Genomic DNA, 116619 nt, shown 5'->3' with positions numbered 1-116619 from the left:
GTCACTTCTTCAAAAACCAACAGGAGAATTCTTAGTTCTACTGTATGTACACTATAGTGTAAGCTTCAGCACAGCAACACTGGTTGTCATTTGGACCGGCGTCAACACAGACCAATCAGGACAATTCCATCAAATCAATTCCACTTCAACATCTACAAAATTCCCTCACCTCTATTCCTTCCCTCCTCACATTGTATTGTTAAGGGAAGATTCCATTCAATCCCTTTCAGTTGTAATCTAATTCAGATCCATACCACTAATTCATCTGTATCCAGACCTCTGGTCACCAATCCCTTCAATCCACTTTCCTCCCCATATGTATTTAGAAGCAGTTCAGATTCCATGTTATTCATTTCTATCTCTATGTGTTGAGTTAGAATCAGGTCAAGTCTCCCCATGACTCACAGGTCAGCTGTTATCCTAAATACAATCTCAGCTCTAAATACAATTCAATATCCAATTATAACATGATATTCCATCACTGTAAATTACATGCCCCTTGGATCAATTGAAATTGAGAATACTAAAAACTCCAATACTCACATTAAGTTGTTTAGATCCTTTCCATCAATTTAGTACAGTAAATCAATGAACTTTCATTATGTAGGCAAGAGCCTGGTCTTACAGTGCATTCGGAAAGTATTCAGACCCCTTGACTTTTTCCACATTTTGTTACGTTACAGCCATATATCTGACATGCACTGTGAGACGTTATATAGACAGGTGTGTGCCTTTCCAAATCATGTCCATTCAATTGAATTTACCACAGGTGGACTCAAGGATGATCGATGGAAACAGGATGCACCTGAGCTCAATTTCGATTCTCATAGCAAAGTCTCTGAATACTTACAGTTGAAGTCGGAAGTTTACATACACTTAGGTTGGAGTCATTAAAACTTGTTTTTCAACCACTCCACAAATGTCTTGTTAACAAACTATAGTTTTGGGAAGTCGGTTAGGACATTTACTTTTTGCATGACACAAGTAACTTTTCCAACAATTGTTTACAGACCGATTATTTCACTTATAATTCACTGTATCACAATTCCAGTGGGTCAGAAGTTTACATAAACAGAGTTGACTGTGCCTTTAAACAGCTTGGGAAATTCCAGAAAATGATGTCATGGCTTTATAAGCTTCTGGTAGGCTAATTGACATCATTTGAGTCAATTGGAGGTGTACCTGTGGATGTATTTCAAGGCCTACCTTCAAACTCAGTGCCTCTTTGCTTGACATCATGGGAAAATCAAATGAAAGCAGCCAAGACCTCAGAAAAAAAATGGTAGACCTCCACAAGTCTGGTTCATCCTTCGGAGCAATTTCCAAACGCCTGAAGGTACCACGTTCATCTGTACAAACAATAGTACGCAAGTATAAACACCATGGGACGCAGCCGTCATACCGCTCAGGAAGGAGACGCGTTCTGTCTCCTAGAGATGAACGTACTTTTGTGCGAAAAGTGCAAATCAATCCCAGAACAACAGCAAATGACCTTATGAAGATGCTGGAGGAAACAGGTACAAAAGTATCTATATCCACAGTAAAACGAGTCCTATATCGACATAACCTGAAAGGCTGCTCAGCAAGGAAGAAGCCACTGCTCCAAAACCGCCATAAAAAAGTCAGACTACGGTTTGCAACTGGACATGGGGACAAAGATCGTACTTTTTGGAGAAATGTAATCTCTGGTCTGATGAAACAAAAATATAACTGTTTGGCCATAATCAATCAATCAATCAATCAATCAATTTTATTTTATATAGCCCTTCTTACATCAGCTAATATCTCGAAGTGCTGTACAGAAACCCAGCCTAAAACCCCAAACAGCTAGTAATGCAGGTGTAGAAGCACGGTGGCTAGGAAAAACTCCCTAGAAAGGCAAAACCTAGGAAGAAACCTAGAGAGGAACCAGGCTATGAGGGGTGGCCAGTCCTCTTCTGGCTGTGCCGGGTGGAGATTATAACAGAACCATGCCAAGATGTTCAAAAATGTTCATAAGTGACAAGCATGGTCAAATAATAATCAGGAATAAATCTCAGTTGGCTTTTCATAGCCGATCATTAGAGTTTAAAACAGCAGGTCTGGGACAGGTAGGGGTTCCATAACCGCAGGCAGAACAGTTTAATGACCATCGTTATATTTGGAGGAAAAAGAGGGAGCTTGCAAGCCGAAGAACACCATCCCAACCGTGAAGCACGGGGGTGGCAGCATCATGCTGTGGGGGTGCTTTGCTGCAGGAGGGACTGGTGCACTTCACAAAATAGATGGCATCATGAGGAAGGAAAATTATGTGGATATATTGAAGCAACATCTCAAGACATCAGTCAGGAAGTTAAAGCTTGGTCGCAAATGGGTCCAAGCATACTTCCAAAGTTGTGGCAAAATGGCTTAAGGACAACAAAGTCAAGGTGTTGGAGTGGCCATCACAAAGCCCAGACTTCAATCCTATAGAACATTTGTGGGCAGAACTGAAAAAGCATGTGCGAGCAAGGAGGCCTACAAACCTGACTCAGTTACACCAGCTCTGTCAGGAGGAATGGGCCAAAATTCCCCCAACTTATTGTGGGAAGCTTGTGGAAGGCTACACGAAACGTTTGACCCAAGTGAAACAATTTAAAGGCAATGCCAACAAATACTAATTGAGTGCATGTAAACTTCTGACCCACTGGGAATGTGATGAAATAAATAAAATCTGAAATAAATAATTCTCTCTACTATTATTCTGACATTTCACATTCTTAAAATAAAGTGGTGATCCTAACTGACCCAAGACAGGGAATCTATACTAGGATTAAATGTCAGGAATTGTGAAAGACTGAGTTTAAATGTATTTGGCTAAGATGTATGTAAACATCCGACCACAGTTGTATGTAAATAAGGTATTTCTGTTTCATTTTTTAAAATAAATGTGCAAAAATGTCTGTTTTCGCTTTGTTATTATGGGATATTGTGTGTAGATTGATGAGGAAAAACATGAATGTTATCCATTTTAGAATAAGGTTGTAACGTAATAAAATGCGGAAGAAGTCAAGGGGTTTGAATACTTTCCCAATTAACTGTATACTCACATGGGAAACATTTCTGGAAACATGCATTCAGTCTGTTTATGAATTTGACTAAATCATTAAAATAATAATTTCTTAACATAATAATATTACTTTGGCTTTTCTGTAAACATACAATATAGTCCACTCATTTTATTGAACTGTACGCTACCACAATATATCAATCTAGCCTTTCACTCCGAGGTGAACCCTCGCTCTATAAAGAAATAACGTTTTAGTCTCACTGTTAAAAAAAAGGCTGTGAATGAAACAATATTTTTAGAGTAAAGAAAGGAAAGACAGGGTTAATCTGGTTGCACGTTCTGTTTGGACAGTTTGCTGGTGTTCTCTTTCCTGCTTGAACATAAGGCAATGTCTCAGAGCTTTCCAAACCTGCAACCTAGAAGAGGGTTCAAAGATGCTATAAACTCATGACACGACAGCCATAAACTATAGTTAAACTCATAATAATAAAACAAACACATAATACTGAAAGCATAAGCAGAACTAGCCTGGTCTAGTCCTCTCTGCAGATGTAGGTTTCCACAGACAGACGTATCTTGGGAGGAGCAGTAGTATGTTAGTCCACTTTCTCCAGAGAGATATTATTGATGTATAGACTCAGGCTGGATGGGTTGCTCTGGCCCAGAGCATGTGATGGAACCATAGAATCAGAGAATTAGAATGAATTATATGTCTATGGCTAGAACCATGCTGGTTCTAGTTCTGGTTCTGCTGTGGCTCTGGCCAGTGTGGCGGACTATCCAGACTGGTTATTACGTCTCTCAGTGAGGACTCGGGCGTCTTTAACGTTAAGCCCAGCAGGCTGCTACACTGAGCTTCTACACTCCAGTCCTTTCAGAACAGCCTGACTTGTTTCTTCAGCTCGTTTCTCTTCCACAGTGCCAGCCGGTCAAAGTCAGCCATAGTCATCCTAAACACCCGGTAGAACTCCTCAGGAGACAGGTGGCGCTGGCAGAGAGAGATTACACACATATATTAGTGTTGTTGGGGTGATATTGTCATAACCATCTCAGAAATAGAAATACAATCGACTTGCTCCATAGTATGTACAGTGAGAGGTTTTCATTACTTGCAGGTTTACAAAGCTGAGAGAAACTCACCTCTAGTCTGGCTCTGTCCACATCATTGGGGGGCTGGTTGCGCCCCCTTATGGTGACCACCAACACGTCATATGGGTAGATCTGAGGGAGGAGTGACATACTCAGTGGTGGAAAAAGTACCTAATTGTCATACTTGAGTAAAAGTAAAGATACCTTAATAGAAAATAACTCAAGTAAAAGTGATAGTCACCCAGTAAAATACTACTTGAGTAGAAGTATAAAAGTATTTGGTTTTAAATATACTTAAGTATCAAAAGTAAATTGATTGCAAAAATATACTTAAGTATCAAAAGTAAAAGTACAAGTATAAATAATTTCAAATTGCTTATATTAAGCAAACCAGACGGCACAATTTTATTGTTTAAAAAATGTACTACAACACGCAGACATCTTTTCCAAACAAAGCATTTGTGTTTAGAAGTCGCTCTGGATAAGAGCGTCTGCTAAATGACTAAAATGTAATTGTAAATGTAGTGAGTCCTCCAGATCTGAGGCAGTAGGGATGACCAGGGATGTTCTCTTGATAAGTGCGTGAGTTGGACCATTTTCCTGTCCTGCTAAGCATTCAAAATGTAACAAATACTTTTGGGAGTCAGGGAAAATGTATGGAGTAAAAAGTAAAAGTAGTCAAAAATATACATAGTAAAGTAAAGTACAGATACCCCAAAAAACTACTTAAGTAGTACTTTAATGTATTTTACCTTAAGTACCTTACACCACTGGACATACTGTGGTTATGAGCAAAACATTCAACGTGTTTAGATTTTCACACCAGACGCAGACAAAGCAATGCTGCCCATCCTATTGTCAACGACTCACAGACGTTTGCCTGGGTAATACATTCACCTGTACTTCCTCTGACAACAAACCCCCCAGACTTCCTCTCAGAGACAAAGCAGCAGATCAGTGGGAAGATGCTCTCACTGTTCCTTTCTTATTAGGCTCAATTTCCTCTTTTCTGTTCTACTGTTCTCTACTGTCAGTTTACCTTTGGTTTAGTGATGGTCAGTTTGTTCCTGAATTTGCATAACATCTTACCTTGTATTCTGTAGAAAAAGAGAGAAAAGTAACTGATCATCACATTTATTCATATTCTCATTGATTATGTATTTTGTATTCAAGGCATGATATCGAAAGGTGAACCCATTCTCGCTAACCTCTGATTCCCCAGTTCACTGCATTGCTGCTGTCGTACTGGAAATAATCCGCACTCTGGGGCTGAAAGAGACAGACAACAAGTACAATTATTTTAAAGATAAACAAAGCCCACATTACATTTTAGTCATTTAGCAGACACTCTTATCCAGAGTGACTTACAGTTAGTGAGTGCATACATTTTCATACACATCAGGCCATAGCCACAAGGTATTGGTCTTGAGCAGATTTGGGTCCACAGGGCCCATTTCAACCCCCATACCCTGTGACCCCGTCACTCCCCCCACCCTCAGAGAACTCACTCTGTGCAGTCCGTTCCTGCCGTACCCTGGCAACGAGGATGACTTGGCGACGAAGGAGTCTGAAAGTGAGCAAACACAAGCATCCCTACCGTTCAGCCTGTGAGCTACAACACACCCACACACTGGGTCCCAGCAGAACACAGCACACATCAGTGGAAACACTCAGTGAGGGATGGGGCAATTAGTGTTTCTAACAGGGAACACATGCAGGTCTGTATAAGAGACAACAGGGGGCGCTAAGAGCAAACACAATGGAGAATCCCTGTCTTTGTCTCTCTTTGTAATTTTCATTTACAGGCAATGACATTACAAAGAAATGGCAAAGCCTGGATCAAAAGCCATTATGTAGCAGAATATGTACTGTATCTTACATTGTTATTTTCAACCTCTACCATGCAACATGCATTATTTGTAATCCTTTTGTTAACAACTATGAGCATAATTGATTTCATGCTCTTAAAATGGCATTTGTTGTCATTGTCATGATCATTGTAACATACAGAGAACAAACAGGGTCAGAGTGGAATGAATCAATCAATATCAGATAAGTGACATGGCTAAAGAGCTCATTTTTCATACACTGATGTAACTCTACTGTCCCCTTGTGATGACCCTCAGCTCTGTACAGACAGACAGACAAGGCACAGTAGGACACTGAGTCACATCACTCACCACTGCCTGCATTGTAGTGGGATCTGGTGGGAGCTGCAGAGAGAGCGATATATAGTTGGAGACAGAGAGAGATAGAGACAGAGAAAGAGAGAAAGAGAGAGAGAGAGAGAGAGAGAAAGAGAGAGAGAGAGAGAGAGAGAGAGAGAGAGAGAGAGAGAGAGAGACACAGAGAGAGAGAGACAGAGAGAGAGAGAGAGAGAGACACAGAGAGAGAGACACAGAGAGAGAGACAGAGAGAGAGAGAGCGAGAGAGAGAGAGAGAGAGAGAGAGAGAGAGAGAGACAGAGAGAGAGCGAGAGCGAGCAGGGGGGAGAGAGCGAGAGAGTTGACATGGTTAGATACAGCCTCTGCTTGTAGAGATGCACGGTTAAGTGTTCTCATCTGGTCTCATAAAGATCCTATAACGGTTTCTCAACAGAATCTTGAAAGACCCTCCTGATACAATCAGTCTTGAATCCAGGGTCATGACAATGATGAAAGATACCAAACACATAGCAGCTGCGGTTCACAAGTTTGAGAGAAACAATGTTCTAGGAGCTATAGTATGACACAGCTTCTCATGGATTACAGTGAGGATGGAGAGATGGAAGAGGTCTGTAAGAACAATGCCACTGTTTGGTCCTAGTAGGACTTAACCCATATAACAAGAATACAAGAGATATACAACAAGGAGGACTTAAATGAAAGTGGGTTCAGTGAGAACAATAACCATTTAATCTCCCCACAATATGTATATTAAAGGGTGAGTCCCAATTGGCACCCTATTCCTTATATAGTGCACTACGTTTGACCATGGGCCCTGGTCAAAAGTACCGCACAATATAGGGAAAAGGGTGCCATTTGGGACGTCACCCAACAGTCAGGTTAATCACCCAGATCAATGGCTCCTTTAGAAAGCTTTCATGTGCATCATATGAGTCAGTATGGCTGGCTGGTGCTGTTGCTGGTTGTGTTCTCACTTTCCCCAAAGAGAATGACAACATCCATTAAACATGGCGGCAGCTTTTATGACTCATCAATAAAACAGGAAGAGGGACATAAGCCTTCAACTGGAGTGGGGCGGTGGGGGAAGTCATATGTATGTACGCCCTGCAGTACACAACAAAACACACATTCTCCCTCTCCTTCTTGCTCTCTCACTCTCGTTTCCACACCCTAACATGCAAACATACACTTAATGTGATGAGTAAGGAGGAGAGAGGAGGCTCGATGTAAGTGTGCAGCCAGAAACATATGGCTACCTACGACACAGTCTCAGCTCTATGAGGAAGTGGACCGTTTCCTCACTGCTCTGCTCTCTGCCTGCCTGTGTGTTGTCATTAGAGATGAGAGATGATAAACTGCTATGATAGATAAACAGGGTCAGTTGGTCACAGTGTATCAGATTTCTCTCCTGTGCTGGCTTCGTATGCAGTGTAATCAGGGAGAGGGGCTGAAGGCCAAGGTTGTGTGTATATGTGTGTGTGTGTGTTGGGATGTGCAGCATTGTGCATGTCTTGCTACAGTGCCTTGCAAAAGTATTCAGACCCCTTGGATTTCTTCACATTTTATTGTGTTACGAAGTGGGATTCAAATGGATTTCATTGTCATTTTTGTCATCAATCTACACAAAATAGTCAGCAATGTCAAAGTGGAAGAACAATTATATAGGTCCCTCAGTCAAGTATGGAATTTCAAGCACAGATTCAACTACAAAGACCAGGGAGCTTTTCAAAAGCCTCAAAAAGAAGGGCAGTGATTGGTAGATAGATGGGTAACAATAAGAAATCCGACATTGACTACATCTTTAAGCATGGTCAAGTTAATAAATATGCTGTGGATGATGTATTAAACCACCCAGACAAATCAAAGATGCAGTCGTCCTTCTGAACTGAGCTGCAGGATAGGGATGGAACTGTTCAGGGATGTTCAGGGATGTAGGGCGGCAGGTAGCTTAGTGGTTAAGAGAGTTGTGCCAGTAACCGAAAGGTCGCTGGTTCTAATCCCCGAGCCGACTAGGTGAAAAATCTGTCGATGTGCCCTTGAGCAAGGCACTTAACCCTAATTGCTCCTGTAAGTCGCTCTGGATAAGAGCGTCTGCTAAATGACCAATTATTATTATTATAACTATTATGTTACCATGAGGCCATTGGTGATTTTAAAACAGCTACAGAGTTCAAAATAATAAATACACTTTTTGGCCTAAATGCAAAGCCTTATGTTTGGAGCAAATCACTGAGTAAGTGCCTCCTTATTTTCAAGCATGGTGGTTGCTGCATCATGGTATGGGTATGCTTGACATCGGCAAATACTGGGGAGTTTTTCAGGATAAAAAGAAACTGGATGGAGGTAAGCACAGGCAAAATCCTAGAGGAAAACCTGATTGTCAGCTTTCCACCAGACACTGGGAGATTAATTCACCTTTCAGCAGGACAATAATCTACAACACAAGGCCAAATCTACATTGGAGTTGCTTACCAAGAAGACAGTGAATGTTCCTGAGTTAATCCCACTTTGTAACACAATAAAATATGAAGAAATCCAAGGGGTCTGAATACTTTTGCAAGGCACTGTATATACAGAATGTTCAATTACCTCTGTGTGTGTCAGGGTGGGTATGTTTATGTGCTACAACTTGAAGCATGGTGTTTGTGTGTGGTTGGATGAATCCCACATTCTCCTGCCCCCCACTGTGCTGTTGGTTTAGAGGGGTCAGGGTTTCTCTCAGGGAGGTATAGTGATACCTTTCTATGACTGTAGACCTGTACTGAACCCAGCCCTGCCAGAACACCACAGCTCCTCTTGATACCACTCAATTACAGTCTCTTCATTGTCAACCCCGATATATACTTAGAGCCCTGGATCTCTCTCTCTCTCTCTCTCTCTCTCTCTCTCTCTCTCTCTCTCTCTCTCTCTCTCTCTCTCTCTCTCTCTCTCTCTCTCTCTCTCTCTCTCTCTCTCTCTCTCTCTCTCTCTCTCTCTCTCTCTCTCTCTCTCTCTCTCTCTCTCTCTCTCTCTCTCTCTCTCTCTCTCTCTCTCTCTCTCTCTCTCTCTCTCTCTCTCTCTCTCTCTCTCTCTCTCTCTCTCTCTCTCTCTCTCTCTCTCTCTCTCTCTCTCTCTCTCTCTCTCTCTCTCTCTCTCATCCTCCTGTGTTTTGGTACAGAGGCAACCCTGAGGGGGATCTCAACTATAACAACATAGCGCTCACTTCAATTTATACACAATCTGGGAACCCTGAGGGTTTTCAATTCATCTAAGAGTTAACTAATTTGGGATGCACCTATGATATTTTTGGACCGCTGAGTCACTATGGAGCGGCTCCTCTCATAACAGCATTTGCCAGTCAGTCAGACAGTCCATCAGAGGCTGAGATTTAACTGACTCATCTCCCATCTCTGTCTGGCTCAGACCCCTATCACTCTGCTCTCCTCTAACCTCCACACTGCTGCTGAGGAGCTAGCTAAGGACGGACAGACACACCTTCCCCATAGCTATTCATATAGCACCAGGATCCGGATGAGCAATGCACATGAGAGAACAGAGAAAACAACTGGCTTGTCAAATATTGCCGACACTGAGATTCACAATATAGTCTCAATGCTATGTCAGTGTGGATAAAAGGATGACAGTGATGTTTATGGACTGGTGTTCAGCACCAGTCCTAAATCTTTATCAGAGCTGTAATATAAAGTGGATAATGGTGTTCTTACATCCGTTGACAGTGTTGTTGTAGCCCACGTTGTGCAGGGCCTCTTTGCTGCCGCTGCGGGAGTTGCTACGGGAGTTGGTGCGGGAGTTTCGGGCGCTGCCCCATGGGTCATTGTCATAGGAACCCGACCTGGCTTTCATCTCCTCCTTCAGAATCATACGGCCTATACCACCTTGGAGCTAGGGAAGAGAGGGAGAGGGAGAGAATGAGTGAGAGAGAGGGGAGAGAGAGAGAGAGAGAGAGAGAGAGAGAGAGAGAGAGAGAGAGAGAGAGAGGGTGAGAGGGGGGAGCGAGATAGAGAGAGAAGTGAAAGGAAAAGGAGAGATGCAAAAGAGACAAAGAAAGAGAGGAATATGGCTTGAGCAGTACAATATGAATAATGTCTAGGGCTGAACACTGTTTTTCCCTGTAGGCAACATGTATGAAATATTCACAGCCATACCTTGTTTTTTACCCCACAACAAACAAGCAATGTTGAGTAATGCTAGTCTCACAGATATTTACTGAATCTTTCTGCATTTCAAATCTTTAAAGAAATAACACATCCTGAGAAATAATGAATTTAAAATAAAATTAATATTGCCAACATTTCCTTATTATTGGTCCACGCTTTCTCAGTCACAAATACAAATGAACAATATTTTGAATAGCATTTATTCGTGTCATACTGACTCTGTTAAGACTTTGATTCCATCCATCCTCCTCTCCACCTGAGGAAAACCTCCGAGCACGAGTAGCTGAGATGAGAGAGAAAGAGAGAGAGCGAGCGAGAGAAAGGACAGAGAGAGAAATCACAATTTCTAGCAAGGTTTCCATCCAACTGGTGACAGATTTTCATGTGAATATAAAAAAAACGGCATAAAAACAATATGCACATTTTCCCACCAGAGATGTTTCCATCAAATGTACTTGTTGTGGATAAAAGGCTGTACGTGATGACATAATGCACATAAAAATTACTTTTGCAATTAAAATCTCATGTACCAAATGAAAAATAAAAGTTAAATGGGTTTCCATCACATTTTTAACTCTACTGATGGTTTTGGCAAATCTGACCATAACTCTATCCTCCTGATTACTGCTAACAAGCAAAAACTCAAACAGGAAGTACCGGAAGTGGTCAAATGAAGCGTACATATCCCAACCAGAAGCCATGGATTACAGGCAACACCCGCACTGAGCTAAAGGCTAGAGCTGCCGCTTTCAATGAGTGGGACACTAATCCGGACGCTTAAAAGAAATCCTGCTACACCCTCCGACGAACCATCAAACAGGCAAAGCGTCAATACAGGACCAAGATCTAATCCTACTACACCGGCTCTGATGCTTGGCGGATGTGGCAGGGCTCGCAAACTATCACGGATTACAAAGGGAAACCCAGCCTCGAGCTGTCCAGTGACACGAGCTAAACACCCTCAATGCGTGCTTCGAGACTAGCAACACTGAACTACGCATGAGAGCACCAGCTGTTCCAGATGACTGTGTGATTACGCTCTCCATAGCCGATGTGAGCAAGACCTTTAAACAGGTTAACATTCACAAGGTCGCAGGGCCAGACGGATTACCAGGACATGTACTCAGAGCATGGGCAGACCAGCTGGCAAGTGTCTTCACTGACATTTTCAACCTCTCCCTGACTAAGTCTGTAATACCTACTGTACATGTTTCAAGCAGACCACCATAGTCCCTGTGCCCAAGAATGCCAAGGTAACCTGTCTAAATGACTATCGCCCCGTAGCACTCAAATCTGTATCCATGAAATGCTTTGAATGGCTGGTCATGGCTCACATCAACACCATAATCCCGGACACCCTGGACCCACTCCAATTCGTATACAGCCCCAACAGATCCACAGATGATGCAATATTGCACTCCACACTACCCTTTCCCACTTAGGAAAAAGGAACACCTACCTAAGAATGCTGTTCATTGACTACAGCTCAGCATTCAACATCATTGTGCCCTCCAAGGTCATCACTAAGCAAAGGACCCTGGGATTAAACACCTCCCTCTGCAACTGGACTTCCTGACGGACCGCTCCCAGGTGGTGCGGGTAGGCCACAACACATCTGTCACGCTGACCCTCAACACGGGGCCCCTTAGTCCCCCCCTGTACTTCCTGTTCACCAATGACCGCGTGGCCGTGGACGACTCCAACACCATCATTAAGTTTGCAGACCACACAAAGGAGCTGATCGTGGACTACAGGAAACGTAGGGCCGAGCATGCCCCCATCCACATCGACCGGGCTGTTGTGGAACAGGTCAAGAGCTTCAAGTTCCTCTGTGTCCACATCACTAAGGAACTATCATGGTCCACACACATCAACACAGTCATGAAGAGGGCACAACAACGCCTCTTCCACCTCAGGAGGCTGAGAAGATTTGTCATGGGCCCTCAGATCCTCAAAATGTACTACAGCTGCACCATTGAGAGCATCTTGACTGGCTGCATCACTGCTTGGTATGGCAACTGCTTGGCATCCGACCGCAAGACGCTACAGAGGGTAGTGTGTACGGCCCAGTACATCACTGGGGGCGAGCTCCCTGCCATACAGGACCTTTATACCAGGCGGTGTCAGAGGAAGGCCCTACAAATTGTCAAAGACTCCAGCCACCCAAGTCATAGACTGTTCTCTCTGCAACCACACGGCAAGCGGTAAAGACACAACAAGTCTGGAACCAACAGGACCCTGAACAGCTTATACCCCCAAAATAGTTAACCAATAGCTACCAGGAATATCTGCATTGACCCTTTTTGCACTAATCTCTTTTGACTCATCACATACACTGCTGTCACTGTCTATTATCTATCCCTATCTATATGTACATATCTACCTCAATCACCTCGTACCCGTGCACATCGACTCGGTACTGTTACCCCGTGTACACAATACCTTCGGAAAGTATTCAGACCCCTTGACTTTTTCCACATTTTGTTACGTTACAGACTTATTCTAAAATGTATTTAAAATCAGCAATCTACACACAATACCCCATAATGACAGGTTTTTTGAAATTATTGCAAATGTATTAAAAATAAAAAACTGAAATATCTTATTTACATAATAAGTATTCAGACCCTTTGCTATGAGACTCGAAATTGAGCTCAGGTGCATCCTGTTTCCATTGATCGTCCTTGAGATGTTTCTACACTTTGATTGGAGTCTACCTGTCGTAAATTAAATTGATTGGACATGATTTGGAAAGGCACACACCTGTCTATATAAGGTCCCACAGTTGACAGTGCATGTCAGAGCAAAAACCAAGCCATGAGGTCGAAGGAATTGTCCATAGAGCTCCGAGACAGGATTGTGTCAAGGCACAGATCTGGGGAAGGGTACCAACACATTTCTGTAGCATTGAAGGTCCCCAAGAACACAGTGTCCTCCATCATTCTTAAATGGAAGAAGTTGGAAACCACCAAGACTCTTCCTAGAGCTGGCCGCCCGGCCAAACTGAGCAATCGGGGGAGAAGGGCCTTGGTCAGGGAGGTGACCAAGAAACCGATGGTCACTCTGACAGAGCTCTAGAGTTCCTCTGTGGAAATGGGAGAACCTTCCAGAAGGACAACCATCTCTGCAGCACTCCACCAATCAGTCCTTTATGGTAGAGTAGCCAGACGGAAGCCACTCCTCAGTAAAAGGCACATGACATCCCGCTTGGAGTTTGCCAAAAGGCACCTAAAGGGCTCTCAGACCATGAGAAACAAGATTCTCTGGTCTGATGAAACCAAGATAGAACTCTTTGGCTTGAATGCCAAGCGTCACGTCTGGAGGAAACCTGGCACCAACCCTGAAGCATGGTGGTGGCAGCATCATGCTGTGAGGATCGAGGCAAAGATGAACAGAGCAAAGTACAGAGCGAGATCCTTGATGAAAACCTGTTCCAGAGTGCTCAGGACCTCAGACTGGGGCGAAGGTTCACCTTCCAACAGGACAACGACCTTAAGCACACAGCCAAGACAACGCAGGAGTGGCTTCGGGACAAGTCTCTGAATGTCATTGAGTGGCCCAGCCAGAGCCTGGACTTGAACCCGAGTGAACATCTCTGGAGAGACCTGAAAATAGCTGTGCAGAGACGCTCCCCATCCAACCTGACAGAGCTTGAGAGGAATGGAAAAAACTCCCCAAATACAGGTTTGCCAAGCTTGTAGCATCACACCCAAGAAGAGTTGAGGCTGTAATTGCTGCCAAAGGTGCTTCAACAAATTACTGAGTAAAGGGTCTGAATACTTAAGTAAATATGATATTTCAGTTTTTAATGTTTCATAAATGTGCAACATTTTCTAAAAAACAGTTTTTGCTTTGTAATTATGGGGTATTGTGTGTAGATTGATGAGGGAAAAAAACAATTTGATCCATTTTAGAATAAGGCTGTAACGTAACAAAATGTGGAAAAAGTAAAGGGGTCTGAATATTTTCCGAATGCACTGTATAGCCAAGTTATCGTTACTCGTGTATTTATTCCTTGTGTTATTATTTTTCTATTTATTCCTTGTGTTATTATTCAAATGTTTCTACTATTTCTGTTTTTTATCTCTCTGCATTGTTGGTAAGTAAGCATTTCTCTGTTAGTCTACACCTGTTGTTTATGAAGCATGTGAGAAATTAAATTTGATTTGTTATATAGCGGCATGTGCGCTCTAACCAACAGCTTCGCAGATATAGCCTACATGATGAGATAATTATGGACAAAAGAGATTATTTGTGTTTGTCAAACGGCAGACAAGCATCGATCATCATGTCACCATCAATATTTATTGGAAAGGAGCATCAAGCTCATCACCGTGCACCTTCACCACCCTGTGAAGTTCATCCTAACTGATATAATCTGTAGTATAACAAACTGCATGCTTTCCTGAGTCGTAGTGGGAGGACCACACAACATATCATCAGGTGACTCCAATTTTACTTCCATATGATGGTTATTATATCAATATTTGAGCATAAAGGTGTTCCCACCGCCATTTCTCGCAGTATTCATTTTACAGACAAAAAAAGATTCCACCTTGTCTAGCGTATTTTGTTTTGTCGACATTTGGAAAGTTTACAGGCGTGAATTTTTTTAATCCGACATGCACTTTACTCACATAAAAAGGTTGGAAGGAAACCTGGTTACTGTAAAGCCTCTGAGAGAGAGAGTTGAAATGGCACAGGAAATCTATGACCAAGACGTGCTCTCTTCAAATCTCTAACAACTTCATCGATATACATCAGTCCATTTCTCAATAACCCATTTAGCCAACAGTGAGTGCTCTTGGTGCTCCGGAAGCAGTACCTTTGGGAGAGGGAGTGTAGGGGTAGTAGTTAGACTGCTGGTGGTAGTGGTCAGGAGAGTAGGAGTCAGGAAACTGGGAGGTCTGGAGGATGTCCACGCTGGTTTTACTCTTAGTGGCTGAGTAGTCAGAATCATCTGTAGGGAGAGAACATGATGAGGTGAGAGCACGCACGCACGCATGCACGCACGCACGCACGCACGCACGGTAATGCAGACCGAGTGAGGCAGTCAGAGACGTGGTGGGAAGGCAGGCAGTCTAGTTAGTCTCTAAGAGGAGTGACAAAGGATCACTCAGGTTAATGAGCTAATTAATACACAGCAAAATGAGGCTCAAGGCCATGGATGACAGAGCGAGGGGGAGAGGGGAGGTAAATAAGTATAGATGCCAATATTAATCACAAATAATACTGTATCTGAGGCACTGGTAAGTGCTCAGATAAAGATGGACTGCAGATGGATAGACTGGCCCAGGTACTTACAAAGAGGAGAGTTGACCAAGGTCAGTAAAGCAGGATAAAGGGAGAGGGAGAGTGAAAAGAAGGAAGGTTATATTATCCACATAGAGAAAAAATAAAGGACAAAACAGATCTGCTACGCACATGGAGGTAAACCAATCAGCTAGGATGTAAACAGACAAGGACACTTGCAAGGCTCTCTAGCAAAGTTAACACTATGTTACCCTCCATGTGGATTAAGCAAACAGTTATGTGCATTACAGGCCACGGGTAAAACCACACACACATACATTGTGTGACCCCCTCTGTCATAAATTACTAGGTGGACCGTGGAAGGAAGCCTGTCTCAAGTCCTGTAACCCAGCGCCTGATGTCAACTCATCGTACCTCTGTCCACCTCTCTGTTGATAGATGACCACTCTGCTCTCAATGATTTCTATCACTTTCTAGCTACCTCTGCACAGGTTCTGGTGGGATTCCAGCATGAGAGGATTGCATTGCAAATCATAAGGTGGCAATAACTATTGAAGGACAGGAGCACTGAGTCAGTCAGAAAGATGCGTGTCCTGATGGAATTCAGAATCAGCTCTTAAGAGGTTGGATAATGAGACCAGTCTGGATCATAAGGGGCTGTGGAAGTGGTAGCCCTTGGCCTAAGGCAGGTGTCTCATTCTCAACATATTATACTTGTGTTAGGTGTGTGTGTAGTGCGGTCTACACTCTGTTGTGATCCATGGTGCTATTTTGAGCCTGTGCGTATACGACAGCCTGCGTGTATCCCTATTGCTTGTATCCAGAGATGTGACATCCCCTTGAATGTATTATGAATGAAAGAGATCATTTCTGCTCTGTTTCTCCTCCTCTCTCTGGTGTTTGAATGGGAAATGCATTCAAACCATGTTTCCTCTCAGTGAACACTGAGATTGTATTGCTCAATCTGATGTGGTTTGTTAGAGTAGCAGGAAGGAACATTATTTTGCATCAATGCACAGTCTTTGTCTAATGTGATATTACCTGTTGAGAGGGGATTTTCACTAGCTCAACAACTTGGGAGCAATGGTTTTATGTGCAAATAATTACTGCTGAAGCATATTATCCAAATGTGTCAGTGGTATGTTTGATGCTACTGTATCTTAACAGAAAAACACCATGAGTCTGTAATGTACAGAACCATACAGGACAGTGAACAGTACAGAGAGACACTGACACATATATACTCTTATAGTGAGCAATGCAGCACAACTACTTAACCATGAAATAGGGAAACTGAGTATCTCTGAAGTCTAGAGGTAAAACGACTGTGCGTCACATAGCACAAGAAACAGAAATTATATTCACAGTCACACCACAAAAAAAAACAGTAAGTGAAATATATCTGCCATTACTGTGCCATTAAAATACAATTTCATTCAAAATATTAGCAAAAGGAAGGAATATTGATACTTATTTCTTGCCAGCAGCAGTCTGACATAATGTTCTAGCACTAGCATAATGTACTAAGATCATGCAAGACAAGTCTCACTAATAAACCCAGTGAATCCATTAAACAGGATCAGAATGTTCCTTCTCAGTTAACTGTGGTGGGAATTAGGTTGAGGTACACTCTGTTCAAGTTGGTTAATAGCATGCAAAGTATATATTACAGAAACAGTGAGCTAGCTTCAAACTAGGATGTATAGCCTCAGCACTGAGAAGTGTTTAATTGGGTATCAAATCAGATCAGATCTGTGTTTATCAAATCAATCTGATATTATGAAAGATAAATATGGCCAATAGCATTCCATTCTCTCAGACTCTTTATTGCTTCCAATCAGGTAGCTACCATTGATGGGGGTTCATGTTTTAACTTGATTATTGTCGTAAGAGGCTGATACATTCAGATGTGGAGTTTTGTTGGGACACACACAACACACACATCAATCACAGCTGAAACACATCACAGACAATGTCTCTAAACAGAGAGGAGCCGTGCCTCATGGCAGGCAGCCCCACACATATACCATGTCTCTTATAGATGGGAGGTTTCCTGTAGATGTTGGGCTCGCCTGTGGCTGAGGACACAAAATAAGAGAGAGAGGAAATGAAACAGTGAAAAGAGGAAAGGGAAAACGAGAAGAGGGGGGAGACAGAGGAAAGGGAAAACGAGAAGAGGGGGAGACAGAGGAAAGGGAAAACGAGAAGAGGGGGGAGACAGAGGAAAGGGAAAACGAGAAGAGGGGGGAGACAGAGGATCATCAAGGACGGGGAATACATATTGTCACATATGCCAGATAGGTGCAGTGAAATGTGTTGTTTTACAGGGTCAGACACAGTAGTACAGCACTCCTGGAGCAAATGAGTCTTAAGTGCCTTGCTCAAGGGCAAATCAACAGATTTTTCACCTTGTCGGCTCGGGTATTCAAACCAGCAACCTTTCAGTTACTGGCCCAACGCTCTAACCGCTAGGCTACCTGCCATGGTACATGGTAGAAGAGGAAAGTGTTGTAGGTGTTAAAGTTGTTAGAAGTTGTACTGTAGACTTTTAAAAAAAGGCATTCTATATGTGAAATAAATAACACTTTTTGCCAATCATTTGACATCCTTGTCTGGACAGAGTAGAGAAAAGACAACCCTACAGAGGGCATTGTGACGGCTCTTCACCTACAGAGCCTCATATCTCTTTCACATGGTGGATCCTTAACAAACCTCTCCCTCACTCTGTCTGTTTGTCTGTCTGTCTGTCTGTCTGCTGACTCATAAACCAAGGCTGTTTTATGTCTTCCCTGCCTTTCCCTCCACACAGAAACCCTTAGCTCCGCTGGAAATGAACATGTGTCAACACATGGCACAGCACGAGTAAGGCAGCTGAGATAAAAGTGACACCATCAATAAAACAGATGAGTGTATAATGGCTGCTGCTGTGCATGTACATAGGTATATTATACACAATATCAACAGATGGAAGGGGACGGCCACAGCATCTGATTAGAATAGATGCTCAGCACAGAGAATAGAGGAAGAGGAAGAGCTACTGCACAGCGCCTGACAGACAACACATGCCATAAAACCTGTGATGAAGTGATGAAGTCTGAATAATGGCCATGATGAATGGGGTGAGGATGTCAATGTACATGAGATAAGCAATGCAGAGATACATGGTAACACACACAGTCAACTGAGGCTGGGGGTAATGAAGTAAGTAGGCTGTAACATGTCCCCATATTGTGACCTTTGGAAAAACCTTGTAGGTCTGACTTCAGTTGAGGACAGTTTGGAGGAAGAGGAGGAGGATGGGTGTGAAGGACAGGAAAACCAGAGGCCTACCTGGCACATGGAAATGCTTGGGCGCTTGGTAGGTGGCGTGCCTGGTGGACCTGGTGTCAAGCTGACTGTAATTGGGAGAGCTCCTGCCACTCTCAGTGCCTGCAGACAGTCAGCCCAAGACCAATGACAGTGACAGAAACCAGAGCATGAGCCAAAGATTGGCACCACCCCTTAACCAGACCCATCCCATCCCACAGCCAAAGCTCAGCCCACGCTCACAGAAACACAGCCAGTCAAAGACAGTCGACATTTAGTTTATAGTACTAAATGTGTACTATGCCTGACTGTGTGCAGAGGAAACAAAAATATAAAGCAACTGCCAAGTCTGCCATGATGGTCTTCTACATATTCTATTACTTTAAAACTAGCATAGCTCTATGCGTCTCCCCTAGAGACGACTGATACGTTTTTTGAACAGTGGCAAAGCATGACACAAACTATCTAATGCCTGCTTCAGTGAATTTAGTTTAGCAGGGTCTAACGAGGGTTCATGACCTGCTATTAGACACTGGAAGAGGGATGGATGTTGTAGCGTGAGAGAATGAAGGGAAGAGCAATCCCCTGTAGTATACCACCACCACTACTACTACCACCACCACCTGAACATAATATGTACTGTATATACTACAGTGTTATCAGACTCAAAGAGGAGTCTAGAGAAGATAAGATAGGGGTGTGATGTGAGTGGTAGTACCGGAGGGGATTGTGATGTGGGTGCATGAGCGGCGCCTAACCCTGAGTGGGTTAACCTGAAACTAACGTTGTTCTAGCCACCTATACAGGAAGCAAAAGGCATGGGGATAAAACACATCTCCACACACTCCTACGCCTTCAAACACGATCAAACTCAGTCCGGCATTGCTTTCTTGTTGACATTGTACGGCAAAATGATTTACGCCATTTAATCTTCATGAACATTTTCAGGGAGGAGTTTCTCCTGCCTATGTGTTGTGCTGTGTGACGTGGTCGTGTAACGTTAAGTAACTCACCGGGGCGGTAGCAGTGCTGTGGGGAGGTGGACATGGTGGGGGACATGCCCTGGTGGCTGTAGGTGGGAGAGTCTATGAAACCTGGGCTGGACGAGCGCCTCTGTCTCAGCTCCACGCTCTCATAAATGTCCTGGGAAACACAGCAGCAGGCCACCGGTCACTGTCTGCAGGACTCTGTCTGTCTGGCACCATCTATATCACCACATTACACTCTAAACACACTATTCACCTTTTTTTTTTTTACTTCTTTCATCTAATAACTGACTTTATTTAATCAAGTCCAATGAGAGTTTTAATTGAGTCAATCGAGTCCCTTCTAAGGCCACATGGACCCAAATATATCCCACATATACTGTACACCTCCCAAATATGCCCATCCCAGACTCATTCCTATTCAGCCATTCCCCCTGCCTGTCAACTGATTCAGTGCAGTAGTGTATGGAATGTAATTACCTGAGAGTATGGAGAGAGAGTTCCCAGAGACTGTTGAGGAGAGGAGTGAATAGAGGAGTGGAATCAGTCAGTCAATAGCACCATGCTCTCCAGAATTATTTAGCAGTGTGCTATTCAGAGCCAGACACAGGATAGATCAAATGGGACCCGTGAGCTTACTAAACCATGAATAATATGACTTAAAGTCCTTTTTCTGTGCAGTTGTTCATAAAGCTATTACGTTAAGACAAGCACATAGAAAATCTAACAGTGAACATGAAGAATCCATTGTGTCTGCGGCTTTGGTTTACTGGTGTAAAATAACCTAAATTAATAGTTAGAGAGGCCTTGGCGTGAAAACATAAAGCTTAATTGACATGATTTATTGTAGAGTGCCTCAATTCAATTCAATTCAAATCTGTGACCAAAGCAGGAGACTCACAAGGATGTAGTAATGTTTTAAAATGGTGCGTGACGTGACCACGGTACAACCATACAGGGGCTAAAGTGGGAAGCTGGGGGGATGTAGCAACAGGGAGACACAGAGACGGCAGGCACAGGGCAGGGGGCATCACACGTGCGCACGCACTCACACACCCACACCCACACACAGAGGGCAACTAGATTAGCACTAGCGTCTCAGTACCTCCCCATTGCTGTAGCGTTCTAGCCTGTCATCAGAGGAGTATCTGAGATAAGACTCATACGGAATGAGATCGGGCCGCTGCACGTCATAAATAGCTTTAATCTTAGGCAGCGCGGCCAGGTCTTTGTAATTTAGGACCTCGTTTTCCACTTTGGCCTGGAGAGAGGACACAGAACAAGGAGAAGACAGAGAAGCAGACGTGAGACAGAGAGAGAGGACGAAGTTGCGTTGACAGACAGAGCGATCCGGAGGGGAGGCCGGATCAGGGTCAGCCGCAAGCTGCTGATGGCACCCTGGGGTAAGAAAGAGCGCGAGCGTGCGCTCACACACACACACACACACACACACACACACACACACACACACACACACACACACACACACACACACACACACACAGAAAGCAGAGAGATCCCAGAAACAAACAGACACACACCCTGTAGAAGAGAGAGAACTGGAGAGTGGGACATTGGTCCAGACATAGAATAATATAATTGACATTAAAGGTATTATGACAGTCTAAAGGGTCAGCCATTTTGGTCAAGGAGTTGGTCAACCATGGGCAGCTAGTGCTGTGATAAGATTTTGTGTAAAACAATGAATTTGAAGATTATCTGCACAGTGTATTTATTAGCTAGTTAGCCAGCCACTTTTAAAGGAATGATTCCATAAATGTTTCCAATTAACTGCCAATATGCCAACATTCCATACAACCAGTGCAGTCACTACACAGCCATATACTGGCTGAAATCAGTTGACGATAGGACACGTTGTAAATGCAGCAAGTACTGGTATTGTATCATATTATAACACTCAGAGCTTTCCAAGAAAACAAACACTGAGGGGCCATACTTGCGAACATTAGAAAAAGTTTAAACATCAGCCAATTAAAATCGTTGACGTAGTTACACGTGATCAATGGCTACATGTTAGCTGTTCCCATTACATAACCTGGCACATTCAGCCCTATGCTAACCTCACCAGGTGGACGTAATTATTTCCTGTAACAAATTCTGCATTAGCCTATCAAATATCTTCGACGTTTTCTCTACAAACCAATGGCATTTCTTAAAATAGGTCAACTTGGCCACCAGAGGTACAATGAGGGAAAAAAGTATTTGATCCCCTGCTGATTTTGTACGTTTGCCCACTGACAAAGAAATGATCAGTCTATAATTGTAATGGTAGGTTCATTTGAACAGTGAGAGACAGAATAACAACAACAAAAATCCAGAAAAACGCATGTCAAACATGTTATAAATTGATTTGCATTTTAATTAGGGAAATAAGTATTTGACCCCCTCTCAATCAGAAAGATTTCTGGCTCCCAGGTGTCTTTTATACAGGTAACGAGCTGAGATTAGGAGCACACTCTTAAAGGGAGTGCTCCTAATCTCAGTTTGTTACCTGTATGAAAGACACCTGTCCACAGAAGCAATCAATCAAATCAGATTCCAAACTCTCCACCATGGCCAAGACCAAAGAGCTCTCCAGGGATGTCAGGGACAAGATTGTAGACCTACACAAGGCTGGAATGGGCTACAAGACCATCGCCAAGCAGCTTGGTGAGAAGGTGACAACAGTTGGAAGAAACACAAAAGAACTGTCAATCTCCCTCTGCCTGGGGCGCCATGCAAGATCTCACCTCGTGGAGTTGCACTGATCATGAGAACGGTGAGGAATCAGCCCAGAACTACACGGGAGGATCTTGTCAATGATCTCAAGGCAGCTGGGACCATAGTCACCAAGAAAACAATTGGTAACACAATACGCCGTGAAGGACTGAAATCCTGCAGCGCCCGCAAGGTCCCCCTGCTCAAGAAAGCACATATACAGGCCCGTCTGAAGTTTGCCAATTAACATCTGAATGATTCAGAGGAGAACTGGGTGAAAGTGTTGTGGTCAGATGAGACCAAAACCGAGCTCTTTGGCATCAACTCAACTCACCGTGTTTGGAGGAGGAGGAATGCTGCCTATGACACCAAGAACACCATCCCCACCGTCAAACATGGAGGTGGAAACATTATGCTTTGGGGGTGATTTTCTGCTAAGGGGACAGGACAACTTCACCGCATCAAAGGGACGATGGACGGGGCCATGTACTTGGGTGAGAACCTCCTTCCCTCAGCCAGGGCATTGAAAATGGGTCGTGGATGGGTATTCCAGCATAACAATGACCCAAAACACACGGCCAAGGCAACAAAGGAGTGGCTCAAGAAGAAGCACATTAAGGTCCTGGAGTGGCCTAGCCAGTCTCCAGACCTTAATCCCATAGAAAATCTGTGGAGGGAGCTGAAGGTTCGAGTTGCCAAACGGAGAAGATCTGCAAAGAGGAGTGGGACAAAATCCCTCCTGAGATGTGTGCAAACCTGCTGGCCAACTACAAGAAACGTCTGACCTCTGTGATTGCCAAAAACTGTTTTGCCACCAAGTACTAAGTCATGTTTTGCAAATACTTATTTCCCTCATTAAAATGCAAATCAATTTATATAACATTTTTGACATGCGTTTTTCTGGATTTTTTTGTTGTTGTTATTCTGTCTCTCACTGTTCAAATAAACCTACCATTAAAATTGTAGACTGATCATGTCTTTGTCAGTGGGCAAACGTACAAAATCAGCAGGGGATCAAATACTTTTTTCCCTCACTGTATATATTTAAACCTCCTAATTCAAGGTTGACTTTTGTTCCCCTTCACTTTATCTGTTTTAAAACTAATAAAAATAACAACAACAAAAATCATAAAAGAATGTATCTTTCGTCTCTCTGTGTTTTATAAATTTCCTTCAATTCGCAAGAGGCTGAATCTATCGCACCGGAGAAAGCATCCGAGCAAGCGAAACAGCGCCCCTCTGTCTCGGTATGTGTAGCCCATCTATCTGATGCTGTCTGGTCAAAAAGAGTATGACAATGTTGCCGCCCGTAGCATTGAATGCAAGGGAAGCCAGCGAGCATTTGGCCTCTCTTGATAAAATAGTATAAAATAATAGCCAAACAGCGTTGAGCTAACCTGAGCAAGCTCAACTATGAATGGTCCTGGCGCACCCAAAAAAAAAAGTGTCAAGGGAAGCCAGTTTGGATTTGGCTTCACACCAATCACATCACAACAAGCCAAACATAATTTACAGAAAAAAAACTTGAATTGTTGTGTTGTTGTCCTCTGGTGGCTAGCTAGCTAGCTGAAACTGGCCCTTTCCTAAATTAGCCTTGGATGGAGATAGGGATTTGGACTTGCGGTTTTACTTAATTCTCCTTTCTGGCCAATAGGATTGGACGGTATACTGTATACCGGGGTATTTGGAAAAAGCCATGTGATGGTTTTTCAATACCATCAATATTGTTGAAACTATTTATTATTAGTTTTTTTATTATACATTCGAACATTTGTAGCTACTTTTTAAATAAGTACCTGCAGTCAATTTGTGCAATATGTTAGGAGATAATGAATATTGCGTTCTTCATTTCACCTGTCACATTATTATGTAGCTTACGGTAGTCCTCAGTCACGTGTCACATGGTGTTTGTTTACAAGCACACAACAACGAGACCGGAGCCTTGTGAGTCACTCACTGTCGTGCAGCATGCACCAGGTGATCCAATTACAGTATGGAATTCACAACTAAATGTTTGCCAGCTAGATATCTTAGAACTATGAAGTTAAATGTCTAAAATGTGCTAAATGCTGTGCAGTTGTGCATTTGGTTTGCTAATTTAGTAGCTAGTTAGCTATCTAGCGAAGTGGTTAGCCTCTTCCAAAATCAAGCATTTGCTTGGTAACAGCAGAGAATCCCCTCCTGGATCAAGAGCCTTGCTGTCTAATATTAGTTTTGTGTGTGCAGCAAACTGTGAGGAGCAATGCGGTCATTAGCATCTAGTTAGCATTCTCTATGAGGATGAGTGATTTTTTTGGGCATTGAAAATTAGTACTTATTTAATAAATACCTGCAGTAGGTAATAGATAAAGCAGATCGCGTTCATCATTTTGCCCGTTACATAATTTTTCATTATGAAGCTTACCTTTACTAGTTTCCCAAAAAAACAGTTTGAGACAGTCACGTGTGTTTTGTTTACAAAGAAGAACAACGAGTCACTCCTTCAGCGCAACTTAAGTGAGGTAATCAAGTTACACTACTAATGTTTGCCAGCTATACAGTTGAAGTCGAAAGTTTACATACACCTTAGCCAAATATATTTAAACTCAGTTTTTCACAATTCCTGACATTTAATCCTAGTAAAAATTCCCTGTTTTAGGTCAGTTAGGATCATCAATTTATTTTAAGAATGTGAAATGTCAGAATAATAATAGAGATCATTATTTCTTTCAGCTTTTATTTCTTTCATCACATTCCCAGTGGGTCAGAAGTTTACATACACTCAATTACTATTTGGTAGCATTGCCTTTAAATTGTTTAACTTGGGTCAAATATTTCGGGTAGACTTCCACAAGCTTCCCACAATAAGTTGGGTGAATTTTGGCCCATTCCTCCTGACAGAGTTGGTGTAACAGTCAGATTTGTAGGCCTCCTTGCTCGCACACGCCTTTTCAGTTCTGCCCACACATTTTCTATAGGATTGAGGTCAGGGCTTTGTGATGGCCACTCCAATACCTTGACTTTGTTGTCCTTAAGCCATTTTGCCACAACTTTGGAAGTATGCTTGGGGTCATTGTCCATTTGGAAGACCCATTTGCGACCAAGCTTTCAGTTCCTGACTGATGTCTTGAGCTGTTGCTTCAATATATCCACATAATCTTCCTTCCTCATGATGCCATCTATTTTGTGAAGTGCACCAGCCCCACCTGCAGCAAAGCACCCCCACAGCATGATGCTGCCACCCCCGTGCTTCACGGTTGGGATGGTGTTCTTCGGCTTGCAATAACCCCCTTTTTCCTCCAAACATAACGATGGTCATTATGGCCAAACAGTTCTATTTTTGTTTCATCAGACCAGAGGACATTTCTCCAAAAAGTACAATCTTTGTCCCCATGTGCAGTTGCAAACCATAGTCTGGCTTTTTTAATAGCGGTTTTGGAGCAGTGGTTTCTTCCTTGCTGAGCGGCATTTCAGGTTATGTCGATATAGGACTTGTTTTACTGTGGATATAGATAATTTTGTACCTGTTTCCTCCAGCATCTTCACAAGGTCCTTTGCTGTTGTTCTGGGATTGATTTGCACTTTTCGCACCAAAGTACATTCATCTCTAGGAGACAGAACGCGTCTCCTTCCTGAGCGGTATGACGGCTGCGTGGTCCCATGGTGTTTATACTTGCGTACTGTTGTTTGTACAGATGAATGTGGTACCTTCAGGCATTTGGAAATTGCTCCCAAGGATGAACCAGACTTGTGGAGGTCTACAATTTCTTTTCTGAGGTCTTGGCTGATTTCTTTTGATTTTCCCATGATGTCAAGCAAAGAGGCACTGTGTTTGAAGGTAGGCCTTGAAATACATCCACAGGTACACCTCCAATTGACTCAAATGATGTCAATTAGCCTATCAGAAGCTTCTAAAGCCATGACATCATTTTCTGGAATTTTCCAAGCTGTTTAAAGGCACAGTCAATTTATTGTATGTAAACTTCTGAACCACTGGAATTGTGATACAGTGAATTATAAGTTAAATAATCTGTCTGTAAACAATTGTTGGAAAAATTACTTGTGTCATGCACAAAGTAGATGTCCTAACCGACTTGCCAAAATTATAGTTTGTTAACAAGAAATTTGTGGAGTGGTTGAAAAACAGGTTTTAATGACTCCAACCTAAGTGTATGTAAACTTCGGACTACAACTGTATATCTTATAACTATTAAGTTATCTAAGATGTGACAAATAAATTCTCTCCAGCTGGGTTTTCTAATTGCTAATGTTAACTAAGAACCTAACATTAGCTTGCAAGATCAATCTTCTTGGTAACAGCAGCAGAGACAATCACCTCCTGGATTAAGATTCCTGCTGTCTAATATTTGTTTGGTGCGTGCTGCAAACTTTATTTAGAAACTCTTGCATAACTTTATGAGCTGGGTTGTTTGTCCTAGTAGTAAATGTTTGCATGTGCTCGTTAGCATTTACTTAGCGTCCGCAATGAGAACTCCTTAGTACTTGTTAGCATTTTGTTAGCATAGCATTCTGGTAAGTGACGTTTTTGGGGCATTTTTCCATAAACAACAAAAAATAGCACCCCTTCTGTGCACTTCCGGTAATACCGTCTATCCCGGCATGGCAGGATTCTGATCCAACCATAAATTCATAAATTGTGCCCTTTGTATGATGTAATAGGCTAATGTTAACTAGCTGGCTAATCGTTGCCCATGAAAGGAAGTTAGGCCATTTTAGAATACGGCTGTAACGTAACAAAATGTGGAAAAAGTCAAGGTGTCTGAATACTTTCCGAATGCACTGTATGTATTATGGTCCTGGCTGGGTTTTCTAATCTAGAGAGCTCACGCCCATCTCATTCACTACTTTACCTATGTTTTGCATTGTTTGGGACAGTGGCATGTATTCATGGATGCCAAGGGAAGCCAGGCTTCTCTCGCTTCATAATTTCCCTTCAGTTCGCAAGAGGCTGAATGTATCTCGCCGGAGAAAGCATCTGAGCGAGCGTAACAGCGCCCTTCTGTCTCTGTATGCGAAGCCCATCTTTCTGATGCTGTCTGGTCAAAAATCATATGATATTGTTGCCGCCCGTAGCATGAAATACAAGGGAAGCCAGTGAGCAGTGGGCCTCCCTTGTTAAAATAAATAAATAATAATAGCCAATCAGCGCTGAGCTAAACTGAGTGAGCTCAACTGTAAATGATCCTGGCGCACCAGAAAGTGTCAAGGGAAGCCAGTTTGGATTTGGCTTCACACCAATCACATCACACCAAAAGCCAAATGTAATTTACAGAAAAAACGTGAATTGTTGCATCTCATTTTATTGTTGTCTTCCGGTGGCTAGCTAGCTAGCTAAAATTGGTCCTTTCCTAAATTAGCCATGGACGGAGATAGGGATTTGGACTTAATGCTCTGTACTGGCCAGTGATTATAATGGTTATTCGGATGCAACCATAAATTCATACATTGTGCCCCTGGCCTGAAAACATTGAAGTTCAACATGTAGCTAGATGTAGTAGGTTAATGTTAACTAGCTGGTCTGGCATTTTTGCCAGATTGCCTAGGACAACAAAAACTAAAAGCATGTATTGTATATGACAGAGTCATAGACCGTTTCGGCAACATGAAAGAGAGGAGGATGGCATTGGCGTTTCTCTAAAAGTAGGGTGAGACCACATGTTTTTTCTACTTGAACGCAAACAAGCACACACACACACACACACACAGAAATCAGTACCATGGACAGCCACATCATATTTAGCTTATTTTGATTGGACTAAATTGTTTTTGGTATCTTTTAGTTGTCACTGTATTAGACTAAGCATAGGTGATTTGATGATGTTGAAATATTAAAGTTGAGAAAAGATTAAGGGCTATTCAACATAGAAGTTTATTGTACATTGTCCCCCAATTTTTTTAAAGAGCCTTAAGGACTTGTCAAATAGCTGTCATGTGCAGTAACCATCATTGCTTTCCTGGTGGTTCACACTGCTAAAGTGGATGACTCGAAAATGAAGTGCTCATTAACCGTGGGATTGAGCCCCCTTGAGCCCCAAACTGTTGCCACAAAGTTGGAAGCGCGGAATTGTCTTGAATGTCATTGTATGCTGTAGCATTAAGATTTATCTTCACTGGAACTAAGGGGCCTAGCCTGAACCATGAAGAACAGCCCCAGACCCATTACTCCTCCACCAAACTTTACAGTTGGCAGTATGCATTGGGGCAGGTAGCGTTCTCCTGGCATCCGCCAAACCCAGATTCGTCCATCGTACTGCCAGATGGTGAAGCGTGATTCATCACTCCAGAGAACGCGTTTCCACTGCTCTAGAGTCCAATGGCGGCGAGCTTTACACCACTCCAGTCGACTTTTGGCATTGCGCATGGTGATCTTGGGCTTGTGTGTGGCTGCTCGGCCATGGAAACCCATTTCATGAAGCTCCCGACGAACAGTTATTGTGCTGACATTGCTTCCAGAGGCAGTTTGGAACTTGGTAGTGAGTGCTGCAACCGAGGACAGATGACTTTTGCGCGCTATGTGCTTCAGCACTCAGCAGTCCCGTTCTGTGAGCTTGTGCGGCTGAGCCGTTGTTTCTCTTAGACGTTTCCACTTCACAATAACAGCACTTACAGTTGACCGGGGCAGCTCTAGCAGGGCAGAAATTTGACTAACTGACTTGTTGGAAAGGTGACATCCTATGACGGTGCCACGTTGAAAGTCACTGAGCTCTTCAGTAAGGCCATTTTACTGCCACTGTTTGTCTATGGAGATTGCATGGCTGTGTGCTCGATTTTATATACCTGTCAGCACTAATTTGAAGGGGTGTCCACATACTTCTCTATATATAGGGTATCTAAGCTAGGATTCGAACTTGCCGCAAACATCAAAAATCACCAGGAGCCAGGATCACAACACTGAGCTAATCATCCAATTGAAAATGTCTGTTTTAGTAACTTTGATTAGCAGATATGCTGTTTGACTGCTGTTCTATGATGTCCAACTACGTTAATGATTTTAATTGGTTGATACAGAATTTGAATTGGATCTAATCACAGCCACCTGGTGAGGATAGCATAGGGCCAGAGAGAAAGATGACAAAGTCAAAGACACTGGATTCCCCTATCCATCTGTGGCGAAGTTTTCCCTACATGCTTATGACAAATCCAGCTCCAGAACCTGCCATAGCCTAGCTAGCTAATCTTTTGAATAAGGTGTAGGAAAAACATATGATATTAGTTAGCTAGATAAGGTTAGCATGCTAGCTAGCTACACTGACAGCTGTCAGTGCCCTACATGTTTATTATTTCTCCACTTCACATGGAAATCACCACAACGTTCCCATCCCCAATTCGTGAATATGTATTAGCAGCCTGCGTTATTTTTCAGAGGTGGTACCTGAAGGACAATTTCCGCTATAGGACAGGAATTACGTCGAAATAAATTGCCCTCTGATGGGGGCCTTTAAACTTTTTATGGTGTGTTTACATATATTTTAGAGGCTATTTATACAGAAAATGTGTATAAAACCTGCATAAACTGTATTTTGAATAATATGTCACATTTTGGGGTGACAATAATTCTATTGCACAGATTTCTGATACATCACATGCCTTACTTTTATTGTCCTGCATAAGTAAAAGCAGGAAATGCATCACCTATGCCTCTACTGCCATTTATTCCAATGGCGAATGTGCATAAAGATGGCAGAATTCAGATATGATGCCATTGTTTTAACACTATCCACTGAGTTTTTAAACTATGCCAATAAATCAGCACAATCTACTTTTTCAGTTTTTCAAATTGCCGGCATCTTGAAGCTAAAATTGGGGCCATGTTTACTCTGCTAATGATCATCCAAAAAAAGTGTAACAGAGCAATGTACAATACGGCAAACTTAGCTAAATTAGGAATTTGTGGTAAGTGCATGAGGGCTGCCATCTTTATGTACCTCCGCTATTAGACTGGTTTGGATTGCTCCCTGACAACAATGGCTGCCATGTTCATACCATTCTGGAACTTTGAGGGTATATGACATAGTCCCTCTAGTAATTTAATAGGACGTTATCAATACAATTTCACAATAAGGTGCAGTGCATTCAATTTGCTTGCTGAGGGGCAAGGAGACCCCCAGCTCCGCTAAAACCATTGACAACTGCGTGGTGTTGTCAAGGGATTGTTAAATACATGTTATAACTATTTAGTTTTAATATCATCACCTCCTGAAGAGCATAGTCAGAACTACACATTTCCAATTATTCCATGCAAAACAATTGTTACCCGTTTCAGGAAGCTAGGCGTATGTCGCACATCACTACTTCACAGGAGAGGCATTTCAATGTGATTTTTTTATTTATTTACTCAAATGCGTTTTTTTGGCAGAAATGCCTTCTGGAACATGTGCACTTTCATGTGACTTAATAACAAACTTGCATGCCATCTGTAAATACAAATAAAATGGTTAAATTAAGAGCTGGCTCGCTTGGTAACATTACTTGTATGATCTGTGTAGTAATATTATTCATATCTCAGAAAACAATTAGCATTGTTAGTTATAGCCTAATGTTAGCTAGCTAACTAACATTGAAACTAGTTGGTTAGCTTTAGCTACCTGCAGATTCATACTACAGCATTTCATGCATGTGGCTAGCTAAGACAATCTGTTTGTATTGCTAGTAGTATGGGTTGGGATTATGGTTAATTGTTTAGCTAGCTTACTAGCTACAGTGCCTTGCAAAAGTATTCATCCCCCTTGGCGTTTTTCCTATTTTGTTGCATTACAACCTGTAATTTAAATGGATTTTTATTTGGATTTCATGTAATGGACATACACAAAATAGTCAAAATTGGTGAAGTGAAATTTAAAAAATAACTTGTTTCAAAAAATTCTAAAAAATAAATAACGGAAAAGTGGTGTGTGCATATGTATTCATCCCCTTTGCTATGAAGCCCCTAAATAACATCTGGTGCAACCAATTACCTTCAGAAGTCACATAATTAGTTAAATAAAGTCCACCTGTGTGCAATCTAAGTGTCACATGATCTCAGTATATATACAACTGTTCTGAAAGTCCCCAGAGTCTGCAACACCACTAAGCAAGGGGTACCACCAAGCAAGCGGCACCATGAAGACCAAGGAGCTCTCCAAACAGGTCAGGGACAAAGTTATGAAGAAGTACAGATCAGGGTTGGGTTATATAAAAAATATCCCAAGGAGCGCCATTAAATCCATTATAAAAAAATTGAAAGAAAATGGCAACACAACAAACCTGCCAAGAGAGGGCCGCCCACCAAAACTCACGGACCCGGCAAGGAGGGCATTAATCAGAGAGGCAACAAAGAGACCAAAGATAACACTGAAGGAGCTGCAAAGCTCCACACCGGAGATTGGAGTATTTGTCCATAGGAACACTTTAAGCCGTACACTCCACAGAGCTGGGCTTTATGGAAGAGTGGCCAGACAAAAGCCATTGCTTAAAGAAACAAATAAGCAAACACATTTGGTGTTCACCAAAAGGCATGTGGGAGACTCCCCAAACATATGAAAGAAGGTACTCTGGTCAGATGAGACTAAAATTGAGCTTTTTGGCCATCAAGGAAAACGTTATGTCTGGCGCAAACCCAACACCTCTCATTACCCCGAGAACACCATCCCCACAGTGAAGCATGGTGGTGGCAGCATCATGCTGTGGGGATGTTTTTCATCGGCAGGGACTGGGAAACTGGTCAGAATTGAAGGAATGATGGATGGCTCTAAATACAGGGAACTTCTTGAGGTCTTCCAGAGATTTGAGACTAGGACAGAGGTTCACCTTCCAGCGGGACAATGACCCTAAGCATACTGCTAAAGCAACACTTGAGTGGTTTAAGGGGAAACATTTAAATGTATTGGAATGGCCTAGTCAAAGCCCAGACCTCAAACCAATTAAGAATCTGTGGTATGACTTAAAGATTGCTGTACACCAGCGGAACCCATCCAACTTGAAGGAGCTTGAGCAGTTTTGCCTTGAAGAATGGGTGAATAGTTATGCACGCTCAAGATTTCTTATTTTTTCTTTTTTCTTGTTTGTTTCACAATAAAGAATATTTTGCATCTTCAAAGTGGTAGGCATGTTGTGTAAATCAAATGATACAAACCACCAAAAAATCTATTTTAATTCCAGGTTGTAAGGTAACAAAATAGGAAAAATGCCAAGGGGGGTGAATACTTTCGCAAGCCACTGTACATGTCTAAACAAAAAACTCCACTTCGCCAGATGATTACATGTCTAGACAATACTGACCCATACACTTAGCTAGATGTGGCTGTGGGGTGGTTATAGGATTTCTTTCACATGACCCATCAATTTAGACAAGTATGTCTTGGTAAGCATCATCTAATAATTATAAAATATTTGTATCTGGACACTATCTATTTTGATATTGCTACTATGCAAATATGCAAGTAACCATTTCACTGTACCGTTTACACCTTCTGTATCCTGTGCATGTTACAAATAAAAGTCGATTTTATTTGATATAGTGTTTGTTTACCATAGACGGTAATGTGAAGAACAATATGACCTGCACCAAAGTCAGATTAGGATTTGGTTGTTTACTACACTACCTTTCTCACTCTGTTTAACACATGGCCTCACATGTGAATCCTTAAAGAGATGGGTGGGGCTAAGGCTTAAGAGGGTGTGAACAATGCTGAATAGGTGTAGACAAAAAAGAGCTCTCAAGTAGGTGTACCAAAACATTCAAGGGCCATTTTCTCAAAGTGAGGTTACAAGTTTATCAACTTTTAAAGCAGAATTACTTTCATATTTTGTTTCATCAACCGCAGTGTATGATATACCATTTTGTAGCTCTGAGTCTCTACTTTTGTCCAATGTAAAAAACACAATTTCAAATTTTGCAACATAGGACCGAATCGGGGTGGTCGGTCACAATTGTGCACTTTTAGCTCTATCATCAGTTACACAGCAAGTAACTGCATGCTTTTCATGATCAGTAAAGATTAATTGATCATGTAATTTCAGATACGTGCGGGTAACCTCATGATTCATCTCAAAATTGACTACCGTTAATTGGATATTTGAGTGGTTTAAGTTAATTTCCCATCCTATGTGGGCTCTGCCTGTCAAGCAGCAGAGGGCACATTTGCCGATGTACTCTTCTGTTTACTTTGCAAGCTACCGGTAGAAACTTTGTACAGTTGGCTAAACATATAGTGGTAAGTAGGCCTAATATAAATATATATATATGTTTTTGTTGTTGTAATTTTACCCCCTTTTTCTCCCCAAATTCATGATATCTAATTGCGATCCAATTACGATCTTGTCTCATCGCTGCAAATCCCCAACGGGCTCGGGAGAGGCGAAGGTCGAGTCATGCGTCCTCCGAAACATGACCTGCCAAGCCGCACTTCTTTACACCCGCTCGCTTAACCCGGAAGCCAGCCGCACTAATGTGTCGGAGGAAACACCTTTCAACTGACAACCTGAAGTTAGCTTGCAGGCGCCCAGCCCGTCACAAGGAGTCACTAGAGTGCGATGAGCCAAGTAAAGCCCCCCCAGCCTATCGATCGAACCCCAGGCTGCCGTGACGCCACAACACTGCGATGCAGTGCCTTAGATCGCTGCGCCACTTGGGAGGCCCCTAATATATTTTTTTTATCCAACCAATGTAGGCCTACCTAGCGAAGTTAACTAACATCCCCATTTCTAAGTTGTTTTAAAGAGTGTTTAATCACGATTGCTGCTGACAGACATGATAGCCTACATTGATTGATGGACCACGTCAAATTGGCTAGCTAGCTAAGAAAGGATTACGTCAATTTGACTAATTAACAAGCTAACTTTCAGTGGATAAACTACATGGCTATATCCAAATATTGTTTGATTTGCTTGCCATCTATAGTGGTGATAACAGTAGTCCGACTGACAACTTTACCAGGACAAGGACTTGCCGATTTCAAGCTCTTTCCAAAAGCCTAATCTCTGATGAAACAAGCTAAATTACACATGTTGTTTGCTTAGCTAGCTAGCTAGCTACATGCCAAATGGATACCCTCACATATCTAAAATTACATGATCAATTGATGTTTACTGATCATGAAAAGCATGCAGTTACTTACTGCATAACTCTGATGATAGAGCTAAATGTGGAATAATGTGGAAATGTGTAGTTATGACTATGCTCTTCAGGAGGTGATGATATTAAAACCAAATAGTTATAACATGTATTTAACAATCCCTTAAAAATGGCACGTAGTTGTCAATGGTTTAGCGGAGATGGGGGTCTCCTTGCCCCTCAGCAGCCAAATTGAACGCTCTGCACCGTATTGTGACGACTTATTGATAACAACCTAAAGGATGTCTATGGGTCCAGCCCAAACTCAACTCAACAACAGCAGATGTCCCTAAACAAGTTATTTACCATGGTTACTTTACAGTGGAATAAAGAGTATACCGTGTGGAATGTCAACTTCACAGTGCAACAGTTAACAATGGAGAAATTATGTGAACCTCCTTTAACATACATCAATAATACATTGGATATAACAAACACTGTTGTCTCAAACAGACATACAAACACCTGAGGCCATCCACATAAATGACAAACACACAACTGCACATGGTGGACTGTTGACCCATGTGAATGACTGCTGGCTCTGAGTGACAGGTCCTGCAAAGAGGGCTCCGCCTCCAAGACAGGCTTGCAGCCAACAGAAGGTGTACATGTAATCAAATAACCATGGCGATGCCTTGGCGACAGACTACTCACACAGATGACGCGGCTCGGGGAGCCGATGCTGGAGCCAGGGGGGGATATGGAGGCCTCAGAGGTACGTCTTAACTGTGGGAACAAACACACACACACATGCACACACACACACCATGTGTGTCAGAGTGAGCCTGCAGAGGCCAGACTACTGCTGAGGGAGACAGAGACTGACAGAGGCAAACCTCAAACAACAACACCCCTGCATTACCTCAGATCCTCTCTCTACCGCAAGTCTGCTCTATTATACCCCAGCCTGACACGACTTCTTAGTCCAAGAATAGGAATGAGAGGGATTCAGTTCAGACTAAACTACAGGAGTTTCTAGGAGGATTTAGTAGTGAAATAGTGGTGTTCTCTGGTTGAGGTCAAAGTGTTCTAACAGGAAGGGAGACAGAGACACAGGGTTCTACTCACTCTGAGTTTCTTCTCCAGCCGCGCTGCTTGTTTACACATTGGATGCCACACCTCGGAACCTGTCGCAGAGACACATCTGCAGTCAAACATACTGTTTAAAAAAAAATAACTTCACATTCATTCCACTACACAACGGCTATTGCAATTACAATACCGTAAAACCACTGGGGTGCTTTTTATTATTGATAACTGGAGTAGAAGGTCACATTTCTCAGGTTTCTACTGCGGTTCACAGCTCAGAAATGTTTTACAGTGTTGTGTTCATAAACCTTTTCACACACACCGATCAAACGCATGTGTCAGTAGATCAGCACTTCTCAACAACAGCCATACATCAAAGGTGACCTAGAGTATATATCTGCGAGAGGCTTGGAGGCTGAAGTTGTAACTCTCCCTTGCTCTTTTTCTCTCTCTCCCCTTCCTCTCTCACTTTTTCACACACACACACACACACACACACACACACACACACACAGGGAGATAGACTAAAAGGTGATTTAATTCTAGTTCTTCCTGGGAGGGACCGAAACACTAAACCACTAATGTCATGCTCCATATTAACAAATAATGATAATGAGAGAGTGCCAGGTACTTCCTCTCATACATCCGGTTTCCTCAGCCTCTAGGGTGATTCACCACTGTTACTGTACATGGGACTGAGTGGCTGCCTGCCTGGATATCACGTTCCACCTCAGAAGCATTGCGGGAAGCTGGTACAGAATGCAGCATTTGGCCTCCAGTCAACTCAATTAGGATTTCATGCTTACAATCTACAGTTAATATCAGTCCTATATATCTAGCGGAGCCATAGATAGGCCTACAGCAGGATCTGTGGAAATCAATAGTCCACCCACCATGCATATGATGCTCAACACCACCTAGGTCTATCTCCCTCAATCAATACTTAGACCCCTTCCAAACTTCCTGCATGAACGTGGTGAGAGCAACCCTCCTCCCTAGGTTTCCTAACACAACCTCGGTAACCCTATTTGTGAATGAACGGTTAAAGGAAAGAAATCTAATATGCATCAACTTAAATGCATTAACCTTTTACAAAAACGTTATAATGAATGCTTTTCACCCCACTCTGAAAATAGGTATACATCTAAATAGAACGAACCCCCACCCCAGTAAAACCTGAGAGGTAGCAGCCTTTAGACAGAGATAAATCAGAACAAAGGCTCTATAGAATGTTATTTTTTTCACAAATTCAAAATTACAAAGTATTAATGGCAGCTGATGCTGCATTATTTGACACAATTTACATAAATACACTATGCACAAGAAAATCATCAACACAATTAAAACTACAACTTTCAAATACATATATTTTGGAAAACTGTCAGTGCTAAGGGTAAGACTGAAGTGGTAGTCCATAACTCAGTGGTTGAGCTAGTCATGTAAGGTATCGCGCTGATTTGGTAGCGATTGGTTCTACACCTGATGGGATTCAACACTGTTGAGGACCAGTTCACACGACCAGAGATGGAGGAGTGTTTGGGGACAGCATGTGCCAGTAGGGGATTGAGGAAGGTCTTTGCAAACTCTACGGTCAGGTTTTCCTGACGTGTTTGCAGGAAGGGCAGATTGAGGTAGCTGCAGGCGTTGGTGTAGCCGTTGTATTTTACGCCCAGTATGATGCGCACCCAGGGGCATCATGCACCTCAAAAATCTGAGTGGGCACAAAGTACATGAGGAAGGTTGGGGGGTGGTCCGGAGGGGGGCCCCCCATCTGTAAGTTGGAGAATTTTGTTGGAGAATTTTTTCAAACACCTGAAAGCTTTTTCCTGCAATCTAGAGTCATAATCATTATGCTTAATTCTATGTAAAAAATATGTCTATTTTTCTGCATATCTAAGCATACCTCTTGAGCTGTCTGTATCCTCCTGACTGGTGGTTATTTTTTTTAAAGAAACTAAATATGCTTCTCTGCATTTTTGCAAATCTGGGTAAAAGATTGAAAGGAATGTGAGTCTTATTCAGTACATTTAGTTATTGCCTGCTTTTCTAAAGTCTACCAACCTTGCCAGCAGGCATGCCAGCTAAGATAGTTTGACAAGCTGGCTACTCTAACTTGTTTGATAGCCTGAAATGGCTTCTTGGTAACTAGTTATGAGGTTGGAGATTGGGAACCTATCTGGTCTAGCTAAAGCCAACTTAATAACATTGCTAGGAGAAACAACAAGTCATATTATTATACTTTTTTAACATGACAAATCTATGGGCAAGACGCTTCTGTGTGCACCGCCCTGCGCTGGATCCTCTCACTCCTGTCCCACTGGTTGCTGGTTAAATGATAGTGCCACACTGGCACTGCGTATTCAGTCACTGGCCGGATGTATGTGGTGTACACCGTCACCATGTCCTCCCGTGGGACAGAGCTATATTTAAGCTTCCTAAGGAGGAAAAGGCATTGACCGGCCTTCTTGCAGATGGCATCCACCTGTGCTGTCCAACGAAGGTCATGCCTGGATGAGGATGCCTAGGATTTGTATGGCTTCAACTCTCAGGAGCTCTGTGTCATTGATGTGTAGTGGTGGTGTGAAGTACTTTGTATTTTTGTGGGTGGAGAACCATGTGACTGTTTCTGGACCATGACTCCAGGTCGGACATGTCTTTTTGGATTGTAGAGGGTGCAGTCTGGGGTCGGACCTCCAGTTAGAGGGCTTCACGGATCCCTAGCGGGTCCGGATCCAGAATTCTAAATAATGTTACGGGTCTGGGTCGGTTCTCATATGATTGTCACAGGTTTCGGGTATGTGTAATTTGAACTGACTTGTCTAGAAGGACCCGTACAGATCCAAACGCGACTGCTGCAGTAAAGAGAGAGAGAGAGAGACATTTTATAATTTATACTGCTGCTTGCTTTTCATGAGAGTGGTGTTTGTAGCTTGTTGTTGTTGGCTAATCATAAGTCATCAAAGCGGCAATAGACTACAGTCATAGAGCCTCCGTGCGTGGCTAAAGTTGGGAAAAATCTAATTAAAATGACTGAATTAAAGTTAAAGGAAGAAGGATATGCTACAACGACCAAGCGCTAACAGGTAGGCAGCTACTTAATATTTTGAATGGAGTTGTTTGTAACTGTGCAGGATGAGAAAGCGCACGCCTCGATTAGCCTAGCTAGCTTAACTAGCTTCTTCCGGTTTGATGCAGTCAAGACAGGTACTACATAATCATATTGGATTATAAATAACCTAGCTATGGCAGCTGTTAACATATAGACTAATATGTTATAAATTGTGTTCTTACACTGGTACAGTTATGCCCTATGACAGATGTACAACTGCGCATGTGCGAAAATAAAGAAAGGGCATTTTCCCGCGTTCTGGTTGAAACACCAACGATGAACATGTGTGTTTATTCCTCCGTTAAGTAAGCCGGTATTCCTGTCCTGAAGATGACAGCACCAACAGGTTATGGGCCCAGGAGGGAATATGGAAGCCGATGGAATAGATTATGTTTAGACGGAGATGAGTTTTTGGGACACTTGCGTTTGCTAGGGCTAAAGGCCACCATATTGAGCGTGGATGAAGATGAAGAAGACGGAGAGAAAAATGAAGAAGCCTACGCCGAATTGATACAGGTTTTGGATGATAAAAGTCTTTCCCTGATAATGAGAGAAGCAGCAGATGATGGGAGAAAAGCGTTGAAGATATTGAGGGAACATTATGCAGGTAAAGGGAAGCCACGTGTGATTAGCCTCTACACTGAGCTAACTTCTCTTCAGAAAGCCAGTGACGAAAGTGTTACGGATTATATAATTCGTGCTGAGACGGCTATTACAGCACTGAGGAATGCTGAAGAGACTTTAAGTGACGGGCTGTTGATTGCAATGATTCTGAAATGTTTGCCCGAATCATTTAAGCCGTTTGCCATCCACATAACGCAGAGTGACGAGCCGACAACTTATGGCAAGTTCAAAACCAAGTTGAGGAGCTATGAAAGCACCGAGAAGTTTAGCGCCATTTCCACTGACGACAACGTGATGAAGGCAAGTAACATTAAAGTTAGCTGGCCAAGAGGAAGAGCTAAAGGGACCGAGATAACCTGCTTCAACTGTGGCCAGAAAGGGCACAAGGCCCGGGAATGTACAGTTACTGGAGAGCACAGAGAACGGAGACAGTGGTGTAGTTTTTGCAAGCGCTCCACTCATACTGACGCAAATTGCAGACGAAAAAGAAGAGACAATGTGAAACAAGCAACAGATGCTGAAGGCCACACATTTGCATTCAAAATAAGTGACTGTCAGGTTCGTGGACTGAAACATAAAGGGCTGATGGTTGATACGGGAGCAACGTCACATATAGTCACGGACATCGGGAAGTTTAAGGAGTTTGACGAGACTTTCAAACCGGAAAAACATTCCGTGGAGCTGGCTGACGGAACAAGAACAAATGGTGTCACTGAGAGGAGAGGTGCAGCGGAGGTTTACCTGAGAGACAACACGGGTCGTCGGGTGAAAACAACGCTGACGAAGGCGCTGTACATGCCGTCGTTTCCACAGGACATTTTCTCTGTTAAAGCAGCGACAGCCAACGGAGCTTCAGTCAACTTTCGACAGGGGTGTAACAAGCTCATCCACAAGAACGGTACCACTTTTGACATCGAGGAGTACGATAGACTTTACTATCTTAACACTGTAAGTGATGAAAATGATGATGGATGTCATGGGTGCTATGATATTCACACATGGCACAAAATTCTTGGCCACTGTAATTTTGAGGATGTGTCAAAGTTAGAAAATGTGACAGAGGGAATGAAAATCACAGGTAAGATTGACAAATCTACCCTCAACTGTGAAATCTGCACACAGGGAAAATTTGTTCAGAGCAGAAACAGAGAGCCTGATGAAAAGGCAAAAGCAGCTCTTGAGCTTGTGCACACTGATTTGGCTGGCCCTATTGAGCCAGAGGCGAAAGATGGGTTCAGATATACTCTAGCATTTACGGATGATTATTCAGGGGCAGTTTTTGTGTATTTCCTAAAAGCAAAAAGTGATACTGTAAAAGCTACTGAGAAGTTTATTGCTGATGTGGCCCCTTATGGAAAAATAAAGTGTGTCAGGTCAGATAATGGCACAGAGTACACAGCCAAAGAGTTCCAGTCACTGCTCAGTAAGAATGCCATAAGACATGAAACTTCAGCCCCTTACTCACCCCATCAAAATGGGACCGCTGAGAGAAATTGGAGAACACTGTTTGAAATGGCAAGATGCATGCTACTTGAGAGCAACCTACCAAAGAAATTGTGGACATATGCTGTAATGACTGCTGCAGTAATTCGCAATAGGTGTTACAATAAGCGTGTAGGACAGACTCCACACTACATGTTTACTGGGAGAAAGCCTGATCTTTCAAAGATGAAAGAATTTGGATCTGTTTGCTATGCATACAGACAGAACAAGAAAAAGTTGGACTCAAGATGTGAAAAGGGTATTTTTGTTGGGTATGATAAAAATAGTCCAGCATACCTAGTCTACTACCCAGACACTGGAAAAGTTCTTAAAAACAGATTAGTCAAGTTCGTTACAAAAGGTGTAGTCGAACGCCAAACTCAGACAGATTTGGAAATGAGTGATGATCTTCATGGGGAGAGATTTCAATCCCCCATGCCAAAAGCCAAGATGGCAGATCAAAATTCCGAAGAGACACAAGATGTGCAAATCGAGACTTCAGATAGTCAGAGTCCACGCTATCCAGACAGAGAGAGGAAGAAGCCACAGTACTTAAAAGACTATGAGTGTAAAGTGAAGTGTGATGACCAGATACCACCTAGTGTTGACTACTGCTACAGAGTAATGTGCAATGCACCACAAACCTTCAAAGAAGCAATGATTTCACCAAAATCAGAGATTTGGGCTACTGCTATGAAGGAGGAGATGGATTCCCTTAGGGAAAATGATACATTCACATTGACCACACTGCCAGAGGGTAAAAATGCAGTGGGGGGGGCAGGTGGGTCTATGCGGTCAAAAACAATTCAGATGAGACTGAGACATACAAGGCAAGATATGTTGCAAAAGGGATATAGTCAAGTGGCAGGAATAGACTATAAGGAGACTTTTTCTCCAACTGCAAATATGACATCAGTACGTTGTTTGATGCAGCTAGCAGCTCAGTATGACTTAGAGTTACATCAGATGGATGTCAAAACAGCATATCTACATGCTCCTATTGACTGTGAAGTGTACATGGAGCAACCAGAGGGTTTTGAAGTCAGGTCAGATACAGGTGAGCAACTAGTCTGCAAACTGAACAAGTCACTGTACGGACTGAAACAGTCAGGAAGGAACTGGAACAAAATGTTGCATGATCACCTTAGTGAAAATGGTTTTACACAGAACCCAGCTGATCACTGTGTTTACAACAAACAAACTGCAACAGAAAGGATCATTTTGATAATTTGGGCCAGATGGATAGTGAGTGCCAATATGCACCAGTAACAATCTTTGAAGATAACCAAGGTGCAATTGCTCTGTCAAAGAACCCAGTATGTCGTCAGAGATGTAAACATGTTGACATCAGATATCATTTCATTCGATCTGCGCTCAGTGATGGCAAAATAAGTATTGAATATTGTCCAACGGCAGACATGGTTGCAGATGTTTTGACTAAACCTGTAACGAAGTTCAAAAATGAAAAATTCTTGGGTTATATGTTTGGAATGTAAACTGACATTTGTGAGATGTATAACTGTAAGCTAAATGTGTTGATAGTTAGGTTGAATACGACTTGTACAGTATAAGAGCAAGTGGGGGTGTTAACATATAGACTAATATGTTATAAATTGTGTTCTTACACTGGTACAGTTATGCCCTATGAGAGATGTACAACTGCGCATGTGCGAAAATAAAGAAAGGGCATTTTCCCGCGTTCTGGTTGAAACACCAACGATGAACATGTGTGTTTATTCCTCCGTTAAGTAAGCCGGTATTCCTGTCCTGAAGATGACAGCACCAACAGCAGCTATTAGTCTACTATAGAGCGAGTCGGCTTGGTTGGTTGCTGTCTTTCATCTCTCCTGCCCTCCTCCCTGCTCACCGTGTAACTTGCTCACACTCACAGTAGCCTACACACAAAGCACGGCCCTTGCTAGAGTGTCACCTCTCTCTACCTCCTCTCCCTCGTGCTTTATCAGCTCCGGTTAATAAAGTAGCTTAAAAATTTACTTTTCTGCTGCTTCCCTCACTCGGATCTGACTGGTTCTGGATCTCATCAGGTCTATACGGAACGGGTCCGTTCGAAATGGGTCTATCTTTTTATTTTTTTTATTTACGCATATCGTGCCCGGTTGGGAAAGTCCCAGGTCCATTTCGTGACGGCCTCTACCTCCAGTAGGTTAAAGGAAAACGTATTATGCGTTTTGCATCATATGATGCAAAATGTATCATGCTGGCTGTATTTCTGTATTTTGAAAGTTATATACTGTATCTTGAAAACTTGATTGCTGACATGCAAAACATTTTGGGACTATATCAACAATGGACTAATGAAACAAATACCAAAAGATAGTTTTGGGGTGGAATTTTCCTTTAAGGTTGTCCAAGAACTTCCAGTGTTGTACACCTGGGTCGCTTGCTGCGGTGTTGACATTATGCAGTGAATATCAGGGTCCAAAGCAATGTTCCCTGGGGGAGGCCACATGGCATGCTCTGTAGGATCAATCTCTACCTTTAACAACGTGCCACTTCTCATTCCAGCCATGCAGTCAGTGTGTGTTGGATTGATTCACTGGCCTTTGTTATGTGTCTGGTAATTGACTAGCTCCCTGAGCCCCGATCACTCAGCCCTCCTTGATGTCCCCCTCTTAAATTAATCTTCCAGGGGAAACATAACCTTGGGGGCTGCATGCTCTTGTGTTACAATATACTAATGTTGTGTGTTAGTGGTCTCGCCGTGATTGAGAGTACCATGTAAATGATGTGGAGTAGCATGGGTTAGTATTGTCTGACCCCTGGAAGACAATGTGTCCCTATACCCTATATAGTGGACTACTTTTGACCATAGGGGTCTGGTCAAAAGTAGTGCACTATATAGGGAATAGGGTGCCCTTTGGGACGTAGACTGCACATCATGATGGAGCTAATGGACGATGAGAAGCCGGCAGACCACTTTAACATTCTTCACAGTAAGCTATAGTAGCTGAACAGAGTGTACTGCATTGAGTGGCCATCAGAGGCTCTGTAGAATAGTCAGTTGAGGCCAGTCTATTCAATTATGTACAGTATAGCTGTGATCAATAGTGGTGGGAGACTGTTTATAAAACTGCCATCATTCAAAGTAATGGCAGGCCAAGGCCCTGCTGAATTCAAGTCTGAACTGAGGAGTTTGTCCTATTCATCCTATAATGAGTTCTGGAAGTGCATGGTGTCTGGGCATCCTCACTGCTATTTCATTAGGGATCAATCACATTGGATCAATTCTTCTCTTTTAGAGAATGGATGTTACTTTGTGTTATTTTGGGGGAGGGTTATTATCACCCAAGAGCAAATTAACACTGAACGATTTCATAAGTGAATAGGGCTCATCATCAAAGTGCATTGTGCAAAGTTAATGATACAGCACATCAAAGTAAATAATTCCGTTATTATCGTCGACAGGAAGAGAGCCTTACTTACCTGTAAGGTACATCTCCTCTCCTTCTGTAAACATCATCTGACAGCGGGCACAACGGGCACAGGTGGGGTGGTAGTGCTTTCCCCCTGCCTGAAAGACAGAGAGGCAGCGAGAGAGTGAGAGTGAGAGAGAGAGAGAGAGAGAGAGAGAGAGAGAGAGAGAGAGAGAGAGCGAGCGAGCGAGGAAAAGTGCAACCAGTGAAGAACAAACACCATTGTAAATACAGCACATATTTATGTTTATTTATTTTCCCTTTTGTACTTTAACTATTTGCACATCATTATAACACTGTACATAGCCATAATATGACATTTGAAATGTGTATATTCCTTTGAAACTTGTGAGTGTAATGTTTACTGTTAATTTTTGATTGATTATTTCACTTTTGTTTATTCATTATTTCACTTGCTTTGGCAATGCAAACATGTTTCCCATGCCAATAAAGCCCTTTGAATTTAATTTAATTAGAGAGAGAGAGAGAGAGAGAGAGCGAAGAGAGAGAGAGAGAGAGAGAGAGAGAGAGAGAGACAGAGAGAGACATAGAGAGGGAGAGAGAGAGGTAGGGATGGATGAAGAGAGAAAGATAAAGAGAGAAAGAGTGAGGGAAAGAGAGTGAGAGAAAAATATATGAACATAATTGAGAGTGGATTTCAGAAGATATAAGATGGTTACAGGTCATTTTAGGCATGGAGGTGAGAAGATAGAGAAGGGAAAAGGCATGTAAGTGATGGCTGCTACTCAGACAGAACTCCAGGAACTGGACACTCATTCCAATTCCACTCTCTTCCAAAGCAATTTCATAATCACTCAGTGATTAAGTCCGTTTCAATTAGCCACTGTGTGTCCAAGCTGTGCCTTTCACAGTGTTTTATACACACACTCCAGTAGGCTGTCAGACTCACATTTCACAGCCTTCTCATAGAAAATGACAGGCAAGTGGTCAACCATAACATTGACAAAGAGGAGAAGTATCCAGTATTTTACAAAATGTGCCTCTAAAATGAAATGTAATTTTAGCAGAGCAGATATCTGCTAACAGTATATTGCATATTTTACAGTCACCTACAGAAAAAGACAAAAACAAACAGCACCAATATACCCATACGTTTCTCTTTAGGGAGTGAAATGATTCTGGATGGATTCTAGCAGTGAGACAAAGATGTTTCAGAACCTCAATCATCACATAAAAACACAGTATAGCGCTACAGGTTAAAAACAGTTAGTTCTAACACCACAAAGAGATGGAAAGCAAGCCAGTTGAGTCATCTTGGATCATTTGGGTTAAATCAATCTTTGTTTAAGTTCCTGTGAAGCCTCTGAATGTCTTCCACTCCTCCTAAATTGTGTGTCTGTGTGTGTGTGTGTGTGTGTGTGTGTGTGTGTGTGTGTGTGTGTGTCTGTCTGTATGTGTGTGTGTGTGTGTGTGTTTGTGTGTGTGACGGTGTCCCACCTTTAGGTGCAGGGGCTGTCACAGGCCCTCAAGTTTAGCCATGATGACAGAGCATTAAAAGCCTCTCTATTTTTAGAGCCGTGACGGCATGCAGTCTGTACACATTTGCTCTCTAGTCTGCACTCAGCACATTCAAGGAGCCTGGATTGATTTCAACTCAACAGCACTAATCATATGCATGGACATTATGACTTGCAATGTAGCGCTGCCGTTGCAGACAATCACCTGCTAGTCTATGCACTGCATCAACCTTTGATGGTGTCATAATGTTCTGTTTATTTGTATTCTTTAGTATGATCTCTAAGAAATACCAGAGTACTTAACTTACTTAATGTGGTTCATATCAAGAGGACAAAACAGGAGGTTGTTTTTCACTTCCCATCCATGTTTCTTTGAAATGAGATCTCTGCCAAGATTACAAAACTGCTGTCTTGTCTGTGAGGTAATGAATAGGTACTACACACACTTAATGAAAAGATAGCATGCAGATTGATGCTTTGTGGTGAAGTTTGCCATTGGTTTATAATTAGTGAGCAGTAGGAAGCAGTGTGAGATGAGGTCTCAGATGGTTAGACAGACAGACTCACCTCCAGCACCCTGCCACTGATATATCTGATACACGTTGCACACTGGATGCCAAACTGGGCGTGGTAGTCAGTCTCACAGTATGGAATACCATCCCTGAGAACACACAGACACACACACAGATAAACACACACGTAGTACAGTCAGTAGCTAGTCTTTTTTCAAATGATAACAGTCCATAATAACAGATGGATACAGTCCATGGGATGGCATGTCGCAGCTATGTGTGCAGTAAATGCACAGTGCATATGTAGGAGGATTCTTCTGCTTGACTCAGAGTGAGGAAGATACTGTTGATTACTACTATACTATATACTACTAGTACTCTACTGGTATTGTGATGTTACCACAGAGTGCACCTACTTGCTGATGTACTCCCCGGTCAGCACAGTGCCACAGGTCTGACACTTGAAGCAGCTGACATGCCACTGCTTCTCCAGGGCCAGGAGGGACTGGCCATGTTTGATCTCCTCCTTACAGCCAGCACAGTCTGAGAGAGAGAAAGAAAGAGAGAAGAGAGAGAGAGAGAGAGAGAGAGAGATTGACGCCTTTTTAAATATTTCATACAGCGCTGAATTCACATTAAAATAAGCCTCCAAGATGCTAGTGTGCTGATGTGGGGACGAGACAGAGAGAGAGAGAGAGAGAGAGAGAGAGAGAGAGAGAGAGAGAGAGAGAGAGAGAGAGAGAGAGAGAGAGAGAGAGATGAACAGAGAATAAACAGAGAATGAAAATGGAAGAGTGGCAAGAGGGGACAAAACAATATTGAACCAAACGTGTAGTCTCTCCGGTAAGGAATCACAAACGTGCACCAGATCAGATGTGATGTACAACCCAGTACAGATACAGTCCAGAGCATTGAGTAGCTCTACTGAAGGCTGTGGGTGTAGCGGCTGGAGTAGAGTAGTGGAGAGGAGCAGAGGGAGTTATGGCAGACGATGATTCATGGCCGTGACGGGGGAAGGTTGGCATTTATTGTCATGAATCTTGCCCTGGAGGCAAAACTGCATTTTAAACCTAACCCTAACCTCAACCCTAACCACACTGTTAGCCCTAATGCCTAACCCTAACCTTAAATAAATTGTTGTTTTCATACATTTTTACTATATAGACAATTTTGACTTTGCAGTTGGCCCATCTAGTGGAAATCGCTCAGTTCTGCCTCCAGGGCAAGATTCATGACAAAAAACGTCGGAAAAGGTCGGGCTCCCATTTGTTCTCATTTAAAGCCGACGTCTCGCCTGTCCCCCACTCCTGCCCTCCTCCCACAGAGAGAGATGGAGAGTCCTACTCCAAACTCACCTATACTGAATGTATCATCCTTTACACTGTATCATCCAAACAGTTTGAGCTTCTACTTCTAAAAATCCACCTTTCAAGGAATAAGTCTATCACTGTTGCCACTTGCTACAGACCCCCCTCAGCCCCCAGTTGTGCCCTGGACACCATATGTGAACTGATTGCCCCCCATCTATCCTCAGAGTTCGTACTGCTTGGTGACCTAAACTGGGATATGCTTAACACCCTGGCCGTCCTACAATCTAAACTAGAGGCCCTCAATCTCACACAAATTATCAAGGAACATACCAGGTACAACCCTAAATCCATAAACATGGGCACCCTCATAGATATCATCCTGACTAATTTACCCTCCGCTGTCTTCAACCAGGATCTCAGCAATCACTGCCTCATTGCCTGCGTCCGTAATGGGTCCACCATTGTGACCTGTACGCTCTCGTTGGCTGGCCCTCACTACATATTCGTCGCCAAACCCACTGGCTCCAGGTCATCTATAAATCACTTCTAGGCAAATCCCTGCCTTATCTTAGATCATTGGTCACCATAGCAACACCCAACCATAGTATGCGTTCCAGCAGGTATATCTCACTGGTCATCCCCAAAGCCAACACCTCCTTTGGCCACCATTCCTTCCAGTTCTCTGCTGCAAATGACTGGAACGAACTGCAAAAATCTCTGAAGCTGGAGACTCTTATCTCCCTCACTAACTTTAAGCATCAGTTGTCAGAGCAGCTTACCGATCACTGCACCTGTACACAGCCCATCTGTAATTAGCCCACCCAACTACCTCATCCCCATATTGTTATTTACATTATTATTTATTTTGCTCATTTGCACCCCAGTATCTCTATTTGCACATCATCTTCTGCACATCTATCGCTCCAGTGTTAATACTAAATTGTAATTATTTTGCACTATGGCCTATTTATTGCCTTACCTCCATAACTTACTACATTTGCACACACTGTATATAGATTTTCTATTGTGTTTTTGACTGTACGTTTTGTTTATTCCATATGTAACTCTGTGTTGTTGTTGTTTTTATCGCACTGCTTTGCTTTATCTTGGCCAGGTCGCAGTTGTAAATGAGAACTTGTTCTCAACTGGCTTACCTGGTTAAATAAAGGTGAAATAAAAATAAATATAAAAAAAACACTCTTCAGCTCAGCCATGCCTGTACATTTTTCACACTCCAGTCTCAGGTCACAACGGGCATACCCAGGGCTCCTCAGTCCTCTTCTGATGTGACTCTGCAGCCTACTGTATGGGCTGTTTGGTAAACAGACGTTTCTCATCACTCTGGCTCAGCACTGTTTGTCACGGCTACTCTGCCTGGCACACCCACACCCATACTGAGCTTTTTACTATATAAACACCCGGTGGCTTAACAGGCATCCGCTCTGGCTGTTCTCAGGTAAAACAGTATATTCCAGTTAATAACCATAGGGAAATGGCTTTGCTGGACAGGAAGGCAGTATTTCCACCTGGTGGCACATGGACAGTGTAGCCATCTGGAGAGGGCAAGGTGGCCAACACAACACCACTTCCTCAGGGCAGGTAGGCACTGTACCAGTCCTGCCTGGATCCTGGGAGACTCAGTTCAAATACCTGATATTGCCAGTCAAATTATCATCTATTTTCAGTCATAACCGTGGGACATTGTGTGACAATTTCATTTATTCTTATAGATAGCCATTAAAACAATCCTACCATAAAAAGACTTCAGATGCCAAGCAGAGCAGTTGTTTTCAGCATGTAATCAATGCTCCCATTAATTTAGGTCATGACATGAGCCCATGTCTGCCTGATCGCACTGTAACTGGAGGACTGCTGTATTAAAGCATGTGCCTGTTGCCAGGTAGATTAATAGCAGTCATTTGCAGATGAGCGATATTATTGATTGATGTGATATCAAGCCAGTACTGTGTTACTGCTACTGTACCATCCCCCCTCTCTCTCTGCACTCCATGTACTTAACCAGGTGTCCATGGTACATCATGAAATCTCTACACACAATTCATCTAATGAAGATTAAAGGGACTGTCGTAGTGGGCTGATTAAGATGGGAAAGGAGGTGGCTTATCAACTGTATGCACTGGTTATATGACAGGTGGATGTCCTACTGTATGTTGAGATCTGGTCTATGTATCTACTGTATGTGACCTTGTTGCAGATTAATCTACATGTGCTGCTATTGCATCAGAAATTCATGAGGTCATCATCAGGATATAGTGATTCCACTGAGAAGTGTGCAGTGCTGAAGCCTTGTCCTATGGGACCATTGCTGTGCTGTATGACACTGATCATGTAAGTCTAGCTGAGGCCCTGTGCTATGAGAAAGAGCTTCTGATATTCTGATATGGAGACTTACGGCTGGGTCCGTGGATCTTGACTGGCTCGCTGCTGACCAGTGAATGAGAGCACTGCTGACAGACACACTTCTTCCCACAGAAGGTCACCCTATCTCCGATAGGGAAAGGCTTTCTGGAAAACAAGAGAAAGGAAGAAATCAGACATGTATTCTGCTGAACCCGTAACGTCATTCAGTACGTATACTGTGTGTAATGACAGCTAGGCAATATTATTTTACACAATTGCACATTTTGTGTTTAGTAATTTTTCATAATGTACTGTTTGTGGGTCCAGTTATAATAGATTTTGTAAATTCTCCCTTAAAAAAATGCCCAAAATAAATCCATGAGAAAATACTGCGGTAGGGTTATGTCCTTACAGGGGGCGCCATATTTACTTTTGTCCAATGACAGTGACAGTGAAATCCAGGGTCTGCGGAGTCAGAGCAGAGACGACTACAGCACAGCAGTGGTACTGTTCTATACAGCCATTCTGGAAGTGTTTGCTAATGTATCACTAACTAACTACCCAACACTGAACAGCTGAGCACTGAGTCTAATGGTGCTTTGATGTGATTGAGAAGATTAGACATTATTATTTCTGCATGCATTTGGGATTATATTATGTTTAGAAAATGTTTCTAAAAAAAACCTTTGAGCAGAAGGCGCTTAATTTGGTCAAGGAGGGCAATGTGATTCTCTTTAGTTGCACATGAGAGAGAGACGGCTTCAAAGGCCAGACCTCCGTTCTAATCGCATTAATACTGATTAGAGTGCCACTCTCCATGCAGACACACACACAGGCACACTCACACATGAAAGAGAGAGGATGGAGCCCCTTCCCAAAATATTCATCAAAACAAACATCTTTAGCCACTGGATAAAGGAAGTCATGCAACATTTAAAACTAAAGGAAATGCATTATTCCGTTAGAAGATCTGCAATTAAATTGGATCATATCTGGCAACCTTTCTTATCTTTTGTAGAAGACATGGACCCAGCTAATTTCATAACTCCGTAAACTAACCCAAATAAGAATTTATATCATTATTTTTTACTTTTCATTCCATTTTGTTTGTTTGTTTCTTTTTCTGGTATTTTACATTTACATTTTAGTCATTTTAGCAGACGCTCTTATCCAGAGCGACTTACAGTTAGTGAATACATTTTTTTTTTTTATACTGGCCCCCCGTGGGAATCGAACCCACAACCCTGGCGTTGCAAACGCCATGCTCTATCAACTGAGCTACATCCCTGCCGGCCATTCCCTCCCCTACCCTGGACGACGCTGGGCCAATTGTGCGCCGCCCATGAGTCTCCCGGTCGCGGCCGGCTGCGACAGAGCCTGGATACGAACCAGGATCTCTAGTGGCACAGTTAGCACTGCGATGCAGTGCCTTAGACCACTGCGCCACTCAGGAGTAGAGTATAGTTGAGTTGGTATAGGCGTGGGGCTCTGTTGACGCATGGGGGGTTAGGGTGGGGCTCTGTTGAAACATGGTGGTTAGGGTGGGGCTCTATTGAAACATGGGGGGGTTGGGGTGGGGCTCTATTGAAACATGGGGGGTTGGGGTGGGGCTCTGTTGAAACATGGGGGGTTAGGGTGGGGATCTGTTGAAGAATGGGGGGTTAGGGTGGGGCTCTGTTGAAGCATGGGGGTTGATGGGGCTCTGTTGGAGCATGGGGGGTTGGGGTAGGGCTCTGTTGGAGCATGGGGGTTGGGGTGGGGCTCTGTTGGAGCATGAGGGGGTTGGGGTGGGGCTCTGTTGAAACATGGAGGGTTGGGGCTCTGTTGAAGCATGGGGGTTTGGGGTGGGGCTCTGTTGAAGCATGGGGGGTTGGGGTCGGGCTCTGTTGAAGCATGGGGGGTTGGGGTGGGGCTCTGTTGGAGCATGGGGGGTTGGGGTGGGGCTCTGTTGAAGAATGGGGGGTTAGGGTGGGGCTCTGTTGAAGCATGGGGGGTTGATGGGGCTCTGTTGGAGCATGGGGGGTTGGGGTAGGGCTCTGTTGGAGCATGGGGGGTTGGGGTGGGGCTCTGTTGGAGCATGAGGGGTTGGGGTGGGGCTCTGTTGAAACATGGAGGGTTGGGGCTCTGTTGAAGCATGGGGGTTTGGGTGGGGCTCTGTTGAAGCATGGGGGGGTTGGGGTCGGGCTCTGTTGAAGCATGGGGGGTTGGGGTGGAGCTCTGTTGGAGCATGGGGGGTTGGGGTGGGGCTCTGTTGAAGCATGGTGGGTTGGGGTGGGGCTCTGTTGAAGCATGGGGGGGTTGGGGTTGGGCTCTGTTGAAGCTTGAGGGGTTGGGGTGGGGCTCTGTTGAAGCATGGTGGGTTGGGGTGGGGCTCTGTTGAAGCATGGTGGGTTGGGGTGGGTCTCTGTTGGAGCATGGAGGGTTGGGGCTCTGTTGAAGCATGGGGGGTTGGGGTCAGGCTCTGTTGAAGCATGGGGGGGTTGGGGCTCTGTTGAAGCATGGGGGGTTGGGGTCGGGCTCTGTTGAAGCATGGGGTGTTGGGGTGGGGCTCTGTTGAAGCATGAGGGGTTGGGGTGGGGATCTGTTGGAGCAAGGGAGGTTGGGGTGGGGTTGATGCGGTAGGGGATCTTTAGTTTTTTTACCCTCTACCTGTTTGTCTGTGTAATCTTAAAGATGACAAATAAAGATGTGTCGCAGCCGGCCACGACCGGGAGACCAATGAGGCGGCGCACAATTGGCCCAGCATCGTCCGGGTTATGGGAGGGTTTGGCCGGCCGGGATGTCCTTGTCCCATCGCGCTCTAGTGACTCCTTGTGATGGGCCGGGCGCATGCATGCTGACTTCGGTCGCCAGTTGTATGGTGTTTCCTCCGACACATTGGTGCGGCTAGCTTCCAGGTTAAGCGAGCTGTGTGTCAAGAAGCAGTGCGGCTTGGCAGGGTCGTGTTTCGGAGGACATCCTTACTTTTCATTCCATTTTGTTTGTTTGTTTCTTTTTCTGGTATAGGCGTGGGTCTCTGTTGAAGCATGGGGGGTTAGGGTGGGGCTCTGTTGAAACATGGGGGTTAGGGTGGGGCTCTATTGAAACATGGGGGGTTGAGGTGGGGCTCTGTTGAAACATGGGGGGTTGGGGTGGGGCTCTGAAGGATGGGGGGTTAGGGTGGGGCTCTGTTGAAGCATGGGGGGTTGATGGGGCTCTGTTGAAGCATGGGGGGTTGGGGTAGGGCTCTGTTGGAGCATGGGGGGTTGGGGCTCTGTTGAAACATGGAGGGTTGGGGCTCTGTTGAAGCATGGGGGTTTGGGGTGGGGCTCTGTTGAAGCATGGGGGGGTTTGGGTCGGGCTCTGTTGAAGAATGGGGGGTTGGGGTGGGGCTCTGTTGGAGCATGGGGGGTTGGGGTGGGGCTCTGTTGAAGCTTGAGGGGTTGGGGTGGGGCTCTGTTGAAGCATGGTGGGTTGGGGTGGGGCTCTGTTGAAGCATGGTGGGTTGGGGTGGGTCTCTGTTGGAGCATGGAGGGTTGGGGCTCTGTTGAAGCATGGGGGGTTGGGGTCGGGCTCTGTTGAAGCATGGGGGTTGGGGCTCTGTTGAAGCATGGGGGGTTGGGGTCGGGCTCTGTTGAAGCATGGGGTGTTGGGGTGGGGCTCTGTTGAAGCATGAGGGGTTGGGGTGGGGATCTGTTGGAGCAAGGGAGGTTGGGGTGGGGTTGATGCGGTAGGGGATCTTTCGTTTTTTTACCCTCTACCTGTTTGTCTGTGTAATCTTAAAGATGACAAATAAAGATGTGTCGCAGCCGGCCACGACCGGGAGACCAATGAGGCGGCGCACAATTGGCCCAGCATCGTCTGGGTTATGGGAGGGTTTGGCCGGCCGGGATGTCCTTGTCCCATCGCGCTCTAGTGACTCCTTGTGATGGGCCGGGCGCATGCATGCTGACTTCGGTCGCCAGTTGTATGGTGTTTCCTCCGACACATTGGTGCGGCTAGCTTCCAGGTTAAGCAAGCTGTGTGTCAAGAAGCAGTGCGGCTTGGCAGGGTCGTGTTTTGGAGGACGCATGGCTCTCGACCTTCGCCTCTCCCGAGTCCGTACGGAAGTTGCAGCGATAGGACAAGACTGTAACTACCAATTGGAAATCACGAAATTGGGGAGGAAAAAAAGGGGTAAAAAATAATCACAGTGAATAGGTATGACAAACTCTTAAAATGTAGGCCTGTCCGAACCGTAGCAAACCTAAATTGAAGACTTACAGTACCAGTCAAAAGTCTGGACACACCTACTCATTCAAGGTGTTTGTTTGTTGTTTTTTTAAACAATTTTTTACATTGTAGAATAATAGTGAAGACATCAAAACTATGAAATAACACATATGGAATCATGTAGTAACCAAAAAAGTGTTAAACAAATTATATTTGAGATTCTTCAAATAGCCACCCTTTGCCTTGATGACAGCTTTGCACACGCTTGGCATTCTCTCAACCAGCTTCACCTGGAATGCTTTTCCAACAATCTTGAAGGAGTTCCCACATATGCTAAGCACTTGTTGGCTGCTTTTCCTTCACTCTGCTGTCCGACTCATCCCAATCCATCTCAATTAGGTTGAGGTTGGGGAATTGTGGAGGCCAGGTCATCTGATGCAGCACTCCATCACTCTCCTTCTTGGTCAAATAACCCTTACACAGCATGGAGGTGTGTTGGGTCATTGTCCTGTTGAAAAACAAATGATAGTCCCACTAAGCCCAAAGCAGATGGGATGGCGTATCGCTGCAGAATGCTGTGGTAGCCATGCTGGTTAAGTGTGCCTTGAATTCTAAATAAAATTCTAAATAAATCACAGACAGTGTCACCAGCAAAGCACCCCCACACCATAACACCTCCTCCTCCATGCTTTATGGTGGGAACTACACATGCAGAGATCATCCGTTCACCCACACCGCGTCTCACAAAGACACAGCGGTTTGAACCAAAAATCTTCAATTTGGATCATGAAGGCCTGATTCACACAGTCCTCTCTGAACAGTTGATGTTGAGATGTGTCTGTGACTTGAACTCTGTGAAGCATTTATTTGGGCTGCAATTTCTGAGGCTGGTAACTCTAATGAACTTATCCTCTGCAGCAGAGGTAACTCTGGGTCTTCCATTCCTGTGGTGGTCCACATGAGAGCCAGTTTCATCGTAGCGCTCGATGGTTTTTGCGACTGCACTTCTTATCAAGTTCTTGAAATGTTCTGTATTGACTGACCTTCATGTCTTAAAGTAATGATGGACTGTCTTTCTCTTTGCTTATTTGAGCTGTTCTTGCCATAATATGGACTTGGTCTTTTACCAAATAGGGCTATCTTCTGTATACCCCCCCACCTTGTCACAACACAACTGTTTGGCTCAAACGCATTAATTAGAAAATAAATTCCACAAATTAACTTTTAAGAAGGCACACCTGTTAATTGAAATGCATTCCAGGTGACTACCTCATGAAGCTGGTTGAGAGAATTCCAAGAGTGTGCAAAGCTGTCATCAAGGCAAAGGGTAGCTATTTGAAGAATCTCAAATATAAAATATATTTTTATTTGTTTAACACTTTTTTTGGTTACTATATGATTCCATATGTGTTATTTCATAGTTTTGATGTCTTCACTATTATTCTACGATGTAACATTTTTGACTGGTACTGTATGTCAATGTAATAGGTTGTGACACAACTAGCCTATTTAAACAATATAATTATGTAGAAGACCTGCAAAGAAAAGCGCCAAGACAAATGATTCTTAACAAAAAAAGAGATAAGACACATGGAGATACTAAAGCAGACAGGATGGGTATTTAGGGCTACCATTCAAAAGGCAAATCACAACCTCTGCTCTGCATTCATTATACACACACACACATACGCACCACACATCTCTTTGGTGTGGTGTGTGCTGACAGGGTGGCCCTGTGGGCTTCAGCGGTAACATCCAGTGACAGGGAGGCTCACAGAGAAGTCCACTCTCCCTGGAGTCAGGATGGGCAATTGGACAGATCCTGTATCCAGCTACATGGCAGCCAGGCATGCAGGGGAATATGCGTCACATCCGCTTGGCCACAGCAGTTAAACTGGGCCAGCAGAGGTGATCTTCATGCTGCACACTGAAACAAACATACTGCCTGCGTCCCAAATGGCACCCTATCCCCTAGATAGTGCACTACTTGTGACTAGGGCCCATTTGGGACGCAGACGCTGTTTCAAACGTGCTGAGGACGATGCAGTGTGCTATGAACAACAGATAATATTGTTAAATGTACTTGTGTAAACAACGCATCCTACCCCTGGATATTGAGGTTTGGGAGAAGTGGGGATGATCTGTGGTTGATGATGAGTGTTTTACGTGTGGTGACTGCTGACTGCATGAGCGGAATGCCAGCTCTGCTCCCACCACCGAAAGCTAAGAGTCAGCATCTCTAGCAGGACAGGCAGCGCTATTAGGACAATTTTTGGTAAAGATTCATCACCCTTAAACATGGACTACTCAGTACCATCATTCAATATAATTTACTGCTTCACTAGACAACTGATGGTGGTATATTCCCTATCACTTTGCATATCACTGGCAAGCGTCTGCCAAAATTACATCTCATAACACCATACAGTGTGTCAGGTCAGTAATAACATTGAACTACAACTTGCAAACAGTGTTAAACACATGAATTAACATACACATCTGTGCACCATGGGACATACACGCACAGCCATGTTAGCAGTAGTGCTATCAGCCTATCAAGGCCCTAGGTGGGGAGGTTACTGTGGGTCAGACTCTAAACCCACCCCAGCCCTGGTGCCACCTGCTACGGCCACCTGCCACCGTGCGTGACCCCCTGCCTGCCCAGACCACCTGGGCATTCCACAGTACAACACAGCATGCCACCAACACCAACCAACCAGACCCAGGTCTGCCATGGCCCGCCACACAGAGAGTATAAAACACAGAGAGACGCGACAGTTGAGAGTGTGGGTGTCTGAACAATAACAAAACAAATAGCGTGGGAGAATAAAATGGCTTAGAGGGAACAAGTCAGGTCATCTGGCAGGAAAATTCCCTTCAAGGAATTATAGAAAATGCCAGCAGAGCAAGGGTAGTAGGTGAACTTGTTGCTGTAGGGTATGTGTGTGTGGGGGTTGTGCATGTGGTTTTGCTTGTATGTGGTCATTTGTGTTGTACATACTGGGCACATATTTCTACTACAGTATGCCTGTAAGGCCTCTCTCTCGGGCCCGTGCTGCTGCAGTGTGTGTTTGGCCTCACTAACCCCCTCCCACTACAATATATCTCTAGTCATCTCAACCAGCAGCCCAATATAGAAGAAACCACAAACTCTTCAAAAACCCTCCAAAGACTCTGAAACAGTGACAGTGAACCACACAATCAGAGAGAGGGCTTTTGACATTGTAATAACCCTGAGGTCTTAGAATCCCAGCATGACAAGCAGAAACAAGAGGCTGCATGTCCCTTTCTCTCCTCACAAGATAACGTCCCTCCTCACTGAATTGTTCCCTGTCTTGGAAGATATGATGAAACATCTGATCATTCCATCTGATCATTCCATCAGATCATTTCCTTGTATTCTGATTATGCTGAAATCTCTTCTTTATCAATTTAATTCAGGACTGATTAAATGCCAGCATCCCCAACAAAACAAATTATTCACTACTTGTTTCCTCCACTCATTGTCTCCATGGTAAACTCACTAATTTAAATCAAACATTATACAACCCAACGTTGTCCTACGATGTGGAGGGCCAGTGATGATCAATGTGGTGGATATACTGTATATGTATATATATATATATATATATATATATATATATATATATATATATATATATATATATGTGTGGGTGTGTTTGTGTGTGCCCCCACAGTACCTACCTGCACATGCTGCAGACGAAACACTTGGGGTGGTAGGTGCGCCCCAGCGCTGAGACCACCTCCCCTGTGATGAAGTCTCCACAGCTGTCACACTTGGTGCCATAGAGGCGCTGGTAGTCCTCTGTACAGATGTACTCTCCTCCCTTCTGGAAGAAGCCTGAATGAGCCAGGTCACAGCCACACACTAGAGACACACAGAGACACAGAAGTGAGATGTTAGCAAAGAAAAAAATGGTTAAAAGATTGATCAGGCTGTATATACACAATAGAGGAAAAAGGAGGATCAAACATGACATTTAATCGGTAATCAAAAGCATGGTAAACACTCTAAGTAGAAATCCCCAACAGTACAGAGCAAACTTGGCTATTCGCCTCCATTGCAAATAGCATGAACACACAACATGTTTGTACAAGCAGTATGTCCTCATGCAGTTAAAAAGAAATTGTACACGAGAGGCTGTGCTAAACAACTTTTTCTACAACGGGTTGGTCAAAACAAGCATTGTGTTTGTTTGAGATGCGTTTTAAGCCATTCTGAAAAACCTATTTAGCACGGGTAGGCATATGACACAAAAATTGGCATCTTGTTTTCTCTATTCTATCTGAATTGTGATTTAATGAACACACTAAGAACCATAAAGATCCATCGGAGCGAGACATGACGAAACCGACATGGTTGCAAAAAGATATCAGCAAGCTCCCGCAAGACGCCCCGGCCTTCTACCTGCATCCCAAGTGGTAGACAGCCAACAGCCAGTCGGAGTTAACACACTGGGATCGCTGCTGGCCCGACTAAGCAAGGTTTGTTGTGCAAATAAGTTAGCCAGGTCACCCGTGACAGAAGTTAGTATTCGACGTCCATCCACGTCTCAGGACGTCGGAAGATTACATGGAAACCGGCCACTAGGGGCAACAGTGAGCGCTGTTACCTTCAAGTAGGTTGTCGGTTTTGCTTGGGGTTTTGTGGACGGGGATGGGCGTAAGCATCTGCCTCTTATTGCAAAAGTTGCAAGTTCAAATCCTTAACCTTAACCTTAACAATTTGGAGTTAATGCCTAAACTTAACCTTAAACAACTTCGAAATTTGACGTTTGAGAAACATGGATGAATGTCTAATTCTGAAGTGAGGCTGTGACAGCTGGTAGAATAAGTAGCCTACATATTTTGATATTAGAGCTAAGACACTATATTAGGCTTCTCAAATCTTGGTGAGTGGATGATTGAAATAACCAAGTTACTTATCTTTCTCTCTCTTTCTCTCCCTCTCTCTCTAGGAGGTCGGCAAACAAAAAGCGCAGAGCGGCGAGCTCCCTGAAGAGCTACTGGACCCCTTACCTGGACCGCAGGAAAAGATGGAGCAACATCCTGACAGGGTCCGACTCCAAGAACCACCCGTCAGTTCCAGCTAAACGGCAGTCTGCTGACGAGGCCCCATTAGATGCATGATACTTCAAAGGCTGCTCAATGAACGGCAACATGCACATTAACGTTTACAATAAGTAGTGGATGATTGAAATAAACAAATCGTGTCAGTGTTATGATTACAATAATTCCTCTTTCTGTAAAATGGTCTGGCAGTAGGATACAAGTGTATAGTGTATTTCTGCTTGATGAGCATGATGATGCGCTAACTTCAGCACCACGGACAGCGCTATCGCTGTCAGCAGCACTAGCAGTGCCTGCCCATAGAAACGACGCCAACCGAATGAACGACCAGCCGGCTTGGCTAGCAACCATAGATTTGTGTTGGGACTATATTTTTGTGGAGGGATGAAATAGTAGCCTATGAATACATTTATCAAAATAACGTTTTTTATTTAATTGGAAACCCGTTGTAGAAAAGCAATTGTACACAAGCGGGCGTGCTAAATGACTTGTTTTAGCACGGCTGTGCTGCGGTTGTAGGTACACGTGTGTGTGTATGTGTGTCAGTACAGTATGTTAGCCTGGCCTGCATGACCCCTGACCCTAGATAAGCTACAAAGTTAAATACTATAATCCATCCATGAGGATTTTAAAAAAGTGGACATAATAATAATAATCATACTATATAATCACATTAACCCAAATGTCGACATTGAGTAAATGCTCTGTAAATGACCATTGATATGGCTCTTGCTGTAACTCAAACTTCAGTGTGCATGTTAAAGAAATAGGCTTCAATTAGCTAAATGGCTTTAGATCTAGCTGAGAGTGACAGTACCCGAGCCAAAGTGTTTAGAAGCCTAGCTGGGTAGAAAGAGCCCCAGTAAATCATCAGGCTCTATTGACTCACAAAAGATGCAGCCACTGACAGAGAATAAGGATTATGAGACAGGGACAAAGAGACAGAGATACTATCTCTCTAAGCATACATAGGATAGCCAACTGTCAGCCAATATGATTTCAAATTGAGAATGATGGGTAAATGATGCCTTACACACTTATTGCTGAATGAACCAACTAGCACTCACAGGCTCACATCAGAATTAGAAGTTCATCCATGTTCTCAAACGTCAAATTTTGAAGTTTGTTGCTAACGTCAAATTTCAAAGTGTTTAAGGTTAAGTTTAGGCATTACCTCCGAAATCTTAAGGTTAGGTATTAACTCAGAATGGTTAAGGTAAGTGTTAAGGTTTGGGATAGGCTTAAAACCAAAATCTCAAAAACTATTTTCTATCGCTGGATTTAAACTTGCAACCTTTGGAATCAGAGGCAGATGCTTATGCCCATCCGCAACTTCCTAGCAAAACTAAAACCTACTTGAAGGCAACAGCGCTCACGGTTGCCCCTAGTGGCCAGTTTCCACATCATCTCCCAATGTCCTTAGACATGGATGGATGTCGAATACTGACTTGTATCACAGGTGACCTGGATGGAATGAACAGCATGAGAATTTGAATAAAGCAATCCAAAGAGATAGATAACTTATCCTATCTAGCAGTTTTGCTAATTTCATAAATAGTCCACAAGTGATATAGAGTGAGTGTTACCCCCCCCGCTCCTGCCCCTCAGGAGGAGTGAACCATGATCCTGTGCACTGCGTCTCCAATAACACCGGCTGGCTACAAAACGCTGCAGCATAGACAAGACACATACGTCCCCTTGGGGCACCTAGCCACACATGCTGCCAGCCAGGGAGACAGCCTCTCTCTTAGGGCGGCCCTGCCTCTCTCTGCTACAGCACCACGCTGTGTGTGTGTGTGTGAGTGTGTGTGTCATGGGTCCCACTTCTGTCATGGGTACCTTTGAATGAAGCAAATAAGACACCAAATATAGCACACCAACCATGAAAACAAATGTTTTAAGGGTATAAATTATTCAGTTAAACCTAAAGAAAGGGATGCATGAGCTAAAACATTACATATTTTGCAGGACTGAGATTCACAATCACAGGATCCACTGTTCCCATCACCTATTCCCCTCATTGAAGACATCTAGACAATAGAAAACACAGGCATACAGTCTCCTACATCATCTGTAGAGCATCGGAAGTACTACAGTTAGTTACACTATTCCTCTATTGTGACACACTGCTCCTCTTTGTCTCACTGACCCACATGGCGTTCTCTTTCAACAGCAGAGCCCGAGCCCATGCTAGCTAGCCAGCCAGCGAGACAAATCACTGCCTACCACAGCCCATTCACTGCCAGAGAAAAAGCTTTTGAAAGGCTAGCGGTGACATCTGCACGCCTTACAGTTTACCCTCTCTATCTGGCCCAATGAATAATTCAGCTAGTCCATAAATAAAGACTGGTTCATGAGGAATCAGCGGCCCACCACACCACACCACACCACGCTGCTCCACACTTACTGCTACCACTACAGTCTCTACAAACTGATGCCAGATCAGCCAGGACCGGATGGGGGGGATTGGGAAGCAGGGCGGGGGGGTTGATTATGTATTTATCAACAGCCAACAGACATAATTAAAATTCTATTCCCCCCTCCTCTCCTCCCCTCCCCTCCCATCCCCTGGTAATCGCATGGCACGCAATTAGGCTTTATCGCCTCCTCCTCAGTGGAGCGCCAGCTCTTTGTGGCGGTAGAGGCGGGCAGAGGCAGGAGGCAGGCAAGCTCGCCTAGCCTGGGCCAGATAAGGAGCGGTTGCCAGCCCTCTGCGTCCTCTGAGAGAGTGTGAGAGAGATAGGAGAGAGAGAGAGAGAGAGAGAGAGAGAGAGAGAGAGAGAGAGAGAGAGAGATAGAGAGAGATAGAGAGAGAGAGAGAGAGAGAGAGTTGTTTAGCCTGGGCTGGGATCAGAGCTCATGCCTTGCCTGGTCTTCCGCTCCACAGCCAGGAGATGGCCAGTCAACAAAGCACTGCTCACATCAGAGGAGGAATCTAGGCAGAAAGGACGGCAACTGGTTGTTTGATAGTAATAGCACCGGCGGAAACCAGAAATGATGCCAGGGTACCAATTTGAACTAAGAGCTAGCATGCAGATTTATGTCTAGGAAAGAGATGGCCAAGTTGGCTTGGCCTCCTGTTATGTGGATTGGGCATCTGTATGCATACACACACAGAGCAAAGCAAACACAACCACATTATGGGTTGATTACACATGTAGCAAACATCTAAAAGATGCCAACCCTGAAATGACAGTGAGTAAATCTGTCTGTGTGTGTGCACGTGTGTGTTTGAGCATATGGGTGCTAGGAGTGTGTGTGTTTCAGTCCATATGCACCATTTCTCTCTGTTTAAAGCTGTGTGTGCAACATTAAATGTGTTTCATGGCTCTGGCTCACTCTGATTGGCTCTCATAATTGGTTAATAAAACACCCATAAGATGGGTACTCTACAGCCTAAGGCATTACATCACCAACAGATAACAGATAGCTGAGAGGGGGAATCTAATGCTGATCTAGGAGCAGTCATTTAAATGGTATAGGCGCTGCTTCCTGACTACTGTAGATCGAGACATGAGCGTGTTACCATGCTAGAGGCCTGCAGGTACAGAGCAGGTACAAACTACTAATCAATAGAGTTTCATTAGGGACATTGTGAAAACACTCACTCAGAATGATTAACACAATACCCCAGGGAATGGAGGGAATGGAAAGAGAAGAGAGAGAGAGAGAGAGAGAGAGAGAGAGAGAGAGAGAGAGAGAGAGAGAGAGAGAGAGAGATCCAGGGCTCTAAGTATATATTGGGGTTGACAATGAAGAGACTGTAATTGAGTGGTATCAAGAGGAGCTGTGGTGTTCTGGCAGGCCTGGGATCAGTACAGGTCTACAGGCATAGAAAGGTATCACTATGCCTTCTCCTCTTTATCTCTCCTCTCTATCTATCTGCATTATACCTCTCCTTTCGCCGCCCGGCCATGACTGAAATGACCTTTCCCCATTCAAGTGTAACAAATGCCAATGGGTGCGTGAGTGCTATGCCGCCCGCCACGGCTAATTTAGTCCCCACCGAGACCGTTCAAAAAGCGTCGACCGTGCCTCCGCTCCCTCCGCTCCCTCCGCTCCCTCCGCTCCCTCCGCTCCCCGACGCCTTTGGGCCCGTCAGATGATCCCTTTGATGTGTGTTTGACTCAGGATGCAGTACGCATGTGTGGGGGACCAAACCAGTCAGCACTGTCTGCTGGGTCACAGTGGAAGAGGCAGGGAGGGAGGGAGACCTTGCGGGGTAGTACTTTTATGTACGGGAAATTATATTGCCGACAGGGGCGGCCTGTTCAATAGGGCGATATGGGCGACGCACTGCCAAACGGGAAAAGGAAGGGATTTTTTTTCTAATCAATTATATCACGGCAACAGTAGTTATCAGTGTTGTAATCTATACGTCTGATCTGCCACAGTGCCACACTGCCACTAAATGTCGATTCAGGCTAAAGTCGTGCTTCAAATGGCTCCCCCCCCTTTTGGGGCGATTTCAGTCAGGTTGAAAATCGCCCAGAAGTCTCTCATAGCCTCTAATGTAAAATCTATTTTTTCAAATTTCAGAGCCTTCAATACAATCTCTATGGGTGTCTGAGGGCTTGCACTTACGCGCTTTTCATACGCAACGTAACGTAACCATGAACGTAACTGAGAAAAGAGCGGATTGTGTCTTTGAAAGAAGTTCCTTTTGTCGGCGAACAAATGAAGATAAATTGGCAACGAAACAATTAGGACCTCCCAGACCAAATTTAATAATTCAACAGGTTTCTACTAAAGGCGGAAAGTCCTACACCCGAGGATTTTCCAAAAATTGGTACGAACGGAAAAATAACATTGCCACTCAACTTGATGAGGGATACAGGCTAGCTGTCCGCCGCCACAGCGATGAGGTTAGTGTTGATAATCACAAGTTTACTGGAGAACTGAGACCAAGTAGAGACTTTGGACAGGGTGGATATGGTATAATAAAGGCAGTTTATTCAGAGGTAAAGATATCTGGAATCGCGTGCACGGACCCGTTCGTCAAACTCTTAGGGAGCTATAAATTAAGCCCCATTACTTACCATATCAGATAAGAGAAATTGCTGCAGCTACATATATTTTACATCCTGGCCCTACATAGTTCACTATTTGCATCACTTACCAAAATATTACATGTGGTCATATATGCTTGGAAAGTGGAGATGCCATAGAACGTCAAAAAAGTAAACATTGCTGGAGACACATTGCCGTTTTGGAGAAGACATCGCGTTTGCTAGCGAAGAGATTTGTTGTGGCAAATGAACTTGGGCTGGGAATTGCCAGGAACCTCACGATAAGATATATGCATCAGCATTGCGAGTCTCATGATTCTATACGTATTGCGATTCGATACTGTGATTTTATTGCGCACCATATGTCTGTTGCAGAGGGATCAGAAAGCCATGAGAACGAGTTTTGATCAGTCATGGAAATAAAAGTGCTGAAAACAAATTGGCTCCCAATGTGAAAAGATTGAGAACAAGCTATGAAGGAACAATAATGGTGTTTTGGTGCAGGTACAGCCAACTAGCGCTAAAATATTGCGATATTGTCAATACAGTATATCGTAAAGTATCACTATGTAACTCGATTTCTTTCACCCCAATCCCTCAAATTAACGGTAAATAACTGAATTGTTTGCCCCACATTTAGCTAAGATGATTAGCTAGCCAGCTAAAATGTTTTATTTAGTTAGCAGTCGCATCTACAATAGTTTACTGTCAATAACATGTCTCCAAAATGAGGTGGTGTCTCCAATTGTGTTGACATTTTACAATTGCGATGCGCATCCATGAGTATCCACTTTCTGTAGCTCAGCTGGTAGAGCATGGCGCTTGTAACGCCAAGGTAGTGGGTTCGATCCCCGGGACCACCCATACACAAAAATGTATGCACGCATGACTGTAAGTCGCTTTGGATAAAAGCGTCTGCTAAATGGCATATTATTATTATTATTATCTGAAGAGAGCCCGAAACATTGTGTGCAGACATTTTATGCAATAAATGAAGTAGGTTGAATCTAGTAGTTCTGATCTTCTGATTGGTCCTGATGAGTTGGGCGAGGTCCCCTCCAGGCTACTGTCACTGTTGCATTGGCTCTGAGTCGGGTTCTCTGTCTTCAAATGTTCAGCCTAAGAGAGGGGATTTTTGTGTGTGTGTGTGTGTGTGTGTGTGTTTAACAGTGATGATGTGTGTGTGTGTGTGTGTGTGTGTGTGTGTGTGTGTGTGTTTAACAGTGATGATGTGTGTGTGTGTGTGTGTTTGTGTGTGTGTGTGTGTGTGTGTGTCCTCAGAGCAAGAACTCGTGAGTTGGAAGAACTGAGAGGCCTATGGCGTGGGTGTTGTCCTTGGCCACCTGCTGACAAGGCTGACAAGATAGGACCCTTTTGTCCATTGTTATTGGATAGGAACAGAACTTATAACCAGCTCCTGACCTAAATAGATCTTAGCACAACATTTTACTCAACATATCATATTCCATATTCACTATAACAAATATATTTACTACGACATTAGCAAGAACCGCCACATCCTCAGCCGGCTAATCCAGTGTGTGAAGTTTTGCGGAGTGTTTGAGTTAGCTTTGCGAGGCAAAGATGAAACTGAGGGCTCCACCAACCCTGGTAAGCCAACACTTTTGAGATCAGTCAATAAATGCTTCTGGTATTGACTTATATGCTGCCCCTGTCTTCATGTTGTTGCTGGACATATCTTTTTAAAAATGTGTGTAGGTCACCTAAATCATCAGAAAAATTGCCCCCCCTGAGAATTTTTTCAGGAGCCGCCACTGATTGCCGATGAAAAAAAAATCTATATACCAGTAAAAGAGATTATGGATGGGAAATGAAGGGCAGTACCATCATTACAAATAATGAATGCTAGATTTTCAACGAGTCAGCATAAATCTCGTTTTTCCCTCAATTTATAGCACAGTAATGGATGACTGGATAAATCAGCAGATAGAGTTGTCTGGACGGCCCTGATATCCACATACTGTTGAGTTGACCCTTCCTTAAACTAGGAGCTGTATAATCGTAGTGTAAGAGCTCAGTTCCCAGAGTGGTTCTAAACCTGTTCTAAACCCAGACTAACTCAGGTTCTAAACCGGGACTAACTCAGGTTCTAAACCTGTTCTAAACCGGGACTAACTCAGGTTCTTAACCTGTTCTAAACCCAGACTAACTCAGGCCCTGAGACTTCAAACATGAACCAACCAGATGCTACCTACCGTGCGTCACCTTATTAACAGCTGTTCACAGAGCAACACCAGCAGAGAAAGGGGAGTCCTGATGATTTATCCCTCATGAACTAGAGGCATGAATACAACACTATGGCTCCAACACCTAGGCTCCTGGAAAGCCACGGGCTGGGCTGGGCTGGGCTGTACGTGTCTAGTGTAACAGATGAACAAGCACCTTGAGATGCATATACTGCATGATCTGAATTGCAGATATCACCAGGCGAATACAACCCAAGTCTCTGTGTCACCTTGGCACAGGAAGGGAGATGGTGAAGGGACTGCCAGAGAGCTTAGAGTGTAAGAGTGGCCTTTATAATCCCGATAAGCTTCCTTCCATTTGTCAGTAAGATGCCTGACTGTCAGATGAGTTTGGGCACCGTCTGTATACTTGGTTCTCATGGGTGTGTTGACCCAACCACAGATTCATTTAGCATCTCCACAAACCCACCTCCCAACAGGTTCCCACAGAGACACAAATGGCACCCTATTACTACCTCCAAGAACATGGATATTGCCTAGCATGCAAACAGATGCATGACGTCAGATTCCCACAGTGCACTTCCCACAGCGCAGTCATAGGATGCCTTCGCATTCCCAAACAGAGAGGACGAGTAGTCACTAATCCCACCTGTCTGTGTGTGTCAATTTGGCATGCTTGGACAGGCTTTGTGTTACATAGACCACACACACACACTTCACCACGGTGGCTCCACAATCCTCTCAACCTGCCATATAGTATCATATTGTTTTCAATTTATCGTCATATTACGTACATTTTGTCTCTGTGGTCCTCTTTCCTGTGGTCAATGTTCACATTTTCCTCTCAAAGCAGAGCTTTTGTTTGCCACATATTTCATTTTGTGTCCATTTTTCAGAACATTCTTCTAGCAGTCAGATTAGGGAAAGTAGACATGGACAGACAGCAGTAGTATGTCTTAATCCCTCGTCTGGCTCTGGGCCTGCTGAGCAGTAAGCAAAGGGATTATCCTGGCCATCTATCACCAATCTGGGAGCAGCATGCCAGGCCGGCTAGGCCAGGGGTACTACAGTGCAGTGCACCAGACATGCCGGCAGCAAAAACCCCTCTCTCTCTCTCTGGCTTGGCGATAAGAAACATGGGGCAGCCAGGGGAGTTGCCATGGCAACAGGACCCCCTCTACCACCACCAAACCCTATCTCTGTTTCTATTATTCTCTCTCTCTCTCTCTCGCTCAGACGACTATCCTTGCAACCAGGATTAGTCTCCACCAATCACCAACTCTGAATGCCGCACACGTTACACACCGATCAAAAGCGACCGTCGGAGTCCAAACGTAGCCAGAGACAGTGGCACTGTGTCGTATTATGGTCAGCTGTTTGAGAGATGGTCAGAGCACTCCCCCTCCTCCATCACCCCCTGGCTGGGACTGACCAAGACTGACCCAGCAGGACAGAGGGCACATCCTGGGGGCCCTGCAGAGGGCTGAGGGTTGGGGCAGAGAGTCAAGACGTCTCTGACCTCTGACCTGTCAGTGCATTACACTCCATGTTAAGTTGCTCTCTGTCTGTCTCACATTCCCCCCTCAGCCCTCACCTCTAACATTCCAGCCAACAGTCTAGTATGAGGGCAGACAGACAGTAAATACCTGTCCACATTACCATTTTATAACCGTGTTAAGGGTTCAAACTTGGTTCTGAACGGTCTAACCCTGCTAGTTAAAACAATCTGGACTGATATAACCTAACCCAGTGTCTACATTCAGTCTGTTCGTAATCACATGTGAGCTGTGAGCCAACCAAATGGCTCGTTAAGCGGTTTGGTGATTTCGATTGGCCAAGACACGGGCTTGGAGCTGATCCACGTCAGCGTAGGTAGAGACTCAGCACCCTGATTACCTGTGTGACCTTCATAATCCACCCATGAATCTTCATGGCTAACGGAGCCTGCCACTGTAAACAAGCACTGACACACTCAGTCTCCCTTCCAATCATTCACTTCTATTCAAATAGGCCTAACTACGTCATTATATCACCCAAACATTGTTTCATCTAGGAATGCAACATAGCAGTGATATTGAGGGGTTATAAATTAACAACCATGGCATACACGTACTGTATACTCAATAGTACGCAAGCTGCATAATTTTTTGAACAACTGCAGGGTAGGTTCCCTCAATTTCAATTATTTTTTCTTAGCGTGAACAGAGACCAAACACATTGACAAACAGTCCACATCCTCCCGGCAGCTCCAGATACAGCCCAATCTGATGATCCAGGCAGGCAGGGGGGAGAGAAACAGGAGAACAGAAACATGTCGCAACGATTTAAAGGAAAGGTTTCTACAGAGTATGTACAACTGTGTTCTACTCCACAGGAGCAAGTCTAGTCATACAGAGGGGGAAAGAGGGAAATAGATGAGAGGAGAGGGGAGAGGAGGCAGGGTAAAGGGCTGTATAGGTCATAAGCCAGGCCGTCATTAGTAGGGGGGATATTGCTACTCCCAGGGAAGTGGACACTGTAACCCTGAGTCTTCCCTCTCCTCTTCTGAGGTGGAGTGTACAACTAGATCCTCAATAACAATTATGCTGTAATTGCAACTCCACCACAGTATGCTCTTCATTTTTAGAATCATCAGGCATGTATTCCTCATTTGCTTTAACATCGGGTTGGTCCTATATAGCTAATGCTTGATTCTGTACATGATAACTGCCGCTGCTATTCAGAGAGTGCTCCTAAAACAATGATTGGGGAAATTATGGAATTAGTGTGGGAGAGAAAGGGGGAGAGACTGAAAAAGAGAGAGAAAAATAAATGGAGAGGTAGAAGAGAGAGAAAGAAATAGAGAGAGGAAGCGAGAAAAAGAGAAGAGATAGTGAAAAAGGGTTCATATCTGCTCCCCAGGGGCCTGTAGTCATTGTTGGAAGGGGAAAGCCAGTGGGATGTAGGCTATAAAGTGGCAGCAGCAGCAGCAGTCCTGCCATCCTGGCAAAGACAGAGAGAGACAAAGACGATAATGATCCCATCTTCCATGTTTACGGTTGGCAAAGTGAATAGAGAGATGGAGAGAGATGTCCTACAACATGTTGTTTGGCTCATCTCATCCAGGCAGCTACAGTATATCTGGAGACACAGACAGACAGACAGACAGACACACAGTCAGTCAGTCGAAAAACAAACACACACAAATCTCTCTCCATGGCTTTCTGTAGAAAGTTGTCAGAGATACAAGATTATAGTAGCCCAGTTTTTAGAGGAGGGTGATTCCAAGAAACTGAAATTAGCTATTTTAGGCTTATTTTAGACCTATACATGCCTCCTGATAAAGTGAACCGTACATGATACAGACAACATCTTGGTGGTAGTATACTCCTTATAGTGGGCTCTCAAATATTGAGTATGCCTAGATTCTGAAATACACATTTTCACATTAATTTATTCAACATTACGAATATTAATATAAATATCTCAAAAGTACCCTTTTTGATGTAGCTTATTTTATTTTATAACAATATACTCTTCAAACACATACAATTTCCAGAGTGGGCTCTCTGGCACTTTTAATGATATGACCCATTTTATACATAGAAATTGACATTATAGGTCATTAACCAATCACAGCCCTCCTTTAGGAATGCACATTCAGCAAGTCACAAGCAGAGGGAGTTCCCTTTGAATCCATTTTCCCATTCACAGTGTTGGTGGTGCTCATAAAATGTATCATACCTTCAGAATTAGCAGAGAACCCACTCTGGAAATGTGATGTACTGTACTTGTAGAGTATATTATTCCAAACAATATGTCTTCAAATGAACAAAATCTAAAAGGGTCGTTTTGAGATATTCATATTTTATATGTTGAATACGTAAATGAATGTGAAGTATTTTATTTCAGAATCAAGACATACTTCATATTTGTGACTTGTTTCAGGAAACGAGTCATATGTCGTGGGTCACTACTTCACAGGAGAGCCATTTGAACATAAACTTTTTTTTTAAATCAAAATGCGTTTTTGGCAGAAATGCCTTCTGGAACATGTGAACTTTCATGTGCCTTAATAACAAACGTGTATGCCATCTGTAAATACAAATACAATTGTTAAATCACGAGCCATATAGCACGCTTCTGTCTATTTGAGCTGGTCAGTATGTATAGGAAATCCTGTCTAACGCGGCTTTTTACAAAATATATCGCATAGTAGAACTGCATATGTGTTGCTCTCCACTTTCTGGAGGACCGTGTTTTGAAATCACTGGAATTAGAGTATGATAGCTAAGGAGATGGAGAAAACATCTGTCTCCGGATTACATCTTCAAACTAAGGGCAACCATGGCATCCGTGACAGGGAGAAGCGTCCAACCATGATGTATACGGGTAAGATAGTCTATCTAGCTACATTTTCAGATATTACACATTTCTAATTTTGACAGAAAGTTGTTTTCATTTCAAGTTAAAGTGTACTGTTAGCTAGCTAGCCTACGTTAGCTGGCTGGCTCGCTAGCTAACGTTACGTGTATGATCTGTGTAGTAATATTATTCGTATCTCAGAGCCATTTGCTTTGCTAGCTAACATTGAACCTGGTTGGTTAGCTACCTGCAGATTCATGCAGGGTAGTAACGTCATGAGTTGGGATTATGGTTCATTGTTTAGCTAGCTAGCTAGCTACATGTCTTAACAAAAGACTCCACTATGCAAGTAACCATTTCAATAGAATGTTTATGATGTCAATGTGACAACTGTTGATAGTCGTAGCTGGTAAATTCGCTCTGGCTATCTACTCCGATTTCAGAGCACTCTCATCTGAGTGTGCCAGAGCGCAGAATAACTGACAGATTTACGAACACTCAACACCTGTTGAATATAGCCGGTGTCAGTAAATGTTGGCAAAAAAGTTTAATTAAATTGTTGCCAGCAGCACAGTTGCAGTCACCAATTCTCTGGATAACATAAAAACAGCCTAACCAGCTCTGCTAGGGCGAGTAAAATGGTCAGTGAGCTGTTGTGTCTGGAAGTAGCTAGCAAGCTAGCCAACATTAGCCAGTTAGCTTGGGTGCTTGACTACTGTTGTTAGGACAGAACGCTCGGATCAACCCTACTCCTCGGCCAGAGCGTCCAGTGTGTGCTCTGAACGCTCCGAGAGTGAAACGCTCTGAATAGACAATCTGACAACGCTCTGAGTTTACGGGCGGGGCTATAGTATAAGAGGGTGTGAACGATGCTGAATGGGTGTAGACAAAGAAGAGCTCTTCAGGGGGTGTACCAAAACATTCAAAGGCCATTTTCTCAAAAGTGAGGTTACAAGTTTATCAACTTTCAAAGCAGAATTACTTTCCCATTGCTCCTCAACTGTAGTGTATGATATACCATTTTCTAGCTCTGAGTCTCTACTTTTATCCAATGTAAAAAACACAACTTCAAATTTTGCTACATAAGACCGAATCGAGCCGGTCTGTCACATTTTAGAGCACACTATAATGTGTATAATGACACCAAGATCATAGGGTTTTACAGGAGGCTTGTATAGGTCTAAAAAGGGCCTAAATTGGACTCTTTTTCATGATAATTTTTTTTTAAAAATTGTGATACAAATGGAAAAGGCATTTCACACATCCTTCCTCCCAATGAAGTTCCTATGTGAGAAATGCCAGAACAATCTGAGAAAACAAATCTGAGATACCAAAACTATTGGCATGGAATCGCCCAGGAGTTCCAGGTAGCATTTGGAGCTGCTGCTTAATTTCACTGTTTCATTATGTTGCTGTTACTCTGATGGGGGATTGTGTCTATGTGTGTGGGGAATGTGGACAGTACAGTACTAAACATCAATGTAAAGAATTGTAGTGTCATGCCTCGCCAACATGTTCTGGTGCTTCTCAAGAAGGATTAGCCTATAGCTGCAGTAGAGGGTCTGTGTCAACACCTATATCCAGCTGACTCCATACAGATTCAATCGTGACCACCACACTACTAGCTTGACAGAGCACAGGGCTGATTTAAAACTCTAGAAGATGGCGCCGACAGACATGGTCGCCTTGTTTCTAGTTCCTAGCCAACTTTTTTTCATTGGTGTGTGTTATTTCTTACATTATTTGCTCAGAACGTTTCTTGTATTATTACCTACAGCCAAAAATAACATTGGGATATAAGATCGGCAGTCACTCACCAGAAATGCGACTTCCCTGACCTGGATCCTTTGTTTGAACTTCCCGAGGCAGATCTATTCATCCCGGGGGCTGCAACAAAACGCTGACACCGGAGAAGAGGAAAAAGAAGTGGGGCCCTAGTCAGACTCAGGCGTCGTGCATGCCATCCACCGCGCCAGAGTATATTACTTGCTTAAGTTCAGTCCCTGGACCATAAAGTAGACTCACTCAGGGCGAGGATCTCCTTCTAGAGAGACATCAGGGACTGTAACATTCTCTGTTTTACAGAATCATGGCTCACACATATATTTTCCCCATCCATTCAGCCAGCGGGGTTCTCCATCTATCGCGCGGACAGGAAGACAGAACTCTCCGGGAAAAAGAAAGGCGGAGGGGTTTGTTTCATGATGAATAACTCATGGTGTGATTGTGATAACGTAGTCCTTTTGTTCTCCCGATCTGGAAAATCTCACCATCAAATGCCGACCGCATTATTGACTGAGATCAATTTCTTCGGTCATCGTCAATACCGTGTATATTCCACCCCCCCCCCGTGTTAAACCCCAGACAGCATCCCAAGCTGTGTCCTCAGAGCATGTGCAGACCTGCTGGCTGGAGTGTTTACGGACATATTCAATCTCTCCATATCCCAGTCTGTTGTCCCCACATGCTTTAAGATGTCCACCATTGATCCTGTACCCAAGAAAACAAAGGTAACTGAACTAAATGACTATCGCGCCGTACCGCTCACTTCTGTCATCATGAAGTGCTTTGAGAGGCTAATTAAGGACCACATCACCTCCACCTTAGCTGACACCCTAGACCCACTACAGTTCGCATACAGCCCCAACAGATCCACGGACGACACAATCGCCATTGCACTGCACACTGCCTTATCCCACCTGGGCAAGAGAAATACAGTGCATTCGGAAAGTATTCAGACCCCTTGACTTTTTCTACATTTTGTTACATTACAGCCTTATTCTAAAATAGATAAAATGTTTTTTTCCCTCAGCAATCTACACACAATACTCCATAATGAGAAAGCAAAAACCGGTTTATAGACATTTTTGCAAATTTATAAAACTAAACCCCCCAGAAATATCACATTTACATAAGAATTCAGGCACTTTACTCAGTACTTTGTTGAAGCACCTTTGGCAGCGAATAAAGCCTTGAGTCTTCTTGGGTATAACGCTACAAGCTTGGCACACCTGTATTTGGGGAGTTTCTCCCATTCTTCTCTGCAGATCCTCTCAAGCTCTGTCAGGTTGGATGGGGAGCGTCGCTGCACAGCTATCTTCAGGTCTCTCCAGAGATGTTCGATCAGGTTCAATTCCGGGCTCTAGCCGGGCCTCTCAAGGACATTCAGAGACTTGTCCCGAAGCCACTCCTGCTTTGTCTTGGCTGTGTGCTTAGGGTCGTTGTCCTGTTGGGAGGTGAACCTTCGCCCCAGTCTGAGGACCTGAGCTCTCTGGAGCAGGTTTTCATCAAGGATCTCTCTGTAATTTGCTCCGTTCATCTTTCCCTCGATCCTGTCTAGTCTCCCAGTCCCTGCCGCTGAAAAACATCACCACAGCATGATGCTGCCACCACCATGCTTCACCGTAGGGATGGTGCCAGGTTTCCTCCAGACGTGATGCTTGGCATTCAATCCTGTCTCTGAGCTCTACGGACAATTTCTTCGACTTGGCTTGGTCTGGTTTTTGCTCGGAGCATGCACTGTCAACTGTGGGACCTTATATGGACAGGTGTGTGCCTCTCCAAATCATCTATTTAATTTACCACATGTGGACTCCAATCAAATTGTAGAAACATCTCAAGGATGATCAATGGAAACAGGATGCACCAGAGCTCAATTTCGAGTCTTATAGCAAAGAGTCTGAATACTTACGTTAAAAAAATATTTCGGTTGATCATTTTTAATACATTTGCAAAACAGTTCTAAAAACCTATTTTCGCTTTGTCATTATGGGGTATTGTGTGTAGATTGATGAGGATTTTTTATTTTATTTTTTATCAATTTTTGAATAAGGCTGTAACGTAACAAAATGTGGAAAAAGTCAAGGGGTCTGAATACTTTCCGAATGCACTGTATATATTCCGGACTCTGACATTGCTCGTTCTGATATTTCTTAATTTCTTTCTTTTTATTTATTGGATTATGTATGTTTCACGCCTGAGAGTGCCTGTAATTATGCCAGCTGGCTGCCTACAATAATTACATACAATAATGCCTACCATTCAGCTGTTTTCTAACCTCATTGTCTGAAGCGTTAACGTTAGGTAGTAAGTGGCTACTGTGCTTGAAATTTAGCTAGCTTGTTGCTACCTGGATAGCTACTAGTAAACAATAGCTGGAACGACCTAGCGAACAGACGCGAACTGGCTGAGTCAATTCAGTGGCTAGCTTTGCACTTGGCTAGCTAACAGTAGCTGCTAGGGGTAAGTTATAACCTACATTTGTGTTTTGTTTTTACATATTGGTAGCCAGAGTCGTTCAAGGAATTCGGGACATGGGTGACTAGTTAACGTTAGCTTGGCTCTCTCTGTGTGTTCGTGCCGTGAAAGGAGGGGTTTCTTCTTTGTCTGAAAGCAATGGCTAGCTAGTATGCTAACTATTCTAGCTAACTAACTGGCTGAATAAGTTGATGACGGATTCGCTCAAGCTGTCGGGACTAACCCACAACGTTAGACACGGACACGAATGAACTGCTTGGCGTGTTGACACACTGGTGGTTTGTTGTGGTCGAGTATTGGTGCTAAACCGTGTTGTTGGAGTCTGGCATGCCAGCTGGCTGTGGCGTCTTATGACTAGGTGCCCTGGACGATTTTCACGGAAGAATACTGTACCAAGTTAGCTGAATAAACTAAGTTAGTCTATTCCTAGAAAACATTGAACCACTGTAGTTTACAACAATTATAGTTTCTGAGGTGGAAGTTGGGAGAGTTATATTTGGGTGTTGTGGTGAGGGAGGCCTGCTCTCTCCTTTCCCAGATGTTTAGTTCATTTCATTTCATTCCGATCTCCTTTGCATTATTGTAGCCATTTTCTGTAGCCTGTCAACTATGCCTCTGTCTATCCCTGTTTTCTCCTATCCGCACAGGCTATACAAACGCCTCACACCGCGTGGCTGCTGCCTCTCTAACCTGGTGGTCCCTGCACGCACCACCCACGTGGAGTTCCAGGTCTCAGGCAGCCTCTGGAACTGCCGTTCTGCTGCCAACAAGGCGGAGTTCATCTCAGCCTATGCTACCCTCCAGTCCCTCGACTTCTTGGCACTGACGGAAACATGGATTACCACTGAAAACACTGCTACTCCTACTGCTCTCTCCTCGTCTGACCATGTGTTCTCGCATACCCCGAGAGCATCTGGTCAGCGGGGTGGTGGCACAGGAATCCTCATCTCTCCCAAGTGGACATTCTCTATTTTTCCCCTGACCCATCTGTCTATCTCCTCATTTGAATTCCATGCTGTCACAGTCACTAGCCCATTTAAGCTTAACATCCTTGTCATTTATCACCCTCCAGGTTCCCTTGGAGAGTTCATCAATGAGCTTGACGCCTTGATATGTTCCTTTCCTGAGGATGGCTCACCCCTCACAGTTCTGGGGGACTTCAACCTCCCTACGTCTACCTTTGACTCATTTCTCTCTGCCTCCTTCTTTCCACTCCTCTCCTCTTTTGACCTCACCCTCTCACCGTCCCCCCTACTCACAAGGCAGGCAATACGCTTGACCTCATCTTTACTAGATGCTGTTCTTCTACTAATCTCACTGCAACTCCCCTCCATGTCTCCGACCACTACTTTGTATCCTTTTCTCTCTCGCTCTCCTCCAACACTACTCACTCTGCCCCTACTCAGATGGTAATGCGCCGTCGCAACCTTCGCTCTCTCTCTCCCGCTACTCTCTCCTCTTCCATCCTATCATCTCTTGCCTCTGCCCAATCCTTCTCCCTCCAATCTCCTGATTCTGCCTCCTCAACCCTCCTCTCCTCCCTTTCTGCATCCTTTGACTCTCTATGTCCCCTTTCCTCCCGGCCGGCTCGGTCCTCCCCTCCAGCTCCGTGGCTTGATGACTCATTGCGAGCTCACAGAACAGGGCTCCGGGCAGCCGAGCGGAAATGGAGGAAAACTAGACTCCCTGCGGACCTGGCATCTTTTCACTCCCTCCTCTCTACATTTTCTTCATCTGTTTCTGCTGCTAAGGCCACTTTCTACCACTCTAAATTCCAAGCATCTGCCTCTAACCCTAGGAAGCTCTTTGCCACCTTCTCCTCCCTGCTGAATCCCCCCTCTCTGTGGATGACTTCGTCAACCATTTTGAAAAGAAGTTTGACGACATCCGATCCTCGTTTGTTAAGTCAAATGACACTGCTGGTCCTGCTCACACTGCCCTACCCTATGCTTTGACTTCTTTCTCCCCTCTCTCTCCAGATAAAATCTTGCGACTTGTGACGGCCGGCCGCCCAACTCATCCTTGACCGCTGGCTATGTCCCTTCCATCTTCAAGAGAGCGAGAGTTGCACCCCTTCTCAAAAAACCAACACTCGATCCCTCTGATGTCAACAACTACAGACCAGTATCCCTTCTTTCTTTTCTCTCCAAAACTCTTGAGCGTGCCGTCTTTAGCCAACTCTCTTGCTATCTCTCTCAGAATGACCTTCTTGATCCAAACCAGTCAGGTTTCAAGACTGGTCATTCAACTGAGACTGCTCTTCTGTGTGTCACGGAGGCTCTCCGCACTGCTAAAGCTAACTCTATCTCCTCTGCTCTTGTCCTTCTAGACCTGTCTGCTGCCTTTGATACTGTGAACCATCAGATCCTCCTCTCCATCCTCTCCGAACTGGGCATCTCCGGCGCGGCTCACTCTTGGATTGCGTCCTACCTGACCGGTCGCTCCTACCAAGTGGCGTGGCGAGAAGCTGTCTCCGCACCACGTGCTCTCACCACTGGTGTCCCCCAGGGCTCAGTTCTAGGTCCTCTCCTATTCTCGCTATACACCAAGTCACTTGGCTCTGTCATATCCTCACATGGCCTCTCCTATCATTGCTACGCAGACGACACACAACTAATCTTCTCCTTTCCCCCTTCTGATAATCGCATCTCTGCATGTCTGGCAGACATATCAGTGTGGATGATGGATCACCACCTCAAGCTGAACCTTGGCTAGACGGAGCTGCTCTTCCTCCCGGGGAAGGACTGCCCGTTCCATGATCTCGCCATCACGGTTGACAACTCCGTTGTGTCCTCCTCCCAGAGTGCGAAGAGCCTTGGCGTGACCCTGGACAACACCCTGTCATTCTCCGCTAACATCAAGGCGGTGACCCGATCCTGTAGGTTCATGCTCTACAACATTCAGAGAGTACGACCCTGCCTTACACAGGAAGCGGCACAGGTCCTAATCCAGGCACTTGTCATCTCCCCGTCTGGATTACTGCAACTCGCTGTTGGCTGGGCTCCCTGCCTGTGCCATTAAACCCCCTACAACTCATCCAGAATGCCGCAGCCCGTCTGGTGTTCAACCTTCCCAAGTTCTCTCACGTCACCCCGCTCCTCCGCACACTCCACTGGCTTCCAGTTGAAGCTCGCATCTGCTACAAGACCATGGTGCTTGCCCTACGGAGCCGTGAGGGGAACGGCACCTCCGTACCTTCAGGCTCTGATCAGTCCCTACACCCAAACGAGGGCATTGCGTTCATCCACCTCTGGCCTGCTGGCTCCCTACCTCTGCGGAAGCACAGTTCCCGCTCAGCCCAGTCAAAACTGTTCGCTGCTCTGGCACCCCAATGGTGGAACAAGCTCCCTCACGACGCCAGGACAGCGGAGTCACTCACCACCTTCCGGAGACATTTGAAACCACACCTCTTTAAGGAATACCTGGGATAGGATAAAGTAATCCTTCTACCCCACCCTTAACCCCCCAAAAAAAAGAAACATTGTAAAGTGGTTATCCCACTGGCTATATGGTGAATGCACCAATTTGTAAGTCGCTCTGGATAAGAGTGTAAATGTATATATATTGTTTTGTATTGCTAGGTATTACTGCACTGTTGGAGCTAGAAACACAAGCGTTTCGCTGCACATGCGATAACATCTGCAAATCTGTGTACCCGACCAATAAAACTTTGATTTGATTTAGAGAGAAGTGCACTACTAGATTACCGTAAAAAAAAGAGAGATATGATACTTTGCTTCCCTATAAATAGCATCATAAACGTCAATGAGTCAACTGTTTTTTCCTCTCCTCACATGATGATGTTCATTTTATCTTCTTTCATCTAGATACAGTAGCTACAGTATACCAAGAAGACTGGACCAGTGTGTGTGTGGTTGTGTGTCTGTGTGTGTGTGTGCGCGCGCGTGCATGGGTGTGTGTGAGTGTATTGTTTTATATCAGATGAATGTGGGAGCTGCAGGCTACTGGTCAATTTCTGCAGTATGACTGGTTGCAGACTGGCAGCTCCCTCCTGTTTATTTCTCTTCTGTCCTCCTCGCCATTGGCCGACAGATGACTTCCTGGGCCATCCCATATCCCCAGGACAGACAGACAGAGACAGTGGGCCGGTCCAGCCCTGCTCCTCTCCTTTTCCCTCCCACAGCCTCCATTCTAGAGGCAACACTCATATTGTCCTCACAAGTGGAGCCTAACGGGAAGTTATGGCTTGGCAGACACCGTTTGTATAGAAATTACTTTTCTCCCTCTCCTCCCCTGTCCTTTTTTCCCTCCTCCCCACTTCACCCCCAGCCAGGTCCCAGCGGACTCTCCTTCTACTGCCTGGAGTTTGTCCAAGGACGCTCACTCACATCTCCCACCATGCAACTAACTAACAAGAGATTGCAGTGTCTCTGACACAGATAGGCTCTGTGGATCAGTGAGATTCAAAGCTAGAAACACAGAGGCAAAAAGAGAAGTCTCTACAGACCCAGTTGGAAGAGACTGGTTGATTCATTAGTGCACTTAAGAGTTCATGGCTTGATATGGTGGAAGATTTCATCTAAACAGAATGTCAATGGCCAACGGAGAATCATTAGCCCTTGTTGAGGGAAAAATACTGAATCAATATTATAAAATATTAATTACTTTAATCCTGAAATGGCCAATGCAGCTATTTTTATCTCAATATCAAAACATTTCTGGGTGACAATTAAGTACCTTACTGTGATTGTTTCAATTAAAATGGTAAAAAAGAAACAAAAATAACTTCTTAGCAAAGAGCCATTTCTCAATCAAGAATTTAGCTAGGACTGTCTGGGAGTGGTCTGAGTGGGAGGGGAAACTGAAAACTAGCTGTTATTGGCAGAGAGGTTTGGAACTCTCTTTCTTATTGGTCTATAAACACATTTTTGTTTCTCCAAGTTTCTTTGCCTGAGGACAATAATGACCATATGTAGTTTGTGAAATCACTGCACTAATGACCCTATTTCAGCTAGTGAAATCATTGCAACCCTAAACAAAGAGTTGCAGTCAGTTTTGGAATGGGTGGCTAGTAATAAACTAGTCCTGAACATATCTAAAACTAAAAGGATTGTATTTGATTACTTAAGTTCTAGACCTCAGCTGAATCTGGTAATGAATGTTGTGTCACCTTAAACCAGGGGTGTCAAACGTCCGGCCCGCGGGACGGATCAGGCCCGCAAACGGGTTTAATCCGGCCCGCGAGATGATTTTGTAAAGTATAAAAATGAGCTGCAATTTTTCAATAAAAGAAACTGCTGTTCCAATTGTGTCCACTGGATGGCGCAATAGCAATTGTGTTAAGCAAGCAAACTGTTTATACCGGGCAGAGCAAATAGGTCAAGCAAGTGCAGCCAGTCCGGATGAGCTACTTTGTTTTGGCCGCGATATTTATTACGGCTTCTACTTTTAACATTATGTGCTTTGGCACCCTCATTGCCCCAATATGTCTCTGTCAAAAAAGAGAAAAGTGGACGCAGAGTGCAGAGTGTTCCAAGAAAAATTGTCATCCTTCTATTTATTCACGGAATTGAATGGGAAAGCTGTATGTTTGGTGTGTTCACAGCATGTTGCAGTGCTGAAAGAATATAACCTTCGTCGCCACTATGTGAGTCTTCATGCCGACAAATATGACAACTTTCAAGGACAGCGGAGAAGAGAGAAGGTGAATGAACTGTTGGTGGGTCTGAAGAAACAGCAGTCTGTGTTTACTCACAGCCGAGACATCAGTGACGCTGCAGTGAAAGCTAGCTACCTCATTGCTAATGAAATCGCAGTGGCTTCAAAACCATTTAGTGAGGGTGAATTTGTAAAAACATGCATGATGAAGGCAGCAGAGATTGTGTGCCCTGAAAAGCACCAGGCTTTTGCAAATATCAGCCTGACAAGAAACACAGTTGCAGACAGGATTTCCGATCTTTCAGTGGATTTGGACAGCAAGTTTAAGCAAAAAGTAAAGTCATTTATTGCGTTTTCGGTTGCAATTGATGAAAGCACAGACATTACAGATGTTGCACAACTGGCCATTTTCATCCGCGGAGTTGATGACACATTGACCGTCACCGAGGAGTTCGTGGAGTTGGTGCCGATGACAGATACAACGACAGCAGCTGATATTTTCACTGCACTCGTCGGCGCGCTGGACAGGGTCGGAGTGGACTTTTCACTGTATTTTGCACCAGGAGGCTTTGTGTTGCATGTCATTAAAGATGGATAACGTCATGAAGGTGGTCATCCAAACTGTTAATTTCATCCGATCCAGAAGCCTGAATCACCGTCAGTTTGACAGCCTTCTCAGAGAGAAAGACCACATCTATGGCCTGCCATACCACACTGAGGTAAGATGGTTAAGCCGAGGTGCTGTGCTGAGGCGTTTCTTTGATTTACGAGAAGAAATTGAACAGTTCATGGAAGAAAAGGGCAAACCAGTGTTAGAATTTAATTCCGCAGAATGGATGCAGGACCTTGCATTTATGGTGGATGTTACAGAGCACCTGAATAACTTGAACAAACAGCTGCAAGGGCGCAACAAAGTTGCCACGCAGTATTATGACAGTATTATGACAGCATTATGACAGCATACTCCTGAGTGGCGCAGTGGTCTAAGGCACTGCATCGCAGTGCTAACTGTGCCACTAGAGATCCTGGTTCGAATCCAGGCTCTGTCGCAGCCGGCCGCGACCGGGAGACTCAGGTGCGGCGCACAATTCGTCCAGGGTAGGGGAGGGAATGGCCGGCAGGGATGTAGCTCAGTGTAGAGTTTGCAACGCCAGGGTTGTGGGTTTGATTCCCACGGGGGGCCAGTATAAAAAAATTAATAATAATGTATTCACTAACTGTAAGTCGCTCTGGATAAGAGCGTCTGCTAAATGACTAAAATGTAAATGTAAAATACGTTCTTTCAAGTTGAAGCTGTCATTGTGGGAGACGCAACTCGCCGGTGGTGATGCAGCTCACTTCCCCTGTCTGAAAAATGTGTGCGCGACCCAACATGTGGCAGACATGAAGCGGTTCAAAGATAAAATAACGGGACTGTTAAGGGAGTTTGAGCAACGCTTTCAGATTTTTGGTGAACTGGAGAAAGACTTCAAAGTTTTTTGTTCGCCATTCACCGTGAATCCCTCTGATCTGCCCGTCAGCATCCAACTTGAAATAATAGACTTGCAGTGTGACTCGGATTTGAAGGGCGAATTTGCCGCAGCTGGCTTGGACACATTTTATCAGAATCTCTTGCCAGGTTACCCCAACTTGACAGCCCTCGCTGCAAAACGGTTGTGCATGTTTGGAACCACATATCTTTGTGAGCAAGTTCTCTGTAATGAGCATAAATAAAACAAAGCTGCGCTCAAGGCTCACGCACAAGCACTTGAATCACATCCTGAAGTTGGCTGCCACTCAGGATGTGACGCCTGATATTGATGCGCTGGTGAAAGCTAAAAGATGCCAGGTATCAGGAGTCAAATAAACTATGCAACCCCACTTAAAGTGCTGTATGAGACACCCTGATATAGTTCTGTGATCTGTGATATACTTCTGTGAATCACTGAGGCATTGTGTGTTTGTGTGTTGTTTGTCCTCAGAATTTCAAATAACTTGAGGTGTTTTATGATTAATAGTGATGTTGTGCTTTTGGACACACTGTCCTCAGGCTCCAGCTTTATGTTTATATGTTTTTATGTTGATGTGCTATTGTTTTTAATTGATTTAATTTTATTTGTATATTTAACCTATTCTTGACTCTGTGGTTCTTGCACTTGTTTGGGGAACAGGATTTCATTATTTGTATCTACATTTCTGCCTGAGAAATGACACCCTGATATAGTTCTGTGATCTGTGAAACAGTTATGTGAATCACTGAGGCATTGTGTGTTTGTGTGTTTTTTCTTTAGAATTTTCAAATAAACTTGAGGTGTTTAATGATTAATAGTGATGTTGTGCTTGTACTATTTTGGACACACTGTCCTCAGGCTCCAGCTTTATGTTTTATGTTGATAGTATTAAAACAAAGAAAACAATCTGAAGTTGTTGTTTTTAAGTTATATATACCATGATTTTACCGGTCCGGCCCACTTGGGAATAGATTTTCCTCCATGTGGCCCCTGAGCTAAAATGAGTTTGACACCCCTGCCTTAAACTGTAAACGGTCATGGTCAAGGCATATTGATTCAATTGTTGTAAAGATGGGGAGAGGTCTGTCTGTGATAAAGAGATGCTCAGCATTTTTAACACCACAGTCGACCAAACAAGTCCTGCAGAGAAGGACCTAGAAAGCTGCAGTTGGCCCAGAACAGAGCAGCATGTCTTGCCCTTCAATGTACACAGAAGGCTAATGTCAACAGTAATGACACTAATGTCAGTCTCTCACCATCATGGTTGACAACTCCACTGTGTCCCCTCCCAGAGTGCAAAGAACCTTGGCGTGAACAACATTTACATTACATTTTTGTCATTTAGCAGACGCTCTTTTCCAGTGCATTCATCTTCAGATAGGTAGGTGGGACAACCACATATCACAGGCATAGAAAGTATATTTATCCTCAATAAATGACATGAGAGAAGGTTGAAACCAGGCAGGCTGCAGCGTTCTTGATAAGTTGTAGGGGACAACACCCTGTCGTTTTCTGCAAACATCAAAGCAGTAACTTGCTCCTGCAGGTTCATGCTCTACAACATCAGTACCTCACACAGGAAGTGGCGCAGGTTCTAATCCACGCACTTGTCATCTCCCGTCTGGACTACTGCAACGCGATGTTGGCTGGGCTCCCCGCTTGTGTCATCAAACCCCTGCAATTTATCCAGAACGCTGCAGTGTTCAACCTTCCCAAGTTCTCCAATGCAATCCCACTCCTTCGCACACTCCACTGGCTTCCAGTCGAAGCTCGCATCCACTACAAGACCATGGTGCTTGCCTACGGAGCAGCAAGAGGAACTGCCCCCCCCTACCTTCAGGCTATGCTCAAACCCTACACCCCAACCCGAGCACTCCATTCTGCCACCTCTGCTCTATTGGCCCTCCCACCCCTACGGGAGGGCAGCTCCCGCTCAGCCAAGTCCAAGCTCTTCTCTGTCCTGGCACCCCAATGGTGGAACCAGCTTCCCCCTGAAGATAGGACAGCAGAGTCCCTGTCAATCTTCCAAAAACATCTGAAGCCCTACCTCTTCAAAGAGTATCTTAAATAATCCCACAGCACCCCCCCCCCTCACATGCTTTTCGTGAACTAACACACACACTTGACTTTTTTCCCCCTCACTAGCTCTGACTTTGCTGATAGCTACTTTATTGAGGAAAAATGTACTTACTATGACTGTGATATGTGGTTGTCCCACCTAGCTATCTGAAGATAAATGCACCAACTGTATGTCGCTCTGTATAAGAGCATCTGCTAAATGACTAAAATGAAAAAAATGTAAAATGTAAGTAGAGGAGAGATTGACTGCTTCAATTTTTGTTTTTGTGAGAAATACTATTGTGTTGAAAATTCCAAATTGTTTGTATAACCAACTTACATATAGCTCTGACAGACATCCTTACCCCACCAGACATGCCACCAGGGGTCACTTCACAGTCCCCAAATCCAGAATGAATTCAAGGTTATCTATTGTCTTATATTACATTTGTGTAGTTCAGTCCTTGAGCTGTTCTTGACTATTGATGTTCTGTATTATGTCATGTTTTATGTTTTGTGTGGACCCCAGGAAGAGTAGCTGCTGCTTCAACAACAGCTAATGGGGATCCGAATAAAATACAAAATAATACATGTCCTTCTTCTCAAATCTGGGTAGGACCTATTTTGGGAAACCCTGTTCTTAGGAGAAATACTGGATTAACATAGACAATCTAGAGTCCACAATATTGCGACAACCGTAACTATTGTCTTGGAGCTATGAGATCCTCTGTGCTAACTACCTGCTTCTACACCAGACCTGACATCATTCAGAAAGGGAGGGCCAGTGAGGGCCAGAGAGGGCCAGTGAGGGCCAGGGAAGGCCCGTGAGGGCCAGAGAGAGCGAGAGAGGGCCAGAGAGGGCCAGTGAGGACAAGAGATGGCCAGTGAGGGCCAGAGAAGACCAGTGAGGGCCAGAGAGAGTGAGAGAGGGCCAGAGAAGACCAGTGAGGGCCAGAGAGAGCCAGTGAAGGCCAGTAAGGGCCAGAGAGAGCCAGTGTGGGCCAGAGATAGCCAGTGTAGGCGGAAGTTCCCAGACTAAGAGACTGATTTGGTTAGAAACCTGCTGACTGTGGATACTGGATAGACTGCTGACTCCAGGATTCTATTTTAGGTATTCTGTTTCCAAATGCTCAGTTCTTTCCAGGTGCTAATGTCATGGTATTTCCTTACGCTTCCTCACACTGATAAGGTATAATATGAAACGTTTGCGTTTCAGTTTTCATCCGGCCACTGGCTCCCAGTGTGGGATGATGGCTCGTTGGCGACCACAAGACTCATCAATGGCTTTTTGTGTGGTGAGGGAAAATCAATTTCATGCTTGGGCTGTCAGAACACTACAGGCCGTCTGTATTGGCATCTTGGCATGGATGTTCCCCGCACATCGCTGCATCCCACCCTCTCTCACTGTCTCCCTCCCAGCTAGGACACAACACACTGAAAAAGGACATCATCCCAACCCGAGCAGAGGACTTCAAATGTGCGTGACTAAAAAAACAACAATGAGGCTTTTACAAAATGTTTTTTCCTCCCCTAATTCCATTTTACTCCCACTCCAACACTTGGGCTTAGGCTTGTTTTTTGGCTCTGTTAAAAGGCCAGGCATACTTTCACCAACTCAGTACTGCTGCTGCAACACAACTTTATAAAAAGCTGCTGTATGTGGGAGGAGTACACAGGTGGAGATTAGATATGTCATGAGGATTAATGATGGCCAGTGTAAAACAAATGCATAGTGTAGCAGACCATGCATGGTGCGCTCTGCCTAAAGCCATGAGACTACAGTGGGAAACATCTGTTCTGAAAGGCAGACAGACACTATCAGCTCACAGTGGGCTTTCAGGTGGATAGACCGTGTTTCTGAGCTAAACGCCTGAGACCTGCGGCAGGTTAGGAAAAATAACTGCTGTCCACCAGCCCTACCTAACTATACACACCATCCACATCCCCCACAACCAACCCACCAGCCCTACCTAACTATACACACCATCCACATCCCCCACAACCAACCCACCAGCCCTACCTAACTATACACACCATCCACATCCCCCACAACCAACCCACCAGCCCTACCTAACTATACACACCATCCACATCCCCCACAACCAACCCACCAGCCCTACCTAACTATACACACCATCCACATCCCCCACAACCAACACACCAGCCCTACCTAACTATACACACCATCCACATCCCCCACAACCAACCCACCAGCCCTACCTAACTATACACACCATCCACATCCCCCACAACCAACCCACCAGCCCTACCTAACTATACACACCATCCACATCCCCCACAACCAACCCACCAGCCCTACCTAACTATACACACTATCCACATCCCCCACAACCAACCACTAGCCCCTGGACCCCCCCCACACACACACACCCCGGCCTGATCCTCAGCAGGATCTCCACCAGCATGCCCCCCAGCATGCATCCCAGGGCCCAGTCCCCTCTCTGCTGTAGGAGGAGAGGCTGAGAAGGGCAAGTCAGCCAGGAGCTGAGGTGTCTGTGGTGGTGGAGCTGGAGACGTCAGATTAGCACCCTCAGTCTGCAGCTCTCAGACCTCACTAGCCTTGGCAGGGCACAGCAAATGAGAGTGCGTGGGTGGAGGGAGTGCTGCTGCTGGTTCTAATGGTGGAAACAGGGAACAAGAGGAAAATACTGTAGGCAGGGACTGAGAGACACAGAGAGAGAGAGAGAGAGAGAGAGAGAGAGAGATAGAAAAAAAGAGACAGAGAGGAAGATAGAGACAGAGAGAGAGAGAGAGAGAAAGAGAGAGAGAGAGACAGAGAGAGAGAGAGAGAGACTGAACAGATAATGAAAGAAAGAGAAGGGAGAGGGGCGAGAGATAAACAGAGACAAACAGGAAGAGAGAGAGATTTCTATATATTGTAATGGCCAACGCCATTGCTGTGCTCCAGTGCGTGCAGGAAGGGCTCCTATTGGCTGATACTGGCGGAGAGAGTAACCATCATCTAAGGCAGGTTGCCCCCTAACACCGTTACCACAGCAACAGCTTGCATAATAAACAAGACCATGTGAGCGCCAGCATTTTGGAAATCCTTCCTGACAATGGGAGGTGAAATGGCTTGCCTATTCTTCTCCTTACAAATACAGACTGTTAAAGCCACTACAAGCTGCTTTCATGTCTTAGGTGAAATGTGAGTAGAAAGGATCATTCTGAAAATATTAAAAGCTCATTTGTAGTTTTTTCTTTTCTTTTTTATTTAAAAAATAAATAAATAATATTTCCCTTCATTACTTTCCAACCCCACCACCCCTTCCCCAATTGGAGTAAACTAGTGAACAACAACGCTTAGGCCTCTACTTCCAGCCCATACATACTATATACATTTTATGGACACAGTCAAATTCTACAATAATTATAATAATAATAATATAATATGCCATTTAGCAGACGCTTTTATCCAAAGCGACTTACAGTCATGATTATATTTTTTTGTTTTTACTCCTGAACTTCCTCCGATCATTTTCATGCTGTCCATCTGGTTTGCTTCTATATGCCATATTTTTCTAACTGTGCTCTTTCACAAAAGCTGTCAACCTATAACCTATATACTTATTATGGACACAGTATGCTTTACATTAGTTATCTTGTTGTTATTAGTTGTTGTTATTAGTCCCATCCTTCAGCTCCATTCAACACCTCCCATCTATCTCTTAACACCATCCATACTGGATTTCTATTTGCCATATATTTTTCAACCGTACTGTGATGTTTTACAAAAGTTCTGAACCTTTCTATTCTCATTGTTTCTACAGATCGTAAATTGAATATAAAAATGTTTGCTAAAAGTATTATTAAATTATTGATCGATTGACTATGACTTTTCAGATCACCATTTATCGGTTTAATAATAAGGAACAAATTACAAGATGGCAGTTGAGCTTGTCTTCATTTTCTTGTCTACCATGGTGAGCTCTCAACAGGCTTCCCTTGCAATTCCTTTTTTAGGCTGTGTGCTTTTCTCCTGATCAGAGCCTTTGAGCAGCCCAGGGGGTGTCATGGAGACACATCTGCTTTGTCTCTCTCTCTCTGACAGCTAATGGTTTCTAATGGGGCTGGCTGAGTGCTGCTGCACTGTGGAGAACAGCCATACAGACAGACAGGCAGACCGACAGACAGACAGACAGAAAGGAAGCTGAGGGTCTTACCTTGGCAGGTGAAGCACTTGACGTGGAAGTGGAAATTCTGCACACGCACCACCTCTCCCTTACAGACCTCCCGGCAGCGGAGACAGTGAATGGTCGCGGCACCACGCCCGCCGTTGCTGCTCGAGCTGCCACCGCTGTGCTGGTACGGCCCTGCTAGAGACCACAGGAGAGGAGTGGTTAGATCAGCCATCACAAGTGCTGGACAGCTGCTGTACTGTACATCTGTTCAGTTGTTAGCACGAGCAGAGCAGACACACAAAAAAACAGCAATGTACACAACAGTGCGAAAAATAAGGGGCAACATCTGCAGTGGTGAATTGGATTAAAAGATACATTGTGGAAACAGAGCCAACAACCAGAAGGTGTAGCTCAAGGTCAATCTCATTGTTAAACTTCATCAGAGCTAATGAGTCAAGGAACAGACAGAAAATGTATAGTATCCCCCCCCCACCCTTTCCAACCACACATACAGTACATACAAGCACTGTACTCCTGAGTGGCGCAGTGGTCTAAGGCACTGCATCGCAGTGCTAACTGTGCCACTAGAGATCCTGGTTCAAATCCAGGCTCTGTCGCAGCCGGCCGCGACCGGGAGACTCATGGGTGGCGCACAATTCGTCCAGGGTAGGGGAGGGAATGGCCGGCAGGGATGTAGCTCAGTTGATAGAGCATGGCGTTTGCAACGCCAGGGTTGTGGGTTCGATTCCCACGGGGGGCCAGTACAAAAAAATATGTATTCACTAACTGTAAGTCGCTCTGGATAAGAGCGTCTGCTAAATGACTAAAATGTAAATGTAAAATGTACACACACAACCTTTAAGATGAAGCCACCAACCAAAGCTGACATTAAGAACCTGCACCTTTTGAGAGCGTCAGATAAAGGGTTGAGGTATGGTTGTCAGCATGGCCCTAAATCACAGGCAGGGCCATCTTTAACATGCAGCAATTAACATGCAGCCATCAGTAGGGGTGTAACGGTTCACCAAACCCACGGTTCGGTACGTCTGGCGATTTTGGGATCATGGTTCGGATTCGGTTATGGTACACCAGAAAAATGAAATTCCAACAGTTAATGTAGTTAATTTTGTTTATTTGGCAAAATACGCAACATTTAAAAGCACCCTATTTGTGGCCCAAGACCAGTTTCTGTGACATCATTCACAATGTTCCTGGCATTGTCTGTTGTGACAGGGATTGTTATGATTGGGCCTCAAGTAGAGGTCTAAAAAGTTGGACCTGTTCCGTAATGGACCTGGGGCTTTCCCACCCTGACAAATATGCATAGATACATTTTTCAATATAGAGACCCATTCTGAACGGACCTGAAGACGTCCAGTTACGTATAGACGTGGTCAGATCCGATTGAGGAAAGCAGCAGAAAAGTACATTTGTAAGCTATTTTATTAACCAGAACTAATACAGCGTGAGGGAAAGCAGGCGGAGGAGGGGCCTTATGGTGTGTGTACTGTGAGCGAGTGAATTGGGAGCTGGGAGCTGGGAGCACGGAGGAGGGAGGGAGGGAGGGAGGGAGGGAGGGAGGGAGGGAGGGAGGGAGGGAGGGAGATTAAATAAACTCCTAACTTGCTTTGCCACAAACAGAGCCTCTATGACTGTAATGGCACTTTGATGACTTGTGATTGGCGGACAACAACAACAAGCTACACGCGCCACTCTGGGCTATTCTCGTTGAGCAGTGGAGAACATACTATTAACGGAGTGGAGTGGTTGAAAAACGAGTTTTAATGACTCCAACCTAAGTGTATGTAAACTTCTGACTTCAACTGTATGTAAATGTGATATTTCAGTTTTTTGCTTTGTCATTATGGGGTATTGTGTGTCAAGGGGTCTGAATACTTTCCGAAGGCACTGTATTAATTCGGGCTCACAGTGTGGCCCGAACCGAGGTCCCAGTATCGAACTGTTCGGTAGGAATATGTGTACCGTTACAGCCCTAGCCATCAGTGATGCAGCTGCCAACCACGCATTCCTGCAACATCTGCTGTCTGCCAGAGATAACCAGGTGGGCTATTAGGAGGAGGCATAGTGGGGTGGGGGGCTGAGGAGAAGTACAAGGGGTCAAAACTGGAGAAGGGGGAGAACATGTAGAACAGATGTGCAGGTTAGGGCTGGAGTCCCATATGACACTGCTTTGCCTATGACACCCATAAATCATTGCTTTGAGACATCTGTGCAGAGTTTGATGGTTGAGCGGAAAAGGTCTGGTAACGATAGGATTATGTATAGCTGTACACAATCTATAATTTATTAAATATTGGTTAAACCTAATGAAACCATCCACAAGATTGCACGTTTTTTCTGTCTACATCCTGAACCACAGAGCAATGCCACTTCTAAAATAGCTGAAATTAACATAACCACATACAGTAATATACAGTGCATTCAGAAAGTATTCACACCCCTTAACTTTTTCCATATTATTTTGTGTTACAGCCTGAATTTAAAATTGATTAAATTAAATTGTTGTGTCACTGATCTACACACAATACCCCATAATGTCAAAGCGGAATTTTGTTTGTAGATTTTTTTATTTATTAATAAAATGTTTAAAGCTGAAATGTCTTGAGTCAATATGTATTCAACCCCTTTGTTATGGCAAGCATAAATAAGCTCAAGAGTAAAAATGTGCTTAACAAATTGCATAGTAAGTTGCATGGACTCATTCCGTGTTCAATAATAGTCGTTAACACGATTTTTAATGACTACCCCATCTCTATACCCAACAAATAAAATGACCTGTAAGGTCCCTCAATCGAGTAGTGAATTCGAAGCACAGATTCAACCACAAAGACCAGGGTGGTTTTTCAATGCCTCGCAAAGAAGGGCACCGATTGGCAGATGTCTAAAAATAACAAAAGCAGGCACTGAATATCCATTTGAGCATGGGGAAGTTATTAATGACACTTTGGATGGTGTATTAATACACCCAGTCACTACATAGATACAGGTGTCCTTCCTTCCTAACTCAGTTGCCAGAGAGGAAGGAAACTGCGTAGGGATTTCATCATTAGGCCAATGGTGACTTTAAAACAGTTACAGTGTTTAATGGTTGTGATATGAGAAAACTGAGGATGGATCAACAACATTGTAGTTACTCCACAATAATAACCTAAATGACAGAGTGAAAAGAAGGAAGACTGTACTGAATAAACATATTCCAAAATATGCATCCTGTTTGCAACAAGGCACCTAAAGGAAAATTCCACCCCAAAACTATATTTTGGTATTTGTTTCATTAGTCCATTGTTGATATAGTCCCAAAATGTTTTGCTTGTCAGCAATCAAATTTTCAAGATACAGGGATGATTTTTGTATTTTGAATGTGGCAAAGAAATTAACTTTTAGTCCTGAAAACAAAGAGTTATGTTTGGGGCAAATCCAACACAACACATCACTGAGTACCACACTTTTCAAGTATGGTGGTGGCTGAATCATGTCATGGGTATGCTTGTAATCGGCAAGGACTAGGGAGTTTTTTAGGATAAAAATAAATGGAATATGCACAGGCAAAATCCTAGATGAGGAAAACCTGGTTCAGTCTGCTTTCCAACAGACAATGGGAGACAAATTCACCTTTCAGCAGGACAATAACCTAAAACACAAGGACAAATGTACACTGGAGTTGCAATGATCAACAATCAACTTGACAGAGCTTGAAGAATAAAAATAACAATAATTAGCAACTATTGTACAATCCAGGTGTGCAAAGCTCTTAGAGACTTACCCAAAAAGATGGGTGAGAATTTGTTTTTATTGAATCCAATAAGTCAAGGGGTATGAATACTTTCTGAAGGCACTGTTGCTGTTGCGTGTCAAAGGTAAAATGCGTTTTTTGTATTCTGTTTATTCTAGTTTGCATCTCTTACATTCATATTAATTTCTTTCCTCCTCGGCAGCTCTTAAAGGGAGCTAGTCTCCTTGTATTGCACGTTACATTGTTCCCCAAACAATGCTGGCACAATGACCACGCTAGACTAAACAGGATTGGTCTCAAAGCCATAGTGACATAATAACCAGTGATGAAAAAAGCAGAATGCAACCCAGAAATAGGACTATGACTGTATGTGACAACAACACAGCCTGGGGAGAGATTAACAGAACATGCAATACTATCAAGCTAATTACAGGCTGGAGGTGGGGTGAAAGGAGCTACAAAGCAATTAGGAAATTGTTGCGTCTGATATGAATATACTTTTATGATACTACAGCATGTTAGGATTACATCTACCTAGAGTATGTCAAATCAAATCAAATTGTATTTGTCACATGCTTCGTAGACAACAGGTGTAGACTAACAGTGAAATGCTTACTTACTGGTCAATTTCCAACAATGCAGGGTTAAAGATACGATTAAAAAAATGAAACATTGAAATAGTGACACAAGGAATAAATACACAGTGAATAACGGATAAAAAAATGAATAGAAATAACATGGCTATATGTAGGTAGTAAAAAAGAACATGGTTATATACAGGGAGTACCAATACCGAGTCGATGTACCAGGGTATGAGGTAATTGAGGTAGCTATGTACAGTACATATACAGTGCATTCAGAAATTATTCAGACCCCTTGACTTTCTCCACATTTTGTTACGTTACAGCATTATTCTAAAATTGATTAAATTGTTTTTTAGCCTCATCAATCTACACACAATACCCCATTATCACAAAGCAAACACAGGTTTATAGAACTTATAGCAAATGTATAAAACAAAGAAAAATAAATATCAGATTTACATAAGTATTCAGACTCAGTACTTTGTTGAAGCACCTTTGGCAATGTTTACAGCCTCAAGTCTTCTTGGGTATGACTCTACAAGCTTGGCACACATGTATTTGGGGAGTTTCTCCCATTCTTGTCTGCAGATCCTCTCAAGCTCTGTCAGGTTGGATGGGGAGCATCGATGCACAGCTATTTTCAGGTCTCTCCAGAGATGTTCGATCGCGTTCAAGTCCGGGCTCTGGCTGGGCCACTCAAGGACATTCAGAGACTTGTCCCGAAGCACACTCCTGCGTTACCTTGGCTGTGTGCTTAGGGTCGTTGTCCTGTTGGAAGGTGAACCTTCGCCCCAGTCTGAGGACCTGAGCTCTCTGGAGCAGGTTTTCATCAAGGATCTCTCTGTACTTTAATCAGTTAATCTTTCCCTATATCCTGACTAGTCTCCCAGTCCCAGCTGCTGAAAAACATCCCCACAGCATGATGCTGCCACCACCATGCTACACCGTAGGGATGGTGCCAGGTTTCCTCCAGATGTGACGCTTGGCATTCAGGCCAAAGAGTTTAATCTTGGTTTCATCAGACCAGAGAATCTTGTTTCTCATTGTATGAGAGTCCTTTAGGTGCCTTTTGGCAAACTCCAAGCGAGCTGTCATGTGCCTTTTACTGAGGAGTGGCTTCTGTCTGGCCACTCTACCATAAAGGCCTGATTGGTGGAGTGCTGCAGAGATGGTTGTCCTTCTGGAAGGTTCTCCCATCTCAACAGATAAACTCTGGAGCTCTGTCAGAGTGACCATTGGGTTCTTGGTCACCTCCCTGACCAAGGCCCTTCTCCCCCGATTGCTCAGTTTGGCCAGGTGGCCAGCTCTAGGAAGAGTCTTGGTGGTTCCAAACGTCTTCCATTTAAGAATGATGAAGGCAACTGTGTTCTTGGGGACCTTCAATGCTGCAGACCTTTTTTGGTACCCTTCCCCAGATCTGTGCCTCGACACAATCCTGTCTCGGAGCTCTACGGACAATTCCTTCGACCTCATGGCTTGGTTTGTGCTTATATAGACAGGTGTGTGCCTTTCCAAATCATGTCCAATCAATTGAATTTAACACAGGTGGACTCCAATCAAATTGTAGAAACATCTCAAGGATGATCAATGGAAACAGGATGCACCTGAGCTTAATTTCGAGTCTCATAGCAAAGGGTCTGAATACTTATGTAAATAAGGAATTTCTGTTTTGTTTTTTAAATTCATTTGCATACATTTCTACAAACCTGTTTTTGCTTTGTCATTATGGGGTATTGTGTGTAGATTGATGAGGAAAAAATATAATTTAATCCATTTTAGAATAAGGCTGTAATGTAACAAAATGTGGAAAAAGTCAAGGGGTCTGAATACTTTCCGAATGCACTGTAGGTAGGGGAAAAGTGACTAAGCAAAAGGATAGATAATAAACAGTAGCAGTAGCGAATGTGGTGATTGTGAAAATGTGTGTGTGTGTGTGTGTGTGTGTGTGTGTGTGTGTGTGTGTGTGTGTGTGTGTGTGTGTGTGTGTGTGTGTGTGTGTGTGTGTGTGTGTGTGTGTGTGAACAATACAGGAATAGTAAACAAAACATTTTTTACCAACTCGGGACATTTTGTTAGTCCCCAGGTCAAATGCTATTTCTAGGGGGTTAAGGTTAGAATTAGTTATAGGATTAGAATTAGGTTTAAGGTTAGGAGCTAGGGTTAGGTTAGGTAAGGTTAGGTTTTGGGGTTAAGGTTAGGGTTAAGGTTAGCGTTAGGCGAAGGCTTAGAGTTAGGTTTAGGTTTAGGGTTATGGAAAATACGATTTTGAATGGACTGAATTTTGTGTCCCCACAAGTTTAGTTGTACAAGACTGTGTATGTGTGTGTGTGTGTGTGGCATCAGTATGCATGTGTGTGCATGTTACGTGTGTGTGGGCGTATGTAGTGTGTGTGTGTATGTGTGTGTTGGGGTGTCAGTGTAAGTATGTGTGAGTGTGTGGGTTGAGTCCAATGTGTTTGCATAGAGTCAGTGCAAGAGAATTAGTGCAAAAAACGGTGAATGCAGGTTGTCCAGGTAGCCATTTTATTAGCTTTTAGAAGTCTTGTTTAGAAGTGTTACACTTGGGGGTAGAAGCTGTTCAGTGTCCTGTTGGTTCCCGACTTTGGTACCGCTTGCAGTGTGGTAGCAGAGAGAACAGTCTGTGGCTTAGGTGGCTGGAGTCTTTGACTATCTTTTGGGCCTTCCTCTGACACCCGCCTCTATGGCTTTCCTCTGACACCGCCTGGTATAGAGGTCCTGGATGGCAGGGAGCTCGGCCCAAGTGATGTACTGGGCCGTATGCACTACCATCTGTAGTGTCTTGTGGTCGGATTCCAAGCAGTTGCCATACCAAGCGTTGATGCAGCAAGTCAAGATGCTCTCGATGGTGTAGCTGTAGAACCTTTTGAGGACCTGAGGGCCCACGGCAAATCTTTTCAGCCTCCTGAGGGGGAAGAGGCATTGCCGTGCCCTCTTCACAACTGTGTTGGTGTGGTTGGACCATGATAGATCCTTAGTGATGTGGACACTTGAAGCTCTCGACCTGCTCCACCACAGCCCTGTTGATGTGAATGGAGGCGTGCTCGGCCCTTCGTTTGCTATACTCTACGACCAGCTCCTTTGTCTTACTGACGTTGAGGGAGAGGTTGTTGTCTTGGCACCACACTGCCAGGTCTCTGACCTCCTGCCTATAGGCTGACTCATCGCTGTCAGTGATCAGGCCTACCACTGTCATGTCATCTGCAAACTTAATGATGGTGTTGGACTAGTGCGTGGCAACGCAGTGGTGGGTGAACAGGGAGTACAGAAGGGGACTAAGCATGCACCCCTGAGGGGCCCCCGTGTTGAGGGTTAGCGTGGCGGATGTGTTGTTGCCTACCTTCACCACCTGGGGCGGCCCTTCAGGAAATCCAGGATCCAGTTGCAGAGGGAGGTGTTCAGTCCCAGGGACCTTGGCTTAGTAATGAGCTTCGAGGGCACTATGGTGATGAATGCTGAGCTGTAGCCAATGAACAGCATTCTCATGTAGGAGTTCCTATTGTCCAAGTGGGAAAGGGCAGTGTGGAGTGCAATAGAGATTGTGTCATCTGTGGATCTGTTGGGGTAGTGACCAGCCTTTCAAAGCATTTCATGGCTACAGATGTGAGTGCTATGGGGCAATAGTAATTTAGACAGGTTCTTGGGCACAGGGACTATGGTAGTCTGCTTGAAACATGTAGGTATTACAGACTGGGCCAGGGAGAGGTTGAAAATGTCAGTGACACTTGCCAGCTGGTCAGCACATGTTCTGAGTACGCATCCAGGTATTTCCTCTGGCCCTGCGGCCTTGTGAATGTTAACCTGTTTAAAAGTCTTACTCACATCGGCTATGGAGAGCGTGATCACACAGTCGTCCGGAACAGCTGGTGCTCTCATGCATGGTTCAGTGTTGCTTGCCTCAAAGCGGGCATAGATGGCATTTAGCTCATCTGGTAGGCTCGTGTCATTGGTTACCTCGTGGCTGGGTTTCTCTTTGTAATCCGTGATAGTTTGCAAGCCCTGCCACATCCAACGCACGTCAGAGCCAGTGTAGTAGGATTCGATTTTAGCCCTGTATTGACGTGGGATTTCTTATAAGCATCCGGGTTAGTGTCCCGCTCCTTGAAAGGGGCAGCTCTAGCCTTTAGCTCAGTGTGGATGTTGCCTGTAATTCATGGCTTCTGGTTGGGATACGTACGTACGGTCACTGTAGGTATGACATCGTCGATGCACTTATTAATGAAGCCAGTGACTGTGGTGGTAAACTCCTCAATGCCATCGGATGTATCCCGGAACATATTCCAGTCTGTGTTAGCAAAACAGTCCTGTAGCTTAGCATCCGCTTAATCGGACCACTTCCGAATTGAGCGTGTCACTGGTACCTCCTGTTTGAGTTTTTGCTTGTAAGCAGGAATCAGGCAGATAGAGTTATGGTCAGATTTCCAAATGGAGGGTGGGGGAGAGCTTTGTATGCATCTCTCATAGATGTCAGTCAGAGATGGAAATATGTACAATGTGTACAATATGTTGTACACATTGCATGGTTGACCACAAGACCTCAGAATATTCCCAGAACTGTAGGTATTAGTGATATTTTGTGGTCTTTCTAAACAAATAAAATAGTCCAAAGCCAACGGGATTAAAACAGCCCTAGAGTGTGCAGAATGTCCTCTGGCTGGACCAAAATCCATCACTCATAATGCCCCATCATCACTCAGTTAGGAGGTCATGTCCTCAGATCCAGCTCTACTTCTGAAACTATCTGAAATAGAGCAATTTGAAACAGTCTGCCAGGGCTTATCTTATCTCTCTCTAACTAGACTCTCTGTCTGGGAGGATTACTTTTTCCAATGTCTACCATTTACAGAGGGCTGAAACAGGATGGGAAGTAAAAAAAAACATACAGTGCAGCCATCATGCTAGTGTGAGAATGAGGCAGTAGTGGTTTAGTGAAGCCCAGAGGAGCTGTGGTGACTGGTGGTTGGTTGACCTGCCTGCTCACTGCCTCAACGTTTCGATGAGACAGACAGACAGACAGACAGAATGACAGGCAGACATAGACTTACTGGAGATAATATATTGGCTTAGCCTGGGCTTGATAGTCACACATTACCCAGGGTTCTTGGAAAGCCACCCACTCTCAAGAGATCAAGTGGGATTTTGGACCTTTCCAGTGTCAGCACTTTGGAGGAGAAGGCAACACTAAGAGGGCGTCCCAGGACGATGTTAAGCCAGAGTCTGAAGTTGTCCAGCTGAATTTATTCACAGCAGGGCGTGATACAGAACAGCTACAGCAGCCTCATGAGTATCTGTGACATACGCAGAAGCAAAGCAGACAGCAGACAAAAGGGATCTGAAGATGAGTGGGAAAATCAACAAGTCTTCCACATGAAGGATCACCACACAATGGCCTGCTAAATAACTCACATAGTCGCCAGCCACTCAAAGGCTGCATTCATTCACCACAGGAAGGAACAAACACCCATTGAGCTGGTTATCCATCATTCTGCAGTAGCCTGATCACTCAAGTGAACACTACACAACACACACACAACAAAATCTATGTTTTTATCTCTTGTGGGATGGGTTATTTATTTGGTAGGCCTAATACTGCACTTGACATGGGCATTCATAACACCTTCTGTGAATCATGAGAGTAACTATCTCTCTGAGCTGGTGTGTTTGTGAGGGTTGTTTGGGTTTGAACAGTGAGGCAGTGCAGCCCATGGGAGCCTGTGCCCCAGACTACATTATGGGAGGAGAGGACGGGTGTAATCTATGCATGCTGCTTGGTGACGAGGCATGCGACACACTCAAACACACACACTACAGGGAGGGGGGGCATAGCAGGATTACAGTTCTCTCATCCTCTGTGTGGAACTGTCTAAATCCCTATTAGAGGAGAGGAAACCTTAGATTTACACTCTCAATGCCCCTCCCTCAATGGACATTACTGGAACAATACATGGAGATAAAATGGTTCATCTCTCAAAAGGATGACGTGCTGTGTACAGTAGGCCTAAATGCAGTGTCACAATAAAAACGATGCTAATTGTCCTGTCATGGGTGTGAGTGTGTTCTGCCTGGGAGATTAGTGTCTGAGAGGATGGCCCTAGATTGGAGCTGACAGCCAAGGCTCAGACTTTGTCTGTAGTGGACTACTACAGTGTACAACTCCCTTATTTAGACTCAGTGAGGACAAGAGCTGAGACTAGCGGTGAATCCATTTGCAAGGTTGATGGAGCACAGGATGACACTTATAAAAGAGATAATGATGGGCCTGACTACGTAGACAAAGGAAAGGTCTCAAGTTAAACAGGCTCCTGATTGCCAGTCATATGATCATTTTAGTTGTTGTTTTGTTGTTGTTGTTGTTGAGTTCATGTATTTATTGTTGTTGTTGTATGTCATTTCTGTTGACCCCAGGAAGAGTAGCTGCTGCTTCTGCGAGCTAATGGAGATCCTAATAAAATACCATCATAATAATAATACTAAAAAATAATAAAGAGATAATGATGCATTGTCGTCATCTAGACATCTAGCCTACAATTCAACACAAATCAACTCCATACTGAGGAGAGGAGAGGAGAAGAGAGAACAAAGCCCTGACGGGCGTCACTGACACATTCAATCTCACAGAGGCAGCTAGGAAGGAATAGATGCATGAGACAAACATCCAGTTAACTTCCTCAGCCACAGCTCCACTCACTGAGAGTGACAGCTACCTCTTATCCTCCATTCATCTGGCTCTCTCTCTGATGTTGCTGTTTATTCCACCAAGGAAGTACACCCAAGCTCTCGTGTGTGTGTGTGTGTGTGTGTGTGTGTGTGTGTGTGTGTGTGTGTGTGTGGAGCACTGGCCAGTTATTTATCAGGTGTGACTGCTATTGACTGAGGATATGAGGTGTAAATCATTCTGTGAAAGGAGCCGTGCACCTGCTTATAATGCACTGCTGGCATAAGCATTACACAGCTTTAGTCCAATAGAAACTCCCCACATCCCACGCTCCATTAGGAAAACATTACACTGGGTTTTGGTGAATATTTGCATTGGGTGGAAATTGTTTGGTATCGATGACACTGACTAATACTCTCAGCAATTCCGTTGTGTGTCATGTTTTTTCCTCTGTCAGCTGATTTACAGCAGATAGATTCTTTGACATGGCACATTTCCTTACATGCTCCCGAGTGGCTCAGTTGGTAGAGCAAGGCGCTTGCAACACCAGGGCTGTGTGTTCGATTCCCACGGGGGACCAGTACGAAAATGTATGCACTACTGGATAAGAGTGTCTACTAAATGTAATGTAAATATCATTATGATCATTTCAATCAACTGAATCAATCTATCGTAAAAACACTCATCAGAAATGGCCTACATTGTCACATAAACGTGATTTGGAATAAAAGGAACAGTATCAAACAAATGGAAACCACATATTTCACTCCGTTCCATTTATTCCATTCCAGCCATTACAATGAGCCCATCCTCCTATAGCTCTTCCCACCAGCCTCCTCTGGTGTGTAAGCAGCATCAGCCCAGGCAGAGAGACTTGAACACGTAGCAGTGTTCTTCTGCCTGACCTTGACCTTGACCTTGACCTGACGGAGCCAATCGTCTGACGTCACAGAGGCAAAATAATACCCAACATGTCTTTTGCAGTCACACTACATGACCAAAAGTATGTGGACACCTGCTCGTCGAACATTTCATTTCAAAATCCTGGGAATTAATATGGAGTTGGTCCCCCCTTTGCTGCTTTAACAGCCTCCACTCTTCTGGGAAGGCTTTCCACTAGATGTTGGAACATTGCTGCGGGGGCTTACTGATGTTGGGCGATTAGGCCTGGCTCGCAGTCAGCGTTCCAATTCATCCCAAGGTGTTTGACGGGGTTGAGGTCAGGGCTCTGTGCAGGCCAGTCAAGTTCTTCCACACTCAGCTCAACATACCATTTCTGTACAGACCTCGCTTTGTGCACGGGGGCATTGTCATGCTGAAACAGGAAAGGGCCTTCCCCAAACTGTTGCCACAAAGTTGGAAGCACAGAATTGTCTAGAATGTTATTGTATGCTGTAGCGTTAAGATTTCCCTTCACTGGAACTAAGAGGCCTAGCCCGAACCATGAAAAACAGCCCAAGACCATTATTCCTTCTCCACCAAACTGTACAGTTGGCACTATGCATTTGGGCAGGTAGCGTTCTCCTGGCATCCCCCAAACCCAGATTCGTCCACCAGACAACCAGATGGTGAAGCGTGATTCAATCACTCCAGAGAACCTATTGCCACTGCTCCATAGTCCAATGGCGGTGAGCTTTGCACCACTCCAGCCAACGCTTAGCATTGCGCATGGTGATCTTAGGCTTGTGTGCAGCTGCTCGGCCATGGAAACCCATTTCATGAAGCTACCGATGAACGGTTCTTGTGCTGACGTTGCTTCCAGAGGCAGTTTGGAACTCGGTAGTGAGTGTTGCAACCGAGGACAGACGATTGTTACACGCTTCAGCACTCGGCAGTCCCGTTCTGTGAGCTTGTGTGGCCTACCACTTCGCGGCTGAGCCGTTGTTGCCCCTAGACGTTTCCACTTCACAATAACAGCACTTACAGTTGACCGGGGCAGCTCGAGCAGGGCAGAAATTTTACTAACTGACTTGTTGGAAAGATGGCATCCTATGACTTTGAAAGTCACTGAGCTGTTCAGTAAGGCCATTCTACTGCCAAAGTTTTGTCTATGGAGATTGCATGGCTGTGTGCTCGATTTTATACACGTGTCAGCAACGGGTGTGGCTGAAATAGCAGAATCCACTAATTTGAAGGGATGTCCACACACTTTTGTATATAGTGTATTTAACAGAGTTTTTGGAAAACGTTGTCACGTAAAAAACTGAACAAGATGTTTTATTCTGTTCCCAAACTTTGCAACAGTATGGCTATAGTAAAATAATTTGACAGGTCACAGCTCTTCGACTTTTGTTTTGTAGAGTGAAAAATTACATGATAAGGTGCACACACACACAGACAGTCACACACAAACGTATGCGCACACACACACACACATTCCAGGTGGCTTGCCTCGCAGCTTTCTTTGGCCGCTGTGCCACTCTCCCTGTCCCTCTCGTGCCATCTGGGTAGAGAGGCAGAGCCAGCATCCAGGGTGCCCCTCCGGAACTGGCAGCAGGACCAACCAAGCTTCTGTCTCCTCTTTGGATGCTACTCTGTCATCACGTTGCTAGGAAGACTCTGCAACTCAATATACAATGCCTTCAGAAAGTATTCACACCCCTTGACTTTCTCCACATTTTTTATTGTGTTACAGCGTGAATTTAAAATTGATTAAATAGAGATGTCTTTTGTCACTGGCCTGCACACAATACCCCATAATGTAAAAGTGGAATTAATTTTTTGGAAATGTTTACAAATGTATAACAAAATGAAAAGCTGAAATGTCTTGAGTCAATAAGTATTCAACCCCTTTGTTATGGCAAGCCTATTTAAGTTCAGGAGTAAACATTTGTTTAACAACTCACATAATAAGTTGCAGGGACTAACTCTATGTGCAGTAATAGTGTTTAACATTATTTATTTATTTATTTTTGGAGACGGGTGAGAAAAAAATCCATTTTGAATTCAGGCTGTAACACAACAAAATATGGAATAAGTCAAGGGGCATAAATACTTTCTGAAGGCACAGTGGCAGGCTAAAGCAGCTAAACAATGTCATAATTTGGAACTTCTGGAAAACGAGATTCCACTGAGATACAGTGTACAGCCATAGCCACAGATGCTGAAAGTATGCAATTTTCTCTTCTCCTCAGGCAAAGTTGTTAACCACAAATCCAGACGCCCTGTAATGATGAGTAATGATGACTTTTCTACCTCAACAGCAATGAAAAATATACTACTGCTGTTGATAATAAAGCAGAAGTTGACCAGCAGAGGATACAGTATGTGATGCAATGTCAAGCCTTTGACTAACCATACCATCAAAACAAAGGCCTCTGTTCATTCCATTCAGCATGTCATGTTGTCCATGACACTCACTGAGGACAAGAGCCTCCATCCATCCATCCACAGCACTGAGACCATGCCCGGCCTGGGATCCCCTCCAAAAGAGCCTGAGGTGGGGAGAAAGGGGGCACACACACAGACAGGCAGGCCAACAGGCCACCAGTCAATGGGCTATAATGGCCACTTTTATGTAAGCCCACTCCGGGACAGAGAGGGGAATTAAAGGTGGGGGGAATTAAAGGTGAGGGGAATTCAAGTCTATTTGTGGGTGGTGTTATCAGGGAGATGTGCATTTGTTACAGTCAACTCTTCAACCCTACCTGACCTTGGGGTACAGTAGGTCTATATGGACAGTAGCCAATAGCCAGGCCTGAGTGACAACAGGATAAATACAGTAGTGACAACAGGATAAATACAGTAGTGACAACAGGATAAATACAGTAGTGACAACAGGATAAATACAGTAGTGACAACAGGATAAATACAGTAGTATTAGACCTGACCATATGCTGAGTTTACTAAATGCTGCTCACACAGAGAGAGCGTTTAACTGAAAGAGAGGAGGGACTTATGCTTCGTTTAATGGTTTGGTATAATTGAATTAACCTAACAGCATTTTTCATTATGAATTATAGCAGCAATTGACTATAAAGCCATAATACAGTACTTCAACACAAAATGATGCCATAACATGCCGTAACTTTTACTGCCCGTATCTCACAGAGACAATTCTGCAATCGGCACCCTGCCAATTTCCAATCGCTGGACCTCAACAAGGCATGGCGTTGAGACTAGATGACCCCTAACTCCAGCACCAGCACCTGTGACATACACTACAGCAGTAGGGTATGGTCAGTGTAGCCATTCCAGCTAACTACTGCTGCAGGTGAATTTGTACATCACTGCTCAGGCCTGACTAACAGTGACAGTCCCGGGGGTTAGTGCTGATACAGCACATTCCGAAATGAAGGCAGGGGGTACAAGGAATTTCACGCCTATGTGTGTGTATGTGTGTGTGTGTGTGTTTGTGTGTGTGTGTCTGTGTGTGTCTGTGTGTGTCTGTGTGTGTGTGTGTGTGTCTCTCTGTGTGTGTGTGTGTGTGTGTGTGTGTGTGTGTGTGTGTGTGTGTGTGTGTGTGTGTGTGTGTGTGTGTGTGTGTGTGTGTGTGTGTGTGTGTGCGAAGGATAAGGTATGACGAGAGAAGTGCAGTCAGTGGGACAAGAGACTGTTGTAGTAGACTGCAAAGGTAGTCTCTTTCTGTATTTCCAGACCCTGTCACAATTTACATGCTTGTCACTTTACACCAGCTGGGGACCAAATCCTTTCACACAGCCCGCTAAGCTGATGTTGGCTGGAGAAATGTGACAGTTTCTTTATCAACATCCCTGCCCACTTGGTCTGCCATTTACTATGACAACATGCCATATCCTTTTAGCAGTTAGAGGAAGAGAGAGAGAGAGAGAGAGAGAGAGAGAGAGAGAGAGAGAGAGAGAGAGAGAGAGAGAGAGAGAGAGAGAGAGAGAGAGAGAGAGAGAGAGAGAGAGAGAGAGAGAGAGAGAGAGAGAGAGAGAGAGAGAGAGAGAGAGAGAGAGAGAGAAAGAAAGAAAGAAAGAAAGAAAGAAAGAAAGAAAGAAAGAAAGAAAGAAAGAAAGAAAGAAAGAAAGAAAGAAAGAAAGAAAGAAAGAAAAAGAGATACAGTGGGCAGTGTGTGGCTTCCTCTGACAAGTGCCATAATGACGTGTGTGATCTGGGATGAGATGACATGGCCATTCAGACAAATCAAGGTAGCTATGAGTGACAACCATGCCATACCACTCAATGCCTTGCCTTACTGATGCCAAACAAAACTATAATCAAATCCCAGGCTGCCTGTTAACTGATATCAATGTCAGTGTGGTTAAAAAGTGCCATGTCATCACAGCATCATCACGCATGGCTGATGTGAATGGAAACATTTAGTAGCAGGCTATTGGCAGCCACTGTTATTACCACACCTTGAGGGGCTGGGCCACTGATGGAGACAGCTCTCTCTGACAAAGCAGTTTAAACAATCACATCAGATACAGTACTTAGGCTAATAGTAATGTCTAAGAAATGCTGTTAACGTGGTACTTTTCAGTGTTTTCTCAATATATAGATCCATGGAGTCAGGACTCTATGAAAAAGAGTATCAACAGAGAGCCTACAACAGCTGGCTAAAGCTGATGTGGGCTGTATCCAAGCCAGCACTAGGCAGGAGCAGCACTGCTCAAACCCTCTTGTGTGGCTGCCGTGTCACCACAGCACCAGAAAACAATATCATTACATTACTCCAGCAGGGGAACACAGGAGATTTCATCTGTAATCTCTTCTATGCTGTCAGAGAACACGACACACATGACATGACCCTTTATTGCTGTCAAGGGCTGATGTGGATGTGGTGTTGGAGTCAGGCGCAGGACACAGAAGCTTAGTCCAACAGACTTTACTTGTAGAACCACGACAATACAAAGTAACGGCCCTCAACAAACACGGAGGCGAGCGATTACGCATACAGTGCGCAAATACACAAAATACAAAAGAATACGCAAATAGTGCGTCCGTACTCTAAATACATGAGAGCACAATACCCAGCACCTACGGACAGGCGGACAATTACACACAACTAACTACAAACAAAACGAGAAACTTATAGGGGACATAATGAACACTAAATGGAAACAGGTGTACAAGGAAGACAAAACCAAACAAACATCGAAACATTCAACGGTGGCAGCTAGTACTCCGGGGACGACGAACGCCAAAGCCTGCCCGAGCAAGGAGGAGGAGCAGCCTCGGCCGAATCCGTGACAATTGCGCCTTAAAATCAGCATAGTGGGTTTCCATTGTTGGTGGTTGCTCTGCTCTTGTGGCACTCAGTCAGAGCAGAGAACGTGATAAGAGGTGGATAATGGTTTGATTGTTTTATTTACAAGGTGGAGCTCAGCTACAATTTTCTGTGTTTTCAGCCTCCATCTATCAAAGGTGGATTATGGTGTGGCGCAACTTTCATACATAGAGCAGTATAACACAGTACATGCCATTTAGCAGATGCTATTATCCAAAGCGACTTACAGTCATGCATGCATACATTTTGTACTTATGGGTGGTCCCGGGAATCAAACCCACTATCCTGGCGTAGCAAGCGCCATGCTCTACCAACTGAGCTAGTGAGGACCTAATTTCACACAAAAAAGTCCAAGACATCAGTCCAAGCCATCTGGACGAACATGACTATGGAATCAGACGGTAATAGGGATCCAATCCAATGGAACATTATATACAGTGCCACATGCATTACAAACAGAAGGCTTGTTGAACGACATCTCAACTTTTTTGCACTGGGCTAATGCTAGAAATCTGTTGCTTGAAACTAAAATTAAAAAATATTTCTTCACAAAATGTGATCCATATAAGGGTCCTTTGGAGGTTCTTCCTGGGGCATACATTTATACATCTACATTATATATACATCTACATATATATATATATATATATATATATATATATATGTACAGTATCTCACAAAAGTGAGTACACCCCTCACATTTTTGTAAATATTTGAGTATATCTTTTCATGTGACAACACTGAAGAAATGACACTTTGCTACAATGTAAAGTAGTGAGTGTACAGCTTGTATAACAGTGTACATTTGCTGTCCCCTCAAAATAACTCAACACACAGCCATTAATGTCTAAACCGCTGGCAACAAAAGTGAGTACACCCCTAAGTGAAAATGTCCAAATTGGGCCCAATTAGCAATTTTCCCTCCCCGGTGTCATGTTACTCGTTAGTGTTACAAGGTCTCAGGTGTGAATGGGGAGCAGGTGTGTTAAATTTGGTGTCATCGCTCTCACACTCCCTCATACTGGTCACTGGAAGTTCAACACGGCACCTCATGGCGAAGAACTCTCTGAGGATCTGAAAAAAATAATTGTTGCTCTACATAAAGATGGCCTGGGCTATAAGAAGATTGCCAAGACCCTGAAACTGAGCTGCAGCACGGTGGCCAAGACTATACAGCGGTTTAACAGGACAGGTTCCACTCAGAACAGGCCTCGTCATGGTCGACCAAAGACGTTGTGCACGTGCTCAGCGTCATATCCAGAAGTTGTCTTTGGGAAATAGACGTATGAGTGCTGCCAGCATTGCTGCAGAGGTTGAAGGGGTGGGGGGTCAGCCTGTCAGTGCTCAGACCATACGCCGCACACTGCATCAAATTGGTCTGCATGGCTGTCGTCCCAGAAGGAAGCCTCTTTTAAAGATGATGCACAAGAAAGCCCGCAAACAGTTTGCTGAAGACAATCAGACTAAGGACATGGATTACTGGAACCATGTCCTGTGGTCTGATGAGACCAAGATAAACTTATTTGGTTCAGATGGTGTCAAGCGTGTGTGGCGGCAACTAGGTGAGGAGTACAAAGACAAGTATGTCTTGCCTACAGTCAAGCATGGTGGTGGGAGTGTCATGGTCTGGGGCTGTATGAGTGCTGCCGGCACTGGGGAGCTACAGTTCATTGAGGGAACCATGAATGCCAACATGTACTGTGACATACTGAAGCAGAGCATGATCCCCTCCCTTCGGAGACTGGGCCGCAGGGCAGAATTCCAACATGATAACGACCCCAAACACACCTTCAAGACAACCACTGCCTTGCTAAAGAAGCTGAGGGTAAAGGTGATGGACTGGCCAAGCATGTCTCCAGACCTAAACCCTATTGAGCATCTGTGGGGCATCCTCAAACGGAAGGTGGAAGAGTGCAAGGTCTCTAACATCCACCAGCTCTGTGATGTCGTCATGGAGGAGTGGAAGATGACTCCAGTGGCAACCTGTCAAGCTCTGGTGAACTCCATGCCCAAGAGGGTTAAGGCAGTGCTGGGAAATGATGGTGGCCACACAAAATATTGACACTTTGGGCCCAATTTGGACATTTTCACTTAGGGGTGTACTCACTTTTGTTGCCAGCGGTTTAGACATTAATGGCTGTGTGTTGTGTTATTTTGAGGGGACAGCAAATTTACACTGTTATACAAGCTGTACACCCACTACTTTACATTGTAGCAAAGTGTCATTTCTTCAGTGTTGTCACATGAAAATATATACTCAAATATTTACAAAAATGTGAGGGGTGTACTCACTTTTGTGAGATACTGTATATATATATATATATATATATATATATATATATATATATATATATATAATATATTATATATACAGAGTGCCTTCGGAAAGTATATAGACCCCTTGACTTTTTCCACATTTTATTAGGTTACAGCCTTATTCTAAAATTGATTAAATTGTCCCCCCCCGTTTATCTACCCACAATACCCCATAATGACAAAGCAAAAACAGGTTTTTAGAATCTTTTGCTAATTTATCAAATAAAATAAAAATGAAAAATATACATTTACATAAGTATTCAGACCCTTTACTCAGTACTTTGTTGAAGCACCTTTGGCAGCGATTACAGCCTCAATTCTTCTTGAGTATGACGCTACAAGCTTGGCACACCTGTATTTGGGGAGTTTCTCCCATTCTTCTCTGCAGATCCTCTCAAGCTCTGTCAGGTTGGATGGTGAGCGTTGCTGCACAGCTATCTTCAGGTCTCTCCAGAGATGTTCGATCAGGTTTAAGTCCGGGCTCTGGCTGGGCCACTCAAGGACATTCAGAGACTTGACCCGAAGCCACTCCTGTGTTGTCTTGGCTGTGTGCTTAGGGTCGTTGTCCTGTTTGAAGGTGAACCTTCGCCCCAGTCTGAGCGCTCTCGAGCAGGTTTTCATAAAGGATCTCTCTGTACTTTGCTCTGTTCATCTTTCCCTCGATCCTGACTAGTCTCCCAGTCACAGCCGCTGAAAAACATCCCCACAGTATGATGCTGCCACCACCATGCTTCACCGTAGGGATGGTGCTAGATTTCCTATAGACATGACGCTTGGCATTCAGGCCAAAGAGTTTAATCTTGGTTTCATCAGACAAGAGAATCTTGTTTCTCATGGTCTGAGAGTCTTTAGATGCCTTTTGGCAAACTCCAAGCGGGCTGTCATGTGCCTTTTACTGAGGAGTGGCTTCCGTCTGGCCACTCTACCATAAAGGCCCGATTGGCGGAGTGCTGCAGAGATGGTTGTCCTTCTGGAAGTTTCTCCCATCTCCACGGAGCTCTGTCAGAGTGACCATCGGGTTCTTGGTCACCTCCCTGACCAAGGCCCTTCTCCCCCGATTGCTCAGTTTGGCCAGGCGGCCAGCTCTAGGAAGAGTCTTGATGGTTCCAAACTTCTTCCATTTAAGAATGATGGAGGCCACTGTGTTCTTGGGGACCTTCAATGCCGCAGAACGTTTTTGGTACCCTTCCCAGATCTGTGCCTCGGCACAATCCTGTCTTGGAACTCTACGGACAATTCCTTCGAACTCATGGCTTGGTTTTTGCTTTGACATGCACTGTCAACTGTGGGACCTTATATAGACAGGTGTGTGTCTTTCCAAATCATGTCCAATCAATTGAATTTACCACAGGTGGACTCCAATCAAGTTGAAGAAACATCTCAAGGATGATCAATGGAAACAGGATGCACCTGAGCTCAACTTTGTGTCTCATAGCAAAGGGTCTTAATACTTATGTAAATAAGGTATTTATGTTTTTTATTTTTAATAAATGTGCAAAATGTTCTAAAAACCTGTTTCACTTTGTCATTATGGGGTATTGTGTGTAGATTGCTGATGATTTGTTTATTTTTTACTCATTTTAGATTAAGGCTGTAACGTAACAAAATGTGGAAAAGTCAAGGGGTCTGAAAACGTGTATATATACAGTACAAGTCAAAAGTTTGGACACACCTACTCATTCAAGGGTTTTTCTTTATTTTTACTATGTTCTGCATTGTAGAATAATAGTTAAGACATCAAAACTATTAAATAACACATATGGAATCATTTAGTAACCAAAAAAAGTGTTAAACAAATCAAAATATATTTTAGATTTTAGATTCTTCAAAGTAGCCACCCTTTGCCTTGATGATGACAGCTTTGCACACTTTTCCAACAGTCTAGAAGGAGTTCCCACATATGCTGAGCACTTGTTGGCTGCTTTTCCTTCACTCTGCGGTCCAACTCATCCCAAACCATCTCAATTGCGTTGAGATCGGGTGATTGTGGAGTCCAGGTCATCTGATGCAGCACTCCATCACTCTACCTCATGAAGCTGGTTGAGAGAATGCCAAGAGTGTGCAAAGCTGTCATCAAGGCAAAGGGTGGCTACTTTGAAGAATCTCAAATATAAAGTATATTTTGATTTGTTTAACACTTTTTTGGTTACTACATGATTCCATATGTGTTATTTCATAGTTTTGATGTCTTCATATTATTCTACAATGTATAAGAAAAAGAAAAACCCTTGAATGAGTACGCGTGTCCAAACTTTTGACTGGTACTGTACATACACCGACAATCATACCACGCTCAAAGTTGCTTAGGTCACTTGTTTTGCCCATTCTATTGTGTAATAGAACAGTAACCGAATGCCTCGATGCCTGTCTGCCTGCTTTATATAGCAAGCCACGGTCACTGTTGTTGCAGTGGCAGCCACGATGATAAATGCATACAGGGGGAATACTGGACTGAATGATGGAATATTAATTCACCCCAAAGTCTTCTAGGGGTTAAGCCATCCCATGCCGGTTCCCTGCTATTGATTTGGGTTGAAGAGGGACTTGACAAACCCACACACCTACCACCACCACCACCCTCCATTATAAGAAACAGTTGCTCCAAGGGAATTCCAAAAAATCTCTCCCTTGACAAATCTCTGAGTGAGTGTCAAGTAGTTCAATTATAGTTTAGGTTATGGTTACACCTGCCCCAGTATTTGTGGGTTAGCGATGTCGACGATGAGTATGGCGGGTCTCCTCTCTAAAGCCCAGGAAGCTCAGGCTCAAACTCCCATTAGACAGCTCTGCAAGCGTTATAATGTCAAAATAAGTTTGTTACTCACTAAATATGGAGTTTCGCTGAGCAACTATCTTAATTTACTCCTGTTACGGCCGGTGTGTACTTCCAAATGAAAACATCATACCGCCACGTCCGCAATTTGGAGGTACTTTGCTTACAGAGCAGATGATGAGGGCCAACCCACCGAAACAACTAAGCAAAAGGTGTCACAAAGCAATGCAGTGCAAGGGAGGTTTAGTTCCAAAACAACATAAAAAACTATTTTAACCATGACATTTGCATTGTAATGTTATTCTACTAACAACAACATTCTAATTGTTTTTGAGTGACAGATTGATTTCTGTACAGACCTCGCTTTGTGCAAGGGGCATTGTCATGCTGAAACAGGAAAGGGCCTTCCCCAAACTGTGGCCACAAAGTTGGAAGCACAGAATCGTCTAGAATGTCATTGTATGCTGTAGCGTTAAGATTTCCCTTCACTGGAACTAAGGGGCCTAGCCCAAACCATGAAAAACAGCCCCAGACCATTATTCCTCCTCCACCAAACTTTACAGTTGCCAGTATGCATTCGGGCAGGTAGAGTTCTCCTGACATCCACTAAACCCAGATTCGTCCGTCGGACTGTCAAATGGTGAAGCTTGATTCATCACTCCAGAGAACGTGTTTCCACTGCTCCAGAGTCCAATGGTGGCGAGCTTTACACCACTCCAGCTGACGCTTGGCATTGCGCATGGTGATCTTAGGCTTGTTTGCGGCTGCTCGGCTCCCGACGAACAGTTCTTGTGCTGACGCTGCTTCCAGAGCCAGTTTGGAACTCGGTAGAGAGTGTTGGAACCGAGGACAGATACTTTTTACGTGCTACACGCTTCAGCACTCAGCGGTCCCGTTCTGTGAGCTTGTGTGGCCTACTACCTCGTAGCTGAGCCGTTGTTGTTCCTAGACCTTTCCACTTCACAATAATAGCACTTACAGTTGACTGGGGCAGCTCTAGCAGGGCAGAAATTTGACGAACAGACTTGTTGTAAAGATGGCATCCTATGACGTACGGGCCATTCTACTGCCAATGTTTGTCTATGGAGATTGCATGGCTGTGTGCTCGATTTTTTACATTTGTCAGCAACGGGTGTGGCAAGGACATCCGGTCGGCCAAACCCTCCCCTAACCCGGACGACGCTGGTCCAATTGTGCGTCGCCTCATGGGTCTCCCGGTCGTGGCCAGCTGCGACACAGCCCAGGATCGAATCCGGATCTGTAGTGACGCCTCAAGCACTGCAGTGCCTTAGACCGCTGCGCCACTCGGGAGCCCATATTTGGACTACTTTACGTTTTTCTGGGCCAGTCTTGCAAATGTATTTTGTATGATGAGTAATTTGTGTAGGTACAGTAGGAGGTATATGTACTGGCCCAGACAATATTACAGTAAATGAGATATGGGTCAATGAAGCTATACATTTTAGTCATTTAGCAGACACTCTTATCCAGAGCAATTTACAGTTAGTGAGTGCATACATTCTTCTTTTATTTTTCATACTGGCCCCCCCGTGGGAATCGAACCCACAACCCTGGCGTTGCAAACGCCATGCTCTACCAACTGAGCTACATCCCTCAATTAAGCTATAGTATAGAGTTAGGAAGCAAGCCTGATGAACCAAACCACTCATCTTTCTGATGATACCAATAGAATTCATTACTTTGCTACAGACAAATTGAATATGATCTTTCCAGGATAACTTTTCATCAATTAGAACTCAGAGGAATCTAGTGAATGTGACTTGTTCCATTTCATTCCCACCAATTGAGATTCTGGCTCTTTTTTTTAACAATTGTTCTTATTCTTACTAGGGAATACAATTAAATTGGATTTTTTAACATTTAAAGATAATTTGTTTATCTGGAACCATTCAGAAAATTTGGCCATGCCTGAGTTGGCTTTATTAATTAGTGAATCAAAATTATTGTGTGATAAAATGAAATTGGTATTATCAGCACAGAGAATGGGAAGTATTGTAGGAGACACAGAACCCTGTGGCACACCACAGGATATCTTGGCCCTAGTAGATGCACAGCCGTTTGAATAAACAAATTGTAAGTTTATGTTGTAATCACCCAATAGAAAACACATTTTATCTTCATTATTAATCAATTCCAAGGTTGATGCTAGGATATCAATGAAACTACCAATATCAGAATCGAGTGGCCGATAGATGCATCCAATTAACACTTTTTTACCACCAAAAAATGAAGAGGAGGGAATTTCTATAAAAAGAGATTCAAAATTAATGTTATCAGATCTAAGTGCGAGGTCCTCTCTTACAAAGAATTGAAAATGTTAATGAACAAAAATGGACACTCCTCCTCCCACTCTTGAGATTCTACAGGGGTGAACAGCATTATAAGGAGACATGTCATAAAGCATGGTTGTCTCTTCAGTCAACCATGTTTCTGTAAGGGCAACGATGGAAAAGTCATGATTGAGAGAAGACAGATAATGAACAAGGTGAAGACTGCGAACGTTAAAATTAAAGGTTTAAAATAAGCTTGTCTTGGAATTAGATCAACTGCTGTACAGGTTGTTAAATTGCTTAACATTATAGTAATCACAAGTAATAGACTCATCTCTGCATGCCTCAGATGTCCAATACAACTATACATTTGTGATAGTTTTGTCAATAGGGGTGAACTTCCTACGGAATGCACATTGACACAGTCCACATAACACCACTGAAGACTTCAGAAGGTTATGACACTTAGAGCAATGTGTGTTTTTGGTCATGAGGTTAGGTGAAACACATGAACAAAGTAGAATAAATATGTGTGTGTGTGTGTGCGAGTGTGTCAAATCAGTTGACTATAGCAGAGTCACTTGCCGTAGGCCTACGAGAGGGTGGGTGAACGACCAGCTGATCATACTTCAGGGATGTTGCCTTTTTTTTGTTCTCGTCCTGGTCTTTGAACCGGAGCAGTTTCACCACTATAGATCTGGGCCGTCCATCAGGGAAGAAAGTGCTATTCCTGTGCGCCCTCTCCATCTCGATGAGTTTAGGGTCCAGTTTGAGTTGATCTGCCAGGAGTCGTTGGCCTTGACTTCTGTGTCATGCCAAGTTTCAGTCTTTACGTCCTCAATTCCATTGATTAAAATTTTATTGTGCCTCGATTGGTTTTCGAGGTAGTCTCCTTTGGAAGAGTGTTTGTCAAGTGTTGTTTGCTCTTTCTAAAACAATTTTTGTTGATTGAGTAGTTAATGGAGTGTAGTGCTTGATATGTATTCCTCTTCCACATTGAGCTTTGCAGCGTTTTTCTGTCTAGTATTTGCCATGCTACAAGCTTGTTGTGAGCTAAAACGAGTTCGCAAAAACAACCCACACACCCGCATCCTGAAAACAAGTTCTGCCAGTGAAATGGCAAACACACACAAGCAACACACACTTATAATATGCCATTTAGCAGACACTTTTATCCAAAGCGACTTACAGTCATGCGTGCATAAAAAATTGTTTTGTGTATGGGTGGTCCCGGGGATCGAACCCACTACCTTGGCGTTACAAGCGCTGTGCTCTACCAGCTGAGCTACAGAGGACCACACTTGATCACATATGCAGCAGTACAGTGTTTTCATGTCAATTTGGAACTAAGCTATTAATTTAATACTATAAATTACTTAGCTGTAATGAATAATGAATTGTCATTTGACCCAATATTATGGCCATAAATGAGCAAATGAACCCCGATATGATTCAAATTACATTTTAAAACAGTTGTAATTGTAAAAATATTTTGTATGCTGAGTCTCAGATATGGTTTTACATATGGGAAATTGAATATATTATTCTGTTATTTAATATGGTGTTTAATTTTTGAAATACATTTTATATAGAATAGAAGATATTCCATTTCTATTCTAGTTCTACCAGTTATCAACATATTGTTCAATGTTCCAAAAAATAAAGCCAAGTGGTTATTCCGTGACTTTATCTAATACGCTTTTTGATGTATCGTTTCTGTATCGAGTATCGTTTTGGTGTTGAGTATCGTTTCGGTATTGAGTTTCGTGATACTAAACCTGCTATCGGTATCAAAGTCAAAATTCTGGTATCGTGACAACAATAAACAAATGTGTTTTGTCATTATAACGCTTGCAGAGCTATCTATTGGGAGTTTGAATCTGAGATTATTGGGCCATAGAGACATCTCTAACGCACAGATACTGGGGTAGGTTACACCTTGCCCCACCCCACCCACCCATAGGTCTAGCACACAGCAGCACTTTGAGACAATACAACCTGAGTATTATTATATGAAATATATAAATAAACAATTATGTGTGTGCATGTGTGTTAGACAGAGAGTGAGAGAGAGAGTGAGAGAGAGAGAGAGAGAGAGAGAGAGAGAGAGAGAGAGAGAGAGAGAGAGAGAGAGAGAGAGAGAGAGAGAGAGAGAGAGAGAGAGAGAGAGAGAGAGAGAGAGAGAGAGAGAGAGAGAGAGAGAGAGAGAGAGAGAGAGAGAGAGGGGTTATGTTGTAGTAGACTGCAAGTATGTGAGGGTCATTTAGAATGTGTGCAGGTGTTTTTGTAATGAGCAATACAATAAAAGTCCATACCTCCACCACTACCCCTCACTAGGCTATAGCACAACTGAGCCCTGTACTGTAGTAAGGCATTCATTAACACAATAAATACTGCAAAATCAGTCAACTAATTAGAGGGAGGTTTAGCAAGTTAAGTTTCCTTTGACCTGAATAACGCTTCAAAACCTCTCTCACCTTGTTTCCAAAGGTGTAACAAACAGTATTACACAGTATAACAGTAAGTAGTAGGTCACTTACCATTTTTGTTCATGGTGGAGCTGGCATTCGAAAAGTGATATCCCCAAACTATTATTAGGTTACTGTATCTATACAGTTGTCATATGCACCATTTCCTGCTGTGTAGAAGGTAGAAGATAAAACAAAGAATGTCCTTTCAAATTCAACCATAGAGGAAACAAAACTATAGAGCAAGGCTGAAATGTGTCACTTGTATCAGCTCAGGGCAGCTCCAATCTCCTCCGTTTCCACTCAGCTCTGTCCTGTCCTGAGTGTCTGTCCTCACTGCAGGGTGAATAATAGACCTGTGAAACCTGATTGGAACGACGGTGTGTGTTGAGAAGCAGATTACAACAATGCTCTGGTAAGGACTGGTAATTGGTTGAGGATTTCCCTAAATCCGGATTGAAATTGTTGCACAGAAGGCTACTACAGAGCTGCTCTGTCTTGTTCCATCCTCACCGCATCCATTCTTCCGAGGAATACAGTAGAGAGGCTGCGCTTTTGAGGGTAGCCTACTTGTACATCGTTGCTGTCAATGTGCTTTGGTGAGGAGGAGAAGCTTTTGCGATGAGAGCTCGAGCGGATCTGAGCGCTGTGGCGGTGTGAACGGCAGTGAAATGGCACGCGAGCGCCGAACAGTGTTCCCACACGCTTTTTACACACCAACTCACTTTGAGAGGAACATGGGGTAGGCTCGGTTTAATTGGCAGTAGGCCTACATGTGAGTGAGCACATGACAAAGAAACAATGGAATTAGTCTGTATTAAAACAATTGTAAATGTTTCGTTTGCTATTCTCAGAACCAAAAAATACATAGGCTAATGTAGTCTAGATTTAGCCTTAGGATACATACAGGTTTCAACTCCTAGACATATTTGTGACTAAAAACAGAACTATAAAGATAAGACATTTATTGTAAAACGTCTTCTCTTTTTAATTTTAGTCATTAATATGGCTGATGAACTACAAAGAT

The 116619-nt window shown here is 43.9% G+C and overlaps 1 protein-coding gene across 4 annotated transcripts; it reads right to left on the bottom strand.

The window, feature by feature from the left end:
- Nucleotides 1-2995: 2995 nt before the first annotated feature.
- On the bottom strand, nucleotides 2996-116241 carry LOC121574061 (actin-binding LIM protein 3). Of its 4 annotated transcripts, none has more exons than XM_041886624.1 (23): nucleotides 115665-116241; nucleotides 88583-88735; nucleotides 58029-58212; nucleotides 50185-50297; nucleotides 46878-47004; nucleotides 46517-46610; nucleotides 44482-44569; nucleotides 35862-35920; nucleotides 35448-35519; nucleotides 21090-21245; nucleotides 20465-20494; nucleotides 20012-20141; nucleotides 19023-19121; nucleotides 17720-17770; nucleotides 15265-15399; nucleotides 10658-10722; nucleotides 9987-10164; nucleotides 6298-6330; nucleotides 5626-5684; nucleotides 5326-5386; nucleotides 5207-5214; nucleotides 4169-4249; nucleotides 2996-4016 (listed from the first exon to the last, which is right to left on the bottom strand). In XM_041886624.1, exons 1-23 carry the CDS (start codon nucleotides 115675-115677, stop codon nucleotides 3903-3905), a joined length of 2103 nt encoding a protein of 700 aa, XP_041742558.1. In that variant the 5' UTR covers nucleotides 115678-116241; the 3' UTR covers nucleotides 2996-3902. The 4 variants fall into 4 exon arrangements, with proteins under 4 accessions (XP_041742558.1, XP_041742559.1, XP_041742560.1 ...); XM_041886625.1 differs by having other exon boundaries at nucleotides 15265-15381; XM_041886626.1 differs by lacking the exon at nucleotides 21090-21245.
- Between the last annotated feature and the right edge of the window lie 378 nt (nucleotides 116242-116619).

The sequence above is a fragment of the Coregonus clupeaformis genome, chromosome 9, assembly GCF_020615455.1.
Source record: "Coregonus clupeaformis isolate EN_2021a chromosome 9, ASM2061545v1, whole genome shotgun sequence".
In the NCBI taxonomy this organism is placed as follows: Eukaryota; Metazoa; Chordata; class Actinopteri; order Salmoniformes; family Salmonidae; genus Coregonus; species Coregonus clupeaformis.
This window is presented reverse-complemented; position numbering and strand designations above follow the sequence as displayed.

What these genes read in the sequence shown, in the direction of transcription:
- LOC121574061 (XM_041886624.1), bottom strand. An exon ending in TTCGTCTGCAGCATGTGCAG is followed by an intron (nt 50,298 to 58,028) that starts GTAGGTACTGTG and finishes CTTGTTTTCCAG; the next exon opens with AAAGCCTTTCCCTATCGGAG. An exon ending in CTACACTCCCTCTCCCAAAG is followed by an intron (nt 10,723 to 15,264) that starts GTACTGCTTCCG and finishes CTCTCATCTCAG; the next exon opens with CTACTCGTGCTCGGAGGTTT.